The 144,179-nt window shown below is 34.7% G+C and overlaps 1 long non-coding RNA gene across 1 annotated transcript; it reads left to right on the plus strand.

Annotated features, from left to right (window-relative positions):
• The first annotated feature begins 64,725 nt into the window (after nucleotides 1-64,725).
• On the plus strand, nucleotides 64,726-117,821 carry LOC122902677. Its single transcript, XR_006383841.1, has 4 exons — nucleotides 64,726-64,812; nucleotides 112,424-112,534; nucleotides 116,557-116,690; nucleotides 117,782-117,821. It is a non-coding gene; the product is annotated as an uncharacterized LOC122902677 (long non-coding RNA).
• The last annotated feature ends 26,358 nt before the right edge of the window (nucleotides 117,822-144,179 follow it).

The raw sequence follows: 144,179 nt of genomic DNA on the forward strand, positions 1-144,179 counted from the left end.
CAGCCACTTCATTTACAGAATGGTGTTTTTAGATCAGACACCATTAAGCAAATTGTAAACTAAGAATCCGAGGTTTATTATCTGTTGCCATCCTCTCTCTCTCTCTCTCTAACCTTCTCACCCTTTCTCATCCCCCTTACATCCTGTTTGGTTGCTGTTCTTTGAACTCGGTTTGGGAATTGATTTCTCTCAGTATTTTTTTTTTTTTTAAAGATTTTATTTTATTTATTTGACAGAGAGAGATCACAAGCAGGCAAAGAGAGAGAGAGGAGGAAGCAGGCTCCCTGCGGAGCAGAGAGCCCGATGCGGGACTCGATCCCAGGACCCTGAGATCATGACCTGAGCCGAAGGCAGCGGCTTAACCCACTGAGCCACCCAGGCGCCCCGATTTCTCTCAGTATTTACCACTTAACAGTAAAATGCTTTTTCTGTTTCTAACCATCCATTCAAATGCTGATATTGAGTAAATATTATTTTATTTTTATGATCTTTCTCTATGTGCTTCAAAATTCTCGTTTAAAATCCTCTTAGGTATGTAAGAAACATATAGATATATATAGATGTAGATATATCCGTTTCCATGTATAATTCCTGCATGAAGAAAATAATTTAGAAGACTTTATATTGCATTTTGGAGGTTAGTGGGATATGAAGGGACCTGGGATGCTTGCTTTTGTTCTTTTGTATGTTTTCCAAGCTTTCTTCTTGAATATAGATTATTTGGAGTTTCAAAAAATTCAGAAATACTCTTGTGAAGAAAGAACTTTGCAAAGTACCTAAATTATTTGAAGAGAAACATATGATAGCATATATTGATAAGACCATAGGAGGGCAGTGCTTTCTGATGCTTAATGGGATATCCAAAACAAGATACTACTCAGGTAGTTTCTACCACTTTAGCTTTTTTGAATTTCCTGTGATTTATGTGCCATTCTCTCATCATACCAATAATGGCTTTGTTATTTTTATTATACGCCATTACAAAACTTCAAATACACTGCATCCATAATACTAGATAAACTGTGATGAAACATGTTTAAATGTTAATTTAACCACCTAGTTACAGCATTAAAATGAATTTCAAGGACACCTGAGTGGCTCAGTTGGTTAAGTATTCATCTCATGGTTTCAGCTCAGGTCATGATCTTGTGGTTGTGATGGGACCCCATATCAGGCTCTGTGCTCAATTGGAATCTGCTTCATATTGTCTCTCCCTGTCCCTCTCATTCAATCTCTCTCTCTCAAATAAGTAAATAAAATCTTGGAAAAAAAAATTTCCAAGCAAAGCAAGATAAAAAATATATTTACCTCTACACTTAATAGCTTCAGAAATAGAATCGTAAATGTGGATACATAATTCTACTGAATTAAAAGTTGATCTTTTTTTTTTTTTTTAAAGATTTTATTTATTTATTTGACAGAGAGAAATCATAAGTAGACTGAGAGGCAGGCAGAGAGAGAGAGGGAAACAGGCTCCCTGCTGAGCAGAGAGCCTGATGCGGGACTCGATCCCAGGACCCTGAGATCATGACCTGAGCCGAAGGCAGTGGCTTAACCCACTGAGCCACCCAGGCGCCCCAAAAGTTGATCTTTATTTTAATGATCTTTACATCAGGAAAAGGTGAGAGACTGAGATCAAGAGAGGGAGAGATGCAGGGAAAAGGAGGAGGGAGAAAAAGGAGAAAGTTACATTGGCAATTTGAAGCAAGATCCTATGCCTGGATCAAAAGCTTAATACACTCTTTGGTTATGAGTCCACTCCAAAATGCCCCTGTGTCTTCTAAAGGAAGAATATCGTTGATAGGATCCTATAGCACAAACATCCTACCTCACAGTTTGAGCTAAATACAAAGCCTGGCATCATAAAAGTTGTACAACTAACTCTTCCTCTATTAAAAAGCATATATTTATTATTAATTATTATTAAATTTCTTAATTTTAGAGTATTAGAGGGCAATGTAGAAATTTTGTTGACTCATTAGAAAGACCTAATGTGATACTCTGCACGATGTAACATTGTATTAAAAGGCTATATTTATAGCATTAATTTTAAGTCCCCATTTGAGCTGTTGTATTAGAGAGGAATACAAAAAAGGTAAATATAAAAGTTAAACTGAAAACTTTGCCTATTTAGTTTTCCAGTTTGCTGAACACACATTTTCTCTCCTCTTCTTGCCTCTTGTCTACCCCCTCTAAATCCCCTTAACTCCTTACTTCTTTTTTATTTCCCTCTCATATTGCCCTCTATTTTTTTCTGACTCCTTTCTCTTTATTTTTTAAAAAAATTTTCTTCCACCTGACTATCCTATAAATAGAGCTTTTCATATTACTTGTCAGTTTTGAATTCCATTCATTTATTCACAGTGACCATCAAAGACAAATTATTGTTTCCTGCTCAAGCAATTAACGTTTTCAGAAAGGTCATGCTTTATAGAAGTTCATAATTCAGTAAAAATGAATCAAATAAAATATTGGTTAAGTTTTATATTCTACTTCCCTATGACTTGTGATCTGGTTGTGCTGAAATAAAATTAGGAAATTACTTGGAATTAATTTAAGCATTATACAGCATTATACTAGAAGTAATCATATGTGTAGTGCATTACTATAATGCATTATTCTTTATCTTCTAGATAATGATTACCTCCATGATACAATAACATAATACCATGACTACACTCAATTTTTCAGCAAAATATATTTAATTCTGTGATAATCAAGAAATCAGTGCATTACAATGTCTATAAAACTGTGTCATACTGGGCAAGAATAATGCATCATTTATACCTTTTTCTTTAACTTAATATGGAAATTTTTCAGTTATTAATTGTAAGTATTTTTTATCTTGAATGAAAATAAGCAGAGTAGGAGATAGGAGGAAATATTTGGCATTCCAAAATTAACTCGAATCCTTGATATATGTTTTTCAGTAAGTGTGTGTATGCACATGTGTGTTTTTAAGCAAAAACTTAACACAAAATGGAAAAAGATATGTTCCAGCTGTAACAAAAAAAATAATATTGCAGTATTTTATAAACCATCCTCTTGGAGAATTCATCTTCCTTAGGAACAATGGATTCTTTCCAGAGGTAAGAAGATGAGTTAACGTATTTGTAAATATCATTTTGGGTTGTTTGATCTGTGAAGATTTCCTAAAAATAAGTTGGTAGAAGTTGCAGAACTAGAACTACCTGATTTAATTACCTTTTTAAAAATATTATCGGGACGCCTGGGTGGCTCAGTTGGTTAAGCAGCTGCCTTCGGCCCAGGTCATGATCCCAGCGTCCTGGGATCGAGTCCCACATCGGGCTCCTTGCTCGGCGGGGAGCCTGCTTCTGCCTCTGCCTGCCATTCTGTCTGCCTGTGCTAGCTCGCTCTCCCTCTCTCTCTCTCACAAATAAATTAAAAATCTTTAAAATAAAAAAAATATTATGAATTGCTGGGAATGTTGCTTAACTCGATGATTCTCAGTTTTTACTAAAGATTGTTCTCCTAATGTTACTGTTTGGATTCAAGGATATAATAAAAGTTAAAACAACTAAATTAAGTACACAATACACCTTTCTTCCTTTCTTTCCCCTTCCTTTCACAAGTGCATTTTATCCTTATTTTTAGGATTTCACAGGTGTCAGGGTAATTATTTTCTTATACCTCTTAAAATAAGAACATTACTGGACTCTTTTTGATTGTACTGAATTATATCTTCATTTGTAGAAAGTATTGAAGCCTTATGATAAAATAATCTAAGTTAAATATAATTGTCTCCAAAACAGGTGTTTATCCAACTGAATTTTCTATTTTTCCTTTAAATGAACAATATGAACCACCTGATCAAAAGAATTTTTGTCTTTGTTTTTAGCCTTAGTGGCTAGAAAAATACCTTAGACATATAATACACTTAACATTTGTTGAACTGAAAATACAATCAAATTTATATTTTTATCCATTTTCCTCAACCTATTTTAATTGGATAAGGTTCTGACTTAAATTGATTTTATTAAAAATGGACAACTTAATATTCTAAATTGTAATGTAAAATTATCTTTATATTGGTTAAAATACAGAGTTGAAAATGTGATATACATAATAGAAACTCAATAAAGATATCACCCTACTCATTGCTGGAAATAAACCAAGCATCCAAAGTTTATCCAAACTATTTAGAAAAAAGAATAATCATTTACTGTCACAGCCAATATGAGATAAATACTAACATAAAGTTCACAAATATACTCATTATCCTTGAGAAGTATTTTTTTTTTTAGAGAAGTATTTTTAATGTTAGTTTGCAAAATTGAATGCTCATCATGATTCCTGTTGCTCCAGATGGTGGAATACAACTGTGGAATCTGGATTCATGTAAACATTTCATTTTTTGGAATTTTTCAAGAAGACTTGAAGTTTGTGATACGTGTTACTGTGTTCTTCTTTTGTAGTTTATTTTCAAAACACACACACACACATACATACACACACACATTTCTTTTTACTCTTCTACTATAGTAAAAACTTTGTAGAACAGGAAGAAGATAAGAACTACCATATGGAGAGTAGAAAATTTAGGGTAAGTCCTCAAAAGCAATGGATGTAAGAATCCAGGAAGATCTTGAACTATTATTCCTTTACTTTAATTTTTAATCATGAAAATACTTGCTAGAAAAAGGGACTTTGTCTAAAATGGCAATGATTTTTATATTCAGATATTTGCTATGTAAAATAATTGGATGTCAGATGAAGAACTGCCTGTCATATTTTGCTATTAAAATAATATATTTTTGTGCATAACTAGACCTGCCTTGGTGAGTTACTATAGCCTATGGTCTCTCTGAGATTTTCCAGTGGGATTTTAATAATACTCTTATGTTTGCCATCTTAAGCAGTACAGGCTGTTAAACTCAATTTGTAAGAAAAATATTCAGGTATAAAACCAGATAATCTGTATCCCCTTGGAATCAAAAGTCACTTTGCCAAAATATTTTAACACGCGAAATTGCTTCTTGAGAGATGTTTGCCATGATAAAATGACAGAAAACTACATTTCCATTATAATTATAACTGACTCGTGGTGCTAAGTTTTTATAATTTAAAGGTATTCTCAACTCTGACAGCCCTTCCATGTTGAATTATGCATCTCAGGCTCTTAAATAGTTCTGCTGGCACGAGACAGCTGAGATGAAGTTGTCTTTCTAAAATAATTGCTCCATGGAGCATCCATTATACCTTCAGAAAAAATGTATTACTTGACTTCTACAAATTATAGACTAGCCTATAATGGGTATTTTTGACAGCTATTAGCTTAAAAAAAATCTGAACAGTAAAATGAGTATTGATATCACAATGGTGTGCCGTGCATGTTAATACCAACCTTCTCTGTACTTCCCTTCTAAAGCATGATGTAATAATTAATTATAATACTATTGATGTAACTGAACTCATATTAAAAATATAGTATTGGCAAAGTGTGTCATTTTCTCACCTGTGAGATAAAAGCATTAACTGAATATTTACAGTAGAAATTGAAGACACTGTCTGAATTTAAAAGACAAAAAAATGAATCACTTTTGGTAATGTTTTATTGGATTATGACATTATCGCATGTATTTTAAAAATTGTGAATGAGACAGTAATCAAAGAAAGATAAAGATCATATTTTTATCTTCCAATCTCTTACTCAAAATTTTGAACACCAGTGAAAACACGATTTATCAAAAATTAATTAAAATACATGTACTTATTTTTATCAAGAATTCAATGCTTTCAATTTACAGTAGTTAAAATTTTCCTAATAACACTTGCAAATGTCCTTGCAAGAACATTGTATCTCACAGAACAATAATAATCCCATTATTAAAATCAAGCATTGAGACAATAGTGACAGTCAAGAATCAGTGCCTATTTTCGTTACTGTTTCTATATATATCAATTAAATGTAGTTATGTGACATAAAATATTTGTTAAATTTAGAAGAACTCTATGCAAATATAGATAAAGTTTTCTATGGTGTATAAATATGTGGTAAATATCTTCTAAGTCCATTGCATTGCTAGGGCTACTCTGTGTGTGTGTGCGTGTGTGTGTGTGTGTGTGTGTGTGTTTTGCACCATAGTAGGAAGAAATGGCTTAGGCTCCCATGTCTCTTCTATATAAACAGTTCACAGTCTCAGACATATATACACATATACCTCCTTACCTGAAAAATCAAAAATCTAAAACGTGTAATTAAACTTAAGGTTAATTAACATATCAATCAAACATATATCAGTTGCCTAGTGTGTTCTATCCTGCCAAGAACAGATCATAGTTATTTTTCATACCTATTTCTTAATAACCATATCCTACCAGGCTCATCCATACTCACTTGGGCAGACAAAAATTGCCCAGATACATGGTCTTCCCAAATCCCTTGGCTTTAAGTTAATCCTCATCTCTTAGGTTAATAGTAGAAACACAATTTTTGTGCTAAGCTCCTGCACTCCATTTTTTACTTATTGAGGCTTGGAGTGGGTGCTAAGGATGGGTATGATGATAGATGAAAATACGACAGAAATTAAGTGCATTTTTCCAATTCTCTTTTCAAACGTTCACATCTCTTATTCAAATGAAATACTTAGAAGTCCAAAGGACTAACCTAAGAGATAGAGAAACATTTAGAAATAAATCTTTAACATATAGTTTTAAGAGAAAAAGGAGAGGAGGGAAGAAAGAATAGGCTACAGCGATTTCAATACTTTGCTATACTTTAATCATAACACTATCTGTCCCTTTATACTGGCCCCAAGTATAATCTTTGTAAGCCAAAGATTGTACTTACAAAGTATAAACCTTTGTAAGCCAGGCTTACAAAGATACCCCAGTGTTGAGACTAACAATTTACTTTAAGATGACCACAACTGTTCGTGACAAACTAAATTACAATTTCTTCCACATATCCTTTACAGTTGATATTATAAAATTAAACTTAAAAAGTTTTTTAAATGAATGACATGAATTCTGATAGCATAAGATTTTTCTTAAAAAATATTTATTGTAATCACAACTTATTAAGGTATTAACTAAAATTATTTACTCATTTACACAACTGAAGAGTTATATGTGAAACTACCAAACCAAACATATTTACCCCTCCCTTCAAAGCAAACGTGCTTACAGTAACATAATTCTTACTGTTTTTCAAGAGATTTGAATTATATAGCTCAATATCTTTAAAAATAATTGCAAATAGAGTTGTTTTTTTAATTAAGAAAAGGTGCCAAGAATTGGATACTATCTGCCATCAAGAAACTTTGTGGGGCACCTGGGTGGCTCAGTTGGGTAAGAGTCGGCCTTTGGCTCAGGTCATGATCCAAGGGTCCTGGGATCACACTCCACATCAGGTTCCCTTGCTCAGTGGGGAGCCTGCTTCTCCCTCTCCTGCCCCTGATCTTGCTCGTTTGCTCTCTCTGTCTCACATGCATGCTCTCTCTCTCTCTAATAAATAAATAAAATCTTTAAAACAAACCCTCTGTATATCGTGTTCTTTCAAAAGCCTATGCCATTTCTGTATTTAGAATGAATAAAATCCAACATGTACATTATGTGTCTGCACATGTGTAAAATGTTAAAATTATATATAAAACTATCAAAATGCAGTGGATTTTTGTTTGATCTTAATTACTTTTATAGATTTTTCTATAGACTTCAAAATGTCTATGATATGAATAATTGTATATTTTTATTTGTTTTATACAAGCAATACAAAAATCAATTCTTGTTGCAAAATTTTTCAGCACCAAAATGCAGAGTAAAAAGTTAAAGTACTTTTTCTTCGTGTCTTGACACTTACCATTGTTCTCTTGACTTCTAATCTCAATAACCTAGTGTTTTCCTAAATAATTATTTCAGGGATATATATTTGGAAAGAGGTCATCTTATTGGATTCTTGATGTAAATGCTTTTATTTTGCTCTTCTGTTTTAATTTAACGTTAATTAGGCCTGGGATTTTTAGTTTTACATCATTGTTCTGTAGGACTTTTTCTTATTCCAAGATGCTGTCATCCCTCATATGCTTAATAAGAAATCTGATCCTTATTCCTATTTTACCTTCTCATAGAAAATTTTTAGTAATTTAGAAATTTAAGATATTTAGATGTGTATTTTTAAATTCAGCTTGCTCAGCACCGAAGGGACTGTTTCAATACCAAGATTTATGTTGTCATGTAAATCCATTCTATTATTGACATTTTGTTATAATTTTTATCCTCTAGTAACTTCTTTGCTTTCTGCATGTTTCCTTTTCATAAAAGCTTGCTTTTATTTGAGGGTGAAAAAAACAATCCCTCAAAATATCCTGAAGTTATCTCCGAAATTATTATTTTGTTTTTAATTACTGCATATCTTCTAATACACATATCTAATATTCTGTGTGCTCATTTTAGTCCTTCTCTTTTAAGACTTTGGTTTCCATCATATCCATAGTTACGAATGATGAACTCAGTTGGTTCGTTATCATGGGTACTTGGTGTTGGTTTCCTGCCTGGTTTACTGAAGTGTTTCCAAAATAAACTGTTCCATGAGTGGGATGGGAGACTGCAGGTTCTGTATAAGGAGGGAGAAGGCATAGTGACCTGTAAGTTTTACTTTATGGTGTTTAGGCATAGAGGTAGCCAGCCGTTTACAGTTCCCCAGATTCTAAAGTGACTGTGGTTTGCCTTGATATCGGAAGACTTCAAGTATTTCTTCTCTCTTTCACAGAACTTTCTGAGATATAATGTAATCTGTTACCTAGCATGTCTCTTACTCACATGGGTAACCACTTGAGAAGCAATTCACTTCTGTCCATACAGTCCTCGGGATCAAATGCTTATGTGGCCTGCTACTAGGTTATTGATAATGGCATGAGGACTGGAGAGGCAGGACTGCTCTTCTGCTTCCAGAATTTAAAGCAATTCCTCTACTTTAAGACCCATCTTCTCCTGGTGCATTTGTTGATTTCAGATGTTTAATTTCTCTAGGTATATTTCTTCATTCTCAGTTGTTTTCCTTTATATGCTATGTAGAGGGCTGTGTTTTTTTCTCTTTCCGTGTAATCTTTGTTGTATCTATCTTCAATAGCTCACATAATAGCATTTGGAACATTACTTGTTTCTTTAGACTGTTTTTTAAAATCATTTTTGCAGGGGTGCCTGGGTGGCTCAGTCAATTGAGGGTCCAGCTCTTAGTTTCAGCTCAGGTCATGATCTCAGGATTGTAAGGTTGAGCATCACATCAGGCTTCAATATCAGTGTGAAAATTGCTTGGGATTCTCTCTCTCCTTCTTGCTCTCCCTCTCCCTCCCCTGACCCTGATTTTATAAATAAATTAATAAATTAAAAAATGTTTTTCCAGATTAAGACATTTGGAGATGGGAAGTTACGTGAGGAGAGGTAGTAGATGCTGGAACTCAGTCCATAATCTTGAACCAAGTCTTCCTCAATTTGTATTGTTTGATAATCAGAAAAAAAAAATCTCATTTTTATGTCTGCATATGACACATGTAATACACACATGTAAAAATGAAATACTAGATGTCTGTGAAGTGGGAAATTTTATGTTTTTTGTGCCTATATATTTCCTGATGTTTTGTATAAATTTTATAGTAAAATATGTAATAAACCATAAGTGTCCATAGAACTGCATTGAACTACAGCATGCTTGGTTCAATCTTTATAAATGACAATGACTAAGCACAATATGGCTCTTTTATGTGCCAGGTCTTTTTCCAATTACTTTATATACAGTAAGTTATTCAGTCCTCACAAGCACCCTTTGATATAGATACTACTATTATTATTATTGTTATCCCTTTATATAGCTTTGGTAGTGAAAACACAAAGAAGTTAAAGAACTTGCTTAACACTGTAGCCAATATGAAAGGAAAGTAGATTTCAAACCAGGTAGTTTCACTCTAAGCTCACTTATGGAATATATGTGTTTTGCAGAGACTGAGGATGAAGGAAGAGATGATAAATAGGGCTCAAGAGAGAAAGAATAAACTCACATAGTCTAAGTCTTACAACTTCATATTAATGTACCTGTATCTGAATTAAAATTAGTGACAGTTTTTCCTCAGCATTATAAGACTTTTTTTTTTTTTTTAACAGATGTGTTATAACCCTGCTAGAATTGAAAAAACAAATCAGGGAGATTTCTTTGATAATATGATCAAGATTTGTTTGTGTGGCAGGTATTATGGAGTACTGGAAAGACCATTTTATACAAAAATATCCCATGGTCACAAAAATGTTATCATTAGAAAGTCATTTATTTTATCCTTCTATCTTCAAATATTTTACATATTATTTTAAAACTTATATGTGTGCGAGAGAAAAACATGTATTAATAAATGTTTTAATGGCTTATTCAAACTAATGACTAACTTGATACTCATGGCTAAGAAAATGTAGCAATAAATAAACACTGAGGAAGAGACAGTGTCTGAATTTAGAAAAGAAAGGAAACATCAGCAGATTGATTTTTTTGTCTCCTCGTTGTGGCAGGTTTGGGTACAGACCATTAAGAGGGCTTGAAATTGAGTAAGGGGAAAGAGGGGTTAGGTAGGGAGAGATAGGACAGGACTACATGACTGGGCTTATGTAGGGCTTGTGATCAGGTTCACCAAAAGTCCCAGAAATACTGAGTCATAGCAAACCAGAGATAAGGGAACAAATCAGACACCCTGCCTTGGGTGTCAGAGGTTGGGTCTTTCTATGGCAGTCACATTGTGACCACAAAGAACGACCAGACCCCAAAGAAGAAGTAAGCCATTAAAGATGTAATCACCAGTCCTTACTCAAACCAAGACATCACAAGAGTGATAAGGCCCCCAGCTTCCTGGTCAGTTCTAAGTAAAAGACCATCAGTGGAGGCCCATGTTTGCAACCCTGTTGGGATCCCTCTCATTCCTGAGAGCTTTTTTGTAACCTTGCTTAATAAAACGTTATCACTTTACTCACTCTCCTTTGTCCGTGAGGTTCATTCTTTGACTTGATGAGACAAGAACCTTGCTCTTCTGCTTCAAAATACTCACTCCACTTGATAATCCATATTTAACTTACATTAAGTAAGGGAAGGTACACTGGGATTAAAGCTCAAGGTGGTAGAATCTTCTTAGAATTTTTACAAATTAGAAAGCTTCACATCTGCTGGATAAGCTTATAATGTGTGACTGAAAAGGATGAGATGGATAACCTAGTGACCGACGTGCAGACACTGTGTAGTCTGAAGCATCACAGTCACATGAGGGTCTCTCTAGTATCAGATTTTACCAACTCCTTGACTAACATTTTTTTTTAAAGATTTTATTTATTTATTTGACAGACCGAGGTCACAAGTAGGCAGAGAGAGAGAGAGAGAGAGAGAGGAGGATGCAGGCTCCCTGCTGAGCAGAGAGCCCGATGCAGATCTCTATCCCAGGATCCTTGGATCATGACCTGGGCCGAAGGCAGAGGCTTAACCCACTGAGCCACCCAGGCGCCCCTGGCCTAATATTTTTTATATTGAGTAGATAACCTGATCTTGAGAAAGTTCCTTAATGTCTCTGCCTCAGTGTCATCTATAAAAGATGGGGATTTTAATGATTGCTGCTCCTAGGACTGTTACGAGATAATTCAGTATTTTAATGTGCTTAAGACAATATTGGTACATAACTATTGCTACATAGTTGTGCATGGTCATACATATATAAGCATCTTATTCACTTAACCATCTTCTTCAGTACATTTGCCTTCTCACTTTTCCATTTCCCTACAAAAAAATGAGAATCACTTTTCAATAAAATTCCTGAGTATAATTTTCAGTTTTATTGAGCATATAACAACAATCTAAATTCACGTATGCTGGCCTTCATTATCTGATATTTATATTAGGATTTGTTTTATGTAAATAGTTTTGTGTATTTTGTGAATAAGTGAAGATAAATATTTGATGAAAAGATATTTAAAAACTATGTTGACTTCTTCATATTTTCCCTAAAATTTCAGTGTGATTATTACAATAAATTGGAATAAAAATCTTTCTATAACATGCATAAAAATAATTAAGTTATATTTAAACTGGTGTGTTATTGTTTGCTTTCTCAATAATAAAAACAACACAGGTCTGTCGTAGAAATTTTTTAAAATACAAGAAAATATAAAAATCACAAATTCCCATCAGCAATAATCACCATTAAGTTTTTATTATAACTTGCTAATCTTTATTCTAAATAAACCTATTTTAACTAAATTGGAAACACACTGTACCAATTGTCTTGCAATTTGATTTTTTTACTTTACATCTAAGCTTTTTAAAGTCCATGTATATATAACTTTACTCATGCAAATGGAGAACCTGTGGGGTTTTTTTTGTCTTTAAAGTGTTCTGATTGTAAGGGTAATATCATATATTTGAAAAGACTGGCAAAATACAAAAATGTAAATAAAGAAGTATGACCAGTTAATATTTTCCTCAAGGACGATTTCTTTTTCAGTTTTCTTTGTATGTCTACAGAATATTTCCTTGACACATAGATCCATATAGGGAGATTTAGCAGAGTTATAGATACCGTTAGTGTGGTGTTTTTACTTTATAATATATTTTGGCCATCCTTCCAAATCAGTACATTGAGATCTATTTGATTTCTTTTCAAAGCTGCATCTTATTCTATTACAAGAATATGTCACATTCATTAAGCCATTACTTTATTTCTGGACGGTTGGGTTGTTTCCAGGTTTTGGCATCACCAACAATGTTTTAGTGAATCGCCTTATATTTTCATCTTTGTGCAGTGGTACCAGAATTTCTGTAGGATGAATTCCTAGAAATGGAATTGCTGACCCAAGGGGGAGGTATATTTATAATGGCATTAAATTTTGATAAATCTCCCTGTAAAGTGGTTGTAGCAATTTACATGTCCTAAAATAGTAGCTGAGGAACTGTTTGCTACTTACTGCACTTTTAAAGTTTGTCTTAAATACTTTTGGTCATCTAAGAGGCCAAATTAAGTAATTTTCTTAATAGATTGCCCCCTTATTTCAGACTGCTAGATCTTTGCTAATTTTCTAAGTACCCAATATTTGTTTGCCATTTTCGTAGGTGTTTGATGCCTGAACATTGTCGATTTTGATGACTTTCTTAATGTGCATGTAGCTTTTTCTGGTTTAGAGTTCTGGGGAAGTTGCTCACAGGCTCCCTAAGAAGAGAGAGAGAGATGCAAATATACAAACTGAAATAAGACGTACTTCATGAACTCAAGCACACAAAAGCTAGGGAAAAAAATGAGAAGTTGGGAAAGAAGATATTATATCAATTTAGAGGAATAAAGAAAAGCTTATAAAAAAGGTAACATTTTTAATGCTCCCATAAAATAAATGGAATTATAGTTATAATATAGCAGTTGAAAATTATGAGTTTTATTTTAACTAATAGTTTAATATCTAGTTATTAAATGGTCAATTAATCAAAATGATTAAACTTTGGGTTTGTGTGTAAACCCAACCATTATATGTAGTATCCTCTCAGAACTTTATTAATTTTATTCAACAAATCTCCTTTAGTTGATGCTTTAAAGGAGTTCTTGAAGACTCAAGAAGACCACAGATGCATTAGAAGCTGGCAATAAGTGAGGAGAGGTCCTGGGAGGAGTTCTTTCCATTATGCAGAGAGGAATTCCACAAAACTGGACTCAAGCCATGTTTTATTTAAGATTTTATTTATTTTATTTGACAGAGAGAGCACAAGCAACTGGAGCAGCAGGGAAAGGAAGAGGGAGAAGCAGTCTCCCCACCAAGCAAGGAGCCCAATGTGGAGCTCAGTCCCAGGATCCTGGGATTATGACTTGAGCCATCAGGCACCCCTCAAGCCATGTTTTGAAATAATCTGGTGGCAGCATGGAATCATCTCATCCCAAACATCAGATTCATCATTGACAGAATCACCATGGCACCTGGCAGGCTCTCTCTTCAGTTCCTTCCAGCTCCCAGACTCTTAACAATTGAAATTCTATTATCTCTTAGCAACCTCTTATCTCTGCTACCTTGTGCAGGTTCCTACCCATATCTTTTAGTTACATGATGCAAATTATGTTACACTTACTATCATTTCAAATTATTCATGTTTTAATAGGTTCTAGTAAACAGTCCTTTTTGTTAGCATTCAGCCTCCCCCCCTTTTAGGGATTGTCATCATTCCCACTCCTTATTCCATTATGTTGGAGGCAATAATCTTGCCCCCCACTCTAGAACTGGAAACCTTCCTACTGCCCGTTAATGTTAGCCAGGGTGCTAGCCTGTGGTTGAGGATCAGGTAATTAAGTGCCCCGGTTGGCTTTTGCGTCTGGAACAAATGACTTAAAGACAATGAGGTCACTAGTTAATGGAAGACTCTTTGTTGAGATCTGGCCATTCCAACTAAGTGTGGATGGCTGAGCCTTCCACATCCCAGGCTCTGTAGCTGTCTTTTTCTGACCAATTTCCAATGCTGTTTCTTCACTCTCTCCACAATCTTGAGAATCCCAGTAGCCCTCCTGTAAATTCTTAAACTTACTGTCTATTCCTTGAAATCTAAAAGATTTCTAAGTATTGTATTTAGCCTCTCCACTGGGTCATTATTTCTCTGGAAGTCTATTCTTGTCAACACAGGAGTAATTACTGGAAAGAAGGAAAACTTCCTGGAAAAAGAGTGAAAATGAAGAGCGAAAGATGCTACGACAATAAAACCTTGTATCACAAGACTACATCATTGTCAGCTTCTGTTAATTGGAAGGAAAGACATAATTAGAAATAATTGATGGACATGAAAAAGTGCTCCATATCACTCGGCATCAGGGAAATACAAATCAAAACCACAATGAGATATCACCTCACACCAGTCAGAATGGCTAAAATCAACAAGTCAGGAAATGACAGATGCTGGCGAGGATGCGGAGAAAGGGGAACCCTCCTACACTGTTGGTGGGAATGCAAGCTGGTGCAACCACTCTGGAAAACAGCATGGAGGTTCCTCAAAATGTTGAAAATAGAACTGCCCTATGACCCAGCAATTGCACTACTGGGAATTTACCCTAAAGATACAAACGTAGTGATCCAAAGGGGCACGTGCACCCGAATGTTTATAGCAGCCATGTCCACAATAGCCAAACTATGGAAAGAACCTAGATGTCCATCAACAGATGAATGGATCAAGAAGATGTGGTATATATACACAATGGAATACTATGCAGCCATCAAAAGAAATGAAATCTTGCCATTTGCGACAACATGGATGGAACTAGAACGTATCATGCTTAGCGAAATAAGTCAAGCGGAGAAAGGCAACTATCATATGATCTCCCTGATATGAGGAAGTGGTGATGCAACATGGGGGCTTAAGTGGGTAGGAGAAGAATCCATGAAACAAGATGGGATAGGGAGGGAGACAAACCATAAGTGACTCTTAATCTCACGAAACAAACTGTGGGTTGCTGGGGGGAGGGGGGTTGGGAGAAGGGGGGTAGGGTTATGGACATTGGGGAGGGTATGTGCTTTTGGGTAAATTGGAAGGGGAGGTGAACCATGAGAGACTATGGACTCTGAAAAACAATCTGAGGGGTTTGAAGTGGCAGGGGGGTGGGAGGTTGGGGTACCAGGTGGTGGGTATTATAGAGGGCACAGCTTGCATGGAGCACTGGGTGTGGTAAAAAAATAATGAATACTGTTTTTTTGAAAATAAATAAATTGGGAAAAAAAAAGAAATAATTGATGGAGGCACCCGAGTGGCTCAATCAGTTAAGAAATAATTAGTGGAAATCCACTTACTTAAGTGACTAGTATATGAAGGTCAACATTCATGAAGTTATATTTGTAAAGGATCCTGTGTTTATACCACTGTAATAGGGACTATAGTATTCTCTAACTGCTCTAGGTGACATCCATTCTGAAAAAAATTATGACATTCAGCATAATCAATCTTCTATTTTTCTTTCACAGTAGGTGTTGAATATTGTATTAGATAATTTTTAGAGGGAATAATATAGCCAGCCTTTCTCTGTTTTTTTCTCTCATTTGCAACCCACCTAGAAATGGGATGAGATACAGAAATAAAATTCAATGAGGATAAAACTTAGCCGATAAATATTTGCCATGCTATTTTGTCTTATTCCTTTATATAAAAAAGTGTTTGGGGCTGTGGACCCAAGAGTGCTGTGATTCTGAGGATATAGGTTTCAGGAAACCAGGAAACACTGCCCAGAGCTGCCCAGCATTAGAAAGACCAGTGTTAATTGCAGTGTTGGTCTCACTAAAGAAACTCAAGAAGCATGTGTAGATGGAAGGAGAGAAAACGGGGAGAATGACAGAATAACGGAAAGAAGCAAAATGGAGGAAAAAGAGAATGTATGCAAGGCGGATTTTTGAACATCATAAATTAAGATTTGTTTGATTCTAGCATAAACTGCTACCAAATAAATTGAACAGAGATTAAATAAGATATATATGAAATTATTTCTCAACTTACAAGCAGTGTATAAATATAAGATAGACTTACATGTTAAATTTTCAGAAATCAACAGAGCCTACTGCAAGGTTTATGGATCCAGTATCAAAATCTGGCATTGCCATTGTTTTACCACCAATTTCATGGTCTTTTCACCTATTTAGGTAGCAAAATAGGAAGGTCATGACACTGCGGTTATCATAAGGAATGACAGAACATATGACTCAAAAGCTGTTATAAAGTCACTCTCATACACTGCGCTACAGTTTGAGAGACCACATGAATAACTTCTAGGGGGCCAGGAGATTCTGTTAACTTCCGTTTAAGTTGTCTTTTTCAAATCCATTTTTACTTCCTTCCTTTTCCTTTCTTTTTTGTTGCTTGCTTGCTCACTCTTTCTTTTCCCTCCTTCCTCCCTCCCTCCCTCCCTCCTTCCCTCTTTCTTTTTTCCCTTTCCTTTCTTTTCCTTTCCTTTCCTTTCCTTTCTTTCCCCCTTCCTTCCTTTCCTTTCTTCTTTCTTTTTGCTTCCCTCCTTCCTTCCTTCCTTTTTCTTTTATAATTACCAGAAACTAGTCTTTATAGAGGTCTTTAAAACTAGGTCATGGGGGCACCTGGGTGGCTCAGTGGATTAAAGCCTCTGCCTTGGCTAGGTCATGATCCCAGGGTCCTGGGATAGAGCCCTACATGGGGCTCTCTGCTCAGCGGGGAGCCTGCTCCCCCTTCTCCCTCTGCCTGCCTCTCTGCCTACTTGTGATCTCTGTCTGTCAAATAAATAAATAAAACTAGGTCATGATTGAGATTATTTACCAGTAATGACCTCATACACACTTTACCTTAGGATAAGAAGTCATCATATCTATAGGTCCAACACCATGCAACATGTAATTTAGAGACATGATGCAAATAATGTCATTAATCAAACTGAGTGAAATAAAAAATATAAGAGGGGGCAGAAAAACTACTTCTTCTTTCTATTCATTCATCTAACAAATATTTCTTGAGTTATTATTTAGTGCAAAGGATGTGAGTTCACTATAGAGACACATGGTCCCCAAGATACAATTATACCAAATACCAGATATTTTACTGATTTTTTTTTAAACTTATTGAGGTATAATACATTATATTAGTTTCAGGCCTACAACATAGTGATTCAACATCTGTATACTTTGCAAAATGGTTACCATAATAAATATAGTTACCCTCTGTCACTATACAGTTTTTACAATATTATTGACGATAGTCCCTGTGCTGTACATTACATTACCTTTACTTATTCATTCTGTAACTGGCAGTTTGTCCTTCTTAATCTCCTTCACACACTTGCTCTCTTTCCCCTACTCTTTTGGTAACAATCAATTGAATTTGCTCTTTGTATCCTTGAATACGGATTTAGTTTTGATTTATTTTTTAGATTCAAAATGTAAGTGAAATCTTGTAGTATTTGTTTATCTGTCTCACTTATTTCATTCAGCATAATACTGTCAAGGTCCGTCCAGGTTATGGCAATGCGAGATTTCATTATTTTTTTAAATTTTCTATGGCTAAATAGTATTCTACTGTGTGTGTGTGTGTGTGTGTGTGTGTGTGTGTGTATCACGTCATGTTTATCTGTTTGTCCATCAGTGGACACTTAGGTTGTTGTTTCTATATCTTGGCTATTGCAGTGTTACAATGAACATGAGGATATATCTTTTGGAATCAGCATTTTTGTATTTTGCTGATAGGTACTCAGTAGAAGAATTATGGATCATAAATTAGCTCTATTTCAAATTTCTTGAGAAAACTTTGTATGGTTTTCAAAGTGTGTATAGAATATACCAATTTACATTCCCCAAAAGAGTGCACAAGCATTCCCTTTTCTTCACAATCTTGCCCACACTTACTTCTTGTCTTTTTGATAAGAGCATTGTGACAGGTATAAGGTGATATATTGTGGTGTGTATTTCCTGGTGATTAGTGGTGTAAAGAATCTTTTCATGTGCTTGTTGCCCATCTGTATGTATTCTTTGTAAGAATGTTTATTCAGACCTTCTGCCCATTTTTTAATCAGACTGCTTCATTTTCTTTGTTGCTGTTGTTGAGTCGTATGAGTTATTTATGTATTTTAGATATTTATCCCCATTGAATATATGATTTACAAATATTTTATCCCATTTAGTAGATTGCTTTTTCATTTTGTCAATAGTTTGCTTCAGGATACAGAAGTTTTTTAGTTTCATGTGATCTCATTTGTCTATTTTTGCTTTTCTTTCCCCCTTTTTTTTTTTTTTTCTAATGCCAGTACCATGCTGTTTTGTTACCACAGCTTTATCATATACTTTGAAATCAGGGATCATGAGACTCTGGCTTTGCTCTTCTTTCTCAAGATTACTTTGGCTATTTGGAGTCTTTTGGACTTCCATACAAATTTTAGAGTTATTTGTCCTACTTTTGTGAAATATGCTATTAGAATTTTGATGGGGATTGCATTAAATCTATAGATTGCTTTGGGTAGTACGGACATTTTAACAATACTACTTCTTCTAATTCATGAACATGGATTATCTTTCCATTTACTTGTGTATTATTCAATTTCATCAGTGTCTTATAGTTTTTAGTGTACAGGTCTTTCCCTTCCTTGGTTAAATTTATTTCAAGCTATTTTAGTCTTTGCAATATAACTTTAAATAGGATTGTTTTCTTGATTTCTCTTTCTGAGAGTTCATTGGTGCATATAAGTGCAACAGATTTTGTATATTGATTTTTTTGTCCTACAACTTTATTGAATTCATTTATTAGTCTAACAGTTTTTTGGTGAAGCCTTCAGTGTATTTTATATGTTATATTATGCCATCTGTAAAGAGTTACAGCTATACTTCTTCCTTTCCAAGTTGGAATGCTTTTATTTCTTTTCCTTGACTAATTGCTGTGACTAGGACTTCTAATATTACACTGAATATAAGTGGGGATAGTGGACACCCTTGTCTTGTTTCCTAATCTTAAAGGAAAAATTTTTAGATTTTCACCTTTGAGTATAATGTTAGCTGTGGTTTTGTCATATATGACCTTTATTATGTTAAGTTACATTCCCTCTATACCCACTTTGTTGAGAGTTTTTTTTTTTAATCATAAATGGATATTGCATTTTTCAAATGTTTTTTCTACATCTATTTAGACGATCATATGATTTTTATATTTCATTTTGTTAATGTGCTGTATCAGTGTGATTAACTTGCAGACATCTTGTATCCCTGGAATAAATCCCACATAATCATTGCATATAATCCTTTTAATGTAGTTACTAATATTTTGATGAGGATTTTTATCTCTATGTTTATTAGGAATATTGGAGATAAGTTTCTTCTTTGTGGTATTCTTCTGTGGTTTTCATATCAGGGTAATGCTGGCCTCGTAAAGTCAGTTTGGGAGCTTTCTTTCCTTTTCAGATTTTTGGATGAGTTTGCGAAGGATAAGTATTAAATTCTCTTCTAATGTTTGGTAGTACTAACCAATTTGGTAATACTAGCCAATTAGGTAGTACTGTCTGGTCCTGGACTTCTGTTTGTTGGGAGGTTTTGATTACTGATTCAATGTCTTTGTTAGTAATCAGTTTATTCATATTATATATTGCTTCATGATTTAGTCTTAAAATGTAGTAAATTCCTAGAAAATCACTTATTTCTCCTATGTTATCTATTTGTTGGCATCTAATTGATCATAGCAGTCTTTTATGATCCTTTGTACTTATGTGGTATCAGTTGTAACTTCTCTTTCATTTCAGATTTACTCATTTGAGCACTTTCTTTTTGTTTTGGTGAGTCTAGCTACAGGTTGGTCAATTTTGTTTATCTATTTAAATAACCAAATCTTCGTTTCATTGATCTTTTCCATTGTCTTCTTTTTGTCTCCATTTCATTTATTTTCACTCTGGACTTTATTTTCCTCCTTCTACTAACTTTGGGCTTTGTTCTTCCTTTTCTGGTTCTTTCAGGTATAAAGTTAAAATGTTTACATTAGGGGCACCTGGGTGGCTCAGTGGGTTAAAGCCTCTGCCTTTGGCTCAGGTCATGATCCCAGGGTGCTGGGATCGAGCCCTGTATTGGGCTCTTTGCTCAGCAGGGAGCCTGCTTCTTCCTCTCTCTCTGCCTGGCTCTCTGCCTACTTGTGATCTTTGTCTGTCAAATAAATAAATAAAATCTTTAAAAAAATAAAAATAAAATGTTTACTTTAGGTTTATCTTGTTTCTTGATGTAGGTTTGTACTGCTATGAACTTCATCTTAAAACCACTTTTTTATCTCTAGGATTTTTTTTAATTTCTCTTTTTATTTCTAATAGTTATTCAATAACATGTTAAATCTCCACATATTTATCATATTTCCAGCTTTCTTCTTGTAATCAATTTCTAGTTTCATGCCATTCTATTTGGAAAAGATTCTTGGTATGATTTCCATCTTCCTCAATTTATTGAGACTTGTTTTGAGGTCTAACATGTAATCTATCCTGAAGAATGTTCCATATGCACTTGAGAAAAATTCGCGTTCTTCAGTTTTTGGATGGAATATTCTCTATATATCTATTAAGTCCACCTGAATTAACGTGTCATTTAAGTGCATTGTTTTTTATTGATTTTCTGTTTGGGTGATCTATCCACTGATGTAAATGAGCTGTGCAAGGTTCCTACTGTTATTGTATTACTGTCAATTTCTCCCCTAATGTCTGTTAATATTTACTCTCTATATTTTGATGCTTCTATGTTGGGTGTATATAGATTTATAAATATTATATCTTCTTGCTGGATTGACTTATCATTATATAGTGATTTTTTCTTTTATTACAGCCTTTGTCTTAAAGTCTATTTTGTCTGATGTGAGTACAGAACAGCTTAATTTTTGTTTCCATTGAAATAAAATATCTTTTTCCATCATTTCACTTTTAGTCTGTGTATGTTCTTACTTCTGAAGTGAGTCTCTTGTAGACATTATATACATGTATATATTTTTTTAAATCCATTTAGCCATACTATGTCTTTTAACTGAAGAACTATTTCATTTACACTTAAGTCAATTATTGATAGGTATGTACTAATTACCACTTTGTTATTTGTTTTCAGGGCTGTTTTCTTGTAGTTCTTCTCTGTTCATTTCTTCTCTTTCTCTTTTCTCCTGTGGTTTGATGGCTTTCTTTAGTGTTATGTTTAGATTCCTTTCTCATTTTCTTTTGTGTATTTACTCTGTTTACTTTGGTTACGTTTTTATCATTTATATATAACACTCTATTTTAATTTGATAACAACTTCAGTTTGAACACATTTCAAAACTCTAGTTTTACTACCCCATGTTTTATGTTTTGGATGTCACTTTTTATACATTTGTGTGTGTGTGTATCCCTTAACTAATTACTCTTGTCTTAGCTAATGCTATTACTTTAGTCTTTTAAACATCTTAGTAGCTTTATTTTTTTTTTTTAATTTAACTTATTTATTTGACAGAGAGAGAGAGCACAAGGAGGGGCTGAGGGGCAAGCAGAGGGAGGGGAGTATACCAAGACCCTGGGATCATGACCTGAGCTGAAGGCAGACACTTAACTGACTAACTCAGTTGCTCTGAGGTTTATCTTAGTAGCTTTAAAAGGGATTAATTATCTACCTTTACTATATATTTGTTTTTTCTAGTGATATTTTTACTTTTGTATGTTTTTTTATTATTGATTAGTACCATTTCTTTTTAGCTTAAAGAAGTCTCTTCATATTTTTTGTAAGACCAGTTTAGTAGGATAAACTCTTTTACCTTTTTTTTGTCTAGAAAAATATTTATCTCTTTATTTCAGCACTTTGAATATGTTATAGTACTTTCTTCTGGTTTGCAAAATTTCTGTGAAGAAATCTGCTGATAGTCTTTGGGGGATTCCATTGTATGTAACAAGTTGTTTTTCTTTTTGCTGCTTTTAAGATTCTCTCTTTATCTTTAACTTTAGACACTTTAATTATAATGTGTCTAGGTGTGGCTCTCATTAGGTTCATCTTGTTTCAAAATCTCTGGGCTTTCTGGAACTGGATGTCTGTTTCCTTATCTACGTTAAGGAAGCTTTCAGCCATTATTTCTTCAAAAAAAAATTTTTTTTTTTTTGCTCCTTTCTCTGTCTTTCTTCCTTCTGGGAGCCCTATAATGTGAATGTCATTCTACTTGATGTTGATCTAGAAGTCCCTTAACTGATCTCATTTATTTATTTATTTATTTGCCTCTTTTCTTTTTATTATTCTTATCTTTTTCATCTTCATTTTTCAAAAATCTTTTTCTTTTTTGCTGCTATGTCTGGGTGAGTTTCATTACTTCATCTTCTAATTTGCTGGTCTTCTTTTTCACCTCATCCAGTCTGCTTTTGAAACCCTTCTAGTGGAATTTTTCAGTCCAGTTATTGTATTCTTCAGCTCTGTTACTCTTTTTGGCGCTTTCTTGGGTTTTCTGTCTCTTTACTGGTGTTCCCGATGTGTTCATTCATTCTTCAGAATTCAGTAAGCATCCTATGACATTACTTTGAATTTTTGATCAGGTAAGTTACTTATCTCCATATCATTAAGGTCTTTTTCTGAGGTTTTGTCTTTTTTTGTTTTTTAAAAATATCTTTGTTTTCTCATTTTGTTGATTCTGTGTTGGTTTCTGTGTATTAAGTAAAACAGCTACCTCTCTCACTCTTGAAAAAGTGGTTTTGTTTAGGTCATGATCCTTCTTATTCAACCTTGCCCTGTTTGGTTGTCTCTCAAACCTTTGTGATTGTCAAAACAGCCAAATTTATTCCTGCCATATCCTCATTTTTTAGAGTATGCCAAGATCTTTCAGTGATACAAGCAAAGCACTTAGCATATAGTTTCAGGCAGATCCGAAGCCAGACCCTAAAGCAAAATCTTCTAAAATGTGCAAATTTGTATAGTTCTTTAGGACTTCAATTGCAATCCCTGTTGACTCCTCGATCAGGAGATTTGGAGGTTTCTTTGGGCAACAGTTTCAAAAACTGGGACTCCAGAGAAGTGTATAAGCTCCTTTCTGGGAAGTTTTATTGAGCTTTAGTGAGGCCAAGGGGCTGCACAAGGATGATGTCTCCCTGCTTACATTTCCTGGAAATACCTCCTTAGTCTCTACATATGTGAAAAACCTGAAACCTATCCCTCAGGTTGAAGCTCCAAACTAAGTAAGGAGGCCTTTTTTATATGAAAACTAGGGTAGTGTTTCAGTCTGCTCTCTGTATAGTGCCCTCAGGATACTGGCCTGTCAAAAACTATCTTTCCAATTATTACAGTCCTGTGGAGCTCTGAACCCCAACCCTCTTGGCCACCAGGGCCAGGTAAATAAGAGGTGTCCCTCTTTGGACTTTGTGTACCACTGGCTTTAGCAAGGTATCTGGAAAGTGATGGAGGTGGGGTATATTCTTCATGTTCAGAAAGGAAGTGGAGCAAATATCTTGGCTGCACCTGCCCATGGGTTTCAGCAATGCATTAGGATAGTACCTTGTCTATCCCTGGATAACAGCTTTAGGCTAAGAGCAGTAACATCCATGACGGCTTGAGTTCACTAGCCAGTGGACAAGGGAGTATTGCAACTGCCTGTGCTCACAGAGTTTAGTTAAGGATCTAGAGATCTCTATGACTGTTCCTGCTCACCTACCCTAGCCAGGGAGCAGGGGTCTGCTGCAACTGCCCATGTTATCCAGTCTCAGCAAATTATTCTCATCCCCGTTCATCCCAATGAATCAATGGTAGGTACCATGTGAGAGTTTGCTTGACTGTGCTACTAGGCTATATGGACAGTGCAATAGCAGCATTTGCCATTACCTTCATCTTTGGGGAACATCTCTACTGTTCCCTGCCCCTCCAGTCAATGCCCTCAGATCAACAAGTGAATCTCCCTCCAATTAGTCTAGTTACTTTTCAAAGTGCTGTTTTTTCACTGGCTCTCAAGGCAAGTAAGACCCTATATAAGCCCTCTAAGAGGGAAATCTGTTTCCTACAACAGTTTGGGATCCTTGATGTCTGCTCCTTAGTTTTCCAAACAAGACATACGTGGGTCTAATATCTCTAGTGTAGATCCTGGGGTGAGGATGCCTAATGTGGGCACCAACCCCTCATTTCTCTGGAAGGAGTGCTTCTCTGTTGAAATTCCTCTCTATTGTGTGCTGCCATCCACCAGCATGTTTTTGTTTTTTTGTTTTTTTTTTTTTTTTTTTTTGTCTGACTGTGTCTGCCTCTTTCCCATTTCAGTGTGGTCCTTTTACTTTCTGTTATAGAGAGCAGTTTGTCTAGTTTTCAGATTTTTTTTCCAAAGGAAAATAATCCATATGTAACTGTAGATTTGATGTGTCCATGGGAGGAGGTTAATTCCAATCTTCCTTTGCCACCATCTTGGATCCCCCACTCTACTGATTCTATTCCTAGCATTCTCAAATGTATTCTTTCTCATTTATAATCAGCTTCCAACTGGAACTTGCATTTCTAGATAAATCTCTCTAGACCTTAATGACTTCAATAATAAAATGGAAATAGTAAACCTAAGGTGCTTAGAAGGCATAGGTTGGGCCATATAAATTCTCCCAATAAACCAGCACTATACTGAGCCAACTTCAACGGTGTCACTGAAGACAATGTTACAAGAGAGGTAAGCATCTTGATATCTAAATCTTCCCTTCCTTACCAATTATTCTCCCAGGTCAACCCGTTGTCTTCTTCAAATTACAGCATGCTGAGTAATAGTGCAGTACTACCATAAGAAATTAATTTTTATTTCTACAGTGAACCAACTTTTCCATTTGGTTTGGTTTGAATATGGAATGGGAAAGCTGCTGTTAAAATAAGTTGCCTGTGTAAGAGTTCATTATGAAGATTATACCCCAACAAAATAAATATGCCATATTTTCTGAATAATACATGCATATAACATGTTAATTTTTTATAACATACCCTTATCAAGAAATAAATCTTATTAAGGCACAAAAAAGTTATTGCATTTATTAAAATGGGTGAATCAATTTAAGTTTTCTTATGGTTTGTCAGATTTGTAAAATATTATATTTCTTTTCAGATAGAGTTACATACTGTGTAGCTCAAAGATAATCCCTATGGTCTTGGCATATGTTACTTAATTGTCTCAGAAGGAAATGCCATAAATAGCATGCTGTCATCCCCCACAGGCATTGGCTCATCTGTCACAGTGGGGGCTCCAGACAGGGTGAGGTGCTCTAAGACATTTCTTAGTCTATGTAAATCACAGCCATTACTTCTTACCACTTCCCAATTGGTCAATTATGTATAAACATGTGTTAATAAAAATTTGCCTCTGTGCCTCTAAGGTACACACCCATAAAGCTATGTGAGTATGATAAAGTATAAATGGCATACATTATTATCTGATTCAACCTACCTCATAAATTATGATCCAAAGTGCTTTCATAGAAACAAAACTCCAGAAAAGCCTTTAAAGCTAAATGCTTGGGGAAAAAAAAAAAGACAAAATGGAAAACAACGTTTTTCCCCCGTCTTTGTAACTCAGTGAAAAACACACTCAGTTCTTTTTCTTAGAAAAAGGAAAAAAAACTAAAGGTATATTAAATATTATAAATGCTTTTTGTAAACATTTGAAGCCTTAACTGATATAGGTAGTAGGACCATAAAAATAAAATCTCCTATTGTAGTATAAATATAGTAGGTGTAACTGGTAAAAATCTTTAAATATTTGGGTTTTAGAAATTGTTAAGAAATACATTTTTAAAAAATATTTAAATATTGATTATCCTAAAGATAAGCTATATACACATTTTGATTGGGGTGCTCCCAATCGAATATAATGAGCAGTGTGATGTACATTTTATGAGAGAAAAATAATAACCATATTGTAGTGGAAAGTATAATTGGCTTAGAATCATAAAGCCTGAATTAAAGTCCTCATTTTTAATCTGTGAGAGGGACTGTGTGACTTTGGATATGTTATTGAACTTTTCTAAATATCAGTAACCTTAGCAAAAAAAAATGGTTGATAATGTCAGTCCAACGCATAGAGTTAATATGAGAGAAAAATGAGATTAGTAAATTAAAATAGTTTAAAAATTATTGGTCATTATTTTAGTATTTTAATAGGAATGTCTTTATTTATTTATTTAGATTTATTTATTATTTATTTTAGAGAAAGAGAATGTGCACATGGAGGGAAGGGGCAGAGAGAGAGAGAATCCCAAACAGACTTCCCAATGAACATGGAACTGGACGCAGGGTTTGATCTCAGAACACTGAGATCATGACCTGAGCTGAAACCAAGTGGGATGCTTATTCAACTAAGTCACACAGGTGCCCCAGGAATTCCTATTAAAAAAAAAAAAAAATTGAAAGATATATTTAGACTAATTATCATAAATTTATTTGGGGGGAAAGTAATAACTATAAACTGTTTTTTTAAGAGTAAAATTACTAGTGTTCCTTAATTGATTTATTTAACAGAATAGAAGATAGTAAATTATTCTTGAGCTGAGTTAAATTTTTAACGGTGGTAGTAATGATTGTTTGTCTGAACTAGGACTTGTATCTATCCTCAATACGCATGTAATTTAGAATAAGAGCTTATAAACAAGTTACTGTAAACACCAAAAGAATGCCAAACTTTATGTATCTATCTTTCCAGCTATGTGTCTATTATTCATTTAATTAGTGCTTCCACTCTTCTAGACTTTTAAATATCTGCAAGTCCTCAAATCACGGATAACATTTCTTTAGTTTTAAAGTAGGGTGGATTCCAGCCATGCGTACAGATCTGCGAACTCATAATGATATTCGTCAATACTTAGAGTTTCTCAGGACACACGCCAACATAATTGCAGAATTGGGTGGGACTTGATATCTGGCAGAATAATTTTGTGAGAATTAGAATAATGTTACATCACAACCCCAAAAAATGTTATATTGACTTTTTGCAGTGATGGAATTTTAGAATTCTGTTTTAGTTTAACAGACATGGGCTAAATGTGTTACTAATACTGTTTAATATTTTTGAGGACTCATATCAGCCTATCCACTTACATATGATTTATAAGAATCAATTCCTAAAAGATGCCACAGGCAATCTTGTAAAACACAGATGTATGAAATGATTATTTAAGGATCTACAGAATATCTTTGGAATTTCAAGATCAAATATTTTCGTTGAGATTATATTTATCATATTTATTATTAAATTTAATTAGGTGACTCTAAATGAGATATAGTTTAACCTATAGGGTTTTTTTTTTAAGATTTTATTTATTTATTTGACAGAGAGATCACAAGTAGGCAGAGAGGCAGGCAGAGAGAGAGGGGGAAGAACGCTCCCCGCTGAGGAGAAAGCCTGATGCAGGGCTCAATCCCAGGACCCTGAGGTCATGACCTGGGCCGAAAGCAGAGGCTTACCCCACTGAGCCCAAATTGTCAACTATTATTTATAAACTTTGAATAAAATGAACAGTTCAAGAGAACTGTCAACTATTATTTTTTATCAGCCAAATTGTCAACTATTATTTATAAACTTTGAATAAAATAAACAGTTCAGGAGAAGAGATTATAATAATGAATGATGGATAATGGATTCACAATAAAGATGCCTGGCTATTTAATATTTTTCCTATCACAACAACATAATTTTGTGTGGATTTAATATAATAAACAGAGTACATAACACTTTTATATGAGAATTTTTTAATTAATTTTTTAAGGATTTTATTTATTTATTTGACAGAGAGAGATCACAAGTGGTAGGCAGAGAGAGAGGGAAAAGCAGACTCTGTGCTGAGCAAAGAGCCTGATGCAGGGCTTAATCCCAGGACCCTGAGATCATGACCTGAGCTGAAGACAGAGGCTTAACCCATTGAGCCACCCAGGTGCCCCTGAATGAGAATTTTTTGAATACTTACTCATACTTGCATTTATATAACCTTTAACCTACTTGCAACCAACATAATCCATAAGTAGATCTAAAGGGGAATGTACATTATTATGGAATAAAATTAATAAATACACAATGAATAGGTTATTATGTTTTCTGGTCACTTTACCTTTTATATATAAACAAATAACTAAAAATCAATATTAATTTTTTACTAGATAATCTATATTGTTTGAAATAAGGACTTTTATTTGTTTGAGGACAATGCCACTACCTTTTTCCCTATTTTCTTTTCTTTTTTCTTCCTTCCCTCCCTCCTTCCTTCATTTATTTCCTCCTGCACATATTTATATTAATTCAATATACATTTATTAGATGACCCATAAAAGAGCCATTGTCCTAGATTCAGGGACTACCAAAAATAAAAAAAAAACCAAAATCTACTTAAAGGAGTTTTTATGTGATGCATACATTATCTGTCCTATGTTGTAACAGATTAGTTGATTTAAATTAAAATGCCTTACCAGAAGGAGATAAGAATACTTTTCCATAACTGGCTGTAATAATAAAGTTGATATATAATAATTATAGAATAACTAATATAAGAAAATACTGCAGTGAAAACAGAAACAGGATGAGTCTCCATCAATATTGTAAACTATCAGAGCAGTATATTATATGTACACGATTAAGCAAATGTTCAAATCTGAAAAAGAATAATTACACAGGTATGTGTAGGAGCAGACCTCTATTTCTGACACTATGACAAAGAAGAAACCCTAGGATTACCCCTGTTTGTATTAATAATAGATCTAAATAAATTTTACTTTTTGAATGTATTGCTGGGTTTGTAATAAAAAGGGAACATATCAAGGATATACCATTAAAATAGATTCAACTGGGTGCCTGCAATATTGAGGAGCAAGAAACATTGTTGCCCTGAGGGAAAATGCAGATACAATGCATGGATCTGTCATCAGGTACTATGTCTTGAGCCAGTTGAAAGAAGATCTTACTTAGCATGACTAAAATGGCTGCAGGTAAAAGTCAAACAAATATAAACCTATAATCAGAAATCACCAGATACATGAATTAGAATTAGCAAAAGTAGGGAAAAAAAAAAAAAAACCTAAACAAATAAACAAACAAAAATAAAACCCAAAAAACAGATGTAGATTCCTCCACATTCATTTGCTATAAAAATGATTAAAGTCAGAATACAGAATGTTTCAAAATATATTGACAGTGAAGATAATAAGAAAATTTCAGGGATGATTAGGCAAACTAAATAAAGAATATATACATATAACACACACACACATATATATATATAATCTCCAAAATGCATTGATGATAATAATGAGCAAACTGGACAAACTGAAAAGAAAATTAAAGAAATGAAAGATATATCTGGAGAACTTACAACAGAATATGGAGACCATGATTTAAAAAAAACTAAAATTTATGAAAAAGGGTAAATTTTGCCTCTTTTTTTCAATTATTTGTACAATTGAGTCTGGATTCCAGAAGGAGAAAATGGAATTGAGGAGAGACAATGTTTGAAGAAGAAACATCTGAAAAGTTACAAGATATAATTATTTAAAAAAAATACATATGAATCTACAGATTTCAGAAATAACTCATTTTAAGCTAGTAGATAAAAAGAAGTTCAGGCAAAGGATTTTGTAAATATATTGCAGTTTACCAGAGGCAGAAAATTATTTTAAAACAATCAGGTTAGAATAGAATGGAAAATGACATATAAGAAGAAATATGTTTATTGAAGTAAACTTCCCAACATCAATAAGGTAGAGGTAAAAGTATTTCAAGTAATACTACTACTACCAATTGTATACCTTGCAAATGTACCTTTTAAGATCTGGACTGATGTGAAGAAATAAACAGATAAAATAAAATTAGGTTACATTAAGAAGTGTCCTTTAAAGGAAATTTTAAAGAATTTATTCAAGAAAAATAAAAATAGGGGCATCTGGGTGGCTCAGTGGGTTGAGCCACTGCCTTCGGCTTGGGTCATGATCTCAGGGTCCTGGGATCGAGTCCTGCATCAGGCTCTCTGCTCAGCAGGGAGCCTGCTTCCCTCTCTCTCTCTCTGCCTGCCTCTCTGTCTACTTGTGATCTCTGTCTGTCAAATAAACAAATAAAATCTTAAAAAAAAAAAGAAAATAATCTTGGGAGAATAACATGCAAGAAGAGGAAATAAGTTGATAAGTAAATATATAATTAGAAACAAAAATGTCTTTATTAATTATAATAAAAATAATGTCTAATGTGGTGTTAACATATTTTAAGAGACAGAACGGGGCAGAAACTGCATGTGAGTTGAAATAGAGGTTATTCTGAGTTTTAACAGCATTGTGTCATTAAGGAATGAAAGTAAAAAATTCCTTTCATTAGAATGGGGTAGATTGAAAAATACATGGCCAAATTTCAAGGGTAACCACTATAAGACTAAAATAATAGAGTTTGCTATTCCCAAATCAGTAAGAAGAAAAAAAGTAGTAAGGGAAAAAAGATACACAAAGAAATAGCAGCAAATAAAAAATTAAGGAGAGAGATATAGTTCAAGATGGTGGAGGAATAGGAGATCTTATTTTCATCTGGTCCCAGGAATTCAGCTACATAGCTATCAAATCATTCTGAACATTTACAGACTCTACTTGAGATCTAAGAAAAGAATAGCTTCAACTCTACAAATAGAAATGTGAGCACTTTCTGCAAGGTAGGAAGTGCAGAAAAGTGAATCTAGGTGATACGTGGGAAGATAAGCCATGGTGGGAGGGAGCCTTTTCAGAAGCTGACTACCAGAAAGTAATATAGCAACAGAGTTTAGAATCAGAACTTTTAGAAGTCTGCTCCAGTGAGGGATGTCTCTGTATGAAAGGTGTTCAGGTGGCAAAGCAGGGTGGAATTGTAGGTGGGAAAGTATGGTCTCAGTATCCTTGGGGTCATAGAAAGAACAGGGGTGCCTGAGTGTGTTCGAGTTCCCAGGCATCAGAGCAGGGAAGCTGGCTAGCCCAGGGCTGGGCTCTTAGCTCAGAGCTGCCATATACCACAAACCAAGGTGGTGGGGTCATTACTGTCTGAGCAGGGACCCAGCTGGCATCAGAACAATTGAAGATCCCCCCATCAGTCCCCAGAGTGACCTTGTTGCATGCAACAGAAGTCTGCAGGGTTTGAAGACTCAAAATGGGATCACATGTCTGAGATAGAAAGACTCAGTCACAGGCTGGGTGAGCACAGAGTGCGGATGGAGACCAAGGATATTATAGTGATTGATTGTATTTTCCTGAGGATGCCCTGAGGAGTGGGGCCCTGAGCTCTCAGCTCCAGGGCTGGAGACTGGGAGGCCATCATTTTCATTCTCATCTTCTAAAGTGGTGTGGAAAGCCTTCAGGGAACAAAGCCATATATAGAACAATCTGGAGCAGATTACTTAGTCTGGCCCCCTGGAAAAGGTGGTGCAATTCTTTCCAGGGCAAAAACACTCAAGAATCAGCACATATCAGGCCCCTCCCCCAGAATATCAGCAAGAACATCCAGCCAAGACCAAGAACTGCAAAACTCTAACACTAGAAGAAAACCTGGAGTCCCAGGATCAAACCCTATATCAGACACCCTATTCAGTTAGGATCTGCTTTTCCCTCTGGCCCTCTGTTCTCCCTCTCTCTCTCTCTCTCTCACTCAAATAAATAAATAAAATCTTTTAAATAATGTTTAAAAATACATTATTATGGATAGAGTGTCACAATGTAATGATAAATTCCAGGGGACACAAATGAATTTTAAACTAATACTATTAATTTATGGACTAAAATATATAAATCAAATGATTTGACTATAAAGATAAATTGTAAAAATTTCAATCATAGTTTGGGGGCTCAAGGGACCTTTTTCAATCATTGATAGGTTAGGGAGAAAAAAATTAATAAAGCTATAGAATAATATTTGAACAAGAGTCAATAAACTAGATTGGAAGAACATAAACACACTGTATACATAAGTATATGAATCTAATAGTTTAAGTGTGCGGGTATGTCTGTCCTATCTACCTAAAATTAAAAATGAAGTAGTGGGAAGTGAAATGAAAAAATAATACTTCTATTATTAGACATAAATAATTGTTATTGTTAACTGTTGTACAATAGTTAAAGATCACCTATTCTTCACAAGTGTGTGTTCAATAACTATATAAATTGGCTACTCCCTAATAATTAAGGGAAAAAAGTGACAAGCAGAAAGAATACAAATTGCAGTTAAGCTGGAAGTAAAAAAAATATAAATTACCTTACCTCCATGTAATGTAATTTGTTAATGTAAATAAATTCTTTGAAGGACTCTTGTTCAAAAATAAGATCATAAAAGAAATCTCAATTATTTTGATACAATACAAAGTCATTAAAGAAAAATCACCTTTTACGCACTAAGGATGAACAATTGGAAAATGAAATAGGAAGAAAAACCATTTACAATAGCAACATAAGTATTTTGTAAGAAATACTTAGGAATATATTTAACATAAATATTTAGTAATAAATTATATAATTGCTATATATTACATCTTGGGAATTGCGCAAAAGGGATATTAAGTAGAAAGCTATAGTTCTAAGTAGTGAATTAGAAGGTAAGTAAGGCTGAAATTAAACGAAGTAGCATTCTACTTGAGCAGTGAGAAAAAAAAATCCACAAAAAAATAAATTTAGAGATCTGTGGAAAAATAAGGTAAAATAAAGAAAACATTAGAAAGTAAAAGAGAAAGAAAGGACAACATAGAGGTCAAAAAACAAGTTTATGTTTTGAAGAGTCCAGTAAAATAGGCAAACCATCTATAAGGTGCATGAAGAAAAAGTGAAAGCAGAAATCACTAAATAGGAAAATGAATTATACAATTCAGTGGAGACTCTTATTATTAAATTTATTCAATTATTTTGAACACTTAAATAAAATGGTCAAATACATAATAAACAAAAATTTATTAAGCTAAATTATTTAAAAATACACACATGCATCAATGTTCTTACAACTAGTTAAGAAATAGAAGAAGTCATTTGAAAGACTTTGTGGGAAAATCCTGGGCCCAGATGGTTTCACAGGCAAATTCTATGCAATTTCCATGAACAGATAATTTTAAGTATGTGAAACAAACAGTAGATTAGATCACTTCACAATCACTTCCATGAATCTATTATAATCTTGATTCTAAATCTAGAAAATGATAGACAATGATAAGAAAACCAATTTAGGGATGGCTCAGTTGGTTAAGTGACTGCCTTCTGCCTGGGGTCATGATCCTGGAGTCCTGGGACTGAGTCCTGCATTGGGCTTCCTGCTCAGCAAGGTGTCTGCTTCTCTCTCTGACCCTCTTCTCTCTCATGCTCTCTCTCACTCAAGTAAATAAATACAATTAAAAAAAAAAAAAAAAGAAGAAAACCAATTTACCGGCCAATCTTGCTATAAATACAGATCAAAACCCTTTATATTCAAAAGCCAAGTCTTACAGTACAAAAAGTTATATCAATCATAAGCAAGTTGAATTTATATAAGGATTTAAGTTTAGATTAACATTAGAAAATTTGTAATGTTAATCTACCACATTAAAAAAATGAAAGGAGGATGAATGTGTGATAACCACCATATGATAAATTTAAAAGAAACAAAAATATATTTGACAATAATCAACAACTATTCATCATTAAATCTCTTAACAAGTAATCCATTAAAGGTATCCACTAAAAAAACACAGTAAATACTATTCTCAACTGAAAATATTTGAAGCATCTCCTCTAAAATAAGAAGAAATAAAGAGGTCATTATCACTACTTTAATTGTGTACTAAATGTGCTCGCCAGTACAGAAAAAAAAAATTGAAAAAATGAAATAAATGCTGACAAATGATTAGAATAAGAAACATAGTAAATGCTATGATTATTCACATATACAAGCCAGAAGAAATTACAGTCAAGTTATTTCTTAGTAATAAAAGTGTTTAGATATCCTTAAGATAAACATACTAAAATCTATGGAAGTTCTTATTCAATAGCAACAAACAAAAATAAAATTTGAAAATAAGTGTAACTGATAATTATAACAAAGGCCAGTGAATTCCTAGAAATAAATCTAATGAAAACCATACTAAAACTTATGTAGAGAATTTTATAAAATATATTGGAAAGCACTAATAAGAAAAATAAATGGAGATGCAAATCAAGTTAAGGAACAGAAGATTTCAATGTAGTAAGAATTTAATTTTTGCCAAACTGATACTTATTTGCATGTAGATTGAGAACCAATTATAAATAAGTGTTAAAGATACATTTTAAAACTTAAATAGAAAATATGGGTAAATTTTTCTATTTTTTGAGGAAAAAGAAGATTTTCTTAAATATACACTTGTATAACCATCAAGGGGAATTTAAGTAAGCTTGACCTCCTTAAGTTGAAAAATTTTTGTTCAACCAGAGTTAGCAAGAGTAAAGTGAAAATAGGGATGCCTGGGCTGCTGAGTCAGCTGAGCCCTCAAGTGAAGTTGAGACTCTTGATTTCAGCTCAGGTCTTGATCTCATGGGTCTTGTGATCAAGCGCCACCTGAGGCTGAGCTATGAATTCTGTGGGGAGTTGGCTTGGGAACTCTCTTTGACTCTCTCTCTCATAAATGAATAAATATTAAAAAAAAATAGTAAGGTAAAACATAAGCATAAAAAGGGTAATCGTGTTTGTAACAATATAACTGAAATTAATTTATATCTGAAATATAAAAGAACTACAAGTCAAAAATAATGAAAAAGACAACAACTCAATCTTAAAATAATAGGAGATAAAAACAGGTATTTCATAGAAGCTGAAACACAAATGGTCAATAAACATAGGATACGGCACAAACTCATTAGTGTTAAGGCAGCTGTCAATTACAATTATAAACAAAAGTGACTGGTAAATTAAGAAATCTAAGAATATTAAATGTGACTTATTAGGAAATGCCTGCAGTGTTTGGAAAATAAGAAATATTCTATACGTAAATGTCATATAATGAATAAAATGCAAATTTCAAACAGACAAAAGAAGACTGTCAATGCTGGGTTAAATTTATTTGTCCTTTAGAAACTTAATGGAAAAATGATGTTAACATTAAGAAAAAGAAGAGTCAGGAGAAAAGTCACATGTTGGGTTTTTTTAAGTTTGGATGTTTAAGTTTAAGATGTTATAATATATGGGAAAGTAAGAGGAAAAGTCTTTGGAGACTCAAGTCTGGCATTTGATAGAATTACAGTTCTGATTCATTTAATTGTATGCAAGAGTTATTTTAATTGAGTTACTATAGGTCCCATTTTCCTGCAGGATAGTCCAAGGTAGCTGACATCCTGTCTGGATAACTTTTCCTTTGCTCTCAAAAGTGTTCTTCTGGGCGGGGGAGAAGAGTGCCCTTTTGGGTGAAACGTTATATCACTACCATGTATAAATTAACTCTCTTTTAGTCTTACTATGTCATATTTTGATAAGGGCTTATAGATCCTGAAAACTGACATATGAGATTCCTCAAATGATTAGACAGAATACCTAGAATTAATTGGGAACAAAGCCAGACAATTTTTGAAATGAAATGCCCCAAGGATAGTCATAATAGATACTCACCATGTTACTGATGATGCAGTAAGTGACTTTTTCACATAATGATTTACAATAAATTTTATAATTAATTGTTTGCAAATAGAGAGTGGAAAATCCTACCCTCTTCATCAAAAGAAAGCCTTGGTTTAGTTCTACAATTGGAATAGATGACTATTTCAGAATCAAGATAATGTGCTACAGTTTCACTTGGAAGGAACATAGCTGTAATATGCCATTCCAACATGTCATGGAATTTTGCTAAATTCTCCACATCCATTAACTATAGATTATTGTGTTGTAATGTATGATCCCATATTTGCTGGTATGCGCTATAAAGACTTTTATATTAAGCGGTCCCATTGATTAACATGGACAGGAGGAGAAGGAAGTATTCTGACTGGACAGATTCCATCTTTTGAAGCCTTGAGTATTTGGCCCAATTTTCAATGTCAAGTGTAGACTATAATTTATCCAGACTTGGCTTTTGTTCTTTCCCACCCCAACCTTAAAAACTACAGGGTAATATAGGCATTTGAATTTATTAGCATTCATCAAAGAGTATTTTTGGCAGCATTGTATCACAAAGGCTGACATTGGCATATATAAAACAATACATGTGCAAGCCTGCAAAGAAAGGAAATTTGAAGAGAATGTCCATTATATAACTTAAGCTGTTTTTTCTGGATCAAATAAAATTATAGAGGCGCCATGCATAGTACTGTTGCTGAAGGCCATCATAAACCCTGGTTTTCATGGGGTTATATGGTCTTTTCACCATGAAAAAATTCTTTCTGCATTTAAGTCACCAAAGTATTGAGGCAATCTGGGAAAAGGGAGACTTTATTTTTATTTTTTTTCGATTAAAAAAGAATACCTACAAAATAAGTTCTTTAAAGATAGATAAAACTAAAATTTAGATGTCTTGATGCCTATTCTTTGACCATGATTTTTTTTTTCTTTTTGTAGTAAAGGTATATTATGTGATTATAGTTGTCTCTAGTTAATGTGTTTTAAAAGCAAGGAGATATATCTGTCTGATACACTAATTTATTTTTCAAATAACTTTATAAAAGTTAATATGCAAATTTCCAGGGCATGGTAACAAATTGGTGAGCACTATGTCACTTGTCCTATGATTCAAAATCAAAGTTTCTTTGCTTTTATGTGAAGAGAAAAACTAAACTCAAAAATCGTATAACTTACTATTATATATTTGAAAAATTTTTAAAGGTTTTATTTATTTATTAGACAGAGAGAGACAGCCAGAGAGGGAACACAAGCAGGGGAGTAGAGAGGGAGAAGCAGGCTTCCTGTAGAGCAGGCAGCCAGATGTGGGTCTCTATCCCAGGATTCTGGGATCATGACCCGAGCCGAAGGCAGATGTTTAACGACTGAGCCCCCCAAGCACTCCATATATTTGAAACTTTAAAAAAAATAACAATCCAGGGAAATTGAAAGTTTGAGTCACACCTGGATTGATGTCCCATAGGGAACATCTGCATATTCAGAAATATCTAAATGTTTTACTGAAACTTTTATTGGAGATGCAGATTTTGAACTAGACAGGGCTTTTATTTCTCCTGTAATTATGAATCAGATAATATATACATGCCATCAAAACAAAATAAGCATAATTAAATCAGTTAGTTGTCCCATTTCTGAGAAACTTCTCAGACTCTGTTATGCTATTGTCAGTTGCAAAATAGACTACATTTTTTTCTTGAACCTGTTATTCAATTGATGTTATGTCCTTTTGCATCAGAGGTCATAAAATGACAGTTTGCCCCATCAGTGGTGATGCTAAGTTTAATCATTTGGCTCAGGTAATTGACAAGATTTCTCCACTCACTATTTTATTTTCTTTTTGTGTTAGTATGAAATCTGTGGGATGATACAGTGAGACGGTTTGAGTAACCTACTTTCCAATTCTTTTACCAACATTTTTAGCATCCATTGGTAATTTTCAGTTAAAGTAATCATCCCTATATTTGTGGTAATGTGATGATTTTCTATCATTTATTTCTTCTACATATATTAGTAGAAAGTAATCTGTTAGGAAAAGCACCCCTCCTCATGTCACCAATTTTAGTTATTTATTTATATATATTTTAAAAGATTTTATTTATCTGACAAAGAGAGACAAGTGAGGGAACACAAGTAGGGAAAATGGGAGAGGGAGAAGCAGATTCCCCACTGAGCAGGGAGCCTGAACCAGGTCTTGACCCTAGGATGCTGGGATCATGACCTGAGCCAAAGGCAGATGCTTAACCAACTAAGCCACCCAAATGGCCCAATTATTTGTTTTTGGTGTTAGTAATGATTCATGGATTCTTTGCTTAACCAATGTTTTATAATCTATTTCTGTCAATTCTGTCAATATTTATTTTAGGGAAAGTTGTCTCTAATTTGGCCAATGAAATAATATCATTTTGAGGTTATTTCTATATTTTTTAGCATTACAAACTGGTTTTTGAGCACTTCTTCAGTTCCTAACATGAAAGAAATAACTAAGTTTAAAAAAAGTGACACCAGATTAGATCCTGACTAAAGAAGAAAAAAGAAAAATCCAGCTGTAAAAGACATTATTGGGCCAAGTAGGAAAATTCAAATATTGACTAAATATATATATATGTGTGTGTGTGTGTGTGTGTGTATACACATAATTGTGTGTGTATGCATATATATATAATACTAGTATGTATTAATGTTAATTTCTTGCTGTGAAAATGTCACTGTTTTCATATAGAATAATACTATTATTCTATAATGCTTAAATTCTGAGGAGTAAAATAGTACCGTATTTTTAAGTAACTCTCAAATGTTTCGACAAATGCTATAAAATGTTAACAGTTGGTGAGCCTAGGTAAAGACTACTTTTTGGAGTTGGAAGTATTTCTAAATTGAAGTTGGGGCAAAAAATATAGAAATTATATTTAGATAATCCTGAATGGGGATAAAAACATAAATTTACCAAGCAAATGGAAAACAGTGGATAGCTTTAAATTTTTTTTCACTAATGAGAACAAATAAGGATTTCAAGTTAGGAAGCCCAGCTACTTACTTTAGTTGATAAAGATTCAATTCTAACACAGCTAAAATTGAAACTGCTTAAAACTGTGAAGTTGAGCAAAAATCAAAAGGGCTGCACTAATGTTTCAGCAACGCTGGATTTTAAAGTAAACTTTTTCCTTTCTTCTGCAAATTTACCCTCTTCCCTTCTTAGCCTTTAGTTTCAGGAACCAGGAACCACCCTGAACACATGACAAGTGAACCTGGCAGTATACACAATTCCTGTCGAAACCAGTTAGATTATGTACTCTCCTATAAAATTCCCCGGAACCTTCCTTCAGAGGGGGTTTGCAGTTTTTTGAAGGCCATCACTTGCTATAGCCTGCTTTGCCCTACAAAACAAATAAAACTCTCATTCATCTTTATCCCAAACTCTGTCTTTGCATTCTGTTTTGGCTTCAAAGCACAGAAGTTGGTTTCTGACAACAAAATCACATGCCTAAGACCAAAATATAAGCTATTAACCAGATGGAAAAAGAAAAAAAAATATGATTAATTGAATTTTTAGGTAGAAAATCTGTTTATTTAAAAATATTATTATATTTATAAAAATGCTAATAATAGTCTTTCTCATTGTATTATATATATATCTTTTCCTAACATCTTAACTATATATGTGAAATATAATCGAACTTCTGTAATGAAGATCTAGATGGTTCAGCTAAATATATACATTATAAAAGAAGCTGAGATATTTTGTGTATTATCAGATGTCTGTCTCATAGCAACATTACAACTGTAGGGCATAAATGTTCCTTTAATAAAGATTTTGGTTAGTGGATGCTAGTCAATTAAGGTCTCACTCAGTGATGTCAACCATATTATCAAGGGCTATGTAGTAAATGAAAAGACTTGAACCCAGAAAAAGTAACCCAAATATGCTGTTTTTAAAAGGTAAATTCATGTAATTTTCAAGTCATCTGTGGTGTTCTTCTAGAAGGAAAGACTCAATTTCTTTATAATGTACAGGAGATATTATTTATTTAGATGACTAAACTGTTTTTCCAACTGGGCAAAGGTGAGTAACCTAGCATATTCATTTAACAGAAGAGCAAGGGCTACAAGATGCATTAGATTGTTTTGGAAATATGTGAGGTGGAAAAAAGGAGTTTATGAGCACTTATTATTATAATGCTCACCACTGTTGAAAGTAGTCTGAAAGAGTTGTTTTTGGAATTCTAAGTCTTCCATTTCAGAAGCATTGATTAAATTAAATTTATTTAAATGAATCATTGTAAAGGTTGACTTTTTTAATTACAAAGATTTATAATTAAGGAGGTAAAGACAACAGGTTAGCAGTGCATATTGGATGTGCTGCAAATCAGAATGCATATGGAAATGAAAAAAAAATCTGACTAAACTGTGCATGCCAATAAGTGGCATACTATTAGCACTTGTAAAACTTCCCCTTTGTAAATCCAACTAAGCTATATTTAGACTTCTAAACAAGGAAATCTCTTCCTAAGGCATTGCTGTTTTGGTTGTTTAGTTTTACTTTTTATTCTCTTTTTTACTGGATGATTCTTCTTTAAAAAGCAAAGCCATGTTGTTAACTAATTTTTAAATTGTTAAATATTTCACGAAATACTTAAATGTTTTACCAAGGCATGTTTTCATGTGGTGATTGGACATCATTCCTAAATATGTGATGCAGTAAGTAACGAATGGCAGGAAAGAACATGTCCAAAGGAGTAATTAATATAAAATCAACATTTTTACTTTTAGTGCAGATAGTTTAGTAACTGCAATATAAAAATGGAACAGACACCTCAGCATTTGGTTTTTAGATCATCCCATTACTTAGAGTATACGTACAGCCTGGATACCATGGGGTGTGAGTTATGCAAAATATATGAACTCTTACTGTTGAATATTTTATACACACACACACATGTTTTGGATTGGCACAGTTCTTGCAGAACATTCCTGTTATTACTCAATTATATGTTTCTTGAAATACAGAAAAACACAATCTAAGAAAAATGATAATATAATAATAATGCACTTTGTAACACAGTGAAAGACCATAGTGATCTATTATTTTTTTCAAAATAATTAGAAAAGTAAAAGACTAAAATATTTATGTAATTTAAGTCAAAAATTCTATCTCTTCAAAAGGAGGTCAGTGAAATTAATTGGTGATTTAAATAATTAATTATTATCTCTTCCTTTATGGTATTTTGCTAGTGATATATATATTATATATACATTATATATAATGTATATATAATGCATTATAAAACAAGATATTTTGTGATATTTATACTTAATAAGATATTTATTATTATATAGAATAATCATATACATTAGAATGTCTGATAAATAAAAATTTTAGAATTTGACCCAATTTATTAATTACATTGGATTTAATAGTTCATGTGTTTCATAATGATTTAACAGGTAATATGATAATATCTTAGGTAACATTATCACAAATATATGAAAAGAAATATAAAGACAGGTCATATGATTTCACCTGTTTCCTGAACCAGGTCAAAGTCAAAACTCAGCAGAGGCTTAAAGATCTTACTGGAAGGCCCTGCTGTTCTTAGAGGTGAGAAGGGTATTATGCAGTCTTGTGATGTTTGGCATTACAAAAGATTTGACTTTGTGAAACACTGCCAAGTATTATTTGCTAAATATTTCCCACATTTTCTCATTGTCTTTCCACTGTTCTTTCAGTTCCTGATTTCTGACTGGCAAAAGTTAGCAGAAAATGAAATGTTACTTCTTTACCATCATACCAATTGTCCAGTTTTTACTAATGTTTAGGAGGTCTCAGTGTAATGAATCAGAATACATAGGTTATGTGGAAAGTGACTAAGGGATTAAAACAGTGATTGATAATATATGGGTATTCCTTCGTGTAGGAAGTTGAAAGATAGGGTGGTGGCTTTTGGACCTATGCATTTCAGTGTATTTGCTAATGATGAAGAGGACAACATAAACAGGGAGATGGTGAAATATTCTGACAACACTAAACTATTTTGGTTAGTTAAAAACTAATGAGGTTTGGGAGATGCTCCAGATGGCTCTAATCATACTGGAGAATTGGGCAGCCCAGTGGCAGATGAAATTTGTTTTTGATAAATGTACAGGAAGGAATATTGAAAAATTATAATCTAAACTCTCCATGTATACCATGAGATTTTGAACTTGCAAATTCTCTGAGGAACAAGACATTTACTGCTACCATTGCTGGTTCAATGAAGGTGTCCCCAGCGCACATCTTTTTGGAAACAGCTGAGTAGATGCAGGATGTGTTTAGAAAAAGGTTTGAAAATGCAAATAATGGGGAAAGCTGTTTTGAGACAGATAAGGAATGTTTTACCCATTGCAGCAGGATGGATTTCTTCTGGGTAACAAGTGAGAAGTGACAGAAACAAGAAAGTCACAGAAGCTTGTGGAAAGAGTGACTTATTCCTGGAGTAAGATTGAAAGACAGGCTGACAACTGGAGAACACATTTACATATGCCCAAACCTGTTAGTACTATAAAGCTTTTCAATTTTGAGCAAGATTTGAACCATGGAGAATTTGATCTCATTAACGGGGCAGCAACTGTGGGGCCCTGACAATTAATACGTGAGTTTGAAGATTTGGCACATGAAAGTTAAAACTTCAAGGCTTAGCTCTATTTGGTACTTGTTGTAGGTGATAAATCTGGACTATTTATAGTCACAGCCTCTTTGTAATGTTTATACTCTAAGAAAAGAGTAATTATATTAGCATATCAAAAGACCATCCTTCCAATTCACCACTGTTTGAGTAAGTAATAGGTAAATATAGTAAGGAAAGTATTAGATGCATACACAAAGATTGCCTTCAACTACAGATAGTAACAAATCACTCACACTATATTTTTTGAGTTTGTTCCAAATGGGTAATCAGAAAACTGTCTCAAACGGTTATGGACTCACACCTGTTAAAGAAAAAAAGACAGGCCCCAAATAGAGTCACTTGTGTTAAGCCCCACATCAGTAAACCAAGACTTAAAATCTAACCTAATTGTAGTTTCAGCATTTCCCCAGAGTGTGATCTTTAACTAGTTGGTCTGGAATTACCTGCCCAGCCTGGTGAAGTAAACTATCTGATAGACCCCTGCTGTCCCCCAAAGAAAGATGAGGTAATTCTCTCTTTCCTTGTCCTACCCCCTTTTACCTATTTTATTTTTTCCTTTGAAGTACCTTTCTACTGCCTAGATAGGATGCTGCCTGATCCATGAATCACTGAATAAAGCAAATTTGATCTTTAAATTTGTTCAGTTGAATTTTTTTTAACATACCCAACTATAATGGGGAGAAAAATTTTATAAGTTAAAGGTTCATCAGTAAAGTGTGTTTTTTTTTTTAACTTAATGAAACCATTTACTTTGTTTAGTAAAGGAAATGTGAAAGTATGTATTATTTTCTCAAGGGATTGCAACAGAATCTTTTGATCTGTTGAAGATAAGTGAAACGTGCCAGGATAAATAATCCATAAATACAATTTAAGAATTCATGAGAAACTAGCCAGAAAGCCATGCTTTGCATGACATAGAAATAAAGTAGTCCTAAGAAATATACATCAGTAGGTGTTTAAAATTAAAATACATGTTTCATGAACACTGAATATGATTCAATAAGTTGAACTTAAATATGACAAATAAACCCAATAATTAAATACTACATAATTATATATTTTATATATGATAATATAGGTATGCATATTTCTTTATTATAATTGTATAAGTATAAAACTATAGAGTATGTGCAATATCACTGTATGTGTCACTAGTTTTTATTAATAATTAAAATTTGCTCTAAGTCCTCTTTCGACACATGATTCCTACATGAAGTATCCAATAAAGTCTTCTTTTTGCTTTCCACTGGAGCAACACTGGGAATATAATATCTTGTTGGTGAAATAGTTTTCTTCCACGAAGGAACTTTATTTGGGAAGCTCAATTCAAGAGGCATGCTTCCTAACATCGTTATATACCAGATGTGCACAAATCTATATAAGGTTCTTCATATTTTTAAATAATTTTTTCAATGAAACACAACCTGAGCATTCTGTTACGGACATGCTAAACGACTCTTTGGATTATTTTAGATATTTGCGTAAGATTTTAGGGAAACCGCTTAAGAAGTCATTTGGCTCTGCATTAGAACAAAACTACCTATACATGGGTTTAGAGATTTATGAATGTTTTCAAAATGCTGACATGTTGAAAATTGGCCATGGAGGCCAACTGAACCTGCTAGTTGCTGAAACAGTAGCAATGAGAAATGAACAAAACAGTAAGGAGGAAAGGGGCTGTTCAATAACACTTCATATCCTAAGCATGTCCCTCTGAATGCCACATGTTCTCTCAAGATGTTGAACAGACGGCTTCTATGGGGATGCCCCAGTCATCCAGAGCAGAGTGAGGGGAGGCACCTGAAACGGTGATGGAATCCTTCTGCATGCATCTGCATCGCCCTCTGGCCCTCAACATTCCTAGAACTCAACTCTTCTAGCAATAAATCTCTTCCAGCACACGACACTGAAAATTCACTATTCAAACATGCTGTTTTCCTTTTACTGAATCATGTGTATAAGTGAGAATGAATAATATTGGTCACAGGAGTTACAAACAAAAGTGGTTCCATGGGTGCTTCAAGAGGCAATTTACTTCTGCCAAGGGGCAGCAGCATCCTCCAACTCCACTGGCACTCTAAGAAAGTTATGCTGATCCTAATTCTCCAGACGAAGGGCCTGACTACAGATGGTGTTAGCTCGCAGTTGTAATTTGTTGATAAAACCTTTTACCAAGTTATTTTTTCTAAGGAAGAGAACAAAAGCCAATGAGTACAATAACCACAATAGTATCAGTTTGGGAAACTTTACGCATAATTTTCTTATGTTATAATATGTAAAGATTCATGGACACACTTTCAGAAGCAAGTCAAAGTGTTTTGCTCTTTTTCTTCTTCTTCTTCTTCTTCTTCTTCTTCTTCTTCTTCTTCTTCTTCTTCTAACTATTAATTCTTCCAGGAGCCCTGAGTTCAGGGAAATGAATAAGGAAATGTCCTCTTGATCTACTCAGTGGATTCTCTTATTAAAGGAATAATCTCATTCTCATATCTTGTTTTCCATAAAGTAAGCAGAATCTTAGTTTCAGGGCATGTAGTTTGAGGGCAAATTGTAGCATATTACATGTGAATGAATGAGTAAATAAAATTTCCACTATCTAAGAATGAAACCACAGCTAAAGAAATAGGCTTGGCAGAATCAGAGGAAAAAAAAAAAAAAACCCTGTTGAGCTTGAATGTAGTCTATAGTGAAAAGGAATGAGAAATATTGCAACATCTTCAAAATCATTGCTTCTTTGGATTGGGTCTCCTGCAGCATTTAGATGTCATTATTAGATTTTAAGATTTACTATCCTGCTTTCATATAAGCGTTCATGCCACACATAAGTGTTCATGTATCCTTCATGAGAACAGGGGTTTTCTCTCTTTGGTTTTTATGATTCTACACATTATCTAGCATATATTTAACTGGAAAGTATATGGCTAATTAATAAGCAAGTGTATGAGCAAGTGAATGAATAATGAATGATTTTAATGAAACAGATATAGAGAGAACACTAGATATATGTGAAATGGTGGAAGTCTGAGGGTGTGAAAATGGAAGCACCTCCAATTGCCCCTTTCAAAACTGCAGCATTTCAGGGTGCCTGGTTGGCTCAGTCAGTATAGCATGTGACTCTTGATCTCAGAGTTGTGAGTTTGAGCCTCATATTGGGTGTGGAGATTACTTAAAATCATTTTTTTTTTTAATGCAACTTTTCACAAGGTCTGTGTTACAATATTCTACCAAGTTGTATATTTTCTCACAGCCAACAACCTATGTGTTTTTGTTTTGTTTTGTTTCTGTTTTTGTTTTTTTAATGAGAGAGAATATAGAAGCCCTCTAGTAATTCCTGGTTCCTGGAGATAAGAATGCAGCATGGTATACATTAAGGGCTCTATCAATGCTTGTTTGAAATGAAACTTTCTCATCTCTTGATGTTCTTGATGTTGTCTTTCTTGATTCACCACCAAATCATGACCACTGATAGAACTCCTCTTCCTCACGTAAAAAGAGATAGTCCCCAAAGCTGAGTCTGCGTCTATCTTCCCCATTTCTTATCAGTAGCTTGAGCTCTCACATTTATACAAATGGCTCATCAGTCATTATTATATCAAGCTCTGGCCTCTCTTCCATTATGTAAGTCCTACATTGTCAATAAGGAGAATCAAATTCCTTATGCTCAATATTGATGTCTTCTATTTTATTCTCTCATTCCTACTATTTCTTAGTGCAGTATTTCCTCTCAATATCTTTTTACAAATGGTTGAAACATTCATAGCCATTAAATGGGTATCAGAAGTATCCAATCAATTCTACCTCCCTAGCAACCACCCCCCACCTCAGCTTTTACTGCTTTACTTCACGGTTTCTCTGGCCCTCAGAAGTTTTTACTTCATTATCCCATATCAGTACCCTCCACTTTTGTATCAACTTTTATGTTGCTTCCAAGTATATGTCTATAATTACCCTGATTCCTTATAGTGAGATATCAGTGGATACTATTATCCCACCTAAAAATCTTTGATCATTTTCTCAAGTCTAAATAACTCAATATAAATTTCACCTCCCTAAATCCAAATGGTAGATGCTCATATTTACCTCCCCCTTATGCCATTCCTATATGCTAATTCCAGAAGGAACTGGGGTTTGAGAATGAGACTTGAATTTGAAATTTAAGTCTCTCATATACTAGTAACTCTGGACAACAAAGATAACCTCTTTTAGCCTGATTTGTTACTATAAAATGAAGTTTGCAATGTTAACCTCTGAAACCTCAAGTTAACAAAATAAATAAGAGGAAGTATGCAAACACAGTTTTTAGGATCACACATTATTGGGCTTTCTCAAAAACAACTCCCCTTTTTGACTGTTAAGTTACTTGAATGTAGGAAGAATTAATTAATCACAGTGATGTAGATAAGAACCAGATATTGCTGTCAGAGGATAAGAAGTTTGAAGCTGTCACTCACTAGTGTTGAAAAATTCAGCTTATTTATCAGAATGGCAGTAGCTCCCTCTGTAAAACAATTCCTGCTTCTCAAAAGTATCCTCAGGACCTCCTGTATATAGAAGCACCTAATGTGAAGTATCTCCTATAAAGAACAAAATTAAGTGTTTTCCTCCTTTCTCGGTGTTCAGTGTAGTGCATAGTGAGTTCTCATAGAAAATTAAGAAAAAAAGAATTGATTAGTGATCATTGGTTTACTTAATTGTGTTATAGCATTATAAAATGCAGCTTTTAGATCTATCCATTGGTATACTTTAGGAATAGTAAAACAAAACAAAATAAAACAAAACAAACTACCCACTGAAATAATCTATTACTTATGATTTTTCTTTCTGGGTTATGGTATCAAAGATATCCAAAGCACCTTATCCTTTGTGACTCAGAAGTAGTCAATAAAGATTAATCCTTCAAACACTGGACACTGGTTTCCATTTCCTGGGCTTGATTGTGTTGCTGGATATGTTTTCATGAGTGAAATTACTAAAAAAAAAAAAAAAAAAAAAAAAAAAAAAAAAAAAAAAATCAGTTAACCTAAAAAAAGATCTCTTACAGCCAATTTCCAAAGTCATAATAACGTGTATCTGCCATTACTTGAAATATGCAAATGTTGCTTTTCATTTCAGTCACTGACATTATGTATAGTTAAAGTGAATGGGTTTAGTGAATTCTGACATGCAGTACTGTGGGAAACAGAAGGAAAGTTAATCATTATTCAGCATTTATTTCTCCACATATTTAATTTGTCATAGATTAGGGAAATGTCTTCATTATAGGTATTTAGACTAGATCAGTAAACTCATTTGTGCCGATTGAGTCCACACTGATCTGTGATATTTGGCGCTCCACATCGACATCCGCTTTGAGACTGAGGTGTTAGAGGCTTACTTAGCCGGAGCTGCCTTTGTGTTATAATTGCATGGGCTTACTCCATTGGGTTATGTATACGTTACTGCAATTGAACTAAAACGGGTCTGTTTTTCACCAAGCACAGTTTAGTCATGCATCAATACGTTTTTAATTAAAAGTGTGTGACAGGTACAATAGTGGAACACACCAAATAATTTTCTCAAACATTCCATTTCCTCAAAGATAGGTAATCAGAATCTTGTCTCTGGCAGCCAGTGAGTGTATCTTTTTTATATAGATGTTTGATTAAATATCTAAAAACTTTATGCTAATCCACTGCACTTTGGTTTTAAGTACTCTACTACAGATACTTTATGCTGTTACATCAAAATAAAACATTTGCTCCTGAAAGAACTAAAATAAGTGGCAAGCAATCTGATGACATTTTTATTTTTATTTTTAATGTTTGTAATGAAGAGATGAGGAGTCAGCAGTGATATAAATTGTGGAATCAATTAGAATGTGGTTGTTTCAGGAAGGAAATCACAATACAAAGCTTTGTCACAGAGAGAACAACTTCAGGATGCCTGTGCTAAGATCCGTGATTAATGTGACAGTATTGCTATGTTGATATAGAGATTTTATACAAAGACTAATATCTCTAAATGAATTGTAAACATGAAGTTTGGGTGACTAGCACACACTACAACTCCTTCAATTCTTTGCGTATATCACAGTGCAATTTCCCCCAAAACAGTAGCCTAAGTAAACTCAGTTTTGCTGAAAACAATAAATCTAGTGGTTTAATCACTGGTAGAACAAATTTAGGGCCTTTATAAAAAGAGATTCAGTTTTTTATAATGTCATGTATTTTCAGATTTGAATTTTTTTAATCAGTGTTTTATGTTTAAATAGTCTGTTAATTATTATAAACTCAAAATAAATTACACTCTTACAACTGGTAGTGACATTTGATTTTGATGTTAATTCCACGTGAGTTGAGGCCATGTAGGAGTGGGTTTTCTCAATACTACTGCATGATTCTGTGGAAGACAACTCTCAAAACATATGAAGTGAACTCAAAATAGAAAGCTCTGGCTAATCCACTGAAATTTGATTTACTGATTTGCACTGGTTGTGTGTTTAAAATTTATCTGACTCCTAAAAATATGAAGTACATTTCTATAGAAGATTTTTAAGAAGCCATTTTTTATATATCCTGTATCACTTTGTTATTACAAAGTATCCTAATATGTTAGATTGTTATGGATGCACAATGTTTTTAAATAAAACAATAAAATATTAAGGAAAACTATGGAAATTAAAGAAAAGTTAAGGAAAAATGAAAAATATAAAGGAGATTTCTGAATTTTATTTTAATCTGTTACATAATGACATTGCTAAGATTGAAGCATTCAACAGAATGAATGGCATTAAATAAAGAGATGGCATGATGCATATTCTGAAAAAAAAAATGTAATTTTGTTTGGAAAACAAAATTTTACAAAGAATGCCTCTGTAGAATAATGTTACTTTTAAAAGCATGCAAAAGGAATCACAATTTAGTGGAATAAAATTAAGAATTTTAAATTGGAATACTTAGTGTTTATATGTTGTGCCATTACCTACTGTCAGTGATGTGGAACTTTATAAATTTATTCAATTTAAATTGCTCATATATACATTACAGTAAAATCGTAACCAAACATAGAATTACTGAGGAGAGGTAATTAAATTGTGCCCATTTCAAGAGTTTTACTATTTGAAAAACTATACATACATGATGGTTAATTATTTCAAAAAATTTTATTAAGCATTTGAGTTTATCACACTTAAACAGAGTTAAAGAGTGAGTGGAGATAGTTAAGTAAAGGGAGAAATATGCCTGGAAATATCATGCACAGAATATAACTTACGTCATGATCTTTACATACACAACTCCAGGGTTAGGGGGCAGGTATTGGCCAAGAAAGTTCTATTTACATGATACTCTTATCAGAGTTATGCAGTATACTAACTGGCAGGGTTATATATACAGTAGTTCTGCTGAAACCAGGAACAGCTTGGCAATTTCCAAAAGTGAAATAAATCCAGTGTAGGTTGACTTTAATAAGCTGGAGTGACAAAGAGCTGGTAATAAAGAGGAGGCTAGGTGAGATAATTTAGGGCTCTTATGAGATCATTTTGAACATCTTGAGAATGTTGTACTTTCATCCTAAGAAAAAAGGAAACATTATGGTTTGAAAGAAAAAGTCAGAGTTGTGTCAGAAAAATTTGGCTGTTGTCTGGTGAATGGTTCTGATGGGTAAAGTTTCTAGTCATGACAAATTACAGTATTTTAGTTCAAAATAGTGATGTCCTTTGTTAAGAATGTGAAGATTGAATAAAGTAAAAATTGTGAAGGAAAACTGGGGGCACTGTAAACAGGATTTGAAAGAAACAAAGTTAGCACTATTTAGACTATGTTGTATGAGTGCTGCCTCATAAATTATTAAAAATAAATAAAAAATATGAATTGATGGTTAGGTATGTACAGAGCTGCTATTCCTTCAGTTATAAACCCAACACAATATTTTCCCATCACTGTAACAGCTCAGAGAGTAAGTCTAACATTTATTTTTTACTTCTGTAGCATGGTTATCTGTGATATACTGCATAAGTTTGCTGCACCCTTATCTTCATACATGTACTAAACAGCAGAAAATTTTCCCACTACAAAGTAAATTGGCAAAACGTGTAGCTTTATTTAATTGGTAATCTCTATTGAAAGACATTGATATTATGCAGTGTCCAATATAGTAATCTGATTTTTAAAATTATGGTTGGTTTGCTTTCTCAGAGTGAATTTTCACATCTCATTGATAAGTGGTAGCTAATGTTAAATGACATCTTTCTAGTTGTGTGATTTTTCCTGTCTTGGGAAGTAAATTTAATCAATTCTATGAATTTTTTTCACTTGTCGCCTATTTTCTAAAATGAATTTAACTTACCAAAGAGGTCCCTATACTTTATTCAGAACATTGCAAAATGTTCTGTGACTTTCTTTCACTCTTGTGTAAATTTGCAATTGGTGATATATTGGCTTTAAAGTCAATGAGAGTAGAGAGCCTGGATATGGACCCCCAAATCTATGGTCAAATAATCTTCAACAAAGCAGGAAAAAACATACAGTGGAAAACAGATAGTCTCTTCAGTAAATGGTGCTGGGAAAATTGGACAGCCAAGTGAAGAATGAAACTTGACCATTCTCTTACACCACACACAAAGATAAACTTGAAATGTATAAAAGAGAATAATATGAGGCAGGAATCTATCTAAATCCTAGAAGAGAACATAGGCAGTAACCTTTTCAACATCAACCACATCAACTTCTTTCAAGATATGTCTCCAAAGCCAAAGGAAACAAAAGCAAAAATGAGCTTTTGGGACTTTATCAAGATCAAAAGCTTCTGCACAGCAGTCAACAAAACAAACAACAGTCAACAAAACAAAGAGGCAACCTACGGAATGGGAGAAGATATTTGCAAATGACACTGCAGACAAAGGGCTGATATCCAAGATCTATAAAGAACTCCTCAAACTCAAACACACAAAACAGATAATCACATTAAAAAATGGGCAGAAGACATTAACAGACACTTCTCCAAAGAAGACATACAAATGTCTAACAGGCACATGAAAAAATGTTCATCATCATTAGCCATCAGGGAGATTTAAATCAAAACCTCATTGAGATATCATCTTATACCAGTTAGAATGGCCAAAATTAACAAGTCAGTAAACAACAAGTGTGGAGAGAATGTAGAGAAAGGGAAACCCTTTTGTTGGTGGGAATGCAAGTTTGGAAAACAGTGTGGAGATTTCTTAAGAAATTAAATAATAGAGCTACCCTATGACCCTACAATTGCACTACTGGGTATTTACCCCAAAGATACAGATGTAGTGAAAAGAAGGACCATCTGTACTCCAATGTTTATAGCAGCAATGGCCACAGTCACCAAACTGTGGAAAGAATCAAGATACCCTTCAACAGATGAATAGATAAGAATACGTCCATATATACAATGGAGTATTATGCCTCCATCAAAGGATGAATACCCAACTTCTATATCAACATGGACTGGATGGGACTGGAAGAGATTATGCTGAGTGAAATAAGTCAAGCAGAGAGGGTCAAGTAACATATGGTTTCACTCACTTATGGAATATACGGAATAACAAGAGGACATTCGGAGATGGGGAGGAGAAGTGAAATGGGGATAATTGGAAGGGGAGACAAACCATGAGAAACTGTGGACTCTGAGAAACAAACTGAGGGTGTTGCAGGGGAGGGGATGGGAGGTTGGGTGAGCCTGGTGGTGGGTATTATGGAGGGCACGTATTGCATGGAGCACTGGGTGTGGTGCATAAACAATGAATTTTGGAACACTGAAAAGAAATAAAATGGAAAAAAAAGTCAATGAGAAACAAATTGATCAGCTTTCTAATAAAATTCAATTTTTAGGTATTTATCATTTTAATTACTATTTGCCTTAATGAACTGCTTTTGAATTGTTGATTTATTTTAATGAATTGCTGATACAATGAAGCGTGATTAGAATAACCAAACGTGCAAATTCAAAACTACAACATACAATTGAAATGTTAAATAAGATTTTTTTCCTATTATTTGAATGTTAGTTGAAACACACTAATTCAGGAGACATACTTATGAAAAAAGTATTTGTTGGAAAATATGGAAGTTTTTATGAAAATGAAAACCAATCTTACCTTTCAAATATATGAAATGTATATAAAGAAAAACAATTATTGATATATATTTTTTCTGAACATCGTAAGCCTGAGAACCTCACAATATGTCTTCTAAGGTTGTCAGTGACTTATAAGCCATATTTTGAAAATTATTTTCCTAAATGACCTATGTGTTCTATAGAAAGTATAGGCAGATTTTACTATTGCTATCATATTTTGGGTTCCTCTAGTTCCTTATATGCTACAATTACAGATACCATGGATTTTCTACTACACATGAGTGATTACCTTCTGATTCTGAGTAATTTTGTTTCTTGTTGTTTTTAATAAAGCTCTTTTGCAAGAGAGAGCAGATTTCAGAAATACTTACTCTGGAAAATTTTGGGTTTCGTGCATACTTTGCAAGATTCCCAGTGGCCTGTACGTCAAATATATACTGGGATGTTTGATTAAAGAGAATCTTCATTTGACTTTTTCTATAGTCTAGAACACTAGGTCATATTTACCAAGCAAGGATAAATTGTTGCAGCAAAACCATCCCATTTAGTGACTGAATAGAACTTTTAGGTAAATTGACCCCCACAAAGTCAGTGGCATTGCATATGCATTCTATAAATATTTTTTTGTATTTACCATGTGATGTGCCTTGTTATAAACATTCAGAATAACAAGAGTGAAACTTATCAAATGCTAATATGATTTTTCAAAATCCCTAGACTAAATTGAATTACGCTGTCACTTGCAAACTCTCTTCTATTTCTTCTGATTTAATAACCATCTAAGTTTATAGTAGTTACATGTTTATGTCTACAACTATAAATGAAGTCTGGGAGTCAGGCATGACACTACCTCACCCACAGTTAAATCCCCAATATCCAACAGAGTACTGATTCACATAATATAGATGCTCAAGAACTCACTTTTGAATAAAAAACAGACTCAAAGAATAAAATTGAATCAAATGTGACTTTTGTTCCATTTTGGGGTTGAAGGAGAAAGATGAGTCTAGATAATAAAATAAATTATTTAATATAGAATCAAGATTTTTCATTTTAATCCTTTATATCTAATCAACTTCTTGCCTTAATATCCCTGTGATTTGTTGTTAATTTTTTTTAAAGATTTTATTTATTTATTTGACAGACAAAGATCACAAGTAGGCAGAAAAGCAGGCAGAGAGAGAGGAGGAAGCAGGCTCCCTGCTGCTCAGAGAGCTCAATGTGGAGCTCGATCCCAGAACCCTGGGATCATGACCTGAGTGGAAGGCAGAGGCTTTAACCCACTGAGCCACTCAGGCGCCCCTGTTGTTAATTTTCTATGATAAATTCAGTATGTGTCTGCATGTGGTTCTATGTGTCTCTATCTAAGTATATATAATGTTCTCATTAAGTCAAGTGATGTCCTCATAGTTATGTTCTGTCTTAAAATATTTCAAATCCATTATTAAATTAGCTGTCCAGAGGATGTTTATACTATATGTGCTTGAATTTAGTTACAGCAAGTGAGTGAATCATAGTAGTGTTAAAGCAATTGAAAACCCTGAGGCACACAAAAGTCAAATGGAACTATATATATATATATAGTAATTTTAATTTTATATTGAAACATGCACTCATGTTTCTAAAATATAGTAAATTATTTAGCTACTAATCTTATACTAAACTTTTAGTGTTATTTCTGATGTTCTTCCTAATAAGAAAATAAAGAGTTAAAAAATTATTTAGATTATTTTCAACTCAATCGTTTTCCTGTTCTAAGTTAAGATATGGAGCTAACCTCCCATTTCACTAGTTTGTATTTCAGTTATAATCTAATAATGCAATATTGTATGTCTTCTATCAGGGAAATAATTAGAATTAGGCTGAGAAGACAAACAAAAATATAATTTCTAGATTATCTCTATCTCAAGTTTATTTTTGGATGAGATTAGTTATGAAAGGTCAAGACTCCGAAGAGGGGAGAAAATAACACTGAATATTGAATGAATCAGAATGATGAAGCTGGAAAATGATGTTTCTGCTTACCCTTGATTACCTGCTAACCCCGAGGATATATTTGAGTCTGAAGTGCAAATCAACTACAATTTGGATAATTTTCAGTTTATACTGTTTTAGAACAGAAAAAAGAAGGGGGCTCTATATCTAAGTAGAGTGTAGAAAGCTGCAAGAGAGTATTACCCATTATCTGCCAAGGAGAAAGGCCAAATAACCTACAAAATTATTCTACTTTTTGAGGTTGTAAGGTAACCAAAAGTACTGAACTCCAAAAGGTGACAATCCCTTCTGAAGAGACTTGGAACAGATGAACTCTTTAATCTTTGGCAGAGATGGGAAAAGAAGGTGACTGCTTTATTAAGTAGTTGGAACAAAATATCTGAAATTATTAATTAATTCTTAAATATCAAATACGGTCTAGGGTGACAGAAAAGGAGCCATAGAAGTTTGCAACACGAAGTTGAATTAACACTCATTTCCAAGCTTCTTTACACTGGCCTCTAGATATGAATTTGCACACATCTTCTAGATCCTTCTGTCATACAAAGAAAAGAATTAAGCTGCTGTAGGAGAGCCAGGAAATCTGTCAATCCTCATGCCCCAGATGAAGATGCTTGGCTTCTAGTTGGTAGGAATAAAAGCAAAGGTGTCTGCCTTGGGGGAGGTACAAAAATCTGCTTGGGCTGAGAATCTGCATTAATACGAGGCAGGGAACTGCTTCCATGGACAAGGAGCAGGATCTGTGCTATTATAAGGCAAGGACTTCTCTAAAGTCCCTAGAAAAGTACTAGTAAAACAAATCCAGAAACATATAAAAAAAAGTTCGGTATGTCTAAACTGTAGTTTTTCCAGGAATGCTAAGGTTACTCAATACATAAAAATTAATCAATATAATTTCTCATATCAAGAAGCTAAAATAACAGATTCATATATGCATCTCAATAGCTTTAGAAAATAATTTGGCAATATTTAAAATCTATTCATGACTTACGGGATGCTGAAGTGGCTCAGTTGGTTCAGCATCCAACTATTGCTTTTGGCTCAGATCATGATCTGAGTGTTGTGAAATTGAACCTCATGTCGGGGTCCTTGCTGGGCATGAAGCCTGAATAAGATTCTCTCTCTCCCTCTCCATCTGTCCCTCCCTACCAGCCCCAACTCTCTCTCATAAATAAGTAAGTGAGTAAGTAAGTAAATAAATAAATAAATAAAATGTATTCATGATTTAAAAGACAGAGTAGAAATAGAAAAGTATAGGGATGCCCGGATGGCTCTGTAGATTAAGCATCTGCCTTCGGCTCAGGTTGTGATCCCACTCAGAGTCCTAGGTTTGAATCTTGCATCAGGCTCCCTGCTTTTCAGGGAGTCTGTTTCTCCCTCTCATTCTGTCTGTGCTCTTTCTCTCTCCCTCTCTCTCTCTCTGTCACATAAATAAATAAAATCTTTAAAAAATTGTGTCATTATGGGGAAAGGATTTCCTTTCCTTCAAATGATCCAAATATTAGACATTCATTATGTGTGGAAAAAAATATACCTCTACTTTTATCTCATACCACATACAAAAATTAACTTGAACAGGCTCATAAACCTACATGTAAGAACAAAACTAACTTCAAGAAAAAATTCCGGGAAAATATCTTTGTGACATCTGACTAGATAAAGTTTTTTCATCTAGGCACTAAAAATCATAAATTATAAAAGAAAAAAAATTGAACTTTATCAAAATTAAAAATTTCTGCACTTTAAAATGCCTTGCTTAGTGTTAACAAGTTGGATAACCTCAGATGAAATGGGCAGATTCCTAGGAAAAACAATCTACCAAGATTGAATCATGAAAAAATAGAAATTCTGAGGAGACCAGTAACTAATAAGGAGACTTGAATTAGTAATCAAAAATCTCCAAAAAAAAAAAAAAGCTCAAGACCAGATGGCTTCGCTGGAGAATTCTACAAAACATTTAAAAAAGACCTGACACCATTCTTCTTGAAATTCTTTCAAAAAATTGAAGGAGAGGAAACATAAACTCATTCTATATGGACATTATGTGATACCAAAGTCAAATAAAGACACTACAAGGAAACTATAGACAAATAAATACTCCCGATGGATATTAACTTAAAAAAAAAAAAAGAAAAAAACAACAAAATACTAGCAGCAAACAGGTATTCAACAACATATTAAAAGAATTAACTGCCATGACGAAATGGGATTTATTTCTGGAACACAAAGCTGGTTCAACAAATGAAAATCAATCAATGTAATATATGATGAAGAGAAAAACACTCAAACACATGATCATCTAAGCAGATTAAGAAAAGCATTAACAAGATTCTACAACTTTTCATTATAAAACAATATACTAGAAATAGAAGGAAACTACCTCAACATAGTAAAGACCATATATGCAAAATTCACAACTAATATCATACTCAATTATGAAAGACTGAAAACTTTCTAAGATCAGGAACAAGAAAACCATGCTCATTTTCACCATTTCTATTTAACATAGAAATAGAGAAATTGGGGAAGAAAAAAAATGAAAGGCATCCAAAATAGAAAAGAAGTAAAAATATCTCCCTTCACAGATGATATGATCATTTATATCTATCTATCTATTTATAGATAGATAGATATCCCAAAGAATACACACATACACATATACTGTTAGAACTAATAAAAAATTTGCAAAGTTGCAGGATCCAAAGCAGCACACAGAAATCAGTTAATCAACACACAGAAATCAGTTGCACTTCTATAAACTAACGAAGAATAATACAAGAGGGATTAAGAAAACATTTTCATTTACACACACACACACACACAAAAACCACTTAGGAACAAACTTAACCAAAGAGGCAAAAATAAAAATAGTACTGAAAGAAATTAAAGAAGACATCAGTAAAAGAAAATGCGTTCTGTGTTTTCAGATCAGATGACACAGATGTCAATACTACCCAGAGCAATCTACCCATTCAGTGCACTCCCTTTCAAAATCCCCATGATGTTTTTTGCAGAGGTAGAAATGTCTATTATAGTATTCATGTGGAATCTCAAGAAACCCGAAACAACCAAAACAATCTTGAAAGAGAACAAAGTTGTAAGTCTCATACTTCCTGATTTCAAGCTTACTATAAAACTGTAGTAACCAACACAAAGTGATACTGGCATAAAGATAGACCTATAGGCCAATGAAATAGAACAGAGGGACCAGAAATAATCCTTGCATATATGATTAAAACATTTTTGACAAGGGTGGCAATAGCACTTACTGGGGAAAGGAAACTCTTAATCCAATGATTTAGGGAATACTGAATATTCACATACAAAAGAATGGACTTGGACCCTTACTTTATATAATATACAAGAATTAAATCAAGATGGATCAAAGATCTAAATAACAAACCTGGAACCATAAAAATTTTAGGAAAAAAACACAAAAACTTTGTGACATTGGATTTCTTTCACATGACTCCAAAATTACAGGAAACAAAAGAAAAAGTAGAAATTGGGCTATATCAAATTGAACTTCTGTGCATCAAAGGACACAATCAATAGAGTCAAAATGCAACCATTGGAATAGGAGAAGTATTTACGAATTATATTTCTTATAAGGAGTTAATATCTAGAATATATAGAACTCTTCCAACTCAACAATAAAAAACAACTCAATCCAAAAGTGATCAGAACTTGAATAGATATTTCTTCAAAAAAGATATGTAAATATTCAATAAGCACATTAAAGGATGTTCAAAATCACTCATAATTAGGAAAATGCAACTCAAACTACAATGAGATACCTCCTCACACCTCTTAGGATGACTACAATCAAAATAACATAAAATAACTGGAGTTGGCAAGATTGTAGAGAATCCAGAATGCTTATGCACTATTGGTTAGATTATAAAATGGTGTAGCTGCCATTAAAAATAGTATGGCAGTTCCACAAAATATTAGAAATATGATCTAGCAATTCCACTGTGGGTACATATCCAAAAGAATTGAAAACAGAGACATGAATGGGTATTTGTATATATATTCATGGCAGCATTACTCCTAATAGCCAAAGGTGGAATATTTATCTGTGGATGTCTATCAGATAGCTAACTGAATGAATGAGTAAATAAAATGTAGCATATAGATACAATGGAGGGAAATTCTGACACATAACACAACATAGATGAACCTTGAGGACATTATGCTAAGTGAATAAAGGGAAAAAAATCACAAAGGAACAAATACTGTATGATTCCTCTTATATGAGGTACCTAGAGTTGTCAAATTCTTAGAGACAGAAAGTAGAATGATAGCTACTAGAGTTTGGGAAGGAACAGGAAATGGTGAGTTATATTTGATGGGTATAGAATTTTAATTTTTCAAGGTATAAAAAGTTCTGGAGATAAAGAGTGGTGATAGTCATACAACAATGTGAATGTACTTAATGCCACTGAAATGTGCACTTAAAAATGATCATGATAGAAAATTATACAACTATTTTTTCCCAATTAAAAATAATAACGAGTACAAAGATATCTCTAAGAAAATTAAAGGGCATGTTAGAAAAATATATTTATAAAACATCTGATAAAGGATTTGCCACCAGGCTACATAAGAATTCCTGCAGTCTAATTTTATGAAAATAAACAATCCAATTTCTTTTTTTTTTAAAGATTTTATTTATTTATTTGACAGAGAGAGATCACAAGTAGGCAGAGAGGCAGGCAGAGAGAGAGAGAGAGAGGGAAGCGGGCTCCCTGCTGAGCAGAGAGCCCGATGTGGGACTCGATCCCAGGACCCTGAGATCATGACCTGAGCCGAAGGCAATGGCTTAACCCACTGAGCCACCCAGGCGCCCAACAATCCAATTTCTAAAATGGAGAGAAAGTTTGAGTAGATACTTCACCAAAGAAGATATACAGATGGTAATTAAAAGAAAAGCTATTTAAAGCATTAGTCATTTGGAAATTGCAAGTTAAAATCACAATGGAGTATTATTACATGCATACAAAAATGTCTGTTAAGTAAATAAAACAAAAAACCCACCCTGGCAATAACAAGTGTTGCCAAGGATGCAAAGCAATTAGAAATCATATATCCTTGGTGAGAATTTAAATAGTCACATGGGAAGGTAGTTTGGCTGATTCTTACACAGTTAAAAATTTACTTGTCATATGACCCCACTATCTTATGCCTAGAGATATAAAAATATATGTCCACATATGTGGCTATGTTTGTAAATGTTTATAGAAACTTTATTGAAAATTGTCCATTCTGGAATTGACAATATAGTGTCCTTCAATTGATGAATGGTTAAAGAGACTGTGGGACATCCATAAAATGGAATACCAATCAGCAATAAAAAGGAACAAATTACTGGTCCATGCAACAACATGGATGAATCTCAAAAGCATTACATTTTCTGTAATACATTTGTAATATATTATGTAATACATTTTATGAAGATCCAGATACAAAAGACTAGTATTACATGTTTCTGTTAATACAATAATTTAGAAAAGGTAATCTATAAGGACAAATATCAGATCAGTGGCTTCTAAGGACTGAGAATGGTGTTGGGGGTTTGACTGAAAAGGAGCTTGAGGAAACTTTTGGAAATGATGGAAATATTCAATTTCTTGATCATGGCAGTGCTTATATAACTGTGTCCTTTTGTTAAAACTCATTGAAATAAACACTGAGAGTCAAGTGTATTTTACTAATTGTAAATTATACATCAATGAACCATATTTTTAAAGTGTCCCAAAAACATGGGGAAAGGGGAGCTACTGTGGAGAAAGTATTGTCTCTATTACAAGTGAGCTATCAGACCCCATGAAACAGTGAGATGAAAGTGTGACCCTTAAGAACACAGCTCTCAAGTCCAGATTCAGGCGTTTAGATGCTAATACCTCCACTCCAAGCAATGTGACCTTGGACAAGTTGCTGACTTGTTCTTCTGTGAAATAGGGATAATAGTAGTGCCTTTTTTTAAAAGATTTTATTTTAGAAAGAGAGAGAGTACACAAGTGGGGGGAAGGGCAGAAGGAGAGGGAGAAACAGACTCCTTGCTGAAAGGGGATCTGCCCTAGGGACTCTCTGAGATCATGACCAGAACTGAAGGCAACTGCTTAACCAACTGAGTCAATGGTGCCTTCTTCATATGATTGTTATGAAGAACAAACTAACATGACACTTAAAGCTGTACCTGACATATGGGAAGCACTATATAAGTTGTTTAATAAAAATATTATGTACTATAATGAATCATCATTTCATAAATACATCCATTAATTTATTGAATAAGAGAATACAAATCAAAGGCCATCCAAAATATTGGGACTTTTAAAAGTAATGGTTTGTTTTGAGAGTAGAAGGAAACCTATTCAATTTTTTTCTTTTGACAACCATATGTTTATAAGGACTCTGATGCATATTTGAGTTACCCAGTACATTTTGATAACCATTATTACTTACAGATGATGTGGTTTTGATTAAAACAATAAACGGAGATGTGGTCAGCTAGTCATTAAGCCAATATTTACTCTTCTTTCCTAGGAGTTTGGCATATTGCTATATTGTGGGGATACAAAGATGTGTGAGGTTCCAACACTGATTGTAATATGTTATACTCTAGTGGAAGAAAGATAGGTACACAAAAGTTCTGGAGGATAAAACACAGCATACACCATGAAATGGGAGCTCTGGCAGGTCCTGAGATTAAGACAGAAGAGGAAAAGTAACAGTAGGCTATATGTTAAAGGGTTTAGGCTTGCTGGTCACACTAGGCGTTGGGTTAACTCTGACTTCTGCCTGAGTGAGCTTGAGGCATTAATTTAATTCTTTAAGCCATGCATTTTTTATCTTAAAATGTGGAATGTAATGGTAAGTATATCAGAGGGTTGTCGTGAGGATGAAATAAAAATAATACATGTGAGGTGCTTAGTAAGTGAATAAAACTAGCTTTCAATAAATGCTAACTGTATCATTGGTATTAGTGTTAATCCTTACTTCTACCTACTTTACACATCATGCCATCACTATGCCAGAGGTCCTTACTATTTAAAAGTATTTTGTACGTGTGTGTGTGTGTGTTTGCTTGTTTGTTTTCTTACTGCATCCTTAGTAGTTATCCACGTTAGAATGGTAAAGTTTACTGTCCTCAATTTGTAGATAAGAAAAACAGGATGTTAGTCTATACTGAGATAAAGATTTTTCTCATGAAAACCTATATTCATTTCACTATATCAGACTGAAAAGATTTTCTTAATTTTTACTATGATGTTGTACTCATAAATTTTCCTTGATCCACTCTTCAGTATTGCCTAAAACATTCATGTATTCTTTCATTCTCTCTGTTACACACACACAGGCGTGTGCCCACGCACACGCGCACACACACACACACACACACACAAAACTCATGTTTATAAGACCCCCGTTTATTTTCAATCTTACATAGCCTGTGGTTCTTTAATATAGCTTTTGATTAATTTGAACTCCTTTTATTCTGGCAAAGTCCATTTTTCCAATTCTTTATACTTTTAATTGGGTATGTTTCATTACATTAAAAATATTTCTGTCAGAAATAACAAGAACAAAAATAGCAAAATAACTTTGAGCTGTAAACTTGAGGCTTTATACCCAAGTCTATTTCTAAGGGCATAAAGATAAAAGAAATACTTCATAATAACAAGAAACGTTCTGTTACTGATTTATCATGCTTATTTGCTTTTCAAAAAGAATCTTTTATTTTTTTAAATAAAATATCCATACTCCTCGACTAATGAGAAAAGGAAAACAAATATTATGCAATATTATTTCTTAGATACCTGGCAGAGAAGAATACTGTACACATGAAAAATCAGCAGAAAGGAAAGTAGGTGAAATATGACATGAGATTAAGCTGTATAAGTTTATAAGTTTATAAAACACAGACTTGAAGATACTGTTCATAAAAATTCCCTGAGTCAGTCAGTCTAGTTAATTTAATCAACTCTTTACACATACAGAGACTTCAGCTACCAGCTGTTAAAGTTGAATTTAGGATTTTGATTTCTTGCAAATAATTTTGGAAAAAAAAAAAAGAAGAAAGTCAAAGTAGCAAATAGTAAAAAATAAGCATAAAAATAGTAAAATAATTGGTCACTTTGATAATAAATTTCTGTTATCAAAACTGTAGGTAAGGTATACAGTTAAGTAATTATCACATCGGAAATCCAGATATTCTGCCAGTAGGAAAAATATTTGTTGGGAGTGAAAAAATGACTCCATGTGTTGTTCATCAATCATCTAGTTAGCTTCCTGCTGGTAGTTGTGTAGAGTTATTACTGTTGTGAATATTTTACCTGTGAAATCAGGGAGAAAAGATAATTAAACACATATTAACCAGACCTAGGGGTTTGCATGTAGCAATCTATTAATCAATATTGATTGAATATTATAATAAGCATCATGAAGGAGATGGGTTTTAGCTATGTCTTGAAATATGAATAATGTGGGGATGGCAAGAAAGCAATAGGGTGACAAAAGGATACAAGAGAAGAAATTTCAGCTAGAGGAAATAACATTTCCATAGTTTTCTTTTCCACTGTAAAAAACTGTACATTTATTCATTTTTTCAAAATCAAAGAACTGAATTCATAGGTCTTCTTTTCTCTATCAAATGTCATAAATATGAGATATCTTAATATATAATTTTGAAGAGTTATTTCTTAAATGTGACTTAATCTTAAAGTAGCATTCAACAATATTCACTTAATCATACATTCTCTCGGTTCAAAATTCCCATCTACTTCTCACTTCCCACTTCCATTCCCTTAGTCCAAGCTTTCCTTGATTCAGCCAGTATTTCTATGTACCTATTATGTGCCTGGCACTGTGCTGGAAATATAAGGAGGAGTAAAACATGACAAGAATTCCTGATTTCAGGAAGCTTCCAGTCTAATGGTGGAGGCAGAAATTGATCAAATGGTTCTATAAATGAATGTAAATCCGTACCTGAGTTTAGTGCTAGAATAAAAGGTACATGGTGTGTTAGAGCATATGGAAGGTGATCTTGGCCAGGTCAGGGATGTCAGGGCTTCTCTGAGGAACTGACAATTGAATTTCAGTCTGAAGAATGAGTAGAGTTTAACTAGAAAGAGAAATGCATTACATACGGAAGGCAAATCCTATGCAAATGACTGTGCTGAGAAGACATTTGGCAAGAAGGAGTACCTTAAGGATGCTGGCATGGTTTGATTAGATAGAGCAAGGAGAAGTTTGGTGCTAGGTGAGGTTGGTTATTTCCCTGCAGAATTATTGCTGGACATCCTTTAGTTCAGCATAATATCAGCTTCTGTCCAATCCAGTCCTGCCGTCTTTTACCAATAAATATGATCATATCACTCCCATAGTAGGCGCCTTCCGTCATCCCCCATGGAGATGCTTTGTACTTAGGCACAATGTGGATCTTCCCACTACCAGAACATGTTCTGCCTTTAAATGGCCTCTAAATTTGAAACCCGTTCTTGATCCTGGAATTCCATTTTCCTGGCCTGTCCTACTACCACCCTGGTGATCTAGTTCTCTCCCCAGTAGATGTCAAATGTCACTCTAGAGAACTGAGTCCTTGGGAAAACCCCAGCGGGAAGTATTTCCTCTCTATGCTTGTATCACTTCACCCGCCTGCCCTGTCCACACCTCTGTTTTCAGAGCATTCTTGGAGACAGTGAGCTCTCAGAGTAAGGGATTTCCTATCAGGCTTTTGTATACAATAGGAAGTGTAGGGGACCGCCTCCGGCGGGAAAGTCCCTGCCATTACAAGATGGCGCTTGGCTCACTGCCAGCAAAATACGCTGCAAGTAAACAACGAACGTTCTGGTGAAGCCCGCCTAAAGGAGGACATAGTCATTGGCTGTTTCAAATTTAATCAGCATAGTAACAGGACTCTCATTGGCTCTCCTCATTGCTTGGCCCCTTATTGGTCACCTTGCTCGCTGATTGGTCATGTAAATGTATATAAGTGTATAGACTTGCAGAAATAAAGAGAGAGAAGATACATCTGAACTGGGGCTTCTTGTCCTCCTTGCCGGTCGAAGGTGACAAGTAAGTTTCTGAAAAGTCCCAGTACTGAGTAAATGCTTTTTGTGTTTTTATTTTTGGTGGGGGATTTGTTTGTTAGTTTGTTTGTTTTTTGGTCAAATTTAAAAATCATGTCAGTCCTTCAGGCCTCATTCTGGTCATTTAGAAAGAATGATTTTGCCTGATTTGTTGATTCAAATCAGTTAATTTTAAACTGACTAATTTTAAAGGTACCTTGCTTTTTTATTATTATTATAATGACTGAATGGTTAACACTTTCTGTGTACACTCAGATGGAATGTTAACTTGTCATATCTACTTTTTGTCATTAAATTTGAGATGAAGAAATATTTTTATTACCATTAAAACATAACCTTGAACAATTTACTTAATCTCTCCCTGCCTCAGTTTTCTTATTTTTACAATGAGACAGCAACAGTTTCTACTTCCTTGCGTTGTATTGAAAATTAACTGGTTAACATTTTCCAAGTGCTTTAACATATCTGGGACAAAGTAATTCCCTCTGGCTGTGTTTGTCAAATGAACAAACAAACACACATGCAAATAAATCATTCACTGGCAGTATTTCTGAGCAATTTTTGTGAGTTGTAAGGAGGACAAAGGTGAATCCATTCTAAATGTGCTGATTATGTTTTGATATATCACTTTTATAACTACCCATACTTAATTCAATGTAATTACAGAAACACTACCCCTTTCCCCAGGAAGACTGTGTGATTTAAAAACAGAGAGAAACTCCGTGTCTTTATATTCCTCTATGAATCCATTGTACTGTTGGACCTGGTGATGAGTTAGGTATTTTCCTTGATACTTACTACCACTTTGCACCATTGTTTCTCACTTTTGCTGGGGGAAAAAAAAAAAAAGTTTTAAAACTCATGCCATCAAAGTACACCATACACCCTTTCTTTTATTATCATTATTTGTAGCACCCTGACCATTCTTTCCTAACGATTTAATATTGTAACCTTTGGTTTATTATCACTATCGCTAAAGCTATTGCTGTTGTAATTCTTCAGATTTACCCATATAGGTGATTCTCTCAATTCCCTGGCTTCAAGATTCCTTGATTCTCATGACTTCACAAATGCATCATTCACCCTACTTCAGCCCCATGGTCTGATCCTGTTTGTTTGTTTGTTTGTTTTTTTAATTTTATATATTTTTTAAACATATAATATATTTTTACCCCCAGGGGTACAGGTCTGTGAATCGCCAGGTTTACACACTTCACAGCACTCACCATAGTACATACCCTCCCCAATGTCCATAACCTCACCCCCCTCTCCCAAACCCCTTCCCCCCAGCAACCCTCAGTTTGTTTTGTGAGATTAAGAGTCACTTATGGTTATGGTTAGTCTCCCTCCCAATTCCATCTTGTTTCATTTATTCTTCTCCTACCCACTTAAGCCCCCATGTTGCATCTCCACTTCCTCATATCAGGGAGATCATATGATAGTTGTCTTGCTCCAATTGACTTATTTTGATAAGCATGATACCCTCTAGTTCCATCCACGTCGTCGCAAATGGCAAGATTTCATCTTTTGATGGCTGCATAGTATTCCATTGTGTATATATACCACTTCTTCTTTATGCAATCATCTGTGGATGGACATCTAGGTTCTTTCCATAGTTTGGCTATTTTGGACATTGCTGCTATAAACATTCGGGTGCATGTGCCCCTTCAGATCACTACGTTTGTATCTCTAGGGTAAATACCCAGAAGTGCAATTGCTGGGTCATAGGGTAGCTCTATTTTCAACATTTTAAGGAACCTCCATGCTGTTTTCCAGAATGGCTGCACCAGCTTGCATTCCCACCAAAAGTGTAGGAGGGCTCCCCTTTCTCCGCATCCTCGCCAGCATCTGTCATCTCCTGACTTGTTAATTTTAGCCATTCTGACTGGTGTGAGGTGATATCTCATTGTGGTTTTGATTTGTATTTCCCTGATGCCGAGTGATATGGAGCACTTTTTCATGTGTCGGTTGGCCATCTGGAGGTCTTCTTTGCAGAAATATCTGTTCATGTCTTCTGCTCGTTTCTTGATTGGATTATTTGTTCTTTGGGTGTTGAGTTTGCTAAGTTCTTTATAGATTTTGGACACTAGCCCTTTATCTGATATGTCATTTGCAAATATCTTCTCCCATTCTGTCAGTTCTCTTTTGATTTTTTTAAGTGTTTCCTTTGCTGTGCAAAAGATTTTGATCTTGATGAAATCCCAATAGTTCATTTTTGCCCTTGCTTCCCTTGCCTTTGGCGATGTTCCTAGGAAGATGTTGCTGCGGCTGAGGTCGAAGAGGTTGCTGCCTGTGTTCTCCTCAGGGATTTTGATGGATTCCTTTCTCACATTGAGGTCCTTCATCCATTTTGAGTCAATTTTCATATGTGGTGTAAGGAAATGGTCCAATTTCATTTTTCTGCATGTGGCTGTCCAATTTTCCCAGCACCATTTATTGAAGAGGCTGTCTTTTTTCCATTGGACATTCTTTCCTGCTTTGTCGAAGATTAGTTGACCATAGAGTCGAGGGTCTATTTCTGGGATCTCTATTCTGTTTCATTGATCTATGTGTCTGTTTTTGTGCCAGTACCATGCTGTCTTGATGATGACAGCTTTGTAATAGAGCTTGAAGTCTGGAATTATGATGCCACCAACTTTGGCTTTCTTTTTCAGTATTCCTTTGGCTATTCAAGGTCTTTTCTGGTTCCATATAAATTTTAAGATTATTTGTTCCATTTCTTTGAAAAAAATGGATGGTATTTTGATAGGGATTGCATTAAATGTGTAGATTGCTTTATGTAGCATAGACATTTTCACAATATTTGTTCTTCCAATCCAGGAGCATGGAACATTTTTCCATTTCTTTGTGTCTTCCTCAATTTCTTTCATGAGTACTTTATAGTTTTCTGAGTGTAGATTCTGTGCTTCTTTGTTTAGGTTTATTCCTAGGTACTTTATGGTTTTGGGTGCAATTGTAAATGGGATTGACTCTTTGATTTCTCTTTCTTCTGTCTTGTTGTTGGTGTAGAGAATTGCAACTAATTTGTGTGCATTGATTTTATATCCTGACACTTTACTGAATTCCTATACAAGTTGGAACAGTTTTGAAGTGGAGTCTTTTGGGTTTTCCACATATAGTATTATTTCATCTGTGAAGAGTGATTGTTTGACTTCTTCTTTGTCAATTTGGATGCCTTTAATTTCTTTTTGTTGTCTGATTGCTGAGGCTAGGACTTCTAGTACTATGTTGAATAGCAGTGATGATAATGGACATCCCTGCAATTTCCTGACCTTAACAGAAAAGCTTTCAGTTTTTCTCCATTGAGAATGATATTTGCGTTGGGTTTTTCATAGATGGCTTTGATAATATTGAGGTATGTGCCCTCTATCCCTACACTTTGAAGAGTTTTAATCAGGAAGAGATGCTGTACTTTGTCAAATGCATTTTCAGCATCTATTGAGAGTATCATATGGTTCTTGTTCTTTCTTTTGTTAATGTGTTGTATCACATTGGCTGATTTGTGGATGTTGAACCAACCTTGCAGTCCTGGAATAAATCCCACGTGGTCGTGGTGAATAATCCTTTTAATGTACTGTTGGATCCTATTGGCTAGTATGTTGGTGAGAATTTCTGCATCTGTGTTCATCAAGGATATTGGTCTGTAGTTGGGATCCTTGTCTGGATCCTTAATGGAATCCTTGTCTGGTTTTGGGATCAAGGTGATGCTGGCCTCATAAAATGAGTTTGGAAGTTTTCCTTCCATTTCTGTTTTTTGGAACAGTTTCAGGAGAATAGGAATTCTTTAAATGTTTGGTAGAATTCCTTTGGGGAAGCCGTCTGGCCCTGGGTTTTTGTTTGTTTGGAGATTTTTAATGACTGTTTCAATCTCCTTACTGGTTATGGATCTGTTCAGGTTTTCTATTTCTTCCTGGTTCAATTGTGGTAGTTTATATTATAAACAAGTCTTAGTGACATCCATTTCTTCCAGATTGTCAAATTTGTTGGCATAGAGTTGCTGATAGTATGTTCTTATAATTGTTAGTATTTTTTTGGTGTTCGTTGTGATCTCTCTTCTTTCATTCAGGATTTTATTTATTTGGGTCCTTTCTCTATTCTTTTTGGTAAGTCTGGCCAGGGGTTTATCAATCTTATTAATTCTTTCAAAGAACCAGCTCCTAGTTTTGTTGATTTGTTCTTTTTTTTTTTTGGTTTCTATTTCATTGATTTCTGCTCTGATCTTTATGATTGCTCTTCTCCTGCTGGGATTAGGGTTTCTTTCTTGTTCTTTCTCCAGCTCCTTTAGGTGTAGGGTTAGGTTGTGTACTTGAGACCTTTCTTATTTCTTGAGAAAGGCTGTACCACTATATATTTTCCTCTCAGGACTGCTTTTGCTGTGTCCCACAGATTTTGAACCTTTGTGTTTTCATTATCATTTGTTTCCATGATTTTTTTCAATTCTTCTTTAATTTCCCGGTTGACCCATTCATTCTTTAGAAGGATGCTGTTTAGTCTCCATGTATTTGGGTTCTTTCCAAACTTCCTCTTGTGATTGAGTTCTAGCTTCAGAGAATTGTGGTCTGAAAAATATTCAGGGAATGATCCCAATCTTTTGATACTGATTGAGACCTGATTTAGGACCGAGGATGTGATCTATTCCAGAGAATGTTCTATGTGCACTAGAGAAGAATGTGTAATCTGTTGCTTTGGGATGGAATGTTCTGAATATATCTGTGATGTCCATCTGGTCCAGTGTGTCATTTAAGGCCTTTACTTCCTTGTTGATCTTTTGCTTGGATTGTATGTCCTTTTCAGTGAGGGGAATGTTAAAGTCCCCTACTATTATTGTATTATTGTTGATGTGTTTCTTTGATTTTGTTATTAATTGGTTTATATAGTTGGCTGCTCTCACGTTAGGGGCATAGATATTTAAAATTGTTAGATCTTCTTGTTGGACAGATCCTTTGAGTATGATATAGTGTCCTTCCTCATCTCTTATTATAGTCTTTGGCTTAAAATCTAATTGATCTGATATAAGGATTGCCACTCCTGCTTTATTCTGATGACCATTAGCATGGTAAATTCTTTTCCACCCCCTCACTTTAAATCTGGAGTTGTCTTCAGGTCTAAAATGTGTTTCTTGTAGGCAACATATAGATTGGTTTTGTTTTTTTATCCATTCTGTTACCCTGATTCTTTTGATTGGGGCGTTTAGCCCATTTACATTCAGAGTAACTATTGAGAGATATGAATTTAGTGCCATGGTATTGCCTGTAAGGTGACTGTTACTGTATATTGTCTCTGTTCCTTTCTGATCTACCACTTTTAGGCTCTCTCTTTGCTTAGAGGACCCCTTTCAATATTTCCTGTAGAGCTGGTTTTGTGTTTACAAATTCTTTTAGTTTTTGTTTGTCCTGGAAGCTTTTAATCTCTCCTTCTGTTTTCAGTGATAGCCTAGCTGGATATAGTATTCTTGGCTGCATGTTTTTCTCGTTTAGTGCTCTGAAAATATCATGCCAGCTCTTTCTGGCCTGTCAGGTCTCTGTGGATAAGTCTGCTTCCAATCTAATATTTTTACCATTGTATGTTACAGACTTCTTTTCCCGGGCGGCTTTCAGGATTTTCCCTTTGTCACTAAGACTTGTAAATTTTACTATTAGGTGACGGGTTGTGAACCTATTCTTATTGATTTTGAGGGGGTTTCTCTGCACCTCCTTGATTTTGATGCTTGTTCCCTTTGCCATATTAGGGAAATTCTCTCCAATAATTCTCTCTAATATACCTTCTGCTCCCCTCTCTCTATCTTCTTCTTCTGGAATCCCTATAACTCTAATGTTGTTTCATCTTATGGTGTCAATTATCTCTCGAATTCTGCCCTTGTGATCCAGTAGCTGTTTGTCCCTCTTTTGCTCAGCTTCTTTATTCTCTGTCATTTGGTCTTTTATATCGCTAATTCTTTCTTCTGCCTTACTTATCCTAGCAGTGAGAGCCTCCATTTTTGATTGCACCTCATTAATAGCATTTTTATTTCAACTTGGTTAAATTTTAGTTCTTTTATTTCTTCAGAAAGGGCTTTTATATCTCCCAAGAGGGTTTCTCTAATATCTTCCATGCCTTTTTCGAGCCTGGCTAGAAGCTTGAGAATCGTCATTCTGAACTCTAGATCTGACATATTACCAATGTCTGTATTGATTAGGTCCCTAGCCTTCGGTACTGCCTCTTGTACTTTTTTATTGTGGTGAATTTTTCTGCCTTGTCATTTTGTCCAGATAAGATTACATGAAGGAGCAAGTGAAATACTAAAAGGGTGGCAAAGACCCGAGGAAAATACACTTTCACCAAATCAGAAGAGATCCCAAATCATGGGGAGGAGAAAGGGGATTAAAAAAGGTTCAGAAAAAAAAAATAAACAATTAAAAAAGAAAACAAATAATGAAAAATATTAAAAAGAATACATATATATATTAGATAAACTAGTTAAGAAACGTTAAAAAAGAAAAGGGTAAAAGTTAAAAAATAATTTAGCAGAAGGAGAAAAAAAATTGAAAAAGAAAAAAAAATTAACTGCAAGACTAAAGAATCATGAGGAGAAAGCCATGAGTTCCGTGCTTTGCTTTCTCCTCCTCTGGAATTCCGCGGCTTTCCTTAGTATTGAACCTGTACTCCTGTTCTTGGTAGGTGAACTTGGTCCTGGCTAGATTTCTTGTTGTTTTTCTGGGGGAGGGGCCTGTTGTAGTGATTCTCAAGTGTCTTTGCCCCAGGCGGAATTATACTGCCCTTACCAGGGGCCGGGTTGAGTAATCAGCTCGGGTTTGCTTTCAGGAGCTTTTGTTCCCTGAGTGCTTTCCGTAGAGTTCCAGAGGATGGGAATGAAAATGGCGGCCTCCCAATCTCTGGCCTGGGGGAGCCGAGAGCTCGGGGCCCCACTCCTTAGTGAGCCCTCAGAGAATAGTGCCCAATTATGCCCCTCTCCCTGACCTCCAGCTGTGCTAGGAGCTCATCAAGCATCTGGCCGGTTCAAGATAACCCTAAGCTGAGAACTCACTCCTCGGCTCTGTCTCTGTAGCTGGCTTTCCCATTCTAATACCTGCAAGCTCTGCAACACTCAGACACACCCCATCCTTCTGTGACCCTGCGGGACCTGAGGCCACGCTGACCCCGCATGGGCTTCACTCTGGTTTAGCCTCTGGAGCGATGTCCCTCAGTGGAACAGACTTTTAAAAGTCCTGAATTTGTGTTCCGTTGCTCGGCCACAGTCTATCTTCCCATCGCTTTGGATTCACTTCTCTGCCTGTCCTTCCTTTCAGAAAGTGGTTGATTTTCTGTTTCTAGAATTGCTGTCCTTCTTCTCTTTGATCTCCCATTGGATTTGTAGGTGTTTGCAATCTTTAGATAAGCTATCTAGCTGATCTCCTGCTACCTAATGTAGTCTCAGCCTGCTACTTCTCCGCCATCTTGACTCCTCCCCCGTCCAATCCTGGTTTTAACTGAGACATCAAACTGGCCGCAACTGTCACCTTTCCAAATTTCAGTCTCTAGCACGGTGCTCCTGTCCTTCCTGGGCTCCCTCTGGCCACCCATCTCCAGGACTTTGTCTACACATGTCTGACTTGTACCTTACTGATTCTGCTACCTTTTCACTCTCTCCCTCTCTAGCCTTATTTATTACTTTCCTCTTTTACCAGCTAGGGCTACTGGTCTATCATTTATTAAAATGACTCAAATGACTTGATTACTCTCCATTCATTTTACTTACCTGGCAAAATACAAACCTTGATTCAATCAAAGTCAACACCAATCTCATGCTCATTCTTTTACAACTAAACAAATTTAGAGGAAAACATTGACTGGTTTTACTTCAAATTTATGACCACAATATTTAAGAAGAGAGCCAGAAACCATATTATATTTCTTACCTTTCATTCTACCATTTTCCTAAATAGCGATACTGTGTCTTTATTTCTCAAATTTCCCACATCTTTTTCCTTCTTTTTTTTCTTTTAAGATTTTATTTATTTATTTGACACAGAGAGAGAAATCACAAGTAGGCAGAGAGGCAGACAGAGAGAGAGGGGAAGCAGGCTCTTTCCTGAGCAGAAAGCCCGATACAGGGTTGATCCCAGGACTCTGAGATCATAACCTGAGCCAAGGGCAGAGGCTTAACCCACTGAGCCACCCAGGTGCCCCTCTTTTTCCTTTCATTCTCAGCAAGATTATTAGTTGCTCCTTCTAATTTCATTGAGAAAATATGAATAATGAAGAAACATTTCACATTTCCTGATCAGAGCCAGTTTCCTATCAACATGTACATCTTATTCTGTTTCTTTTTAATTTGTCTGTGTTGTCATAAGTCCAGTCTGTCTGCCTGTGCAGTAAATTTCATCCCCTTCACATATACAGAAACACCACTTGTTATGCTTGAACTGCCCCCCCCCCCAATTCATACATTGAAGTCCTAATCCCCAGTACCTCAGAATATAACTATATTTGGAGATAAGATTTTTTTTTAAGTGGTTAAATTAAAATAGATTATTTGGGTTGGGTCCTAATCCAATATGACTGTGTTCCCAAGAAGAATCGCCTGTCTTGTGCACTCAAAGACTGAGAAGCAACCTTGTAAGGATACACAGCAAGAAGGCAGCCATCTGCAAGCCAACACCTTGACAGCCAATCTGTCTACACCTTGATCTAGTCTCCAAGGCTACAGAAAAATTAATAATAATAATTTCTGTTGCTTAAATCACCTAGTCTGTGATGTTTCTTATGACAGCACTAGCAACTAACTTACCACTTAACACAGTCTCATCATCTTTTCTTCAAGACCAGTTGTTTCTTTCTCAATAGAAATTTCCCAGCAGTACACAAATATATGTTTATTTCTTCCATCTCAAAGAGAAAATCTTATTTGTACTGCACATTTTCCTCCACTTTTTGCCACATTTGTTTCCCTTGTACTGTAAAATCCTGTCTTAATTTTTATTCTTTCTTTCTTGAACATAATTCAACCAGGCTCCATGTTGCTGTAATATTCAATAATTATTTGTTATACCCTTTGACCTGCAGATAGCATTTAATAGGAAGTCACCACCTCCCCCTTTCTGTGACATTTTCTGCATTTTGTTTAGGACTTTGCTTCCTCTTGATTTTCCCCCATCTAGCAGATTCTTCCTCACGTTTTCAACTTCAAAAAACATTAGCATATTCTAGAACCTCCTTCTCGAGACTCTTTCTCTACTCTACCTGACCCATTTGATCCAGTCACATGCTTTTAGATAACACTTGAAGATCGTCAAATGTTTTTTTAAAGATTATTTGAGAGAGAGAGAGAGAGAGAGAAAGAGAGCGAGAGCACAGGGAGGTGCAGAGGGCGATGGAGTGTGGAACCTCAGGAGACTCTGCACTGAGAACGAAGCCTGAGGCATGGCTCAATCCTACAACCCTGAGATCATGACCTGAGCTGAGACCAAGAGTCAGATGTTTGACTGTGCCCCTCAGGGGCCCCTGAAGATACTCAAATTTTTATCTCCAGACCAGTTATTCCCACTTAACTCCAGAATCATATATGTTAAAATACCTACACTTGGCTAACTAATATGTTTCTCAAATTCAGCATGTCCAAATAGAACTCTCTTTTAACTTGTTATTTTTGGTCTTCTCATAATACTACATGACAACTCTATTCTTCCACCAAAAACAAACAAAAATCCTTATTGTTATACATGAGTCCTAAGAATTCTTAATCCCTTTATCAAATTCATCAGCAATTCTTATCATCTATACTTCCCCAAACTCCAAAATCCATCAGTTTTATCTCTGTCTCCCTCTTCCAATTCAGTATCTTGGTTGGATTGCCCCAATATCATCTTGCATCCTCCTCTACTTCAATCTCAACACCACAGGCAAGGACGTCTTCTTTCCTTCTTTCCTTTTATTTTTTTGTTATTATCAAATATTTTATTTAACTCATTAATTAATGAAGAAATCAGTCAGGTGTTAAAACTGGTTCAAAGAAAAATTTCAAGCACAGACATATATATAGGCATGTAAAACTGCTAAAATTAATTTGCTAATAGATGGAAATTGGTTAATCACTTAAAATATAATGTTTGAAACTATCTTTTCTACAGAATAGAAGTGAATTATATCTCTACAGGATGCAATTAACTTGTATTGCTATGAATGAGAATCTTTTGAGAAATCTCAGTTTTCTTTTTTTTTTTTTCAGATTTTATTTATTTATTTGGCAATGAGAAAAAGAGAATACAAGCAGGGGGAACAGCAGGGAGAGGAAGAAACAGGCTTTTGCTGAGCAGAGAGCCCAACATGGGACTAAATCCCAGGACCCTGGGATCATGACCTGAGCTAAAGGCAAGACACTTAACCGACTTAGCCACCCAGGTTCCCTAAGAAATGTTAGTTTTCTACAACATAATTTCTACCCTTACAGAGTTATAAGATGGTCATAGAAAGACAGTCAAATCTGTATAACACTGTAATATCAGATAATTCCTGAAGGGAACCCCTAACACTCTTTAAAAAGACAGTCATCTCTTTTGTTTACTTACAAATATTTGAATTTTTTCTTGACAACTATAACATTGATTATATGACTATTATATTTTCCTATATAATGTCCCTGGAGAAAATTACTTTGTTTTTTAATTTGAGTACAGTTGATAAACAATGTTACATTAGTTTCAGGTTTGCAGCTTAGTGATTTGGCAAATATTTACTTTATGCTATATTCACCACAAATGTAGTTACCTTCTGTCTCCTTACTTTACTATTACAATATCATTGACTGTATTCCTTATGTTCTGTTTTTTATTTCTATGGCTTACTCATTCCATAACCGAAAGGCTGTATCTCCCTCTCCCTGCACCCATTTTGCCCAATTCTGCCACTCCCTGCCCTCTGGCAACCATCAGTTTGTTCTCTGTATTTTTAGGTCTGATTCTGCTTTTTTTATTGATTCATTTTTTTTATATTCCACTTAAAAGTGGAATCACATGGTATTTGTCTTTCTCAGTCTGACTTACTCCATTTGTCATAACACCCTCTAGTTCCATCCATATTGTCTCAAATAGCATAATCTCATTCTTTTTTATGGTTGCATAATATTCCTCTGTGTCTGTTAGGTGGGGGTATGTACCGCATTTTCCTTATCCATTCATTTGTTGCTGGACACTTAATTTGCTTCTATGTCTTAGCAAATTTAAGTAATGCTGCAATAAACATAGGGGTACATGTATCTTTTAGAATTTTGTCTGCATTTTTTTTGAGTAAATACACAATGGTGGAGTTTTTGAATCATACATCTTTCTATAATGTAAGACAGATTACCTACAGAACTGCTCTAAACTCTTCAGTGGCTTCTCATCTAATCCAGGGAAAAACCCAAAAGTCCTGCAAGATATCCCAGAATATTCCTTTCTCCTTTGGTCTCTGTCCTTTGAACACTCCAAACACCTTTCACATCAGAACTTTTGAGCTTATTATGTCAGGATCTATTTCCTCCTAATATCTGCGGGGTTTCTTATCCCACCCTACTTTTACCATCAGATAAACCACAAATTTCTTTTCCCCTTTTCTCTTCCACTATATTTAACTCCATGAAAGTAGAGACTGTAGGCTTGTTTTGCCTACTGCTGTATCTTTACGACTAAAACAGTGCCAACATGTAATAATTACCAGGTACAGTAAACATCTTGAAAAAATAAGTTAAAAACTCTGTTAATATGAATATGATAAACTCCCTTTTTTTGGTAATATGTTTATGTTAGTAATAAATAGCTTGTAAGTCTCTCTTTTACTGACAACACTTCCTCAACAGCACTGGTTGAATCATGCTTCCTGTGCTAGGCTTCAAGACAAAGAGATGTGAAAACCCACTTGGGTATTCTGACCCATGGGCAAACCCCAGTTCTCTCAGAGAGTTAACACCTGATAGAGCAGTAGTTGACCAGTAGAGGATGGTCTGGTGGATAAATACTCCTGCCTCCATTCCATACACTCCTGAATCATATTCCTCACTGTGCTTCAGACTGTTCACCGCATGATCAAACCACAGTTGCCCATGATGGTAACTTACTGGTAATGCAATCATGTATTCACTTTAGGATCTTGTTCTAAAATAAACTGCCTGCACTGAAACCCTTGTCTCAGGTTCTGCTTTCTGGACAGAACCAAGGCTAATTCAATTTTCCTGTAAAACAACGTTCCAAAATATTCCTTGGTATATAATAAGGCACTTTATAAATATTTGCAGAATAAATGAATTGGAGAATCTATTATAAAGACATGAACCGCTGTTATACATTTTGAGATAAGTCTTATGAGATCAAGTTAGTCTTATTTATATAATCTTCTAAAGCTTCATTTTTATCTGTATATCAAATACCAGAAACACAATGTCCCAGGAGTCAATAAACTTTTTAATCCTTTTTTAAAAAAATTAACTAAAAGGATCATGGAATATTTATAATCAAAGCTTTAGAATACCTTCTATTTTAATGGGAAAAATTACAGTATGAAAAATTTCATTAGTGTTTTTTAGTAAAACCTACTCCATTGGAAGATGAATGACATTCTGCAGTTAAACTCTAAAATTTAAAAAAAAAAAAAAAACCTCTTAATGTGCACTTCAAGTAAATTCTCTTCCTTCAGAATGATGTTTATAGTCATTGAATTTCTATAAGCTTCTCAATGGGTAAAATTTAAACCAAATAGAAGGAATGAGAAATAAATGACTTCATATATCTTGGCAAAAGTAAGGTAAAGGACCACAGTTAGAGTGTTTTATAGTGATTCTTATTCCACATTTATTTACTTTTCCCAGCAGTAAAAAGTTAATATCTTTATTCCCCAGAGTACTTCTGGATGGTGGAAGCTGACATGAGGATCACTTCCTGGTTCTAGTTTGGTTAAGCTAGGCTTATAGTATAGACATAGAAATTTAGTCAGAGTGATTCAGTGCACAGAGCAGACAGCGAATGACACTTCATACAACTGACTTCTTGCTAGGCTTGCAACTTCATGAGTGTCTCATAGACATCCTATTCCTACTATAAGTTTGTAAGATGTATGTGTAATAAGAGATGCACTTGGATTTGCCTTTCTGGTATTCAAATGAATTTTTGCATTAGCAGGTGTCTTCTTTTAGCTTATTGAGAGTGTTTGGGAATTAAAGACAGAAAAAATTTATTCCTTTGGATCCACAGTGGTAATGACTAAAGCCTCAGTTCAAATTCCCACTGCAAATGTTACTGAATTTTTTCTGAACTTTTTTTGGTTTTTGTTTTGATCATAGTTCTATGATAAACTCTTTTAATATCTATGAAAATTTTAGCTCTTAGCATCTTATAGACTGAGTCTAAATAGGCAAAATAGGTAAGTACAAAAAATGGGCTAGTACATATTTTCAGTCATTTATTATTCCAAGTCTACGCATTGTATCTTGTCAGTCATTAAGATAAAATTAGGTGTTACAAGGGAACCAGACAACTTACAGACTCAGGTCATTTTATTTTGTGAGTGATTAAATAAATATTCAGTTGTAATGAAAAATGAAATAGCACATTTTTAAGTGTTTAGAAATATTTTATAACATATTGATAAAACAATAAGCTGCATTGTAGAACTCTTTCACTTCCAATACACTTTCCCATATATTAAAGCTTTTGAACTGTCTAGTAATCCCTTCGTAAAGATGAGACAAATGGATTTATGCCCATCACAGACACTATAGAAGCAAGGCAGTTCAGACCTGTTAATCAAGTTGCTCAAGGCACACTGTTAATAAGTGATTGACTCTAAGCTTAGACTCAGATTATTTTTAAAATTTTTAAGTAAACCAAATACTGAAATAATGAAAGGATAGCTGTTTTCTTAATGGAACACAGGCTTTGTTTTCCACGAAAATTTTAAAATAAAAATATAGCATATCTTTATTCTCTCCTATCTGCTTCTTCCCTTTTCCCCCAGAAGGTATCTTTCCCCTGTATTGAGCAAAAGGTCCTGGCTCACATGACTCTTTCTGGCCACACTGGATTTGGTTTCATTGTGGCTGGGGTCTCTCCTGATCTTGGCTATCATTATGTTCTGACAATCATCAATAATATCTTCAGTTCTTTTATAGTCTCTGCTTTCTCATTTTGCACTTGCAATATCATTCAAATCCCAGCTCTTGGCTTCTCATTTGCCAGCACTTTCAAGTTCCACTTGAGAATCAAACTGAAGTTATTTCAGTTTGCAATATACCTCTAAACTTAGTTGTAGTAGTTTTTGAATCTCCCTCTGTTCATGTGATGACTCCTCAGATATTCACAAGTGCTTAAATTATAGTCATGTTTCCTATAATGCTTTGCTCCCTTCAGGTTGGTCAAAATCTTCCTCTTTGGGAAAGAAATTTTATTTTCAAATTTTCCACATTTACTCCAAAACATAGGATTTTGTAATGCTTGTCCTCAGTCTTATACTTTCAGTTCTGATCATCCATCAGAAAGTTTAAGAAAAGATTTTTCTCTATCGTGTGCAATTAAAAAAAACCATGAGTTTTAAGATAATTCTTCATTCAAGTGTACATCTACCCACCTCTAAGGAAAGTGTATAGAAAAATTTACTATATGTAAGGTAGAAGAAAGAGCAGTGGACCAAGATACTCCAAGAGAAGAGTGAATAGAGAGCAAGGAAGAGACCACAGTTAAACCCCCAATATATTATCTCCCTTCATATATTATTTTTCCCACTATTGTTTAGAAATGTATTTCATGTTGATTAGTAGTTTAATAACTCTTACCTTCCTCTGTAAAGAAGTGTTTACTGAATGCTTGAAAGAGCCGATGCTATGCTAGATATTTTTGGTTCCATCCTGAAGACCACATAATCTCTGTCATCAAGATCTTCTCAATTTTCTTAGAGGTAGCCACATAAAAACATAACTAGAGTATAATACATAGAAAGCTATAAAAATAAATAGAATACTATGAACAGAGTGTTCAACTTAATCTAGAGAATTTCATAAAAGCTTCATAGTGTTGGTCATTTGATATTGCATAAGAGAGATGAATAGGAATTTCAAAGGTGTATCATTGTAAAGTAAGAGAAATAATTACAGAGATTCCTGAACAAAGTCACTTGTATGATCAGATTTCTGTGTACCCATAGGAATTGGTGCACTTCGTCAGGGACCTAACAGCTTTATTCCAGGTTTAGAAATCTAAGAATCAGTGGTAAATCATTGAATAAATTACTTGAGGTAATCCAAACACATATTTTGACACTTTGCATTTCTCTCTCAGCATGAATTGATCATCTGGCTCTGTTACAGAAGGAACTGTTTCATTAGGTCAAACTGGCCATTGGATTAATTGGCTGGCCAAATCAATTTTTTATTATATTGAATAATGAATAGAAAATATCAAATTGCATGTTTTATCATAAAGGCAGGAATTGATTCTCAAGTGTTATGTTTCTTATTTAAGATAGGCCTGTAGATGCTGAAAAACATGAAACATTTACATTTCTACATTGTATTTTCGATTGAGTTTTTATAAAGCTGCAATGTTAGTGAGGGATAGTCTTTGACTCCACTTTGCCAATGGAAAGATCAAGATATAACAGGGTTAAGTGACTGTTGATTGTAATAAATGCTAATAAATGTCATGTCTAGGACTTGAACCCAGGGACTTCTGACTCCAAATCAAGTGTCCTTTTTCTCTAATTAATGCAGAGAAATAGAAGTTTGTATGGAGAAAATTTTAGATCCATCAATAATTAAAAGATATTCCAATTTTTATTTCACCACAGAAACATATTCTTGCCTTAATGAGTAGAGCAGTGATAGTATTTATAGCTTTACGGTTGAGAGATAGTTGAGGCAGATGGATGACCTTACACAACATTATTGGAAATTAAGTATTAAGAAAAATATGTGTCATCAATCATTATCATAAAGTTTCTCTAAAATTAGTTAAATACTTATAAGACCTTATGTGAGCTTTGCTATAATATTAGGGTGATATAAAATAATAAGGTCTATATTATTTCTTATTTAACCTGTTGAATGAGAGTATTTATTAAAGTACCTAAAAAACGACTGGTACTATTAGAAACAGAAAAAAGTGAAATATAAATTATCTCTCTTTTTTTTTTAATAATTTTTTTATTTTTTATAAACATATATTTTTATCCCCAGGGGTACAGGTCTGTGAATCGCCAGGTTTACACACTTCACAGCACTCACCAAAGCACATACCCTCCCCAATGTCCATAACCCCACCCCCCTTCTCCCAACCCCCCTCCCCCTCAGCAACCCTCAGTTTGTTTTGTGAGATTAAGAGTCACTTATGGTTATGGTTAGTCTCCCTCCCAATTCCATCTTGTTTCATTTATTCTTCTCCTACCCACTTAAGCCCTCATGTTGCATCACCACTTCCTCATATCAGGGAGATCATATGATAGTTGTCTTGCTCTGCTTGACTTATTTTGCTAAGCATGATACACTCTAGTTCCATCCACGTTGTCGCAAATGGCAAGATTTCATTTCTTTTGATGGCTGCATAGTATTCCATTGTGTATATATACCACATCTTCTTGATCCATTCATCTGTTGATGGACATCTAGGTTCTTTCCATAGTTTGGCTATTGTGGACATGGCTGCTATAAACATTTGGGTGCACGTGCCCCTTTGGATCACTACGTTTGTATCTCTAGGGTAAATACCCAGTAGTGCAATTACTGTGTGATAGGGCAGTTCTATTTTCAACATTTTGAGGAACCTCCATGCTGTTTTCCAGAGTGGTCGCACCAGCTTGCATTCCCACCAACAGTGTAGGAGGGTTCCCCTTTCTCCGCATCCTCGCCAGCATCTGTCCTTTCCTGACTTGTTGATTTTAGCCATTCTGACTGGTGTGAGGTGATATGTCATTGTGGTTTTGATTTGTATTTCCCTGATGCCGAGTGATATGGAGCACTTTTTCATGAGTTTGTTGGCCACCTGGATGTTTTCTTTGCAGAAATGTCTGTTCATGTCCTCTGCCCATTTCTTGATTGGATTATTTGTTCTTTGGGTGTTGAGTTTGCTAAGTTCTTTATAGATTTTGGATACTAGGCCTTTAACTGATATGTCGTTTGCAAATATCTTCTCCCATTCTGTCAGTTGTCTTTTGGTTTTGTTAACTGTTTCCTTTGCTGTGCAAAAGCTTTTGATCTTGATGAAGTCCCAATAGTTCATTTTTGCCCTTGTGTCCCTTGCCTTTGGCGATGTTTCTAGGAAGATGTTGCTGCTGCTGAGGTTGAAGAGGTTGCTGCCTGTGTTCTCCTCAAGGATTTTGATGGATTCCTTTCTCACATTGAGGTCCTTCATCCATTTTGAGTCAATTTTCATATGTGGTGTAAGGAAATGGTCCAATTTCATTTTTCTACATGTGGCTGTCCAATTTTCCCAACACCATTTATTGAAGAGGCTGTCTTTTTTCATTGGACATTCTTTCCTGCTTTGTCGAAGATTAGTTGACCATAGAGTTGAGGGTCTATTTCTGGGCTCTCTATTCTGTTTCATTGATCTATGTGTCTGTTTTTGTGCCAGTACCATGCTGTCTTGATGATGACAGCTTTGTAATAGAGCTTGAAGTCCAGAATTGTGATGCCACCAACTTTGGCTTTCTTTTTCAATATCCCTTTGGTTATTCAAAGTCTTTTCTGGTTCCATAGCAATTTTAGAATTATTTGTTCCATTTCTTTGAAAAAGATTGATGGTACTTTGATAGGAATTGCATTAAATGTGTAGTTTGCTTTAGGTAGCATAGACATTTTCACAATATTTATTCTTCCAATCCAGAAGCATGGATCATTTTTCCATTTCTTTGTATCTTCCTCAATTTCTTTCATGAGTACTTTATAATTTTCTGAGTATAGATTCGTAACCTCTTTGGTTTGGTTTATTCCTAGGTATCTTATGGTTTTGGGTGCAATTGTAAATGGGATTGACTCTTTGATTTCTCTTTCTTCTGTCTTGTTGTTGGTGTAGAGAAATGCAACTGATTTCTGTGCATTGATTTTATATCCTGACACTTTACCGAATTCCTGTACAAGTTCTAGCAGTTTTGGAGTGGAGTCTTTTGGGTTTTCCACATATAGTATCATATCATCTGCGAAGAGTGATAGTTTGACTTCTTTTTTGCCGATTTGGATGCCTTTAATTTCCTTTTGTTGTCTGATTGCTGAGGCTAGGACTTCTAATACTATGTTGAATAGCAATAGTGATAATGGACATCCCTGCCGTGTTCCTGACCTTAGTGGAAAAGCTTTCAGTTTTTCTCCATTGAGAATGATATTTGCAGTGGGTTTTGAAATAATGGCTTTGATAATATTGAGGTATGTGCCCTGTATCCCTACACTTTGAAGAGTTTTGATCAGGAAGGGATGCTGTACTTTGTCAAATGCATTTTCAGCATCTATTGAGAGTATCATATGGTTCTTGTTCTTTCTTTTGTTAATGTGTTGTATCACATTGGCTGATTTGTGGATGGGGAACCAACCTTGCAGCCCTGGAATAAATCCCACTTGGTCGTGGTGAATAATCCTTTTAATGTACTGTTGAATCCTATTGGCTAGTATTTTGGTGAGAATTTCTGCATCTGTGTTCATCAAGGATATTGGTCTGTAGTTCTTTTTTTTGATGGGATCCTTGTCTGGTTTTGGGATCAAGGTGATGCTGGCCTCATAAAATGAGTTTGGAAGTTTTCCTTCCATTTCTATTTTTTGGAACAGTTTCAGGAGAATAGGAATTAGTTCTTCTTTAAATGTTTGGTAGAATTCCCCTGGGAGGCCGTCTGCCCCTGGGCTTTTGTTTGTTTGGAGATTTTTAATGACTGTTTCAATCTCCTTACTGGTTATGGGTCTGTTCAGGCTTTCTATTTCTTCCTGGTTCAGTTGTGGTAGTTTATATGTCTCTAGAAATGCATCCATTTCTTCCAGATTGTCAAATTTGTTGGTGTAGAGTTGCTCATAGTATGTTCTTATAGTAGTTTGTATATCGTTGGTGTTAGTTGTGATCTCTCCTCATTCATTCATGATTTTATTTATTTGGGTCCTTTCTCTTTTCTTTTTGATAAGTCTGGCCAGGGGTTTATCAATCTTATTAATTTTTTCAAAGAACCAGCTCCTAGTTTCGTTGATTTGTTCTATTGTTTTTTTGGTTTCTATTTCATTGATTTCTGCTTTGATCTTTATGATTTCTCTTCTCCTTCTGTGCTTAGGGTTTCTTTCTTGCTCTTTCTCCAGCTCCTTTAGGTGTAGGGTTAGGTTGTGTACCTGAGACCTTTCTTGTTCCTTGAGAAAGGCGTGTACCGCTATATAGTTTCCTCTCAGGACTGCCTTTGTTGTGTCCCACAGATTTTGAACCTTTGTGTTTTCATTATCATTTGTTTCCATGATTTTTTTCAATTCTTCTTTAATTTCCCGGTTGACCCATTCATTCTTTAGAAGGATGCTGTTTAGTCTCCATGTATTTGGGTTCTTTCCAAACTTCCTCTTGTGGTTGAGTTCTAGCTTCAGAGCATTGTGGTCTGAAAATATGTAAGGAATGATCCCAATCTTTTGATACTGGTTGAGTCCTGATTTAGGACCGAGGATGTGATCTATTCTGGAGAATGTTCCATGTGCACTAGAGAAGAATGTGTATTCTGTTGCTTTGGGATGAAATGTTCTGAATATATCTTTGATGTCCATCTGGTCCAGTGTGTTGTTTAAGGCCTTTATTTCCTTGTTGATCTTTTGCTTGGATGATCTGTCCACTTCAGTGAGGGGAGTGTTAAAGTCCCCTACTATTACTGTATTATTGTTGATGTGTTTCTTTGATTTTGTTATTAATTGGTTTATATAGTTGGCTGCTCCCACGTTGGGGGCATAGATATTTAAAATTGTTAGATCTTCTTGTTGGACAGACCCTTTGAGTATGATATAGTGTCCTTCCTCATCTCTTATTATAGTCTTTGGCTTAAAATCTAATTGATCTGATATAAGGATTGCCACTCCTGCTTTATTCTGATGTCCATTAGCATGGTAAATTCTTTTCCACCCCCTCACTTTAAATCTAGAGGTGTCTTCGAGCTTAAAATGAGTTTCTTGTAGGCAACATACAGATGGATTTTGTTTTTTTATCCATTCTGATACCATGTGTCTTTTGATTGGGGCATTTAGCCCATTAACATTCAGAGTAACTATTGAGAGATATGAATTTAGTGCCATTGTATTGCCTGTAAGGTGACTGTTACTGTATATAGGAACTTCTGTTCCTTTCTGATCTACCACTTGTAGGCTCTCTCTTTGCTTAGAGGACCCCTTTCAATATTTCCTGTAGAGCTGGTTTGGTGTTTGCAAATTCTTTCAGTTTTTGTTTGTCCTGGAAGCTTTTAATCTCTCCTTCTATTTTCAATGATAGCCTAGCTGGATATAGTATTCTTGGCTGCATGTTTTTCTCGTTTAGTGCTCTGAATATATCATGCCAGCTCTTTCTGGCCTGCCAGGTCTCTGTGGATAAGTCTGCTGCCAATCTAATATTTTTACCATTGTATGTTACAGACTTCTTTTCCCGGGCTGCTTTCAGGATTTTCTCTTTGTAACTAAGGCTTGTAAATTTTACTATTAGGTGATGGGGTATGGGCCTATTCTTATTGATTTTGAGGGGCATTCTCTGAACCTCCTGAATTTTGATGCTTGCTCCCTTTGCCATATTGGGGAAATTCTCCCCAATAATTCTCTCCAGTATATCTTCTGCTCCCCTCTCTCTTTCTTCTTCTTCTGGAATCCCAATTATTCTAATGTTGTTTTGTCTTATGGTGTCACTTATCTCTCGAATTCTCTCCTCGTGGTCCAGTAGCTGTTTGTCCCTCTTTTGCTCAGCTTCTTTATTCTCTGTCATTTGGTCTTCTATATCACTAATTCTTTCTTCTGCCTCATTTATCCTAGCAGTGAGAGCCTCCATTTTTGATTGCACCTCATTAATAGCTTTTTTGATTTCAACTTGGTTAGATTTTAGTTCTTTTATTTCTCCAGAAAGGGCTTTTATGTCCCCAAGAAGGTTTCTCTAATATCTTCCATGCCTTTTTTGAGCCTAGCTAGAACCTTGAGAATTGTCATACTGAACTCTAGATCTGACATATTACCAATGTCTATATTGATTAGGTCCCTAGCCTTCGGTACCGCCTCTTGTTCTTTTTTATTGTGGTGAATTTTTCCACCTTGTCATTTTGTCCTGATAATAGTATATGAAGGAGCAATTAAAATACTAAAAGGGTGGCAACAACCCCAGGAAAATATGCTTTAACCAAATCAGAAGAGATCCCAAATCGTGAGGGGGGAGAAAGGTGATAAGAAGAGGTTCAGTAAGATAGAAAGAAAAAGGAAAGAAAAGAATTAAAAAATGAAAACGAGTAAAGAAAAGTATAAAAAAGAAAAAATATGTATATTAGATAAACTAGTAAAAAACGTTAAAATAGAAAAGGGTAAAGTTAAAAAAAATTTAGCAGAAGAAGAGAAAAATAAATGAAAAAGAAAAAAAATTAAATTAACTGCAAGACTAAAAAATCACAGGGAGAAAGCCATGAGTTCCGTGCTTTGTTTTCCCCTCCTCTGAGTTCTGCTGCTCTCCTTGGTATTGAAACTGCACTCCTTGGTAGGTGAACTTGGTCTTGGCTGGATTTCTTGTTGATCTTCTGGGGGAGGAGCCTGTTGTAGTGATTCTCCTGTGTCTTTGCCCCAGGCAGAATTGCACCGCCCTTACCAGGGGCCTGGCTGAGTAATCTGCTCGGGTTTGCTTTCAGGAGCTTTTGTTCCTTGAGCACTTTCCGTAGAGTTCTGGAGGACGGGAATACAAATGGCGGCCTCCTGGTCTCTGGCCAGGAGGAGCCGAGAGCCCGGTGCCCCACTCCTCAGTGCGCCCTCAGAGAATAGCACCCAGTAACTCCCGTTTGCCTGACCTCCGGCCGCGCTCCGAGCTCACCGAGCCTGCGACCGGTTCAAGGTACTCCCGAGCTGTGAGCTTACTGTCGGCTCTGTCTCTGTAGCCGGCTTCCCCGTTCCAATACCCGCAAGCTCTGCGACACTCAGACACCCCCGATCCTTCTGTGACCCTGCGGGACCTGAGACCACGCTGACCCCGTGTGGGCTTCGCCCCGGGTTAGCCTCTGGAACGATGTCCCTCAGTGGAACAGACTTTTAAAAGTCCCAATTTTGCACTTTGTTGCTCCGCCGCTTGCCGGGAGCTGGCCTCTCCCCCCCGGGGTCTATCTTCCCGTTGCTTTGGATTCACTTCTCCGCCAGTCCTACCTTTCAGAAAGTGGTTGTTTTTCTGTTTCTAGAATTGCTGTTCGTCTCTTTGATCTGCTGATGGATTTGCAGGTGTTTGCCATCTTTAGATAAGCTATCTAGCTGATCTCCTGCTAGCTGAAGTAGTCTCAGCATGCTACTTCTCTGCCATCTTGACTCCCTCTCCCTAAATTTTCTCTTTTTGAAATATTTTCTTTTCTTCCCTCTTCCCCCCTTCATGCCCCTCCCTTCCTCCTTTCCTCACTCTCTCTCCTCTCTCTCTCTCTCTCTTCCTTCTTTGCTTGCTTGTTTCCTTCCTTTCTCCCATTTGTCTTTCTCTTTCTGCCACAAGTATTCATTGAATACTAGATTGGGTACTATTACATGAACATGAATAACAAACGATGTCTAAAATATGGTCTATCTCCTGGCAAAGCTAACCATCAAGTGGTAGAGACAGGATTTTCCCTTGTTCAACATTTAGAGAATTATATTCTGACCTCCGAGTCATGTAGAATATAGAAATTAGCTGATCCATTTAATTCATTAAGTGAATTTGAGCAGAACTCAAATCTCTGCAGATAAGTGATAGAAATAAACCTAGTAGAACTATAATACCTGGAGATCACAGGCTATCTAGCCATGTTCCTGACTCATGCATTGTGGAAGAATATTTCCATGCAGAAATTCAAGCTAAGCACCACCAAATTACTGCCACCCCCTGGTTTTCTAGAAATGTGGAAATTAAAATTAATGTGTGAAATCCCCCAATCTTTAAAAATGGTAAATAAATAAGACTTTAAGAAAAGATCATATAGACAAAACAAAATAATTTTGCAAACTGTATTTTTTTTAAAAGATTTACATAAGATAGGAATTACAACATGTGATAACACTTTAACAAGAGCACAAATTTGATCAAAAGTGAATTTGTTTCTGGACTTAGGAAAATTGTGAGACTACAAATTGAGAAGTAAAACAATCAAGAGCAAAGAGAAAGGGAGGAAAAGGAGTTGAGGAGGGAAGGAAAGACAAAGCTAAGGTAGGGAGGAAAGGGAAATTCTCTCTGTTCACATTCTTTGTGGGGGCTACATATTCACTTTCAAATTTATGAAAAGAGGAAAAAAAGTTGGTGTTAATTATTTTAAGGAATCAATTAAAGAAATACTCTCAACTTGAAATTTTCTTAGGAGTGGTTACCAGATGTTTCCCCAAGTTAGTGAGTTTACTTAAGTGTCAGAGGCTGGACATTTGTATATAAAATCTCTCCTTAGTCAAAAAGAAGCAAATTAGAGGAATCTCTTACCAGTGTAAATATTTCAGACTATAATAAGCTCCATAATGCTGTGGCATAAAATACTTGGCCAGAACACATTAACTCGTTCTCTCTAATTTCAGTAAAAGTAGTTTTTTCCCTTTTGAGTTTGAAATAACAAATCACACTTAGCACAAAAATTCTCTAAATATAAGAATCTTTTTAAACTCAGCCTCTGTAGCATGTGAGCTTCATTCTTAAGTAGTAAAATGACAGACTATTAACTTTGTTTTCCACTTCCTTTGAGTCATGACTTGACTTTCAAAACATTTTGGTCAAGTAGACTCAAAGTCTCCTTGCAGAAGAAACATTGAGGAATCCTGTACTTCTCTCGTTTTACAATTCCCCTTCAGGGCAGGGCACATACGAGTGACCCTGGCTTTTGACAAACCTTAGCTGAACAAAATGTAACAAGCCCTGTCTGTTTTGAGCAGAATTTTCTATTCTGACAGATACAGCTCAAGAGCATTTGATGTGTGCTTGCTGGTCATAGATAATGGTGCATCTTGGGACCATTGTCATTCCTGTCAATAAGAAGGCCTGGGGGGACATGCAACAAAGCTACCTTTTGATTCACCGTTTTTCTTTCCTTCCCAGGACATTTGTAAGCCTGTGGTCAGCTAGGTCATTTTATTTTATCCTGATATGCCTTGATAATAGCATGATGTCTGCAAAAAATTTGACAGGCCATCGATGTCTGTTTCTCTGACTCCTATGTTGTTTTTCAGTCCTTCTCAATGTCAAGCATACTTTGAAAGCTACTGATTATGTTGGTTGGGACTGTACTTGACAAGACATCTATTCTTTGATAAAATTAAACTCATGGGGGTTGATCTTGGAATTTAAGGTAATTTTTCAAACAACACAAGAGACTGTTGCTTTACTTCTGACACTCAGGAAATGTTTGAAAAACTGTGAATTATTTTTTCTTTAGATAAACTGTGTTTTTTGGTATGAATTTTGAGGACTGAAACTAGAAGAAACTAGTAAGTGAAAAAAAGGACAAATTATTACTGTGTCCCATAAAGTGAGATCTAATCTCCTATTTATTGAATTAGAAAACTCTTGTAAAATTATGGATAATAAAATGTGCAGTGATATCTACACATAAAAACAGGATTTTGCATATAGGTTAGTCTTAGACTGGCCATTGTTTTCTATTTTTAAAAACTAGTTGGGAGTATGTACATGAATATGCATTTGTGTGTATACATATATACACACACATATATGTACATATATACATATATATCATCACACACAAATATGTATGTATACATATTGTTATATATATACATATACAAAATATATGTCATGAACTAAAACTATTGCATATGATGTGAATATCAAAGGGAATATGAAAATGTCATGATGGCAAGTCTTCAAAGATAATACTGTATCAGTGTTTTAGAAGGGTTTTCACATCTTGTTTCTTGTCAGATTCTTTGGGTGTCACTTTCCCCATTTTATAGATAAGTAAACAAAGTCTTGGAAAATGTGTGGGTTTTCCCATTGACACATAAAAATTGACAGAGCTGAGAAATAAAACCAAGTACTTTGCATCAATTCCAAGATACTTTCCATCACAACACAATAATGTGTAAAGTTCTTGGCATATAGTGAGAGCTCAATAAATGTCGGTTTGTGTTATCAGAATTATTTAGCATATGTTGAGAAATTCCTGTAATTCACTGTATTATTTCACATCTCCTATTAGGCAAGAAGACAATTTTTTCTTGAATATTATGAAAAACTATTCGTATACAAAAAGCAATTTTTAGAACAATTCCATCAAGATATTTAAATATAATTATTTACTGTTTTAAAAAAATCAAATCTAAATAATTATTGGGTCAGAAATAAATATTGTTGGGGCGCCTGGTTGGCTCAGTTGTTAAGTGTCTGCCTTCAGCTCAGGTCATGATCCCAGGGTCCTGGGACCAAGCCCTGCATTGGGCTCCCTGCTCCACAGGAAGCCTGCTTCTCTCTCTCCCACTCCCCCTACTTGTATTTCCTCTCTCACTGTGTCTTTCTCTGTCAAATAAATAAATAAAATCTTAAAAAAAAAAGAAATATTGTTTAAATTCCTAATGGAGGAACAATGTATTACTGATAATGACTACAGATGCCAGTTGATTCTCAGTCTGCATATGGTATCGTAGCCTTTGGATAAGTACCAGGAAATTACACCTGGAGATGAAATATATTTTTTTAAATATTTTATTTATTTGTTTATTTGAGAGAGAATGAGAGTGAGAGAGAGAGAGCATGAGAAGGGAGAGGGTCAGAGGGAGAAGCAGACTCCCTGCTGAGCAGGCAGCGTGATGCAAGACTCAATCCAAGGACTCCAGGATCATGACCTAAGTTGCAGGCAGTTGCTTAACCAACTGGGCCACCCAGATGCACCTGAAATATATTTTTAAATTCCATCAAAAGGAATTTTATGTATCTCTTATCCAAATATGAGACACTTAGATTTCTTATGCTATTTTGTTTTGATCAAATCATCATGTTCTACAGAAGGGTCCCCTTATGTCTTTGGCTGCGTATACCTGAATGAGAGGAATCCATAGAAGAAGAACTACAAGAATGGAGTCGACAGACTCTTGTTGAAAAATAGGTCATGATCCCACAAATCACTTTAAGTGCAACAAGTAGAATCCTCAGAATATCACTTTAGTAGTAGGGCAAAATTAGCCATGGACCAAAGGCTTCTCTGGTTTACCCAAAAAACTTAAAATGAAATCTCAGAAGGATCCAATATACTCCAAGAACTTATCTGTGAACTTTGGTTCAAAAAAATTAATAGTATTTTTGAAAATACAGTGAAGCTCAGTGACCAACAAGGTAAAATTTAAAATGTGTGGGTTTATTTCATGAATGCAAGATAGATTTAAAATTCAAAATCAAATAAATTACATTTTAACAGATTAAAATAAAAGTATGTGGTTGTCTTAATAGCTGTGGAAAAGGCATTTGACAAAATTCAGCCCCTGTTCAAGTTCAACTTAAAAATTTGTTATATTTTTAAAGGTTTTTTTTTTAAGATTTAATTTATTTATTTGAGGGAGAGCATGCACAAGCAGTGGGGAGGGACAGAGAGGAAGCAGAGCCTCTCTTGAGCAGGAAGCCTCTGAGTAAAGAGCCTTAATCCCAAGACCTGACCCAAAGGTAGATCCTTAACTGCCACCCAGGTGCCCCTAAAAATGTATTATATTTTATATACTAATAACATATTTGATATTGAAAAGTACTGACTTCAGTAGTGTGAAAAATATTCAATACTTAGGGATAAACTTAACAAAATACATGAAAGATTTTAGGACATATTATAAGCTTACAATAGTTAAGAGAGTGTGGTATTGACATGGATAGACATATAGGTCAATGAAACAATATAGATTCTATACATAGATGCTCAGTTGATTTTCAATATTGGTGCAAAGATAATTCACTGAGAGAAATTTAATCTAATTGATGCTTATCCTGAACTTAATCTGTTTCAGTTTTCAGATCCAAACTAATCCCTTCATCAATCCCAAGACTTTCTGGAAAACTGCAAACTGAGAAAACTATTCTATGAGTACCGTCTTTTGCAACTCTTAAATTTGACTTTCTCCTACTCTGCTAAGGCATTTACTATTTTTCACTCTCTCTGTCATGAGCTATTTTGGGTTAAATGGTTAAAAGAGATCTCTTAGCTTAGACAAATTTAAGTTTTCAGTCCTCTTTCTTGTTCTCCTGGTAGTTTGGAGATGAGTTTTGAAAGAAGGAGAGGGAAGAAAAAGACATTTTAATATATTGAGATTTATTTTTATTCCTGGTCCTACTTTGTCTCTGAATTCCACACAGTAATTCAATTTAGAAGTTAAATATTTTTATCTGTATATTGGAAGAAGATATCAGGGTATTTTTACACTCTTCAGAGCTGAACTGCTTTGGATTTCTCCAAATCATCACATATTCTATTTCTACTTTTTTTTTCTTTGAAATAATCACTACAATAGGCAGGACTTATTGAGCACTTATAGTGTCCCAGGCAATGGTCTATGGACTTTTAACACACATTTAACTCTTATGTTATTTGAAGGTGTATAATATTATCCCAGCTTAACTGATAAAGAAAACTGAGCTTAAGTTAAATTAAAAAAAAAAAAAAAAGCTTAAGTAGCTTGAGCAAGGTAAAACAGTTTGTAAACAATGGTACTATAATTTGAACCCATGTAATTTATCTTTAGACTCTGCATCTTTTATCTACTATTTTATACAATATGGTGGAAATGAAGTAAGATATATTCACCAATATACACACATACACACACACAGAATCCAATTTTAAATGTGTTTTTTTCTTTTTTCTTCTCTGACATCCTACTTAGAAATCCAAGTTAGAATTTATAGGAAACTGGGGGAAAAACAAGACTTACAACATTTGAGTGAATTATATTCACATAACATGAATATTAATCTTGTTTCATTAGAATGTACAAATATCATGAGGACCATGAACTCTGATGGAACACTGAATAGACAAGCTATAGGGTATCAGATAAATTTGCTGATGACAAGAGGACAACCTGCATTTCCCCAGATAATCTTGGTTGATTAGGCTAGAATATAGTCCTGATGTTTCCAGCAGAGGCTTCTTTCCTTCCTTCCTCTCTCTTTGCCTTCCTCTTTCCTTTCCTTTTCCTTTTTTCCTTCCTTCCTTCCTTCCTCCCTTCCTTCCTTCCTTCCTTTCTTCCCTCCTTCCTTCATGCATGATTGGTTTCCAGAAAATGCTACAAATAAATTTATAAAATAACCATAGTCTTTGACCTCATGAACTTGTGTGGTGTGAGAAGGTAAGCAGTATACACTTGATTATGTAATTAATTAAGTGGTATACCTATCTTACAAAGGGAAAGTATAGGTACTATGAGAGTATATCTTGTCAGCTAGCCCAGTCTTGACCAGGGAAGGTCTGCCTGAGAAAGTGACACATAAACCAAAAATGAAGGGTGAGATTGTGGGTTTGTGAAAAATTCCCAGTCTATACAACCTAAGTCAAGTGACGTCTTTAAAAGAGACTTTATGTCCTTTCACAGAGTTTCAGGGGGAAAAGAAAATGAATTAGCATTATAGCATCATTTGTGAAAGCTTTCATATACTTTAGGAAAACTGTTTAACCTTTCTGAGACTCGGTTGCCTCGTCTGTAATTGCTCTTAACAAAATTTTCAGCACATGTTTGCTGAGAGGATGAAATAAGATAGCTTTTCAAAGAGAAGAGGACAGTGCCAACCACATAGCAGGAATGTATAATTGTTTATTTCTTGTTCTGATTTAGAAATTCAATCATTTTTTAATCTAACATAAGGACTTATCATCTCAGTCAACAGTCATGCAAATTCAGTGTTAACTACACCCAAACTACCAGAATAGCAGCCCTGTTAAATAACCAATCCCCACACAGACCCACAATAGTGGGCCTATTTCTTTATAATCAGTTTGCTCATTTTTGTGCTAGCAGGGTTGTTCTTTTCCCTCCTCTTTAAAGAACAGAAAGAAGAGAGTAGTGAACTTAGGAAAGAATAATAAATTGAGATTGGGAAAATCCGGAAGTCAGGGAATGTAAACCAACCCTGTTTCTTCTCGTTGTGTGGTGCCATAAGTCTCACGACAGCCTTCCTCACCAATTTAGGCTTTTACTCTGGAGCCTTAAGCCCCCATATGTCTTTCAAATAAGCCTGGTCTTCTTGGAACAGAGGTTCAGGTTGCCCTATATTTTTCTAAGCTTCTCACATCTTTTATTTATCAGGCACGTTCTAGGGTTATCTCATTTGTCTCCCAGTTCTTTCTTCCATGTAATTCTTGTGACCTCACACCATGTTTACCTCTACTCCCATGATCTACCCTGTGTGCTAGTGCTTTACAAAGGCTGTGTTTGTCTTTTACAAGGTAATAGTTGTCTGAAGAATGAATCCATGTTGAGAGGTTAATAGGAGTAGGCTCAGGATTAGGTCAACTGTATCTTCTAGCAGTAGAGTTCTGCTTCCTTTGTTCCCATAAAATATTGTCAGATTCTGAGTTCAATAAAAATGAAATGATTTTATCAATATCTACATCTATGTTGGTATTGATATCTTTCTTTTCACATGTATATAGTCTTTTATTGCTAATATTTCCATTTTGTCTCTTAGAGTTTATCCATGTTAACTTTGGATAATCCTGGATTATGAATAAGACTGAGGAAAAAGAAGCCCAAAATTCACATATTTATTCAGAATTTTATAGAATGACATCTCAATGTCCAAATAGACTGGTGTTTGGGAAATATCTGTAACTCTTTTCCCTTTTCGATTATCTTGTTGCTGTTATCTCTGATACTAATGGTTCTCATTAGTTCTTCCTGATTGTTTGAAAGCACTTTTGGGTCTAAACTTCTGTTCTCAAACATCGTCTTTTAGGGCTTTTTCTTATATACAATATGTTAAGATTTCTCAACAATTTAGCATATGTGAACCATGTAATAGACATTTGGAAAAAAACCTGCCAATTTTATTCAAATTAAAGAAGAGTTTATCGTGATGTAAACTTATCAAAATAAAGCATGATGTTGTATCATGAACTTGTTATAAATAGTATGAATTATTAAATATCAGGATATCAGGAGCCAGATTATTTGGTTTTTACTCCTTCACGAAAGTATCTACATCTGGCCTGTTGACAGCTTAAGCTATTTGTCAGTGTCTACATCCAGTTGGTTTCTTTGATCACTCAGTTTGTTTATTCAACAAGGCAATTTTAACTCATAGTTATAACTCTTTGATAACTAATCAGTTAAGTCAACAAAAATATTTACTAACATCTATTATTTGCTTAGAAGCATTCTAGATACTTGAAAACATAAGGTCTGTAGACTATAGCAGACAAAATTTCCAGCCCTTGAGGAACCTAGGTTAAAGGGGGAAGACATATGTAACTAATAAATAGATTATTTGGTACATTAGAAAGTGATAAGTGCTATAAAACAGAACAGGGTAAGAATAATGCAATGAGGGTTTCATGGCAGCCCTTGCTGAGAAGGTAAGATATAAGGAAACCTTGAAGGCAGTAAGAGGTTTAGGCAAGTGGGTATCTGGAGAAAGTGTCCCAGGCAAAGTGAACAGCTAGAATGAATGCTTAGGAGTGGCAGGTCTAAAAAATGTTAATGAGGCCAGTGAGTCCGGATCAAAGTGAGAGTGGGGTAAATATAAGAGAACAGACATTTGGATGAAACATGGAGTTTTCACCAGAAACTACTTTCAATGCATAATAAATACTAAATCAAGCAGCGTATTGTTCACATTTTCAGGATTAGGTGGTGAAAGACAACATTGATAAAAATCACAATTGACACATAATTGACATGAAAATAAATGCCTGTATTGAGAGACTTGTATTTTCTTAGGTAAATTTTCTTAAAGTTAAACTGATTAGTAAAATACTTTTATTAAATGGAAGCCTTTGAGAGCAGTAAAGCCCAGAAGATAGCAAAGAATGAACACAATATAGTTCCAATTAGTACTAGATGACATCTCTTCATATTCTGTGGTTACATTTTCAATAGTACATAATTTACTTTTCCCAGTGGACAAAGAATATCACTAAGTGATGGTAAAGTTTAACAAAGAAATAGTGATTGTCACTTGTACCATAATGTCCCAAGTAATAGTGATAGTTCATCCTCAAGTTAAAAAAAAATCATACTATGTTCAGAAAACAATAGCTTAATGCTATTTAAGATGTTCTATATAACTATTTGAACTTTCTTCCTGAAATCATAGTAGATATTTTTTTCTGCCATTTTCAATGCCTTGAAAGGACTTATTTCTGTCTCATCCCTGAGGCACAACTTTCCATTCAAAATAGCATACTTTGAAAAATAAAGATACTCCCTACCCACAGTACATGTAATTGTACATAATTATGCCATTATGTGTAATAACAAGATTGTATGTGGTCTGTTTTCAAAATTCTATTCAACATGGAATCAAAATTCTATGTATATTGTTGAATGCCAATTGATTGCTGCAAAAAACCTAATGGAGGAGTGGAGATTCAGGTGTAAACTTTTTTATTGATTTAACTGGTCCTTTCTTGTCATACTTTTCAATGGTCCATGGGTCCTAAACTCAAAAGTACTTTTTGAAGTCATGAGACAGGTAAGGAAATCACTTTATTATAAGTGAAATATCCGTTTCTCATAGCATGATTTTAGTGATCAATAAAACAGAGACCTTCTTCCTCAAGCTTATACATTTGCTTGCACATTTTCATACACTGAGCCTCAGTGTTTTTCTTTGCTGTAAAGCAGGGAATTTGATGCTATACATTTGTGATGGTAATTATTCTTCATACTATATTCCATTGGAATGATACATTATCTAGCAAAAGGGGCATGTGAGGGAGAAAATTTTGCCAATGTCTTTTTGTATTTTCTCTCCTGGAATAGTTTAGCTTTTATTTTTTTTTTGCTAGTATATGAAAGCTCCTTATGCTCTGTTAAAAAAAAAAAGAAAAGAAAAGAAAAGAAAAAAGAAAAGAAAAGAAAAGAAAACTTTGAAGACTTTCTGCCTGTGTTTTATAGCAGTGACAAGGCAGTGACTCTTAGAGACTGGCAGGCTGATGGTCCCATGAAGTCTGGTTTTTCAAGATATGTCATCATAATTCCTATCTTTAGTTTTCCATTTCAGGTTCTCAAAAAATTAATCATACTTGCAGAGCTAGTTGTTTTAGTACCTAAAAGATTTCTATTGTTTGCTGATACCAGTGTCTACGCATGATAATGCTTTATTTTATTTACTATTTTCTTCCCAACTTTTAGATCTCAGTTCATCATTTGAAATTATTGTTCCATTTTTTTTAATTGGTGATGCATAATAACACAATGATAACAAAAAAGTTAATAAATCTAACAATAACATGAAGGTGACATAAAAACCTCAGGTAAAAGAAATTGAACCCTATTCACTAAATGCTGGTTGAGAATATAAACCTTGCAGAATACAACAGCCCTTAAAAATATAAATATTTTTGGGCACCTGGGTGGCTCAGTGAGTCAAATCCTCTGCCTTCAGCTCAGGTCATGATCCCAGGGTCCTGGGATCGAGGCCTGCATCGGGCTCTCTGTTCGGTGGGGAGCCTGCTTTGCCCTCTCTCTCTCTCTCTCTGCCTACTCTGTCAAATAAATAAACGGAATCTTTAAAAAAATAAAAAAATAAAAAAATAAATATTTTTAAGAACTACCAATATTTCTGCAGAAATATACTTAATTTCATATTTGTGACATATGTATTTCACTCAATTTTTAAGTTGCCAAGAAAACTTAGCATCACTTGAGAAACTACTGGGAATTACCATAGAAAATACAGTAAATACTACAGATTTTGAGAACATTCTATGCTTTGTTGAACTAGATTCTTCTGATTGCTTAATCAATAGCCTGGATTTTCCTTTGCTGATCTCATATACTCGATTTGAGATACCTCTATTTCTGTCTTCTTCTCTGACTTTTCTGATTATTAAAATTCATCATTGCCCTCAAGGCCCAGTTCAAATGCCATGAATTCTTCCCCATTCCAGAAGCAAGAATAAAACATTGTCTTGCATGTATTCTTAAAGCAAATAGTTGGTGTTTCTCATATAGCACTTACCACATTTTGTATTGATTTCTATCATTCAACTTAAGGTAAGAAAAGTCAAATTCTCAGTGTTCTTGTTAATTACATATAGAACAAGGAGTAGACCCGAGATTTGTTAACTCTCAATCCAGTGCTCTGTCTACTATTATATAAAGCTCCTTCCTAACTCTCCATCAAATGCAGCAGATATTCCATTTTCTATTATCCTTATTTCTTATTATTTGGCTTAGATTTTTATGCTTTTTCTATTCCAGAGTAGATTGTAGTTTACAATATACATAATGGACAGAAGAGATAGTCCTTATTATTATATTTTGTGGAGACCTTAAAAATACCCCCACAAGCAATAAAAGTGCCTAAATGATGATAAAGAAATGGAAGATGAATAAGAAAGCAGAAGGAAGAGAAAGAGACAGTAGGGATGGGGGGAATGAATAAAGTAACAACCATTAGAGTGGGTCTTGATGTTATTTCAAATGAAGAAAATACATTTCAAGGATAAACAGAGGTTCCATAGTCCTACTTCGTGCTGGAGGTAAGGAGGGGAGGATTATTAATGAATCCATAAGAGCAAGTAGTACTTGTCACCAAGTGGGAATCATCATTAGATGGAATTAGCTTCCTAATTGCTTGGGTGGGAATGAGGGACAAATATTTGGCAGGGCGGGTGATGTTAGAAAATAATTCTCAAGTGACTGAGACAAACAGTTGCTTCCATCAATATCTTCTGAACATCACTCAAAACAGTGTCTTGCAGAACAGTAGCTTGTGTTTCCCTTTCTGGGCTTTTACTGTTCTCTCAAATTCCAGTTGTTTGCATTTTCCTGTTTATTCCAAATATGAAACTCAGAATTTGTTCCCGTCACAACTGTGATTGCATTTGTTCTGTTTAGGTTTATTTTCTTCATTTGTAAGTCTTCATTCAATTTTTAAGCTCTTTAATGGAAGTTTCTAATTAGTTTCAAAGCAGCCAGAGGGCAAGACAGTTGCTTGATTCTTCACACATGGCACTATTAACCCCAGAGAACTGGCTGAAAACCTAGCACTATGCCATGTGTTTTGAACGATGCAAAACCTTAAAGGACTACCATTTTTGAAAATTATATCTACGCTGGAGTTTACTTTGAACTGACACTGTTTATCCTCTGCAGTTGCAGAAATAAACAGAAAAACCTTAAAATACTAACAGTTGCATTTGATTCTTGATATTCCTTGGCAACTAATCACAACTCCTCTCCATGACATGTAAATATTTGACAAGAAGGTAAAATACAGCTATCCGATCCTCATATATATTTAATGATCCCCACATACAGAGCCAAAAAGCAGAGAGTAAAATGTCTGTGCAGAGAAAGGGCAGTGGCTAATGAGGTCTAATAACCAACATGATGGCGCTCTCTTCATGGCCTACTGTGCATGCTGCTAACAGGGAGATTCCATATTGATGGTTTCTGCTCAAGACATTATTTACTAAGAAGTTTGGAAGGACAATTTTTATTCAGACTATGCAGCCAAAAGAAAACAACTTTTCTGATCTCTGTTACCTTTCTTCTGTAAGTCATGTCTGCTTTGGGTTCACAGCACTAAATTAGTTTGAAGATCAATGTAGAGAATTTTTGTAAAATCAAAGGAGCTTGCATTGAGAAAGGCTTACAAAGTGTCACTTGCAAACTAAGATCTCCCAAGCTCAATCCAAATCAAAATGTGTGTTGTTCAGCTAATCGACCTATTTTTTAAAAAAATGAATTTGGACAGTCTTTAGCTGGACTTGAGCCCAACACTTACCAAAAATCCCCCCCCCTTTGTCATGCATCTCCCTTGAGTCCCTTAAATGCATTATCTGCATGTCTTCTTCATTTTATGGGGAAGAAAACAGACTTAGTGTGGGTAATTAGCATGCTCCACACCATATAGCTAGTCAGAGTAGAGCTGTAACTTTATAACCTGAAGTTCTTGGCTTCCAGATTTTACTGGATCCTAAAAGTTTGAATGTGATGGAGTAAGTGTCACATAGGATGGTGAGATTATTGCATGTAATTGTATTTCCTTCTCAAAATATTGGAGCTCATAGAGTATGTGTCTGTGTATATTGGTAGAGAGAGCTCATCTTACAGAATGGTGAAGCTGACGTTCCTGAGTGTCTACAGGGGCACAGTTTGTCCCTCAGTTAAACAGGATTGATAAGCTATGACTACACCTTCTAGCTATATCTCTCTTCCTACCAAAAATGTCAGTAAAGCACAGAGAGAGTGAACATTTCCAGCTGCATCCACCCACCCATCATCTGGAGAAACGTGTAAGAGGCTGTGATAGACACCGATAATGTGTAAATATATTTACTTCCTTGATGGGAGGGACTGACAAGTGAATTTGCCAGCACTCAAAGAAAACCTAGGAAGGCAAAAGAAATACACACAGGGTATCATTTCATGAATATGAGGGACAATGTAAATGATAAAGTGATTGTGAGACTTATTTCCGAGAAACAGAATTGGTGAAAACCAAAACTTTCTTTGTTCTGTTGGTTTGGTTTTGACAGAAACCAAACCTTTAAACTGACAGAATCAGCTTTAAGAAGGGTGCTTCCTTTAGCATAACATGTAGGTTAACCAGAGAAATCCCTTAACCGTCACACTTTCTGACACAGTGGAAGGGCTTTTGGAAACAGAAGCACCCTATTAAAATGGTCTGTTCATCTAAATTTATTTTCTGTTGTTAAAAATTCCTCCTCTGGATTGCAGTTTCGCTCGACTCCTTTGGCATCAAAGAAGTGTTTAGAAGCATAAAATTGAAAATGAAAGACAAGATGCTTAGTCATCTGCTCTGTGTGCCGGGGTAACAGTGACTGTCAAAGCCAAGTGATTCTTTGCCTGGGATTCAATGACAAGAGGGGCCAGCACAGACATAGAAGAACCAGAATTTGAAGTCCTTAGACCCCAACTTTTTACCAGTGAAAAAGGGAATTTATGTTTTTAGGTGTCTTTTCCATCCCCCTTATCGTCTGCAATTAATGTTTATTTTCCTTCCTCCTAGATGTTTCTGCCACTGTTTGTTTAATGGTGTGTATATGCTTTTATAATAAGTGTGTTATCACTTTGTATAATTATTATGTGTGATTAATCCTGCATGCTCTGGAAAACTGTTAGGTTTTCTTATTTAACCAGAGGGAATGTCTTTAAATCTTTGTGTTATTCACATATAATGCAAGTTGACAAGACCTCCTGTGAATGGAGCAGAATATGAAAAGTCTGTATTTAAAAGTCTGTGCTGAAATAGCTGAGAAGACAGCATTATTTTCCCTTCTTATGCCCATCCCTGTAGTAGCTGGTAAGTAAGAAAGAATTTTACATGTGACACGAGAATATTTTGAGTATCAGAGTAACAGGCACATTGTATTTTACAACAGGATAAATCACAAAACATGATCTTTCTTCTGATGATAAAATATGGCTGCTATTATAATCAAAGTATTTATGACATAACTCTTGATGCATGGATACCAGTCCACAGACTGATATTGGATGGATGGATGGTTGGATGGATGATAGACAGATGCGAGAGATAGATGAGAGAGAGAGGAAGAGAGAGAGGGGACTATAATACATCCATACAACGCAAGTAATAAATTACTATTTTGACGGAAATAGTGAGGTATCCCTCTCAGATTTGAGATAACCTCCTCAGATTTTCGTCTTGTAATTTGAACAATTATCTCGCTTAGTAGGTATTAGGACTTGAAAATGAGAATCGCTTCTTGCTAGACTTCTGTTCAAAATTACATTGAACGAAGGGTGTCTGGATGGTTCAGTCTGGTAAGTGTCTGCCTTCCATTCAGGTCATGATCCTAGGGTCCTGGGATTGAGCCCCGCTCAATCGGGCTCCCTGCTCAGCGGGGAGTCTGCTTCTCCTTCTCCCCCTGCCCCTCTCCACTGGTTGTGCTTTCTCTCTCTCAAGGAAAAAAAAAATCTTAAAAAAATAAAAATAAATTACAGTGGACAACAACAAAAAAAACGAAAACAGAAACAAAACAAACAAAATAAAACCAAGCACATGGACAGCAAGATATCAACTTTGTTCTAACGAAGGCAGAAGTTTATACTTTATGAATGACAACGATAGGCTCTACTGTAAAACTGACACCTCACTCCACAAAGACAGGGTCTTTGGCTCCTGTTTATGGGATGGCTAGGAGCAAACAGGGCTACTCATCTCAGATCCAAAGTGAGAAAGGGAGGGAACGGAGTTTATGCTTGAACTCCCTTACGTCAGATTCACCAGTCAGATATCTCACTGTCTCTTGGTAGGAAATCATGACTTAAATTCTCCTTCAGAATCATTTTCCAATTTCTGACTTCAAGGCCCTGCTTCCTTGCACTTGAAGTCATTATCACACACTGTCTTTATTTTTGTCTAAATTTTATTTCATCACATTGATCATTTATGCTGACACCTTTAACTTTTTAAATTTATTTTGATTCAAATGCTTCACTTTTACAAATCTCCAAACTCTACTAATTACTGTAGCTTCTTAGAACAGCATTTTTAGGGATGCCTGGGTGGCTCAGTTGGAGAAGCATCTGCCTTCGGCTCAGGTCAGGATCCCAGGGTCCTGGGATCTAGTCCCATCTGGGGCTCTCTGTTCAGCAGGTAGACTGCTGCTCCCCCTGCTGTGCTCTCTCTTGTCAAATAAATAAGTAAAATATTTTTTAAAAGAATAACATTTTTAGAGACACTTTGTTTAAACTCTTCTCTATAAAGCTTTTTGGTTTAACAGCACTAAAATGAATTTTAATAAATATAATCAGAACAGAAATACTATAGGAAAGAAATGACAATAATGCACATTGTTAATCAACTGTACATAGGTAATGATATTGTGAATTATAATTTTGCAACAGCTAGTCTCCCTCTTAATGAGAAACCTCTTAGGTAACCCTGGGTGAACATTGTTTCATCTATATTGAAAGGATTTTGTTTTGTTTTGTTTTTTGGGGGTGGTGTTAATCCCAAAGCAAGCTCTTTTAATGATAATCATATTCTAACCCCACTTACTTTGAAGCACATCTTAATGTTAAGCAAGTCAAAATTTCTAATATTAAAAAAATAGCTCTGTAATTTTGCATATGTGGAAATACTTCGTCAATCTTCATTCACACAAGAATCATGAATATCGAAGGAAACTTAAGCATATCAAGTATTGATACTGAATACTTGAATATTGAAAGTTTTAATGTGACAAATAAGTTTGCTTTTGTTTATTAACTTCTCCAAAATAGGTTGGATTGATGGCAGTGCTACTCGTAGGGGATAATAATGCATAACTAAAATGTTTCTATGTTTTATTTTAATAACACTTAGAGTATGGAAACCAGTCTTACTGAGCTTCTTCTCCCAGAAGCTCTGTTACAGGACAGAGAGATTTTAAAACAATTTCAGTGATCTAAGGATATTCATTTTCATGATTATTAAAAATGAAGCTAGTTATGCTCAATCCTTCATTAGTAGCAATTCTAATAATTTATGTTATAGAGTTACGGTTTAGGTTATATTAGTGTTTAATGAAATATATGGGTTCTGGATCCATGAATTTCCTATGAACAGGTATTCTGGGTGAAAAAAATTCAAGATATTCTACAAAATTTATATGATGTTCCATGTTAAATTTGACAGATACATAATAACAGAATATTCATCTACCTCTTAAAGCAGTTAAATGCTGGAATGTGTCATTACAATCTGTTGAAGGCCTCCAACTTCTCACTTTCCTCCTTTTTCTCTGACTTTTTCTTCCATTGGAAAAAAATTTGCATTTCATTCTTGCAAAAGCTGTAAGATTATTTAAAATAACCAATATTTCAAATAAATAAACAAATATGGCTACTTTGTTCACATCTGGTTCACAGTTGGAATCAAACTTGTCCCTTACCTGACAAAAACATCATTAGATCTTTTCTTAGTGCATATGTTCCTGATCGACCCTCTAACTTCAATAAACTTACTAGCTTGGGCTGCTCTTCCAATTATTTATAATCATTCTGTGTTTTATCACTTAATGACACTTAAATATAAAATATCAAATTTAACCCATTAGCCTTTATGTAATTTATTATATCACTAAACACACTATTTAATTAAAATGACTACTTTTTTTAACGTAAGGTTTTTGATGAAGGAAGCACTGTGTTGCTTTACATTCTGGTACAAGCTCCTTAATTAGGATAACTATTTCAAAATGTTTTTCTGCCATTGCAGCTGCACCACTAGAATATCCTTGTACCCAGCATTTCACTTCCAAACTACATTTGTCAGCAATGCAAGGAGTCAGTTTCATATAGTGCAGGAGTAGTTGTTTTTTAAAATAATAGTAATAGAAATAATAATAATTAAGCAAGAGAGAAAGAGAGAGATCTTCCATCATAAAATCATCAAACTTAGATTGTCTATACAATAAAAGAAATGCTTTTTCGGGGCACCTGGGTGGCTCAGTGGGTTAAAGCCTCTGCCTTTGGCTCAGGTTGTGATCCCAGGGTCCTGGGATCGAGCCCCACATCAGGCTCTCTGCTCGCGAGGGAGCCTGCTTCCCTTCTTCTCTCTCTCTGCCTGCCTCTCTGCCTACTTGTGATCTCTGTCAAATTAAAAAAACAAAAAAACAAAAAAACAAAAAAAAGAAAGAAAGAAAGAAAAAGAAATGCCTTTTCACAATATTTGTGGAACCAATCAAGCTACAGTGAAAAATACTTTGCTAACATTAGTCCTCACTAGCTGCATAGGTTCAAACATGGTGTGTCATTGAAAAATGTTACTTGAATTACCTTCTTTACAGCAGTCATCGAACACTTCCAGGCAAACACATTTTCTGCAGTATTTCACTAATGCTTTTGCAATTGTTTATGTTTTTCTCAGTCTTAACAACCCGAAGTGCTACTTTATAAGAAGCCTGCAATGCACTCATGTTTATATGTAAAATTATTGAACATCTGCTTCTGTTGACTTTTTAAGTTAATAATCTGTCTTTCAAATAGTTCTTTGGTTTTGAACTTAATTCTTTATGCTTTTTATGTTAATGCCATGTAAGTTTTGAAAATTTAATTGCCTCATTAGCTATTACATTTCCACAAATAATACAGTGTTGTTTCAGCAACTTATCATCAATTATGGTAAATCTATGAGAGGTCATACTTTTAAGTAAAACTAATATGAACTCATTTGATCCCCATTTCTTTAGAATATTTCTATTGTCATCATTGGGTTTATTTCTGCTGTTGCATTCACAGAGTTGACCCTTTTTCATCAAATGCAAATTAGGGTTAAAAATGAATAATAGAATGTTTACTTCCTTAATGCAGCTAATAATATTAAACTGAAAAATTTTTAAAAGCTTGATGAAAATTTTAAATGATTGCATAAACTAAAAGTTACAAAACTTCGGGTGCCTAAACTTAATTATCATATGCTGCATCATGTTTCTACTGTGCTTGAAAGCACATGCAATTGGTCGCACAAGTTTGGTAGCGCCCATGGTCCGGTCCGTTATGGTATCGACCACCAGCACTACACTGGTCACTCACTTGAATTATCCAAACACTGTAGAATTTTCTAAATATTTATTCTGATTCTTGCATTTATCTCCCTGTAGACTGATAGCAAAATGTGGCCTCACATGGCTCCTGGGCCATTGCTCTCTGCAAGGCATCATGGTCAGAGGAATTTCAGATGGAGGTAAATGCTCTGGCAGGTTTCATCTCGCCTCCCTCTGCTCACCCAGCATGTCTTCCCTCTGCTCACCCAGAATGCCCCTCTTCTTTCTGCTGACCTAGGATCACTAGATACCCATCACCAGATGCCGATCAGATTCAAAATAACTCTAGATCCCTGGCTGTTGCTTTCTTCCCATTCCACCACTCTTTTGAACAGGTGTGGCTACCGTAGTCATTCTGGCCCCATCTCACGTGATACGGAGCAAGTAGGGGGACAGAGGCTTCTCCTTTCACTTAACAAGTCTCTAGATGTCTAAGAGCCGTTGCCGGGAAGCCCCAGTGTTAATCAGAGCTGAGGCAGGTCCTGAGACGCTGACATATTTGGGCTGGACACTAGGATTTTGTAGGTAGTGATTTATGCATTTTTTTAAAGATTTTATTTATTTACTTATTAAAGACATCACAAGTAGGCAGAGAGGCAGGTGGGGGCCGTGAGGGAAGCAGGCTCTCTGCTGAGCAGAGAGTCTGATGCGGGGTTCCATGCCAGGACCTTGGGATCATGACTTGAGCCAAAACCAGAAGCTTTAACTTTAACCCACCGAGCCACCCAGGCACCCCGATTTATCCATTTAATCACTAGTTCTACTCATTACATTCTATTCTCACCCTGGTCTTTTTTTTTTTTTTTTTTAACTCTGTGATCTTCAGTCCATTTTCAATGTACTTGCTTTCCTGAAGTAGTTGTTGTTTTGTTTTTTGTCTTTTCTTTTTAACTTGGACAGAGTTCTTTATTATTATTCATTATTTTTTTCTCCTTCTCTCCCTTCTTTCCTTCCTTTCTTCTACACTTCTTCTTCCCTTTCTTTCTTTCTTTCTTTTTTTTTTTTTTTTTTTGGTATCACTTGTAGTTACGTAGTTAAGATATTTCTCCCATGGCCCTAAAGACTGGCCAACATACCCATGTTTTCGTTCCTTCAAGTGTCTTCCTTCCTCCTATGGCTGTTTAGTTCAGGGAAGTGTGATTTTCTTGGGCAAAGGACAAATCTTTCCCTTTTCATTTATATACCCCTTTTGTAAGCTTTTACTTTTGTCTAAAATACTTTTTTTTTGTTTAGACATTACATATGGAAAATTTTTTTAGTCTTATTTTTTCTTATAGGAGATTAACACACATTTAACATTGCATAAAACATGCATTTTAGAATGTTAAAGATAATTATGAATGTACATCCATGTAACCATGAACCAAATCAATCAACAGAATACTTCCAGTAGAGATTCCCAGTTAGTTCTTTCGTGATCATACACACAATACACCGTCTTGTAAAGAACTAACATATTCTGACTTTGGTGATAACTATTTCCTCATTTTCTTCTTTGTAGTTTTTTTTTTTTTTTTTTTAAGATTTTTTATTTATTTGACAGAGAGAGAGAGAGAGATCACAAGTAGGCAGAGAGGCAGGCAGAGAGAGAGAGGGGAGGAAGCAGGCTCCCTGCGGAGCAGAGAGCCCGACTCGGGGCTTGATTCCAGGACCCCAGGATCATGACCTGAGCCGAAGGCAGAGGCTTTAACCCACTGAGCCACCCAGGCACCCCTCTTCTTTATAGTTTTAATACACTTATTAATATAGATTAGTTTTTCCTATTTATATCTTTAGGTACCAGAAAACATATTGTGTGAATTTCCAGTGTTTTGTTTCTTTGTTAAACATATGTTTGTAGGGTGCCTGAGTGGCTCAGTGGTTTAAGCCTCTGCCTTTGGCTCAGGTCATGATCTCAGGGTCCTGGAATCAAGCCCCACATCGGGCTCTCTGCTCAGCAGGGAGTCTGCTTCCCCCCCTTCTCTCTGCCTGTCTCTGTGCCTACTTGTGATCTCCCTCTGTCAAATGAATAAATAAAATCTTTAAAAAAAAATTTCTAGGATTATATTACAATATGTAGATCTAGTTCATTCATTTTCCTTGCTGTATATCAAAGCTACTCAAAGTAGTTGGTTCTCAAATGAGAATTCCACAATGAATGTAAATGAACACACAAGAGTGCAAATCAATGTACTGCATCTTCATTGAGAAAATCTTGCTAAAACAAACAAAATCTAGCGTGCTTAGTGAAGTAGTTAATTGTTTTATTCTGAAACAAATTCCTGATCTGTTCAGCATATATTATATACCTATATCAAGCATTTCTTGGACTACTGTCAATGAGTGGATCACATTTTAAGTAGAGCTGCTATATAATATTTTATTGATTAACAGGCCACATTCTGTTTTTCCATCCTACTGTTGACTGAGAATTATGTTGTTTCTAGTTTGGGGTTATTAGAAAAAAGTTCTAGCTATTCTCTAGTGCACATTCTAAAGTAGATTTGCATTTTTGGATGGCGGCACATGGGTGGCACAGTTGGTTGAACATCTGACTCTTCATTTCAGCTCAGGTCGTGATTTCAGGGTCCTTAGATGGAGCCCCTCTTGGGGCATGGAGTCCGCTTGGAATTCTTTCTCTCCCTCTGCCCTTACATCTCAGTACCTGTACATTCTCTCTCTCTCTCTCAAATAAACAAATAAATAAATCATTTTTTAAAAAGTAGATTTGCAGTTTTCTCAATTATACTGGATATGATACTTTCAAAAAGCAGTTGGATGAGTTTTATGGCCAGCAACAGTGTATGGAGAGTCCAATTGCTTTCTATCATCAACAAATATTTGTTAATGTCAAATTTGAAAATGTTTGCCAATCCGGTTGGTATAGCGTAGACTTTCATTATGGCTTTAACTGGAGTTCTATATTATTACATATGGTAACTTTGAAGAGCAAAAATTCTTTCTTTTAATGTGGTTTAATTTGTTAATCTTTTCTTTACTGTTTAGTGCTTTCTTTTCTTGATTAAAAGAAATTTTTCCAGGGTGCCTGGGTGCCTCAGTGGGTTAAGCCTCTGCCTTCAGCTCAGGTCATGATCCCAGGGTCCTGGGATCGAGCCCCACATTGGGCTCCCTGCTCAGCAGGGAGCCTGCTTCCCCCTCTCTCTCTCTGCCTGTCTGTATGCCTACTTGCGATCTCTCTCTTTCAAATAAATAAATAAAATCTTTTAAAAAATAAAATAAATTTTTCCTCTCCACAATAAAAAGATATTTTTTCTGTAGTATCTTCAAAAACTTAATAGTTTTGCATTTCACACTTAGGCCTACACCCACCTCAGAATGATTTATGTGCAAGGCAGGGGTTCACTTTTATTTTTTTCCTGTAACTTTCCCACCTTCTTTATACTCACACCTTTGTTATAAATTAAGAGTCTATACATAAAAGATATGTCTCTGGGTTCTTTTTTATGTTGCTTTTTTCTATCCTTGTGTCAATCAATACCGTCATGACTGTAGATTCAAAGTAATCCTTGCTATCTGATAATATTTTCCTGGGGATCTGTCCATTTGTCTAAATTTTCAAGTTTATTTGCATAAAATGGTTTAAAATACCTTGAATATAATGAAGGTTCTGTTGTGGAGACTCTGGATACTCATCGAGTCCTCTAAGAAGGATGATGTTTTTGTTTTAGAAGAAAATGAACCTGGTTAGATTCAGACTGAAAACTCAGCCTTGCCTAGGTAGGCAGCATATCAAATCTTCATTTTCTTTTCTGTATTTCAATCTTAGCCCAGAATGTTTTCAGTTTGCCTCATGAATGCATGTTTCAAAGGTGAGCCAGAAACATGAACAGAATTTATACACAGAAACTGAGTCTTTTCTCTATTTTTGGACCTCTTTCTCAGCCTTCTCAAATTCTCTCCAGGCTGGCACATTCATTCCCTGTCCTTCTGGCCAGAACAATAAAAGATACTCTATTGGGGTTTGTGTACCATTGTAGCCACTCTCAGTATAAAGCCCCCCAAACAGGAAACTCACCCAGGCCAATCTTCTTAGATTTTGGGTCCTCTTCAAAGTCAGCCTGCTTTTCTTGACTTTCCAGATCCCCATGTTTTGCTTAGACATTACAGTTGTTATCTGTGAGATGTTGGTTTATTAAGAAATCAGTTTCCTATCCTGAAAGTAGAATTTTTCCTTGCTCTTCCAGAAAAATTAGCAAATGTCTTTAAGTTCTCAATTTCCCCTATATTTTGACTATATTATTATTACTATATTATTTGACCATATATATATGTATATATATATATATATATAGTGGGAAGCAATATGTTTTTAAAAATTCCTCTGTGGGAAGGTTATTGGCCCAAGTAACTTGATCTACTTTCACTGAAAGGGTAAGTCCTCATGTGATTTCCAGAATATGTTGGCAGTCTACGTAGGTTCCCTCAATTAGCGAAAAACTCTTTGCCTCTCATAGATACAGACTACACAGGTTATAAAACTATGGAAGCCTAGACTTCATTCTCTTTGGTATATACGATTAGACTCCAAACTAAATCCACACTAAAATATACAAATGTCTAACCAGGGTGTTACGTTATGAAGAGTTTAATATAATTATTAGGATTATCCTTTGCAACAAGTGAGAGCCCCTTTGAGCGTGAGTGAGTTTGAAATCCAGTCAAGTCTCAACCACAGTGTGGTGCCACCTGGTGGTGTTTGTCAGATTCAATTTAAATATTAATCGAGACTTTTGGTTCTATGGGTTCTTGGAGATTGCACAGCAGTGTCAGTGATTCCATTGAATCTTCCTGTTAATTGGCCATATTTCCAAGCAGAAGCAGAAGAGAACTGCTTCAAATGCTGGAGCTCTAGGGCCCATTTCTGTCTCCTACATCTTCCTGAGTCTGGGTTGCCTGTTGTTTACCCACCTGTACTGGCCATCTCCTCCAACTATCCCTTTATTTCTGTCCATAGAAGTTAAAAGATACTTTAACTTCTCTAGATTGGGAACTGGATGTGGGCTCTCTAATCTTGTTATGTCAAAAACTTTATTATAATAACATTGATGATTTGGGGGTTTAATTTGCCATTCCTAAACCAAACTCCAAACCTGCTGTGATAGATTCATTAGAAATGATGCTATGATTGCAATGCTTCCTTAGACAAATATTCCTATTTAAAATACATAAACAAACATGACTCATCTAAAGTTTACTTTTGCAGAATGACTAAGCATTTTTATTTCCACTGAGTTTCCAAATATAAAACCAATTAACTCTAACCAATAGATGTTAGGTATGAGCTTCCATTTACCCCCAAGAAAGTTATATAACGTATTCCTTCTTTGGGGGCTCATTTGGAAGGTGAAACAAAACAAAGTCACCACAGCCGGTCTTTCAGATAACTACACGCAGCAAATCTCCTCTCTAAAAGCCCTCTCCCACCCTCCTAGCCAGTTAGAAGAGTCATAGACTTTTTTCTTTTTTGTTTGCTCCTTCTCCTCAACTTTTATTTTCAAGTAAGAGCAAAGGACACCACACAGTGGTGGCTTTAAAGGCAGTGAGAAAAATTCAGGTCACTGTAATTTTAACCACCTGTGCTGATCTTGCTGTTACTATCACTTGGTTAGACTAATGCACCTTCCTCTTGCTGTGCTTACCTTACATGTAGCAGGCTGTCCAAATCCCATCTCAGCTTTCTTTGTCACATTACCATCAGTTATTTCAACTACTAGAATATCCTCTGTATCTGCTCACTCCTCTGAAGCCTAGTAACTTGATTAGTATTATTATTTTTTTTTTACCAACACACATGCTTGCTGCTGTTAAGACAATTATATATTCATGTTTATGTTTAAGGCAGTGTTCAGTGGTCAACATGTGGGAAAGAACTGACTAATGCAACAAACATGCAACTTACTTTCATCTATGAAACACCTGGTGTAATTAGAAGAGTATAAACATGAACATTATTAAAGGAGGCCATTTTATCTAAAATATTCATAAATATTTTCTAGATGTAGAAATAATTCTATACTTTACATGTTTAAGAAATAATACTTAATATTGCCATTTTCGAATTTAAAGTAATATCAAAATCTCAGTGTTAATTAAGTGATTATTTTTATAATACAAGCAGATTTCACAAAGGAACACTATATTCTGACAATTTACTCTACTGGGATGGAATAATAAGTATGTGTAAAAATCTCTCCCAAGCACCAAGGTGCGTTACCTGAATAGAAGCTGAATTGCAGTAGTAGTGTGATAATTATACTATGTAAGAAGCAGATTCATGTAGTGTTATAAAGCAAGTCTGGGAGTTAGACTTACTGAGTTTAAATCCAAGCTCTGAAACACATTGTAGATTTTAGCAATGAGATCTAGACGAGTTATTAATTTCTTTGTACCTCATTTTGTTTTTTCTCTGTCCAATATGCCAAATAAGGGTTATTGTGAGGATTAAATGACTTAATGAGTAAAGCATTAGGTGACCTTGCCTGACATTTAATATGTATAATATATATGTGCATTTACTACTATTATTATAAAAGATAAAATATAATGTATGTGTTGTTCCTAGTTTTGTTATTATAACAATATTATAGCTTTATGTAAATATATTGTATATATAGTAACAATACTATAATATATATAACTATAGGCCAAAGTACAGAATGCCTCTAACTTATTTATTTTTTTTAGTTCTAATGGTACTTGAATAGCACTTCTTTAGGCAAGAGTACACTGCACTTTCTCATTCATTTGTTCAGGACAAGATGCCATTGCCTTGCATTGGGACCCAGAAGAGCATGGGATACACATATCCCTCCACATGTAAATGTGTGCATTCTCACAAGTCCATTTGCAGCATTTGATAGCAGGTATTTTACTTTTCTGCCTTTTTGATAGAGGACAATATTTGGGTATCTGAAGTGGTTGTCTCAGGTCACTCAGGTAATTGGAGTAAAGGCCCCTCTGTCTTGTCATAAAATACAGTTTGTCAGCAATAATCCCTGCTAACTTAGTGACCAAAAAGACTTTCTATGGAGGAAAACACCATCAGAACTCCAAAATGTATTACCATGGAAATAATACATCAAAACTGTTCTGTTCAACTGTATTTGAGCAACAGAGCTATAATTTTAGGAGCCATGAATGGCTTTTGGGAAAACATCCTGATAAATTTCAGAATTTCATCAATCATCATATTCATTTTAATATTTAGTATATTAAATATACCAAAAAAAAAGATAATGGATGGTTTTCGTCATAGTAGATATAAAAACAACAAGGAAATGCATGCAATGCTTACCAAATTTTGCAGTGAAAATCAAAAGGGTGTGAAGAGCATTATCTAATGTGGAATACCTGTAATATGTTGATTTGCATTTATTTACCACTTCTTTTGGGGATAATCTGAAAAGTGAGGATTTTCAAGTGAGGAAAAGTAAACTGTAGTATCTTCAGAGTGAAAATTAATTTTGAATATTTATGGAATAGGATGAGGCAATTCTGTCACTTGAATTAATTTTGTACAAAGTTCAAGTAAAAATTTAAATATAAAATAAAGAGGAATTATCATGCATATAATCTGTATACTTTGTAAACAGATATTTAAATTAGTCTGAATACACTCAGCTTTACCTACTTAGAGCAATCTCTCATGGAACTTAGCAAAAAGGCCCAGTACTGTGAGAGAACACTGTCTTGGAAATTACCCTGGGATTTATATAGCTTGTAAGTAAACCACAATTAGGTAAAAATATCAAAGGATGGAATATTTCTGTTACAGTGACATTTATTAATAGGATGGCAATTTTTCTGCTTATGTGATCATTATTAAAGTTGATAAGTATTTTGCTTACTGAGATATTGTAAGGATTATAATTGGATTATTTGGAATAATAGTACTATGTAAATTTCAAGAATCTTAATCATAAATTTAAAAAAGCTATCATGTAAACCATTTCAGAAATTAACTTAGTAAACCTGTAAGATTAACAGTAATTCTAAGTAAATAGAATAATACAGATAACAGTTTGTTGCTCTCTTGCCAGAGACATTCCCAAAATTTCTCAAGCTTATTTTTTGTTGTTGTTGAGAATATTTCTAAAAAAATTAATAGTGTATCTTTTTTACAAAATAATATGAACAAGATTATTTCAGTTTTTGGATTTAGTAACAGTACAAAGTCACTATTACTACCAATTCTTTAAGTAATAGATATAGAACTAATGGTAAAAAATTACATATTATATAAATAATATATATAATTTTTATGTATAATTTACATATATAAATTTTTCTTATATATGTATATAAATAAATCCTTTTTCAACCTTTCTGTGCACCTGTGTGTGTAATTTTCCCTTTTCTTTCTATTTGCATATGTAATTTCTATAAACACTTAACACATACAGGTTAGAAATTTAGATTGTTTTCTCTTTCTTTTTTTTTAGATTTTATTTTTACGTAATCTCTGCACCCAGTTTGGGGCTTGAATTCACAACCCCAAGATCAAGAATCACATGTTCTTCCACTTGAGCCAGCCAGGCACCCCTAGACTGACTACATTCTTTACATGAGTAAAGATCCTGATACTCAGACCTTACACAGTTTAATTGAATCAGAGTCTCTAGAGTGGAAATCAGGGCAATGAATTTAAAATTCCTCATATTTGAGACCAACTATTCTTAAACATAATTCCAAATTACTTGCAAAGTCAAACAAATCCTTAATATTAGCTTACTTTGTTGTCATTTTTCTCCTTACAGTTTCTTTGGAAGTTCCAGTTAATCAGGTTTTACTCCAACCCATATAACAGCTTACATTTTTAGACACTTTTTATTTGTTTCTCTGGCCCCCATTGCTAGCAAAAGATAGATTCCAAATTGTTACGAGTGCCTGAATTGTGAGTACTATACTTCCCGTATCAATAACATAAACAGAACACCTGTGGAAGTTTGATGTAATATCTAATGATCTTTAAATTTTCACCTTAATTTTGATATTGTTTAGTTCATTTATAAATGCACCTAAAATTCAGTGGCTTAAACAACAGAGATTAAAAAATAATAAACACAGATTTATGATTTCTTATATCATAAAAATTGTCCAGGTGACTCTTCAGCTCCTCTCTCCTGGGCTCATGCATACTCAACCATTTAGATGAAGACTAAAAAATCCACATTCTATCTACCAAAGCAGGTTACATGTCCAGCCTATGCACAGGGAGGTAGATAAAGAGACTCCACCTAATGATGGTGGGAACAGCAAATAGTAACGTCATATTGCAAGGGATGAAATTGGTTAGGAAATATTATTATAATGATCTCCCACAGATATATATGTTCAAATACTCATACACTCAGTTTGACTACACTTTCAAATTTGCCTGTGTATACATTAACTAACCTTGAAAGCAAACTTTCACTCAATCCACCAATAACATGCTAACCCAACGGAGGCAGTAGTGGCCAAGTTCTTCTTCCATTCTTCTTTTAGAATCATAGTTATCTGTTTTGTTCTCAAAATATGCACATGGTGGCAATTTCATCTGTGAAAACTTGGGGGACTTAGTATTAATCATTATAACTGAGTACAGATCCTTTCTCAGCATGACTCATAAATATCTTTGAGTTTTAAAGCTCTTTATAATAACATTAATTTAATCTGTAAAATGACATTGCTTGCAATAAATTCCATTTACAAATCTGAATAGGCAATGAATAGAAAGTGGTAGTGTCATTGCAAATTTTTGATGGAGACTGAAAAACAATAGAGCATTTGAAAACATGAAAATATCTTCTTGCTTCTAAAAGACCCTGCAAAGCTGTGACACTAATGAAGATGGAGTTTGCTGAGATGGATTTGCCTATATGCCATTTACTGCCAAAGCAATGGTTATCTGACTAAAAATCTGTTATTGATTATTCAATTTAGTGTTCATATATTTAAATTTTATTCAGGTTACATTGATGTTGAAATTTGGTTTCCCATCTTAGCATGCTGCTCTTTGGTTGACAACAAAAATGTTAAAATAAAATCCTCTTCCGAGGATAAAATGACCATCGAAGAGATGATTTCCATTTTGTGGTTTATGGTTTCTTCTTAATATCTGATCATGCAATTATGTTTCAGCAAAGAATGAATCTTCTCCATAAAGTAAGCCATGCCCAGAATATTGATGATTTGAATAAAGCAATATCACAGCCTTAGAAAGGGTCTTCATTTAGAGATGGTTTTTGCATTGTAAAATACCATTCAAAGTTAGAGATCTTACCTTTTTCGCCAGGAAGTATTTTGTAAGAGTAAGGATTTGGTTTCAAATTGTTTAGTGACAATATTGTTGAAATTGAACTTGCTCTTTTTTGTTTCCTTGCTACATTTTACATTGTAACATTTAAACAAAGGAGTTATTTTTTAGAAACAAAGAAGTATCTTAAAACTACTCAACAGAATTTGAATCTTTCCAAAAAAAAAAAAAAAAAGAATTTGAATCTTTCCTGAAATTTGATCTACACATTTTCTGGCAATGTATTGTTACCACCTTCATACTAAACATCTCTGCTAGATGTATAACTTGATGGCAATGTCGGATATGAAACTACTGTAAGTACTTTCCCTTTTAAATTTGGGTTGTCAAGTCACGTTATCTAGTTTATAGTACTCTGAATTATATTCAGTGCTTTCCCATTCTTTGCTAACACAACATCTCATAAAATCACATAGGGTAACATAATCTGACAGTTAAATTTAAGAGACCTCTTATTTTATTTTAAATTCAACCAATGTTCCAATTTAATGGCAATAGATGATTAGAGAAGAAATGACATCCTCATTTCAGAGATATTTTTACTCCAATGTATTTTTAATGCTCTCATGTCTTTTATTATTTTGACAGGTTTTCAGAAACAGTCTCAGAAACCGTTGTTTTGGGCCTGATTTTTATGAAGACAGATAGGGGCATATTTAAAAGTTTTAAGAGCACCCTATTATAGTATATGATACTATTGGATGAAAAAAATTCTTAAAAAGGTAATGTCAATATTTGCCTTTTGATTAAATTTCCTAGTGAAAAATAAAATAAAAATAAAATAAAATAACTGTAAAATAATAGGAGGCAAATGATTTCCTCTCAGTAATCTCTCTTTCTTTCTTTCTTTCCTTTTTTTTTTTTTTTTCTTCAGAGAGAGAGAGCACACAGGCAGTGGGGGCTGGGGTGGGTAGAGGGTCAGAGGGAAAAAGAGAGAGAATCTTGAGCTGACTCTACACTGAGCACAGAGCCCTACAGGGGCTCGATTCCTTAATCTTTAGATCATGGCCCTGAGAGCACAACCTGAACAGAAAATAAGAGTCAGTTGTTGAACAGACTGTGCCACCCAGGCTCTCTTCTCTCAGTAATCTTTTAGATGTTCTACTTAGTAGCATGCAACCTGAACCAGCTCAGAACTGAAGCAATAATTATTTTGAAAAAGTTCTGATGATGTGGTACTGGCACCTACTGAGAAGGATTCTGGTATGTAAGCATATGATAATATCTTTGATAATTAGAATCAGAAGAGAGAAATCAAGAAACAAAAGATGCATAACCAAGATTGAACGTTGATTAAAAAGAAAAAAATATTCTTCTTCCTGAACATTTTAAGTGTCTTAGAAGATATGATCTCTAAATAAACAATGCTTTTATGGAAAACAAACACACCTTGGTACTTTTTATGTAATAGTATTTTTGTACTGGGTAAAATCTAGAAACAAAGTGGATTCACATGTATTGCACCATGTGATCCTCACAAACATCTACAACAGTTATTTCTTCTGTTAACCAATGAAAAACATGAAGACCTATGCCACACAATTATGTGGCAAAGTCAGCTGGCGCAGACCCAATGACGATTTCAACTTGCTACTTTACCATAGGTGGCGGTAGTGACACATGTTGGTCTGACCCTCTTATAGTGCATTATCCTGGACTCACGATTAACCAAAATTCCAGGACATTTTAGATTTTTATTGGTTTGCCTGTTTTAAATATCTATCCTTTTATAGCATTTGTGCTTACGTTTTGTGTGTGGGTTTCTTTCTTTCTTTCTTTTTTTTTTTAAAGATTTTATTTATTTATTTGACAGAGACCACAAGTAGGTGGAGAGGCAGGCAGAGAAGAGAGGAAGGGAAGAAGTCTCCCTGCTAAGCAGAGAGCCCAAGGTGGCCCGATCCAAGGACCCTGAGATCATGACCTGAGCCGCAGACAGAGGCTTAACCCATTGAGCCATCCAGGTGCCCCTGTGTGTGGGTTTCTGAGTCTTCTAAGGCAGTAACAATTTAAGTACTGAAAATTTATAAAGATAACTGAACATCTTTTAGCAGATGAAGTTGGGAAAGGACAGATCCTACAGGGCAAATGAGCCAGCAGAACAATACAGGACTGAAATATCACCTGCCATTTACATAACAGCCTCTGAGGAGTTTAAAGGACATCGCAAACCTGATTTGACTAATCCCAATGAAGAGTGAGGTGCTGTGCATGGAACTGCAAAGGATCACTGTTCTCATTAACAATTGCCACTACACTGAAGAGGGACTGCGCCTTCTACTCAGGTATCGTAAATCTGTGACACAGCTAAGGCTGGTGGGACACAATTGAAAACTGAGGAACGAGGCAGAGAAAAGCAATGGGAAAAGGGAAGAACCTAAAATTACTTAAAGAAAAAAGAAGGAACAAAACACTCTCTCCTAGCCTCAGCAGGGCTTTCCAAGGACCAGGTCTGCCATGCCCACATGTCTGAGACTCCTTCTTCTCTCTCTCCATGTCTGCCTTTAATACACGTCTGAATGTATCACATAATTATGGATTACTACTTTCAAGTTTTGCTCACTTTATCAGAGGATTAACAACTCAATAATGTTTGTAGTTTGAGCAGGACAAGATGCCAACTCCATCAAAGTTTATCTTTTGTAATTTTTCTCTTCAAACTTAATTCCTTAAGCAATTAGTAAATACAGGAACTGTCTTTTCAGGAGCACCTCCACAGTGACAGCGACTCCTAAGGTGTATTTTACTCTTTATACCCTTTACCCCTCATTACAAATTTCCAAACATTATTATATACACATGATGGAATATTACTCACCCTCAAAAAATAAGGGAATCCTCCCATATGCGACAATGTTTGAACTTGGAAGACTTCATGCTAAGGGCAGTAAGCCAGATACAGAAGGACAAATACTTCATGATTCTACATGAATGTGGTATCTAAACTAGTCAAATTTATGGAAGCAAAGAATAGAATTGTGGTTTTTAGGGGTCAGGGGAGAGGGAAAATGATTTCCTAACCATCAGGTATAAAATTTCAGTTATGCAAGAGATCTTGTTCTCATGAGCTGCTGTACAACCTTATGCCTACAGATACCACTTAAAAATGTGTTGAGGGTAAAGCTCATGTTAAGTGTTATTACCATGGAGAAATAAACATAAAAATAGACTATATACTCATTTTAAAGATGAGGAAGGAGAGTTTCGGAGATGTCACAGAAATGTCCCAGGATTATAGAGATGTAAGTGGTAAGCCAGAACACACTGTATCATAAAAGGTTCTCAAGAAAAATGTGAATAGAAAGCGTAGATGGGTATTATAATATTATCTAATATCTCTATGATATATATTATTATATATACAAAATATATGTGGAGAGAGAGAGATATTTTAGGGAGCTGTCTTGTGTGATTGCAGTGTAGGGCAACTGGCTGGAAACTCAGATAAGATTTGACCTTGCATTCTTTAATCCTAAATCTATAAGTCAGGACATTTGGTGAAAATTCAGGAAAGATGTCTACCTTACAGTTTTGATATAGAATTCCTGCTGTGAAAAACCTCAGTTTTTGCTTTTAAGATCTTGGTCTGATTAGATGAGTGAGGTCCACCCACATTTTTGCAAGTAATCTCCTATATTAAAGTTAAATGTGAATTATATTTACAAAATGCCTTCACAGCATCATCTAGATAGCATTTGATCAAGCATCATTAAGCACCATTTCCTAGCCACGTTGACCATAATATCAACCATCACAACATCTAAAATCCAAAGCCACATGCTAAATAGTCACATGACAATACCTTCATTATCAGAAGTTTCTGGAGTTCAGTATCTTACCTGTAATTATGGAATATAGGTTACTGACATTCCAGTTACCTATTTACTTCAATGCCTTTTTTATTATGTAGTAAGATATGCATGTGTACATAGGTACACACATATATATAAATATATACATATGTATATGTGCATGTGCTGGTATATATACATACTAGCTGATTCAGACTGAGAGAGTAGCTGGCCAATCAAAATTAATAAAATGTAGCGGCACCAGGTGACTCAGTTGGTTAAGCGTCTGCCTTCTGCTCAGGTCACGATCTCTGGGTCCTGGGATCGAGCTCCATGTCAGGTTCCCAGCTCAACAGGGAGTCTGTTTCTTCCTCTCCCTCTGCCTTTCCCCCTGCTTGTGCTTTCTCTCTTTCCCTGTCTCCGTCTCTGTAAATAAATAAATAAATAAAATCTTTTAAAAAAAGGTAAAAAAAATCATAAGAATTTTTTTAAAAAAATATTAACACCTTTTAAAGCAAACAATGTGGTTTATATAAATTTTGTTACTTAGAAATTAATACTATTTTAGTGATAAATGCTATATAAACTGTTTTTATATCAAAAAAATTCTGTAAATTAAACACTTCTACCTATATAGTTTCTTGATCTTTATTCTTTTTAAACTAGGTGCCATGTAAAAGTTTTATTGACCAGTATTTGCCCTCCACAGGTTGATGTATAGAATCACAAATTAAACTTGATATTCATCATGTCTGGTATTACATCATCTCAGACACATGCCCACTTTGAAAACCATAACAGAGCAAAGATGTACAAAACAGTAGTCTAGCTTGTTACATATATCAGTACTATTTGTTTATGCATACTGATCCAAAATTTGCTCTACCTAGTGTCTTTAACTTTTATATTGAGAAAAACTTCACTCTGGTAATCTCCTGAAATGGGACCAATTCTAAATCTATAGTAGATGATAAGATCACTACAACTTGTGTTTGTGACCCAAGGAATAAAATACTCTAATATGTTTGCAAAATCACTGCTTGTGGAGACTTAACCATAAAGTTATATTTCTAGGAGCACCTGGGTGACTCAGTTTGTTAAGCATCTGACTCTTGGTTTTGGCTCAGATCATGATCTCCCTGGGCTTCACACTCAGTGGGGAGGCTGCTGGAGATTCTCTCTCCTTTTCCATTTTTCTCTACCCCTACCCCTTCTCGTGCTTGCCCTTCTTCTCCCTATCTCTCTCTAAAAATAAATAAATCTTTTTAAAAATTATATTTATATGTAATTTTAATTCAACAAAAATGTGTTTTCCCCTAAACAATGTTTTGTTGAAAGGTATGATTTTCAGATCACATTTTGTTTAGCTATTTTAGTAATGAATGTTCCTATGTAATCTGTAAAGATTATTTTTGGATCAGATTAATGTTTCAGTAATGAATTTGATGGTATCCGAATTATAATTAATACTCTGTTTAATATATTATAATAACTACTTTAGTTCCTTTAAAAACTTGTTAATATTTTTATTAAAACTGAGAGAAAAGTCTTAGAAGCTGTCAATAGTCAGAAAGACTTTTACTACCACAAATGATATCTATGATAATTACAAAAATGTGGACCTTAAAATATTATGTAAATTTTATTAAGTGACAAAGTCACACAGGTTTTGAGAAATTACACCACAGTTGCTCATTAACAGGTCTACATTAATGTAAATCTCTTTAAAGATTTATTTTCTCATTGTTTTGAAGAACAGTAACTTTACTGATGTATTAATGACCTAATTGTGACTAGCTGATCCCATTTTCATTTGAAGGATCGTTCCCTTGATCCATTCAATAAATACTGAATATGGAAAAAAGGAATTTGGATTGATGGGCAAGAATTGTAATCACCACACACAGATTTATGAGTGGAGGGAATAATGTGATTATGCAAAGAAAAATGAAATGATGCTTATGGGCCATTGATGAACAACACAGAGTGTTTTTGTATTTAGTATATTATGGATGTGGAAGGTGGCAGGAATAATTTTATGAAATGTTCATTGTCTTGTAAGTGTACGAGAGTCAGAGTACTGCAACTCCGTGTGTTGTGTCTTTAAGGGGAATATTTTCTTTTGTCAGTGACAGAATGAGATGTACTGTTGAAGCAGCAGAATCTTTCTTTGGAAATTCTCCAGATTCATATTTCTAAACAATTTTAGTACCCAGTGGTACAATTTTTGTAGGATTATATTGTTCTATAAATCACTGTCCAGGGAGATTCAGGAGCCAAAGATTAGTATTATCTGACAATTCCTGAAACAGATAATCATCAAAATAATTTGAGTTGAATATCCTGACATCAAACAAATTATTTAAAACTTAATGGATGAGGTTGGAATTAAAATTGTTTCAATTATTTGAGATTTAGTCATCATATAAAAGAAGACAAAAATTAAGCATAACTCAAAGATGAATAAACTTGAATACTATGACTATATTTAATATATTAACATATATAACATATTAACATGTGTAATTAATTATGTAAATTAACATTACATATTACGATATGTAAATATATTAAATATATGTGTAGTGAAAGATACATTTTGGATAAAAGACAGATAAAATGATCTCTGTGTAATCCTGTAGTAGGGCCTTTCCCCTTCTTTCAGCTGGATTTTATGTACCTTGTCTAAAAAGTACCCAACAGAGATGGATTGGCATACTAAGAGTCCTATAGATATGAAAAATGGGTTCAATTTTACATCAATTAGCTAATCAACAGCAATTAAGATGGCAATTAGTGAAGGGTCAACTTCAGAAACTCGAGAGCTTTGGAGTAAACTGAGAGAGAAGTAGGTTGCCTCTGTAGAATTTAGTGGACTTCATTAAATTTGTTGATGTAACCAAATTCCCCTGAATTAACTGTCAAAATCATCTTGTGAACAGCTCATCCCAAAATGTGGATTTGTGTGTGATTTTGAAAAGTAGGAATAGTTTGTTGGAAAGTTGAACTTTATCTTTGCTATTTGCTTCCTTTTATTTTTAACATTTTTATTTCCAAAAATGTAAAGTAAATGAAATTTGTTAACATTTGTTCTGATTTGCATGCAATCACAAAGGTGTTTTTTTTTTTTTTCTGCTAGATAGAGTATTTAACTAGTAACTATTAAAAATCAGCATTTTCCTAAGGCCTTGCTTAGATATCCTTATTTATGAAATCTCATCTGATTTTCCCAGCCTAATGCTGAAATGAAATGGCTCTCTATGAAATTATGTTGCTTCTTTTTACACATTTTGTATTTTTCCTGGGATTACATAAACTTGTGACTGTGCACTTTTAACTTCTTAGACAAGTAAACATATAAATGGAAAGCAAAAACAGACTATAATAATGTAGCTGAGTTTAATTATCTGCCTATATCTATCTGTCTTCATCAATTCATCCATCGATCCACATTAGTTCTAACTTTGCTTTCTATCATTCTTCTCTTAAACATTTTCTCTCTACAGATATGTTTCCTAGATGTCCATTAAATTTCTTCCACCCATTGTCTCTGCACTGGCTGTTTTCTCTGTCTGGATTATATTTCTCCCAGCTATTTAACAGACTAAGTTCTTCAGCTCTTTCAAGTCATTCTTTTAATGTCATCTCAATGAATCCTTTTCTAATCACCTTATTTTAAATTGCCAACAATTACTGACCTATGGATCCCTTTTACATCACTACACTGTCTTTTTTTCCCTCAGCACTAACTACTTCCCAGTTTATATCACTCATTTGTTGTGTTTATTGTTTATTGTTATCTAATCACACTATAACACAAACCTCTTGAATGTTCTTTAGTGCCTAGAAGAGAAGCTGAATTGTAGAGTTACATTTATTAGATTTATGCACATCTTGTTTTGCAATAGTTTCTTTATTTTCCTTACTGAGCAGTATTGCACTGAATGAATATAACACAATATCTTATCTTTCTTGTTCTATTGCTGAAGGTAGTTATTGCTAATTTGGGGTTATTTCTAATTGTTGACTTCTAATAAAGCCAAAAATCGGTTCTTAGAAAATATCAACAATTACTTAGCAGGACTAATTCTAAGAGAAAGAGTAAGAACACAAATTGTCATTATCAGAAATGGAAGAGGAGTTAACAAATCCTAACGACATTAAGAGAATGAAAAAAAGCAGACAGTTTGTAAACCAGCAAATTTGGCTACTTAGAAGACATGCAAAGATCCTTGCAATTGTGAGTTAGGCAAAGATTTTTTAGATATTGCAAAAAAATCCCAACACAAACAAAAAATGATAAATTTGATTCTATTGAATTAAAACCATTTGCTCTTTGAAATACAAAATGAAATAAAGGAAAAGGCAGGCAACAGAATGGGGGAAATTATTCACAATACATATATCTGACAGAGGACTTGTAACCAGAATATATAACCACTTCTTATACCTCAATAAGAGACAAAAACTCAATAATATGTTAGCAAAAGATTTGAGCAAGCATCTCATAAACAATGATAGAATAATGCTATTAGCACATGAAAAGATTTTCAAGATCATTCAATCATTAGGTAAATGTAATTTCAACCACAATGAGCTAAAAATGTAAAATATTTTTAGATAATAGTAAGTGTTAAATTAATGACACAAAGAGGCCATTAGACTGAGGCAGTTCTAATGCTGTGATAACCTATCTAAGCAAACCAAAATCTAATCCTGTAAATGCCTCAAAGTTATGAAATTAAAACACTCAGAACAATCACAAACAGACAACCAGGCTTTAAAGCCAATCAAATACTTTCCTTTCTTTGCTTCTGTACTATTTCTCTATAAGTTTTTCTTGTAGTTCCTGTCAGTGGAGCCCTCCTAATCACTTCCAGTTTGGCACTGCCCACTTGGAATATATTTTTGTTTAAATAAAGTCTTATAAATTTTAATAGGCCTCAGTTTATCTTATAACACAAGTATTGGTGGCAATGTAGAGGAAATGATACTCTGATATACTGCTTAAGAGAATATAAAAGTATATTGTCTCTTTAAAATGCACATCAGCGTGAATGGATCTCAAAATTGTTCTGTTAAATGCAGGAAAAAAGGTACAAAAGATTTAAGACATATTAAATGCTAGAAAATGCACACCAATATCTGTGACAAAAAGCAGATTGGTTGTGCCTAGGGCCAGATGTGGGTAAATGACAAACTGTGTATCACAGGGAATCTTCCGGAGGTTGTGGAAATGCTCTGTATCCTTATCGTGTTGGTGGTTAATGTATGTATATACCCATCAAAACTCATCAAATTGTAAAATTTGAATGGATGTTGTTTATTTTATGCATACTTTCACTTTTAATAAACTGGTTAAAAAAAATAGATTACTCAACCTGGGGAAGATGCTCAAAGGAAACTCCTCATGTAATTAAGGAGAAAAACAAGAGGGAAGGAAGGAGGGAGGGACAGAGAGAGTGAAGGAAGGAAGAAAGAAAAAAGGAAAGAAAGGAAAAAGGAAAGGAAAAATAAATGAAAAATGAAACAAAGGAAACTCAGACATGGGAACAGGCCATTTTGATTCTAATGTAATCTAATGCTCTGTCTCTCTTACATCTCTTGGACTTTTTATTAGAAATATTTAACTGAGGAGCTGGTTTTATAATTACCCTCTAGCCAAATGTCATGAGAAACGTATCGGTAATTGTTGTGTCTGTTAATTGTTGTATCAAGGGAAAATGCTCACCACAGGATATCTCTGTAAGAGGGTTTTTTTTTTTTTTTAAAAAAAAAAACCTTATCAAAGTATTTAAACTCATTTTAGGTGATTTTCATGGGGAAGAGGAGATTTAAGGAAGTGGGAATATAGATGCTGTCAGAAGTCAAAGAACAGACTTATCCTGTCTTGTTGTACTTCATGTTATTGTGCTTTGCAAATACTGTATTTTATAGCCACCTTACATTGAGCAAGTCTTTCCAACATTATTTACTCACTTGGTGTCTCTGTGATACATTTTGGTAACTCTCACAATATTTCAACATTTTCTGATATAGAAGCTGATATAGAAGTTTCAGCGAGTTAACCAAAAGCTTTATCTAAGATAATTCATAGGGGCGCCTGGGTGGCTCAGTGGATTAAGCCGCTGCCTTCGGCTCAGGTCATGATCTCAGGGTCCTGGGATCGAGTCCCACATCGGGCTCTCTGCTCAGCAGGGAGCCTGCTTCCCCTCTCTCTCTCTGCCTGCCTCTCCATCTACTTGTGATTTCTCTCTGTCAAATAAATAAATAAAATCTTTAAAAAAAAATAATAAGATAATTCATAAAGGTGGGCACAGTAAACAACAGATTTTTCAATGTAGACAAAACAATCTTATAATGGAAGAAGATGCCATCTAGGACTTCCATAGCTGAAGAGGAGAAGTCGGTGCTTGAATTCAAAGCCTCAAAGGGCAAGCTGACTCTCTTTTTAAAGGCAAATGCAGCTGGTAACTTTAAGTTGAAGATAATGCTTATTTATCATTCTGAAAATCCAAGGGCCCTTAAGAATTGTGCTGAGTCTACTTTGCCTGTACACTATGAGTGGAACAAAAAATCTAGATGACAGCACATCTGTTTACAACATGGTTTATTCAACAGTTTAAGCTTGTTACTAATACCTACTCAAGGGGGAAAAAATTCCTTTCAAAAATACTGTTGCTCACTGAAAACGCATCTGGTCATCTAAAAACTCTGATGGAGATGTCCAGGATTAAGGTTGTCCTCATGCTTGCTAACACAGTATCCATTCTTCAACCCATCAATCAAAGAGTAATTTTGACTTTCAAGTCTTATTATTTGAGAAGTAAACTTCATAAGGCTGTAGTTGCCATACATGATTTCTCTGATGGATCTGACTTGTTGCAATTTCATGATAAAATTTTAATGGATGATGACTGCTTCTTATGGTTGAGCTAAGATCATGGTTTCCCTGAGATGGAAACTTCTCATAGTAAAGATGCTATGAAGACGGTTGAAATGACAACAAAGGATTTAGAACATTATATTAACTTACTTGATAAACCAGTGGCAGGGTTTGGGAGGATTGAATGCAATACTGAAAGAAAAAAAAATGTGGGTAAAATGCTCAAATGGCGTCACATACTATAAATTATCATTTGTGAAAGGAAGAGCCAGTTGATGGAACAAACTTCGTTATTGTCTCATTTTAAGAAATTGCCACAGTCACCCGAACCTTCAGCAAACTTCACCCTGATCAGTCAACAACCATCGACACTGAGGAAAGATTTTCTATTAGCAAAATGATTATGATCGTTTTCCCTTTTTAGCAATAAAACATTTTTAAATTAAGAAATGTACATTTTTTAGACATAATGCTATTGCACACTTAGACTATGGTACAGTGTTAGCTTTTATATGCACCAAAGAATACATTTGTTGTGTACTAACTTTGTTGTGTAGTATCACTTTGTTGTGATACTAACTTGAAAGCAGTAGTCTGGAATTGAATCCATAACATCTCTAAGGTATACCTGTAATTCTGGACTTGCTTATTTTAGCAAATTTTATCTATTAAGAACTCAAGATTAAAGCTGTAATTAGTAAAGAGCCAACAGTCACTCACGTTCATCAAGATAAATATACACTTAATCGTTTTGTATCTTGGACACTGTTCTTTTTTTTTATGTTTAGACATGATTATCAAGTTGCTTTGTCTTTGTCTTGATCCATCATGGTCCCATAGTGGCCTTTTTAAATTTTTATGCTTTATGAAATTGTTTATACTTAACAAGAGAGCACCTAGACCCAACGGTGCATGTTATGATGGTTCATGATCATACCAAAGCCTAACTGATAACACTTGGCTAGCTCACAGATGTTGGGGGCTGCTTATTTCTTTCTTAGCTCAAAACAAAAACAAAAACAAACCAAAAAACCTTGGAAAACTGTCCTCACAAAGGAAGGGGGAAAGTTTGTTTTCAGAGATATTTCAGTAATAATGAAACAATATATAGGTATTAAATAATCTTATGATTATGTGTAATTACATACACATTCTTAGAAGTTAATGAATGTATAATTTTAATGGAAGTGAATTAAGAAAATTGTTCAAAATTTTAGTCTGAATTTGACTTCACTACAAGTAGACTAGAGTGGTCAAATTCTTTTCTTTGGAAATTTGGAGTTTATCTGACTAACATTTTTAGTTCTGCTATGTGCTTTGATCTTAAAAGTTAGAGTATTTTTTAATGTTCATATTCTGCCATGTAAATCAGGGGATAGTTTGAACTAAAATCCAATGAAAAAAATAAACACCTATTCAGAAGAAAAACAAGATGTTAATCCTTGATTGACTCCCTGATGTCTTTTTAGTTTGCATTCCCATTTCTCTTCATGATCCAGTGGCATTACTATTCTTGACCTTTATAAGAGAGTTAGTATCAATATCATATTCCCATTTTATTTGCCTAAAATAAAAGATAAAGCTTTTTGTTTCTGGCAACAAAACAATCCCAAGTAATTTAAGACTAATGATCACTTTATTGTGACTGTAAGTATTTAATACAAGATGAAAGGATGTTTTATATTGTGAAAATATATGTATCTAATAGATGACACTAAGAGGTTAAATAATAGTACCACATTGGTAATGTTAATTTATGTCTTTCACTGTTGATGCTTTATCATAGAAGATGTAAGACAGACATGCACTTCGGAAATACCCAACAAAGATTTTAAAATTTTGCATGATTGTGTCTAATACAAAACCTTGTGAGTTTGAGAATCTCAGACTGATGTCTAGGGAGGAGAAATAAAAGGAGAGGGAAAAAAGTGGATTTCTGTCATTAATATTAGACAAGTTTGAATTTAGTAACAAAAGTAGTAAAGGATTTTTAAGAGAATATTTATCAAATTTATAATCTATGATAAAGATATAACACTCTTGAATCCATGCACATCTAATTTATAGCGTTAATATGTAAAGTAAAGCCTGAGAAAATGTAGTAAAATTATGAAACAATTCTATATATTGGAAAACTTTAGCATATTACTCCAAATTCTTGAATGTCTATTTGGTTAAAATATATGAGCCTATATGGATTTGTATGTGAATGATACTGTCTATCCTGTTGATAAAAATGTATCTATCTATATTAGGTCTTACGTGGATAACAAACTCTCAGGCAACCCAAGACTTCTCAGTGTTCATGTACTGATGTATACCCTCCCTTTTAGTATATGAGAACTGTAACTTGTTTCTAACCAATAGAATATGGCTAAGTTGGTAGGATGTCATCCCCATGATTGTGTTACATCATATAAGGTTTTCTTTTCTAGAAGGCTCTCACTCTTTCTGTCCTTGAATAAGCAAGCTGCCAAGTTTGAACCCAGAAAGGACCACATACCACAATACTGTGCTGATATCTGAGATCTTAGGTGATGCCCTGTGACTGCCACAGCCTCAAACTGAAGCTCTCAGCCCTGTAACCTGAAAATGAATTCCGCCAACAGCTTAAGTAAGCTTTGAAATTGACTCCTCTTCAGTTGACCTTCCAGCTAAAAACACATCCTTGCTGACATTTTTATTGCAAACTGGTGAAACCCCAAAGCCAATAACCTGATTGAGCCACGCCTCCACTCCAGACCCACAGAAACTCTGGGAAAATAAATATGTATTGGCTTAAGCTGCTAAATGTGTGGTACCTCATTACATAGCCATAGGAAAGTAAAGCAGGCACAGGTACCTGAAGGTAGAATACTACTGTCCAAAATAACTACAAAGGACAAAGAATTTTGAGGAGCGTGATAGAGGAAGCCTAAATTGCCTTGAGCAGATACTTAGGGGAAATCTGCAGATTAAAGATGCAGTTGGGGCACCTGGGTGACTCAGTCAGTTAAGAAGCGAACTGTTGATTTCTGCTCAGGTTATGATCTCCAGGTGGCACCAGATGAGCCCCAGGTTGGGCTCTGCCCCCAGTATGGAGTTTGCTTGTCCCTCTCCCTCTCTTTCTCCCCCTGCACTCATGATCTCTCAGATAAGTAAATAAATAAAATCTTTTAAGAAAAGATGCAGTAGGCGAGGGTTCAGAAGGCAATGAGGAACATGTCATTGAAAACTGGAGTGAGAGGGACCTTGTAATGAAGTGACAGAATACTTAGTGCAGTTGGCTCTTGCAGTTACATAGAGGAGAACTTGTAGGTGGTAACTTGGTCATATGCCTGAGGATACTTCTTAGATAAGTACTGAAGATGGCCACTGTTCGTTCTTGCTGCTTATGGAAACATGTAAGAGGAGAGAGACCTACTGAGGTAAGAAATGTTAAATACATGTCAATGAGGACATGGGACCTCTGCAAAGCTTCAAGGCATTGTCTTTCAGGCATTTCGGCAGGACCAAAGATAGAAGATTCTCTGGAAAAGATATGGGACTGTGACTTTGCTCTAATGGAGTGGATTGAAATGAAATAACTGGGAGACATATAAAGCTCTTGATAAAATTCTTTTAGCAGAAGTAACGTCAGCTTGGACTAAATTGGAGAGAGAATAGAAAATGAAGAGTGGCTACTTGATGCCACTTCTCTCTCTCTTTCTTTCTCTGTGTATGTATTATGTTCTATCTTTAAATATATTTCAAAACAAGCCTTTGTGTTATTAGTTTCAAAAGTATATTTTGCTTTAAATGGAAAAATAGGGGCTCCTGGGTGAGTCAGTCATTTAATATCTGCCTTCAGCTCAGGTCAGGATCCCAGGGTCCTGGGATAGAACCCTGAGTCAGGTTCCCTGCTCAGCAGGAAGCCTGCTTCTCCCTCTCTCATTCTCCCTGTTTGTGATTACTCTCTCACGGTGTCTCTTTCTTTCTCTTTTGTTCAAATAAATAAATAAATAAAATCTGTTATAAATAAATAAATAAATGGAATAATAGATACATAAATTTATATATACAGATATAAATATATAAATATCTTGCCCATACTTTCAATTCTATTTTGCCTTTTCCAAAAATGTTATATTTATATTACTTGCTTTTTATTTTAAAATTAATGATAATTTTAAATTATATGCATATATTTATTCTACTACCTTTGGCTTGGGTTGCTAATTCTTTTCCTGGATTTTGAGAAGCCATGTATATGCAAAATTTGTTTTATAAATACATTTAATTAAGATCATAAATCTCTCTCTTATTTTGCTCCCATGCTTGTCTCTTTAATCTGTGATTTTGACAAATGTTTAAAGTTTCCAAATGAATTTAACATTTTGGTCTGATTTATTGCCTTTAATGTTACTGACATTGGGGAAGGTTTATATCGAATATTTAGAATTTTTGTAGCAGACATATATTATTTATGGATTAACAGTTAAATTTCTGCATTATATAATATATTTTCTATATATAAAAATGGATTTCCTGAAATTGTTTCATCTAGAGCTACTGATGTACATATATTAAAATCTCTTACTGTGATTGTGGATGTCTTCCAAAGTCACTGCATAATCTGTCTGTTTTTAACTTTAATTATTTAGAGAAGATTTCTGATGTCCTAATTGAGGTAATAGAGGGCAAAAAGCCAAAGGATTTTGTTTCTGATTTCCATCACTCCAATTTAAAATTTGTAAGTTAATATAATCAATTATTTTGAATGACCCTTCTTATAGGAAAAAAAAAGTTGTATGAAATGTTATAACTAGTCCAGGAGAGGAATCTAGGGGTAGATCATAGAAAAGACATTGTCTACATTTTATCTGATCACCCTCACCATCCCTAACCTTCCATTAAGAATGCATCATGTATCTGTTAGTCATAAATTTGTATACATTCTTTTAAGACCTATTTATATTTTAATCTACTACCTTTTCAGCATAATGAGTCCTTTATGCATTTTACTTACAGCATCCATTTATATTACTTTTAATTTGTTGTCCCATACACAATGATTTCTTTAAGGGTCAAGGGATGGAGAAATCCGAACTGTATATATAAAATGCACAGCCTTATTTTCAGTTTAAAATCTGCAAGCTTGGTTTAGATAATACTTATTATTGGTATGACAATGAAAACATTTTAAATGCATCAGGGATTTCCCAGAAAAAAGATACATTAAACCTTTGGGTACCAAATAATCTGATGTTATTCTTTCTTGCATGCATATAGTTGTACACTCCAGTGGCTACTTTATTTACATTACACAGGAGAGTACCATTCAAGCCATAAGTACAACTCTACATAATTCAACTTAGTTTAAACATCTTGCTAGAGGAATTGTAATCAAATTTAGCTTCAGGACATACTGTAGACTAATACAAAAGCTCTATATGCACAGTTAAGATTATGCTACAATGTGGTTCCTATTTTATTATTTGATGAATGGTATGTCACAAAGTATTATGTGATTCTGTAATAAAAGATGCTATTATAATGTCTCTGCCCAGGAGGACAAAGTTAATCTTGCCGAGAGGACGTGAACTCTCAAATTCTAGAGTTAAGTAAGTAGCCTCAGGGCTCATTCTTTTGAGTTCTTGGAGTAGAAGAAAATCTATGTGGGCATCCAAATCAGGTCTCCCACCTATATTAGGATTCCAAAAGCATGCTTCCTAGATGTTACATTGCTTATGTCAAATATTACTTTAAAGTATATATACACTTAGATGTCTTTAAACCTTCAAAACAGCTATTCATATCAAACTCAGCAAAAATTTCCACTTATGAACAAATAAGTGTAGTAGTAAAGATTTAAGCATCAGTGATGTGTACACAACCCAACCACAAATTACTTTCAAATAATGAACTTCCTCCTTTGCCCGTCTCAATTCCATTAAAGCTTTCTAAGAAAAAGCATTATCTCCACGAGGGCATACAGTTCAAAACAAAAAATCTGGAAGCCATAAAATAAATTAATTGATTGGGTTATATCATTGGCAACTTGTACTTCAACAGATGAGCTACCTAATAGATATGCTTCATTGGAAGAAAAATTTCAACAGCAATCCACGTGGATCCGAGAACATGATGTAGCTGGAATAATGATGACCACATGTGGTTAATAAGTAAAAAGTGTGGGTCTACAAGCTAGAGGAAACTTTGAATATAAACTTAATTTTTAATTTTATCTTAAACTAAAATTGCATTTTATTTTATTGATTTGTAAAGAGAGCCTCGACAAAACATATTTGTGAAGAAGATTAATATAGCTTCTCATTTTAAAGGGATTATCCCCTAATTCTGTGCAACAGAGTAGTAGTAGTATGGTTAGTAATGTTTTTCTAACCTATCAGGACAAAATGAAGTTTCACATTTTTTCGTTCATTATTTACACGATATACTTATGTATAAAATGTATAATATGAATATCAAAGCTTTCACATTTCTGAAAACTTGGAGACTCAAAACAAGAAACACAATCATCTGGAAGAATTGTTGGAATAGCAACTCTGAGATGAAAAATCATGATTGATTAAAAGAAGGCATTTAGAATGAAAGTATTTAACAATGGCACCACTATTGTGATGCTATTAATAATAGACAATTGGGACAGAGTTCATAATGACTTAATCCCTAGTCCATTAACTTTTATGAATTTAATAAAAATCTATTAAAATGAAAATATGCCACATTGAAATTACCAAGCTTGGATATGCTTATTTTTGATGAGTTTCTAGAATGCATTCTGGTATGAATTTCCACCATCTAAGTGAACTGTGAAACAAATTGCTTTATTTACCATTATCCTAGATTTTGTTTTAGCTTGTCTGTTTTAGTTATTCATAGAAACCAATATGCAGTATAACAAAACAAAGTATTACAGAAATTTTAAATTATTTTCACTGAATTTGTAGAAAGCCAGCTATTGTTTAATGAACCTTGATGCTGCAGTTACTGATGGTTAAAACAAGAAGTTAGAAATAAATAACTGTTTTTCTCTTCCTTGTTTGAAAGTAGTTGGCATTTTGCTACTGTAAAAACCATAAGTTCCAACATATATTTTCAAATGATTTTGTAATGTACTGAGACAGCTATCCAGACACATTAGAATGATGGGTTGTTGTTTAGAGAAAATTGTGATCAGAGCTATTGACTTCCAAGCTAAAATAAATAAATAAATAAATAAATAAACTGAGTTAGCAGCATCTATGCTGGGAGAACAACATCCCTAGCATGTTTTCTGGTCCTTTTACAATAGGCAGTTAACCTCAATTACACTGTACTTTTACCCAAACATGGTTCATTTTCTCTGAGCATGGTATAAAATGTCTTCCCGACTTTCTATGTATGTAGATTTAGTTTTTAACACCCCCAATTTGAAATTTTTCACTTGCTCCAGCACATTTATACTAGCTTTATAATTCCCATCTCTAAGAGTTTGCTTCATGGCCTTTGTATCATTACATCCAAAATACACATATTTACTGTGAATTATTTTTTACATAGAAGTTTAGCATTGATTTCTCCAGAATAACATGTTAAGAAAAGAAAGGTAGCATCTTAAATTCAGCATGATTTGGATGAGATGACACATTCTATTATCAACTTAGTTCATTGAAATGATCTCTTTTTTTTTTTTTAAGATTTTATTTATTTATTTGACAGAGAGAGATCACAAGTAGACAGAGAGGCAGGCAGAGAGAGAGAGGGAAGCAGGCTCCCTGCTGAGCAGAGAGCCCGATGTAGGACTCAATCCCAGGACCCTGAGATCATGACCTGAGCCGAAGGCAGCGGCTTAACCCACTGAGCCACCCAGGCGCCCCATTGAAATGATCTTATTTGCTTTCAGAATAGCCTCAGTACACATGAAGTTTCAGTATATAGTTTCTGAGGAATATAAATGCCTGTGTGATTAACTTGGAAAGGAACATGTACAATAAAGAAAAAAGTGTGGCTTATTTGGTTTAGAAAAAACATAAAACATTTTCTCATTTAGCTTGAAGGTTGTTCTTAAATTAAGGAAATTTGTTTCTAAAGAAATGGTACAGATGATGAGCTGGGGGGGAAAAAAAAAGTCTTTTCTTTCCCCACCTCCTTGGGTTGATGTTCTAGGATCTTTAGAAATGTAAATATTTAGGTGAGAATACATATCACCAGAGTATTTTAAATGTCACACTGAAGGATGATAGTAAACTTACCAAGTAAAGATGTAAGCGATAAAATGATAAAATGTCTTGACTGACCATAATCATCATCATCATCATCATCACCACCAATAATGAAGGAAGAAACAGCAACAACAAGGGCTGTAGTGACTAACACTGGTTTAAGACCTATTCTTTGGCAAATGAAAGAAAAGAATGTCTTCATCATTTTATTAAAACCTTATTAAAAATCTATGAAATGTGAATAATTTCAAAGATATACATGCTTAGTTTAGAAAGGTTAATTATCTAAGTGACTAGGTTCGTACATATTTCACAGAGAGTGAGAAACTTTCAGAAAAACTTATGAAGTTTGGTATATTAAGTACTAAAAGAGAAGAACAGATGACCAACAGGCCTTCAGTTGTTACTTTAGAATAAAAAACACATTATGGAGTATGCTTACAAGGCAATATTAAGATTCTGCAACATTTATGACAAGGACTCTGTGAGGTCTGTGATTTTTTTTTTTTTTTTTTTTTTTTTTACAGAAAGAGAGAGTGCGTGAGTAGTGGGGAGTGGAGAAGGAGAGCATCTCAAGTAGACTCCCCACTGAGTATGGAGCCTATGTGGACCCAGATCTCCTAATCCTGAGATCATGACCTGAGCCAAAATCAAAAGTCCACTCTTAACCAACTGAGCCACCTGCTCATCCAGGTCTGTGACCTTATATATAACATTTTATATGTTTACTTTTTCCAAAAAGTATATTATCAATTTTTATGGTCATTTTTATCTACAATAGAATCTCCCTCCCTTTTAAAAAATCATTTGGTCGTTTGTTCATTTTTTAGTAAAATCCTGTATGTTCAGAAAAGTAAGGAAGCTGGGAACTAGAAACATTGCATCTACATTTGCTCTACACTTGGGGTAAATCCCAAAGGCCAAAATGTAATGTCGTGCCCACTGAAGAAAAAGAACACAAGGCTTGAGAAAACCACTAGAGATGTTTGTAGAAGAAACTTGGGTAATGTTGCCTTCCCATAGGTACTAATATGCACATTTCTCAACTAGAAAATTAAATTGGTCTGAAAGAAACAGCTAGTAAGAAGGAAAACTGGAATTAGGATACCACCTTGTTTTCTGCCATACAATGCAACTATAAGAGAGAGTACAACCAGGTGAAATGTCTCTGATCCATGAGTAACGTGACAATGCAAAGGGCAAAGAGTACAAGAAGGAAATACTATAGGAAATGCTTAGCTAAAGACATTGGTAAGTAGTTTTAAATTGTTTTGGTTCGGTTCATGTTAAGTAATAGCATGCTGTGATTTTAAACTCTAACAAAATAATTTTAGAAATACAAATATACAGTTATAGTAAAATTATAAATATAATACAATCTCTGTTGTTACTAGAACTTATCCAAATTGGAAAGTAGATTTTAACTGCATTTTCAAAAAGATCCAAAGTGTGATGAACTCAATATGGGGACTAATTCCTATTGTATCAGTATATAGTCATATACTATTTTGAAATATAAAGCAGATTTTCATTTGGAAGATGATAGCTCCAATCTGTTGTTGAGTGTCCTCTTTTACTTATTTACTAATAAGTCATTTTTTTCACCCACAAAGGAAAATTCCTTTAGGAATTAGTTTTACTGCTTTATAAAGTTATCTTGAAAAATAACAGCATTACAAATCAGAGACCTGTGATTATGTTAGTTGTAATATTTATCCCTGAAATCATTTAAACACCTTTCATAATATAAATCTTTATACACTATAGCTCATTTAACAGCCATTAATACATCTTCCATCTCAAGTCAAGTGTACCTACTAATAATGACTTAATTTTATTACTTAGACAGGGTTTTACATTATTGACAATCTTATATGAAGTTCTATGCTGTCTAATACATAAAACTTCTGCAAAATATATTGGTAATCTCTTGATATACCATTTGGGGCTATAATTTAATAAACAATCACATTCAGAATATAATAATTATAAAATCTGCCTTTTGTAAAGCAAAATATAAATTAAAATGTTAATACATTTAATTTAAAAGATTGAATTAAAATAAATCTATAATATTTAAAAATCACTTAAAGCAGTAAACTCATTGAGTACATATAATAGAACTGAATATATGTATATCTCATTTACACAAACACACACACATTATTGCCAGAAATATTAATAAGAATAATTAAATCAAGAACAAGCTTCAGAAATTTAAAATTAGTGATCTTAAACTAGTACTGATTTATTCAGTCAAAGGAAATCCTACATTGAGCAAAAACTCAATGTGAAATATACCATAGGTTGCTCAAGGTTTATTTCATTTTTATGGATAGAATTTTAGAGTGGAATTTAAAAAGAAAGCTTATTTTATTTATTTATTTACTTTTTAAACGATTTTATTTATTTATTTGACAGACAGAGATCACAGTTAGGCAGAGAGGCAGGCAGAGAGAGAGGAAGGGAAGCAGGCTCCCTGCTCAGCAGAGAGCCCAATGTGGGGCTCGATTCCAGGACCCTGGGATTATGACCTGAGCCAGAGGCAAAGGCTTTAACCCTCTGAGCCTCCCTGGTGCCCCAGAAAGCTTATTTTAAACTTTAATTGATAACTCTTTAACTTGATTTCACTTCTGATTGCTTCATATATTATCATGTATTATCTTCATGAAATTGAATAAAACTCCTAATATGATGCAACATTGTATGAGGATTTCCTTTTTATGCCTCAGTTTTCTTCTCTTTGTCCAGTGATCAAAATACAATCATATAGGTCTATTGCAAAGACTTAATTTATTATTAAGTGTCTCAGTTTTAATGTTATTTTGATATAGTTTTAATAATGTAATTTCCAAAAGAATAATGTAATCTCCAATTGTTATTTGATAGTATATAGAAATGCAATACGTTATTCTTTTTCAATTTTTTATTTGGTTACTTTAAAAATTTTGTTTTTTTCTGGTAGCTATTTTATACATACTTTAGGAGGTTTTTGTAGATTTTTTGGGACTTTCTATTTTGCTTCTCATGTAGCCTGTAAATAAAGAAGGTCTTATTTCTTATTTTCCAAACTGCATGCCATTTATATGGTTTTCTTGGCAACTCGAAATCGGCAGGACATCACTACATTGCAGAATATAAGTGGTGAGCGTTGGTATCCTTGCCTTCCTTGTTCCAGATTTTAAGAAGAGTGTATTCAATGATATCAGCTCAGGTTTTTGTTTTCACTTTTTTTTCCCTAAGATTTTATTTGTTTATTTGACAGACATAGATTACAAATAGGTAGAAAGGCAGGCAGAGAGAAAAGAGGAAGCAGTCTCCCTGCTGAGCAGAGAGCAGGGTCCTCCATCTGAGCCTAAGGCAGAGGCTTTAACCCACTGAGTCACCCAGGCACCCCAACTTTTTGTTTTTTTATAGATAGCCTTTCTGAGATTGAGGGACTTTCTTGCATTTCTAGCTTCCTGGAAGTTTTTTATTATGAATGGATGTGGAATAGTTCAAATGTTTTTTTCTGCATCGAGATGATTGTATTATTTTCCCCTTTAGTCTATTCATTTGGTGAATTACACTGCTTGATTTTCAAACAGTACGATATCCTTGCATTTATTACATAAACCATTCTGATCTATGGTTTGTTAATTGTTTTGTGTATAGGTGAAATCATATGTAAGTGGATTTCATTAACGTATTTGGAGAATTTTAGCAAACTGAAATTTTTACCTTTCCTATGTTTTTTTATGAGGGACATTGGTCTGAGATTATTTTTCTTGTGATATCTTTGTCTAGTTTTGATATCAAGATTTTTATGATAAATTGAGTACATTTTAGCATGTCATATTGTCTTCAGTATTGATTTAAGTATCTAAACTTACATTTATCTGTTCATTTTTATAGTACAGACATAGGGAAACTGGAAATTTACAAGAGTGGGATGAGTATAGTCATAGAAACTCAGATTTTCTAGCACTGCAGCCCAAATATTTGCATATGTTAGTAGATCTAGACAAGACAGTACAAAACACAATTAGAATGAGCATTGGGTGGGGCACCTCAGTGGTGCAGTCAGTTAGGCATCCACTCTCTGTTTCTACTCAGGTTCTGATCTCCGGGTTGTGATCTCAGGGTTAGGAAATCAAGCCCCAGGTTGGTCTCTGTGCTGAGCCTGGAGTCTGCTTAGTGTTTCTCTCTCCTTCTCTCTCTGTGCCCCACCAAATAAGTAAATAAATCTTAGAAAAAAAAAAAAAAAAAGAATGAGCATCAGGAAAAAATAGGAGTAAAGCTTTAGTCTCACTTCCATTCTGAACTGCAAGAGAAACTATGAAATAGGGTGACCTACTTTCCATCCAAGATCTATCGGTAGGATGGCAATAGCTGTTATTTTGCATTCAGATTCTGCATACTCTGGCATGATAAATAAAACTCGATCACAAATTTGGTGGTCTACATTAGATGGTGGCAATGCTGACAAGACAAGGGGACAAGGAAAAACCAAGTTTGGGGGTGAGGGAGCTGTGGACTACATAACGTTTTCTCAGTAAACGAAAGCAAGATTCAAGATCATCAGTCATTGAAGCTGGAAGAGGCCTGTCACACCTTGTAGGAGAGAGCCAGTGATTTTGATAGCCAGAGTATACTCAGCAAAGATGGGGTCGGAGAGTCAATGGTCTTCAACAATGCGGCTTCTCTGACACTAGAACAATATATTATCCCCTATCTTCCATCTCAGGAGTTAACTCCTACCAGGAATAAACAAAAGAAGAAAGAAGACAAAGATTTTCAGAAAGACTATCTATGTACTCCAAAAGAAACAAAACTGATTCATGATAACTAAGAATAATAACTGAATTTGGATGAGAAGTTACATGTCAGGCTGAGAGTCGAACACATAAGATAAACGGTATTTTCTAGACAGATTATGGCCTCAAGTGTAAAGATGAACTCAACTTTACAAAATAACAATTCTTTCCACATCTGTGTAGCAGTTTGTAAATCATGACACTTTTACATGTAGAATCAAGATTATTATTAAATAATCTCATTCTATTATAAAGATATTTTTGTTAACCTATACCCCATACTCTCTTCAACTCTCAAGTTATGTTCTAAATATGTTTCATACTCCCTCCAAGGAAAATAATCATAACAGAGGAAGCAATTCACAGTAATCTAGATTATTCATTTATAAAATGGAACATCTGAAAAACTGACATGCTAAGCAATGATCATATGTATTTTTGCATGGCAGGCAGTCCTCTAACTTACAAACAGATTGAGTTCCAAAAGTTCATTTGCTAGAAGATTTGTAGAACTCAGAACATATTTTCCCTCTAGGAACAATGTCAGATGTGGTAGTTAGGTTATTGCACAAGACCTAAAGCTTATCAAATCCATAATAGTTAAATTTAGTTTAATAAATGTTTACTGAACATGTATGGTAGGCACTGCTTGTTTTAGGCTCTGAGGATGCAGTGGTTCACAGCCTTGCATTCAGAGATCCAAGATTTATCTGAATTATTTATATATGTTTGCAATAGATAAATGCTTATTGGACATCTACCTTAGACACTGGAGATATAAGCAAGATATGGATTGTCATTCAAAGAGCATGCTTTGAAGCAGAGGGAGAACACATACCCACTTGACAAAGTTATGTATTGCTAACGTGGTGTCATAAGGAAGACTCTGGGCGCTGTGAGTGTTAATAAGAGGGGACGCTGCTCTTGTTTGGTGGATGATTTCTCAGGAGAAAGCTGACATAAAGAATTATTGGGGTTTACCTAAATGAATCTGTGGGAAGAGTAGGAGGAGAAAGATTTCCTGGCAGGAACAGAAGTCCTTAGGGGAGATAATACATTTAGACGAGTTCCAGCAGTTATGCATTTTGGGTTGACTACACATAAGTAATGAACAAATTGATGAAATATACATAAGTCAGGGATTGCCTGATAATTAGGTTATGTTGCATAAGTACTTTAAAAAATCTAGCTGAATTGAAAAGTATTCCAATTAGGCATCCAATTATATTTCCAGTAAAAAATATGGTTCATAATGGTTTACTAAAAGTCCTGGTCCAATACATGAGAATAATTGGAAGGTTTTCACCTTGGGGTTTTTGGGGTTTTTTTGTTTTGTTTTGTTTTGTTGTTCTTTTATTCCTGAATAGAACCTATTGTGAATAAGCCATGATTTCACTGCCAGATATAGGCTAGGCTGTGCACTATGTTGTGTCTATGATGATCAATTTACCAATACATTGTACTTCATATATTAGATTGTACAGCAATGCTCCACCCCCACAGTGAATCACAATTTCTGGTGTTCATAGCCTTCCGACACTGACTCTGTACTTCACCCTAAGACTAACTTCGACCAATAGGATGTTAGCAAACCAGACACAAGTAGAAATTTGATAGACACCCACAGTGTGGGAGTGGTCCTCACTTGCTGCTGGAAATTCTTGCCCTCTCAGGTAAATAAGCCTAGTTTGGCCTACTATAAGCAGGTAGTCTAACCAATAGCCAGCCCCAACTGAAACATGTATGAAGACATCTTAGAACATGCCGCCTCATTTGGGCTGCTGAGTAACTGGGCTTCTTGAAGGGTTCAGAAGATAGTTACATTACAGGCCAATGGATTCCAGCACAAGATGCTGACCCACATGATTATGAAATGGCAGTTGCTTAGGGCAACCATGTCCTGGCATGATTAGTTATAGAGAAGCAAGAAATTGATGATATTCATGAAAATATTTGGGGAAATCAAAAAACCCATTTTTCAGAATGCAGGTGTTTATGGATTCACAAGAGATCTTGTGCACCTGTAATAAAAATCTCTATTTTCTGCTATAGCATGAAATTCCTGAAAACTTTATAAATATATTGTCATACCATTTACTTCTTCATCCACTCACCCTTCCATTCATTAACTTAACAACATTTTTATTGAAGAGCCACCACAAGTCAGACATTGTACTAGTTGTTTTGTATGCAAAGGTAGCTAAGACATAGCATCTTTGTCCTCAGATCTTTCCTTCCATCAAGGAAGAAATACAGACAAGTAGACATGCATTCATCACTATAAACTTAAAAGGGCTGGGGTAGGGGGATATAGGATCCCCTGGGAAAGGACTTCCAGAAATGACTTCCTAGAAAAACAAATATGTCTGCTAAGCCTGCCTCTACAGTCTAAACTTAGAAACATTTATATGTGTAGCTTAGATCATTATTAAATGACTGTGTTCTAAGTGGCAACTCTCTATTACTTTAGTTTCTATTGTCAATAGTGTGCAGGTGAAATTGAAGTTATCTCTATGTCTTTACTCATCAAGCTTAGATCTGGGGCTTGTAAAAATTCTCAGGATTTATCGTTAAAACTCAGACTGTTCTAATATGTTCAGATTAGTATATGAAATGTTATATATGTCCTGATCCTTTTTACTTCCCAGATATAAAATCCTTTTACAGAAGCATGAATTCATGATAACAAACCAAACTCAGCAAATCAATGGGAGAGGACAGACTTGAATTAGTTGTGCCAGACACAGTGAGACCAAAACCACCTCTTGAATTGAGGCTGCCAACGATAAGCTGTAATCAAGTTTTTACTGCAATCGCAGGAAAAGGGTAGATTCCATCCATGTTCTTGGTCTCCTTGGATTACTTTTATTTATTTTTTTTTGAAAAAAAAATTAAAGATTTTATTTATTTATTTTACAGAGAGAGAGAGAGATCACAAATAGGCCAAGAGGCAGGTGGGGTGTGGTGGGGGGGGGGAAGCAGGCTTCCTGTTGAGCAGAGAGCCCAAAGCAGAGCTCCATACCAGGACCCTTAGATCATGACCTGAGCCAAAGGCAGAGGCTTAACCCACAAGTTAACTTAACCACTTAACCCACCCAGGTGTCCCTCCTTGGATTACTTTCAACCCATAGGTTTCACTTTGTTCGTTCATGTTTTGCAATATCCATGTCTTTGCCAAAATGTACATAATGACCTTCCCAATGTTCAATAGCATGGAATCATTGTAGGCTTAAAGAACCTCTTATGCCACATTATCATGATGTTTATTTTGAAATGCTCCTTCAATAGAACTTTAAGATTTTGCATATGCATCTCCTTAAAGAAATCTCTTTTTGATAGGAACAGTTAGCCCTCAGGGAGATTCAAATTAAAACCACATTGAGATATCACCTTACACCAGTTAGAATGGCCAAAATTAACAAAACAGGAAACAACATGTGTTGGAGAGGATGTGGAGAAAGGGGAACCCTCTTACACTGTTGGTGGGAATGCAGGTTGGTGCAGCCTCTTTGGAGAACAGTGTGGAGATTCCTCAAGAAATTAAAAATAGAGCTTCCCTATGACCCTGCAATTGCACTCCTGGGTATTTACCCCAAAGACACAGATGTCGTGAAAAGAAGGGCCATCTGTACCCCAATGTTTATAGCAGCAATGGCCACGGTCACCAAACTATGGAAAGAACCAAGATGCCCTTCAACGGATGAATGGATAAGGAAGATGTGGTCCATATACACTATGGAGTATTATGCCTCCATCAGAAAGGATGAATACCCAACTTTTGTAGCAACATGGACGGGACTGGAAGAGATTATGCTGAGTGAAATAAGTCAAGCAGAGAGAGTCAATTATCATATGGTTTCACTTATTTGTGGAGCATAACAAATAGCATGGAAGACAAGGGGCGTTAGAGAGGAGAAGGGAATTTGGGTAAATTGGAAGGGGAGGTGAACTATGAGAGACTATGGACTCTGAAAAACAATCTGAGGGGTTTGAAGTGGCGGGGGGGTGGGAGGTTGGGGTACCAGGTGGTGGGTATTATAGAGGGCACGGTTTGCATGGAGCACTGGGTGTGGTGAAAAAATAATGAATAATGTTTTTCTGAAAATAAATAAATTGGAAAAAAAATAATGATTTTTCCCTTTATCAATTGTAAAATGCAAAACAGAAAATATGTAGGTATTGAGAATCATTCCTATTAATGTTAAAATAATTGAAACTACCATCTACCTGAATTTTAAAGTATGTTTCCAAATAAAAACTAAACTTTAATAGAATTTTAAAAAATCAAAGGACATTAAAGGCTAAGCCATCCAACAATGGTTTTTAATGAACTGAATTGAACATACAGTTAATGAAGTTTAATAAAGATTGCATGTGGTTAGAGACAATTTTGTTATTTTTAAACTAGAAATATATTAAATATATCCAAATAAAAAATACTACATGTACTTTATTAAATGCTTTTGTGCCTAATTTGGATGTCTAAACATATACTTTCTTTGCAAAATTGTTCCTTATTTAACCAAAATGTTTTGATTTCCATTATACCTCTTAA

The sequence above is a fragment of the Neovison vison genome, chromosome 3 (assembly GCF_020171115.1).
Source record: "Neovison vison isolate M4711 chromosome 3, ASM_NN_V1, whole genome shotgun sequence".
Classification (NCBI taxonomy): domain Eukaryota; kingdom Metazoa; phylum Chordata; class Mammalia; order Carnivora; family Mustelidae; genus Neogale; species Neogale vison.